Here is a 144,179-nt window from a genome sequence, read left to right as displayed (position 1 = left end):
AGCGATGATTATAATATTACATTAGGATTTTATAATGTTTTGTGTGTGTGTTTTTCTCTGTGTTCGTGTACAGGATGTCAGGATAAGTAGTCAAAATAATGCTTTGGTTTTTAATTTCAGTAACTTTTTGATGGGAAATTGAATCTAGTTGGTGCAATCGACAGGTCAAGTAGTTTTTGAAAGCGTCGGGAAAAACAAATAAAAAAAAAAGTGGACAAGTGCATGTCGCTCTGCTGTACAGTAGGTTACAATCGAGTAACTGTAATGGATGGTGTTGAATTTGAATTCAATGATATAATATCATTGTTTACGAAAAACGATTCTGACCGAAGACTGTCCGTCAGCCTATGATATTACTAACACTAATTATAATTGATGATATTATTGTGAATAAACTGAATAAAGTAATTTATTTACCATTACCAATTTACGTGAAATTAATTACGATACCGTAAATTATTTTAATAAATTATTGATAAATTGATTTGAATAATGGATAAAATGAAAAATAAAGAAAATATACATAGATCGACAATAATCAAAAACACATCATGGCTTGTGGTCGTTGGCAAATTAGATGCGCATTTTCACCGAAAATTTTGATTTTATAAAAATGAACTTCTTTTTGAAAACAGTTATATAAGTATGTATATTATAATTATTATGCATTTATATGTTGACACACTTTGTTTAATCATTACATATTAGGTGGTATGTATAATTTAATGTGTACAATTCTCAAACACACCAGTTACACTTTGTTACCTTGCTGACAACTGACACGTCTTAAATCTGAGTAAGTGGGAATTCTATCTTACAATATTGTATTTTATAATTTAATAACCTAATTAAAAACTCATATTCATACGCTTCGTTACTCTGATAATATGAATACCAAAGTCAGAACGCCAACTGTTGAAATTTAATGAGTAATGCGTAATATCTTTTATCTATGATGCAGCTCCACATACATATCTACCTGCACTCTGTGAGAGTGGGTCATGTTTATTTGGTATACTATTAATTATTATACAATTAATATACGAAACATAATGTTATAAATAATTTGTTACGACATAAGTACAACTCTTGGTATTATTATGTAAGAACTACTTGTTCTACTACAATTTAAACTTTTTATATTACAATAATTGCATAACCTACTACAAATGACAACTGTATTATCAAATAAGGCGTTGCGTTGTTTTCAAAGGTGGGCATTAACTTATTAAAAAGTTAAAGTTAAGTTAAAAAGTTAATTTTATTATAACTTTTTCACTTAACTAGTTACTTTTGGTTTTTCATTAACTTAACTGTTAACTTACTGAATTTCTTTCTTAATTAACGTGAAATTAATGAGTTAATTTTTCATTTTAAGAAGTAATTTAAGTTAATTTATTTTGTTTTTAATTTTATAATATTTCACTGTTCCAGTCTATTTCGTTTTCATGTCAAAAAATATGTATCGTAAATTGTTTAAAGTTAAAAATGTTTATCATTCGAATCTAACTTATATGGAAATACTGTATGAAGTATTAACGCTATATCCTACAATTTAGTTTAGGGTTGGAAAAACATTAAGTGGGCTAGCGTTGTATAAACAAATTAACTTTTTTTTAACTTAATAAAAAGTTAACAAAAAGTGTGTATTAACTTTTAACTTATCTGAGTTAACCTAGAGTTAAATTAACTTTTAACTTTTAACTTTTTGCCATTGGTGCATATTAACTTAACTTAACTGAGTTAAAAAAAATCATTAACTGGCCCAGCCTTGGTTGTTTTGTATGATATTCGCCAGCCCGGCGTCTCATCCAAACAATCAGCTCTCTAGCTATGACTTCACCGGGATGGAGTCGGGAAAATATCCATGTTCCTAATAATTGTAAGATACGTATATTATGGTATGCGTGATAATGGAAACAAACCATGTTTGTCGGAAAACGCTAGACTGTCCTTGAGCACGGACACAGACTCATCTTCCACGCGTTGGTGAGCAGACGTTTTTTATGTGGGTTTTGGGGTGGCATATAGTGATAATTCCGCTCTGTCTTTCCAATCTCTAGAATCATACCGGAAACTTGCGCCATGGATAACGCCCCTGCTCCGACTTCATTCGTTTCGGCTATTACTTTTGACCGACTCGAAGAGATAATGCTTGAAAAGGACTTAAATATCGCGCGATAACTACAGAGTTATAACAACATAAGGTAGGGTACACTTTTTTTGATGTCTAAGGACTCCTGTACAGAATACCAACGATGTTCTGTTTGATGACTGACAAATTGGCACTTGGCATATTGTTTCAGGTAGTTTTAATTGTGTTTGCTTATTTGGACATGATTTCCCCAGGCCGGAAACTTGCACAGTCTGCAACGGTAGTTCTGCTCTGATTTCATTCCTGTGGGTAAGAACGCCGCCTTTCGAACTGACTTACAATTGAGATTACTGTTTATTTGTAATTTTGTGCACGGTATGTTATTGATATCATTTGTATCTTTTATATACATTTTTTATGGCTTATGAAGTTTCAAAGGGACATTCTAAAAATATATAATTTTTTTTTTGTTTTACACTGTCATATTACAATAATGCTGATTTAATTTTTATATCCAGACGTGTGCAGACGGTGTAATATACTAATATTCTTTGAGTTTCCTCGTCAAATACTCCATAGTCCAAATTACACTATAAACATTAAACTTATTAGTATTATTACTTTGTGGGAGGTATATTCTGTGGCCTCATTCTCTAAGCACGCATAATTATTAAGAAATTAACTGATTTATTCGTTTCTATATTTTTATTAGGTATTATTATAACTATCATCATCATTATTCTTCATGAATCATGATGCTATATTTTGGTGGCGTTTCCAACGGTTTGAAAGAATAATATAGGTAATATTTAAGAACTATATATCATAGGAGGGTGTGTGGGAATTGGGTAGATTAGGGTAATCGAGAACTTGTCTTGGATGCTACCTACCACAACGTTGTTAGTGTTGTATGCTACCTACCAGGAAATTAATATGTATCGCAAATTATAATAATTCCACCAAGTCAAAGATTTATATTTATTTCTACTATGTTATTACTTATTAACTGTCAGCTATAAATACGATTTGATTACTGCCATAAAAACTCGTTAAGTTTAAGACACTATATACTGGTATATCGATATTGTTGTTTAGTTTATTTCAAATTTACCTACGTAAGACTGATAACAGCAGTGATGTAATCCGGCTACATAGGTTCAGGTTGATTAAAAACGCTGTGCAAATTCTATAAAATTGCCGGTATCTTTTCATTTTTTCCTTATTTATTGTTCATTATTGTTATTTTATTTTTTTATCATTTGAGCAGACATGGATGTTAAATAATATTATAATACCTATAATATTCATAAATTTACACGTGTGGAAAATTATTTTATAATATTTTCCCGATCGTGCAGTCCTCATTGCAGCAAAAATCCATCAGAAAACTTGATATAATTTCTATAAAGGTGCTGGGATCTTACCGATACTTTTTAAACCTCAATCAAAGCCGCTGTTGAACAGTGATAAAAAGTGACAACGACTATAAAGTATAAACTGTAAAAAGAGCTTGGTATAGGTTATTACTTTATCGAGGTTCTTTAATCACTTTTAAAAACATTGATTCACCAAATATATATTTAAATTTTAATACCTAATATGTTTAAACGACTATCATACGTTATGTTTTTACAATAAATACTACTGACGTCGCTGCAGTCGACAATAATAAGTAATAAAAAAAAATGTATGAAAATATTTTTATCGCAATAAAATAAATTGTATTTTTTGTTAGGATTTCAGACACGGATAGTATTTTTAAGAAAATGCACACAAGCAAACGAACACATACATAAAATAAAGATCATATTTATTCGTTTAGTTTAGTTGACAGTCTCCATACCTTAGATCTCTTCATCCGACGATAACACCTCCCCACACTTTGTGCCCGGTGGAAGACGATCGACGTGGCGTTCCAAGACACATACTGCAGTGACCTCTGTTAAACATTTAAACGCCTAAGTTGTGCTGGTATTTCGTCGGAATTTAAACTTGTGCGTTATTTTTTCGCGATCCAACCAAAAGGATTACATACATACACACATGCACATAAAATATATTATATGTACTCTCGTCATATATATATATATATATATATATATATACACACACACACACACACACACACACACACACACACACACACACACACACACACACACACACACACACACACACACATACATACATACGCGAAAAGGTATCAAAACACTTTGAAACGTCGTACAATAACGTTTATGGGAATAACGTTTCGTCGTGCGTTTAAAGGCTTACAATAATTCTTGGCGAGAGGAAAAAAAAATCATATATATATATAATATAAGAAATGGCCTAAGCACACCGACGACGACCACACCACCATCGCCGCCCGGTCACTTTCTCTGTCACCGGCTCTCACTCTCTCGCTCGCAATCTCTCTCGAAGAAAACGGGCGCGGAATTGATCAATACTTATTACGGATTACACGGCCGCTGTTTTTTCTCATTTTGTGCTCTACTGCTGTGTGTAATGTGTATGTGTTTTTATGATCGGCCACCCCTTATATATGTATGTATGTGTGTGTTTGTGTGTGTGTGTGTGTGTGCGAGTAGTTTTTCTTTTTTTTACTCCCGGACCACCGCGCCCCCGGACAGCCGGAGGGGTCCCTCCGCCGCAACCGCCTTACCCCGGGGGCTAAAACCCACAGAAAAAAAAAATAGCTCTCCCCGTCTCTCTCCGTCAGCACTCACCCTCCTGTCATCTATATATGTATATATGTATGTATATAATATATATATATACACGTGGAAAGACGACGACAAAACACCCTAAACGACCGTGCGGTACCGCCACCGCCGATATTTTTTAATGTTATTTCTTTCATTCTTTGTGTACGTGTATATATATATGTACATAGCGTGTATATACGACGTGAGAGCGACGGGGCTAAAAAGAAAGCCTGAGCACCCCGAGGGCTCTGCATCTTTGGAACGGCGACACGTAGAGCGAGAGACAGAGAGAGAGAGAGAGAGTATATATTATTTCCTTTTTGGAAATTTTTAATTCGGTTTTAAAGATGACGTCACGTAATGATTTCCGTTCGCGTTTGCTCGTTCGTGGTCGCGCTTATATCAATGCCGCAAAGTAAAAGAGAAAAAAAATATTGGTGTTTTTTTCTTTCAAAAGCATTCCTTGCGCGTGGGGTGAAAAAAAATAATAATAATGCACCACTTACAAAAGTTTCAATTAGTTTGTTTTTGTACACTTTTAAGGTTTTCAGTAATATAAAAACTTACGCATTATATAATAAAGCCACACCACGTTAATTATAAATTCGTTAATACAACCGCAAGATGTAATTTTTGAACTTTTTTTTTTATAATTTGTTGTGGCGTATTTATTCATTTTTTGTTTTTTTTTTAAACGTTTTGACCGTATTATATACAATTTAAAACAAAATCGTTATTTTTTCACATAAATAAGTACCACGAATAGAATATAGTAGCGCAAAAGAACACCAATTTGTTTATAGCTTAAATATAATGTACGTATTGCGCATAATGGATATTAATACCGTAGTTTTCTTCTTATAAATAATAATTTTTCTCGCGTCGGTGAAAATTTAAATTTATCGTTATTAAGATTTAAGACCTATTGTACTGTTATAATTAAACACGTTATGTATTAATCATATTCTACATCATACATGATTTTTTTAATATTAAAGGCACGAGCAAGAAAATGTGTGGGTTTTCAAAATGGGAAATAAGTTTATGAGTCAGTATAAATGTTTTATACTACCTAAAGTAACAATATATATAAATATATATTTTATTTACCTATACCTATTATAGTGGATTGAATTCAATGATGTTTTTTTTCGGTCGTATATAGAAGTTGCAGTTAGGTTCATTAATTTTTAAAGTTTACTATTCACCCGACATTAGTTAAGTGCACATTATACCCTAATGTGAAATTTGTTATTGATCGGTGCGGAAAACAGTATAATTCGATTACATCTGGTTCGTTGAGCTTTTATATCATTATATTATGTGGGCCTTAATGGGGGTGTTTTGGCTCCAAGAAAAAAATAAAATGCCAAAAATAGATCTTATTTTTATTATTTGACCAAGGAATCTTTTAAATTACATAATATTCTCTGAAAATATAATAGGAATTATATTATTGAATGAGTTGAGATATTATATGTATTGTAAATTGTAATACATTTTAAGTTACATGGAATAACCAACAGTCCGAATTACTACACATCTGTTAGTAACATATGGTAATAACTAATAGTAATAACCATTGAGAATATTGCAACAGCAGTTTATAGCGTATTCGGTTAAAAAAAAAGAAGGATTTTATAATGTGCATAAACACAATGTATAGGGTCACCCAGTTAACACGGACGCGTAATTTGTGGGAGGAAGGCAAGTTGTGCATTCACACCTGTTTTTTGTACACGGGAAAAAAAATACTATAGTATTATAGTTAAACAAATTATAGTAAATATAACTATTTAATAGCTAAAATAACTAAAATGATTTTCTTATTATTACTATATAAATATAGTCGTCAGTTATGGTTAGGTTTACTATATTTTATAGCTTATGCAGTTTTTAATGTTTGAATTAACTAAAAAATATAGTTAAAATAGCATATTGCAGTTCGAATAACTACAATAACTTGACTAGGTATTATATTTTAATAAATCTGATTAATCTTATAGCTATCCCTACAGCAATTATAATGTACAGTCAATCCTACTATTTTTATAGTACAAACAACTGTTTTGTTTTTTCCGTGTATGATGAAATAAGTATATATGCAGATATAGCAGATTTGGACTACTAAAAATAAAACAAGTGCGTCAATGTGTGTCTTAAATCAGATATTGTGAGTCAGTACCTATTTCGTATTTTTTTTTTACTCTTTAAATACATTTTTATTGTGGTCCTGGAATTCATTATAAAAAAACAGATAATAATGAAAAGGTAGTTTTAACATGGTACAATGTTTTACAAACAGAAAATTGTTATTTGTTCAAATAACAAACCACGAGAGTACGAGACATGTATTCATTTACTTATAGTACTAATCATTAAATAGTGTTATTATGAAATCACGGACGTTTGTAATTGCCCATAATCATGTAAAAAAGAAAAAGAAAGCATAAAAACTGCATTCTTTGTTGTTTATATTATAATATATAAGTCTTATCGCCAGCCAGCTACTAAACATATGTATGTATAATGTAGTAGATCCTTATACACATATATTATATATATATTATTATAGTTAAAAATGTTCTGCAAACACTTCGTCACCATATCAAAACAAGTGGAATCAACCGAAATACTGAAATAATACTTGATACATTTACTGTGCACTGTATTTAGTAACCTGAAATTTGGACGACCCTGCAGTGTGTTATTCAATATAGTCGTTACTCGTTTGTATATCGAAAACGAGCGATGGCCACTCATATTTTGATTTTTTAACGCGCTTGTGTCATATTGTGGTCGTTTTGCGTTCGCAACCGTTGGGCCTTGCTGCCATAAATTGTGACGAAAACTTGCGAATTATTTCTGTTCAGAAATATCATTTCGTCGACTCCACACGATACGAATACGGATGATATAATAATCTACATCAATATTCACTATTATACGGCAGTCGTATGCGGTCTGTAGACACAATAAACGTTGTTATTATATATATATATATATTATAATTATTATAATTGTTTACAACACACGTGTCATGCGATGTAACTTAATGCAGGTGAACAGCGAAAAAAAAACGTCGCGTAGGTACAACAGTAGGTACCTACTTTTTATGCATAAAAAAAAACGGTTTAAAAAAAAAACCGGCTTGGGTCGACACTTTGAGAACCCTTGCCGGATAAAAAACTAAAAAAACTGTGGGGTGGAGGTAAGAGAGTGAAAAAAATGTACACCCCGTCCGACCGGGACCTCTGCTGCAGTTGCGTGGGGTTGCGGCCCGGAACACGTGGCACGCGCGCTAAGGGGTGCGGGCCGTATATATATTTTTTTATGTTTTTAAATCGCCCTCGGTGTACGGTGAGCAAGTATATGTATATATATGCATGCGGAACCCACGGGCCGGGCTAACCCCACCGGTCAGACGGACGGGGGCGCGAAGGACTCCTCCGCCAGTTCCTGTTTTTTTTTTTTCATTAGTCCCTCCCGCACCCCCTTGTCGACGGGCGCGCACACAAAGGGGTTAATGCCGTATACCCCAGGCCCGAGGGTATCGGGCGAGAAGCCGCTCCTCGGCGGCAACGGCGTACGATAATAATAATAATAATAATAGTAATAATAATATAATATACGAAGGCACGGCGCGGCGCGATGCACATATTAATCGCGTCATATGTATATATATATACGGTAAAATATTGTATTGTGTAGATATTAAACAGCAATACTATACACCGCGATACGCATCCGTACAAGTTACGTGGCATTAAAATTATTGCTGTGCATTATACGTCGTGCTCGAAGCGGCCGTGCTTAGAGCGATATCACAAACAAAAGATTCGCCATGAGATGTCGCGGAGAGTTGTACCAATACCCATAGTACACTATGTACACCAGAGTGTCTTCAGCCCGCCTTGTCGAGGCCCCCGAACACGTTTCAAGCATTGCACGTATTTTTCAACACAATTTTTAACCGTCGTTTAATACGTCTCGTTTTTACTATAAATGTGGCCCGCGATATTTCAAAATAATAATAAGTGGTCCGCTGAGATTGGGGAAACCTGCGCAAGGTACACCCTCCTACAGTTGAGCTGCAGTGTTTTCCACTACGATCAATTATTACTGATGTTATAACAAAATTATTATCGGGCGAGTGTAGGTACTTATATATAATAATATTTACTCTTATGTAGTCATATGTATATAGCGGAGTAGTAGGTACCCGCTACTATTACTACTTATAGACTATTGTATCAATTATGAATATTGTTCGAGTGCACATTTATGTTCACGGTAAAATATGATAAGCATATTTTACTTTTACAGAAATGATAATAAAAATACATAATAATTATTATTAGAAGTCTTCAGACGAATAAAATAATATAGTGATATTATTTATTAACAGTAATATTATCGTGTTACGTAGGACGTTCGGAGACGGTGTTTGAATTGATATTTTCAAAAACTTTTTGAGATAAATATATTGTTTGCTAACTATTTACCTATAAATTGATGTTATAATCCTTCGCTTAACTTCTCATTAACATTTGGTTGTATTATACGAAAAATATTATATTATTTGAAATTGATGACAGTAAATATTTATATATTTTATATATTATTACCTAATATTATGATATTTATTCGAACGCGTGTTATTTTTATTGGTCGATTTTGATGGTTGATAAATCCGACACCGATTTTCTATTACTAAAAGTTTTCAAAAACTCGAGTTCATTATGTATTCTAGAAAACGTTTGCTTATTATAATATTTACGCGCAAGAGTATACAGTCGTTTTTATTTTTTAATGGAAATTTGTTGTTTTTATAACGCTGTATACAGTGTACATTTACGTTTATAAAAATAAAATGAAAACCTTTGGTGCGGTGCTCGACGTTCTATATACTGCAATATACGCTCATACTCTCTTAGATAAAAAGTATTAAATATTTAAATTTTGTTTTTTCACCGCACACAAATTAACACTCGACTCGGCGCATTCAAAACTAGCGTGTATATACGTATTTAACATAATCATATTTTAACCGAATTCGTCACCACCGCGATTTCTTTCGAATCGATAAAGTCGGTACGTCTAGTTTAGGTGTACCCATACCTATTGTTGGTACATTACATGTAATGGCCGAACGCCGTCTAGAGAAAACGGTCTGAGCGGTGTTTTATTTTTCCTCGACAACCGGAAAAGACATTATTTTTTAAGCTGTTTTTTGCGCGCGCTGTTAAACTGTTGTTTATCTGGGTGTGTTTTTTTTTGCGTTTGTCTGGTCTGACCCTGAACACCGTGCCGCACACACACGCACATGCACACACGGTGGGGTCACACTATAGTAGTTTTCGACCCCTCTGGGTCTGGCGCACAACGGCATAAAAAAAAAATACTACTTGTACTACTACTACTACTATTACTATTACTCCTATATATTTTACCCCCGTGTGTCCTATTGTCGACACCCTGACCTACTAAAAAAATCGAACCAGATCGGTTCGATGTGTGCCTGAAAAATGTTGTGTGTTTGTGCGACGTGTCCCGGTGCAGGCGGACTTAACCGACGACGACAACACGAGTTTTGCAGCCATAATAATATAAAGCGTACGGGTAAAGTATATATTATATTGTTATAAATTTAATATTATATTGCGTAAATTAAGTATAACATGTGCGATGTATGGTATGATGATAAAATTTAATTATTCGTTGTATCGTTTACGAGGTACCTCGACGGCTGCGATTGTATATACTTATACGGCGTGTTTAATTCATCTTGATGGGGATATGCGCCGCCGGCGAATGCTGCGCGGGGTTTGACTTTATCTTTCTCGGGGTGATAAATGAAGGCGTCGTGTATAGGATTAAAAACGCTTAATGTCTGCGAGACGCAGATTAATGTACAGTAATAAGAAGTATAAAAAGACCCTTGTAATATTAATTAAAAATAAAAAAAAATACTTGAGTTCCCCCTCGCGCCACTCGAGGAATCAAGAAATTAATGCTCCCGTCGTCGTCGTCGTTTCTTAATTTATTTTTCCTCGTTAAAACTTTTCGTACTCCGGAATAATAATAATAATAATAATCCACGGTAGTTGTAATCTCCGTCGTCGAGTGGGTGTTTTTGCTTATATTAAACCTCGCAAAGTTAAAAAGGTGGTTTTTGTTGAAATTCGTTCCGCGGTTTTAATTGGTATCCGGTTACACAAACGCGCGGGATGAAGATCTTTTATTTATTTTACTTCGACTTGGTTTTTTTTTTTTTAATTGCTTGTTGCCAAGAAAAAAAACGGTCCAATTACGAGCGGCGTTATGGCGGCGACGGTGAGGGAGGTTTTTTTTAAAGGACTTCGTAATTAATGGAATAATTTGATCGGGAGGGCGGGAAATTAACTTGTAAACAGAAAATAAAAAACGAAAAGAAAAAAAAAACAACCATTGGAACCATTGGAAAATAAATTTAATTATACGTTATGTATTTATATATTATATTATACGTACCAAATGCATTATAATACACACACAAGAACGGCTTTTTTATGACGCATTCGTATACCTTATTATTATAATACACGTTATTCGGTGAATGGGAGCGAAAAGCTTGATTCGAGTGGTTTGAATTTAAACTGGATAAAAATGTTAACACGAACTCGAGAATATATACCTGGTGCGAGAGTCTTATTAGATTTGGGAAACGTCTCGGTAAATCGACGAATATTTATCAACATATATAATATTATATGCACACATACACACATTGCCGTTCGCGTAGGTACATGGCAGAATAAACTACGTTTTTTTTTCTACTTTTTCTCGTCATGACGTTTCCGTCGTAATAATAATGATGTATACCTCGAGAGTAGATATACTTTTGCCCTCAAAACTGTTTATGGAAACGAAGGCAATTGAATGGTGTTTTCTTATTCTTCTACGGTATTTTTATTTTCATTTTTTTTTCGCACGCGTGGATCGATATGTACCTCTTTATATATAATATATACCTAGTATATAGCGTGTCTGAAGAGAGAGCTTTCGGATGACGCCTTTTTATGAAAGGGAGCCGCCGCGCGGAGAACAAAAGGAAGAGGAGAGAACAAGCTGGATCAGTGACTGTCGGAGATTTTTTTTATACTCTATACACTTTTGATTTTAATGAGAACAGTTACGGCGTGAAAAATACCGAAGGGCAATGGCGTGCCGCTGCAGCAGAGAAGAAACAATAACAAACGCCGGCTGGTAAGGCGGTGGACGGTGGAGGGGGAGGGGGAGGAGGGGGGGGGAGCGGTCAGGTCAAATTTCAAAAGAAAATCAAAAGCGAAAGTAAGGAAATGCGCTCATATTTTCTTTTGATTTACCAGAGCATGCAAAACGTGACGTACGTATTGAACGCGCCCGTCGAAAATCGTAGTTTGAAAATATTTTGTATGAATATAATATAATATAATATTGCGTATCGTGTTAAAGGTGCACCACGCGGTCGTGTAGCTACGGTACTTATTGTACGTATATATATACGGACAATGGACTCGGGAAAAATACAAGTATAACGGACGTGTGTGTGGATAATGGATATGTATATATATATATATATAAAGAAACTTTTCTTCGGCCAACTGTCAATTTCGATGTACCACGCGTGTCGTTCAGTTGTAAATCCCCCGGATTGTTGTCGTTTCCTCGTGTACTTAGCCGCGAGTAAGCTAAAAACGACAACGACGACGTTTGCAGTTTTCATTGCACACGAAGGGTTTCGAGTCAACATGTTAAAATCGTATAACATTAAACGCGCATGTATATCTCTGACAGAGGACACGGAAACGAAAAAATTGTATATATTATTATTATTGTTGTTGTTGTTGTTGTTGTTGCGTGTAATTTTTTTATTTTTTTTTTCCAAAGCGTTAAAACGCACATCGAACGGCGTGCGATGTACGTGTTCACGACTCTGCGCGATGACCCATGACGAACGCTCCTAAAAAGGGAATAATAATAATAATAATCGGATAATATTATATAGGTACACACAAACCACGATGCACAGCATAATAATATTATACATTTATACAGAGGTCATAATATATTATTACTATACAGTGTTAGGTATTGTTTTTACATAATATTATTATAATATAATAACGTATACCTGACCGGTGGCCACACCACACGTGTAAATGTATTCAAAATGGATTCGATTTCGATATTCAAATTTTACTTGCGGGCAAACAATTTTTGAGGAACACACACACACACACACCTTACACATATATATTATTAATACATGATGTTTATGTACAATCTCACGAAAGTCGTGTATATATATATATATTATATGTGTAGGTGATTTTATCTGTGGACAATAAAAACGGTGTTTCCGGATTCGACTGCATTAAACGCGTCGTACAGCGCGTAAAACGTTCCAGTACAATTTTATGGTATATCATACTATCATGTTTATACATATCGTATACTATAGGTATTTATACATACATATAGGTTGCGGATAAATAAAAGTGAAAAAATTGCTTTAACTTCCAATTTGTTGGTCATTTCCCGGACTACTCGATAGATTGATGTTATATTATTATACATTTCCGAGACACATCATAGGTAGGTATAGGTACATACCGTGTTCAAACTGCTTTAAACGAGAATGTATATTATTGGCTCGTCACTGAACGTACCCATATTATATTATTCGGGTGTTATATTTTAATATTATACACAACTTAACGTCATTTTTCAAATTAATTCAAACACTTTTTTTCTGCGACTCGAATGTACCTTCTGCAATCTGTAAATCGCGGACCAATCGCAGCTCGCGTCGTCAGGTTTAGTATATCACTATATTAATTATATAAACTTAAGAGCATATTATCATTATCTCGGTATTCACGAACTATTAGATTATAATATTAAACAAATATTTGCCCACAAATCTTGGGTTACTCTGTTCGATTAGATGTGTATTATTTATTATTTTTATTATGTATATCATTTACAATTTATTAGTCTTCGTTTATTTATTATTTTGTTGTTCTCATTCACCGGACTTTACGTTCTCTATTAAATTATAGTTTAATTTATCGTGAAGTCGCCGATTCAACATTAGTACAAATAGGACACGATAAAAAAATCTTTACGACTCTTAAAGTTTGTCTGAAAGGAAATAATACCTCAATTATTCGGTCCAATGTGAGCTTTCCGTCTATTGTATAATAAATGACGTTAGATAAAGTATTTGACCGTAAAACTCGGACGTAAAGTATAATAATATTATATCATATATGTGTAGTATGTACCTATATAATATATGCGGCACTGCTGATGATGGCCTAATACACAATAGGTACTATTATTATGGCGGGGACCATTAACATTTCTTTCCGTCTCGACGAAGTTCATTATTTACAATTCGAATTTAAACTATGATACGGATAAGCGTGCGTATATATATATATATATATTACGTACAAGTATATATTATCATAAAGGACGAGGGTCTTATATTTTCGTCGCAAACCGGGCGTTGGTCAGGTTTATTCCTTCGGGCTTCGGAAATAAGTGAGCAGGGCAAAACGATTTGACTCGTGTTCACGCGAGAAATAAAAAAAAATTTGGAACGATTGGCGTACCAAATGCAGGAAATAAAATCGTATACCTATAGCACCCTGCACGGGATACACGGACGAGGTTGACGATGAAAAGAAAGACGTCACCCTGTATTTGTACGCAGTCGACGGTCGGGCGTATTCGAAGTAGGTATCATCCATGGTAATATAACACAACTCATAAATTGAATAACTCGTTGTGCATAATACCTATCATATATATATATATATAATCGGTAAAGGGGAAAATATGTACGTACTTGTTATGCACTAAAATAATATATAAATTATATGTATGTTACACGCGTGCAGTCGAGTCGCGCTCACATATTATATTATTATGGTTTCGATAAAATAATTATACGAACAATTACGATCAAAACGCGCACGCAAACGACAAAAGAAAATATATTATAATTTAACGGATGGTCGTGAAACGCTTAATATAATATGATAATAATAATAATATTATAATATAAGGAGCGTCGTTGAAGTTGTGCTTATAATATTCGTAGAAACAAAAATTGACATCAAATTGTTCCGTCTCGTATGAGAGAAAAAGTAAAAAAAAAAACATCTACCAGCACCAAATACGATTAATGTCAATACTCTACACTTACCCGTACCTATCTTATATATATATATATATATAATAAAATGTATAAAACAATATTTATAATATGAACACAACAATATTTTGTGTCTCAAAAGTCTTTTATATATATGCGTAATACGACGCGTGTATAAATACGAGTATCACTATTATTTGTATAATATTTATAATATGATAAAAAAAGTCGACTCGTTAGTCGTCGGTATCCTCTTATAGCCGGTTATATACTTTCTGCGAATGCGATTTCGGACTGTTATTGTATTAACTTTATAGGCATAATGCATATAATTGTATATGTATAAGTATCAGTGATCACACGTTAGTAAGTATAAGTATATTGTATATACACATAAGTATCACACGTTCGCACTCATACGATAACGTACGTGCGTGTAAGTACAATACTTGAGAGTAATAAAATATAAAATAAGATATATTGTAGTAATATAATATTATATAGGTAATATAATAAATAAATCACGCGGAACAGTATTCTGCTTTCACGATTACGATTTTTCAGATATTTTCCCCAACACACACACTAGACATTTTTCAACTGATTTAATGTAATCAGATTTAATTTTGCAGATGATATTTACGCTACATATTTCTATGAAGGTATGTCTGAATGTAGGTATACTGTATGCGAGAATTTACCTATATGATAATAGCAATATTATAATGTTGGGATCATTTGAAATAAAAAATTAACTGCAGCCATTATTAAATTTTTGTGAGTGTATGTGTATTGTTACGTTCCTAAAAAAAATACTGTTGGTTACACGTGGCTAGGAAACGACAATTTAACTAATATAATGATAATATTATAACACTGTAAACATCCATAAGTTGATTGTTAATAAATAATAAATATTGTAAAGTATGACTGCAAGATTCATTATAGAAATCGAAAAATGTTTTGTTTATATATGGTTGCCATTGGTTACAGATTGTATTAGTAGAAACTAAAATATTTTTGTAGATAAATGGTAGTCATTGCCCGTTGGTTACTTGGGTTTAAAGCATGCATGAAATCGTCACGTTTACGTGGCCTCAATTAAAGAAACTTTGATATAATTTGACGAACCTCTCAGAAATTGATCTTAGAGATATCAGAAAAGTTTAGAGTTTAAACGGTAGTTTGGAGCACGTTAAAAAATATAACAAGTGTAGCTAAATCTTATCCGTGACTCTCGATTGTCCACCTATAGGCGGAATTACTTCACAAAGTTAGGTACACCGGTACCGATTTTCCCGTCATTTAAAACCGAGACGTACCTATATAATATAGTGCTGTATTTTATACTTGATAATTTTTTTCCTGGAAAATTCGGGCTATACAACTAATATATTATACGTTTGGATTATTATTATTATTAATTATACCTACGCGTTAAGCTAAATAATTTTGTCTTTTCGAACGTCAATTGATCTTATTTGTTGTCTGTCTGCAGTAATCCACACGAACTATACATACCTATACACAATAAAGGAATAACCTATTATACACGCGTGTACTTAATGTAAAATGGTATATAATATACAGTACCTGCTATATAATAACTAATTAATTATGACTTTTATAAGCACAGTGCTACAGGGAGGATTCACATCACTCTTATAATATCGCGTCTAATTAGGATTTAAAACGTTTTGCACATATTTTGCCAAAGAACAAAGTGCACATTTCGCTATTTTTCTAATCGCACACACCACCTGTACGTACCCATCATAAATCCCAGCCCTATATATGTATATATGATACGATTATGTGCAGTTATTGGTATTATCATTATGCGCCCGCGAAGTACGAATCGCATAGATTCGCCACAGTGGTTCCAATATAATATTATTGTCGCGGCGGCTGTCTCTCGAGCCGCATACATATTAGAGGTGTTCCGGGTACAGTTTTTATTTATAAACCGGGTACCGAGTATTTGTCGAGTAACAATATCTGTTAAAACCGAGTCTCGAGTACTGGTCGAGTAATAATTTTTATTAAAACCGAGTCTCGAGTACTAGTCGAGTAATAATTTTTTTTAAACCGAGTCTCGAGTATTGGTCAAGTAATAATTTTTTTTAAAATAATAATTATTAATTATATATTATATAGTATGAACTTCGTACCTTGTATACAACTTTCGTGATCAATCGTCACTCACAACTCATAAGCAGTAAGCCAGTAGGTAGACACTAGGAAGTAATCACTTTTATACATTTATGTATGAACAACCAACTGACAACTGAGAAATAAAGCAACAACTAACAAGCTACAAGTCTACAACCCATAACAATATAATATTAAATATTAATAATATTATACCCATTGATTATAAATAGTAGATTTTAGATAAACAAGATAATATTGTCAATTATTGTCAACATTTATAATCGGTGGGCTGTGCGTGGTAACTCTATTTTTAAATCGTTATCGGTAAACGTATAATTATTAATTACGTAACGATTTATAGTCATAACAACTAGCATGGTGGCCGGAGGGGCTAGTACTATTATAATTTTATAAAATATTTTCGTTTGGTCTATTGCGGGCACACATTTTTTTTTTTTTATTAATAACCCGGGTGTGCCGGGTTTATTAAACCGGGTACCGGGTATATTCCAGGGTAAAAATGTAGCTTTACACCGGGTACCGGGTACTGTCTAAGTCATCTTTTAATAATTCGCCGGGTACTGAATATGATATCGGGTACCCGGTTTGGACTCGATAGCCGGGTACCCGGAACACCTCTAATACATATTATTATTACGATGATAATAATGTTGTGTGCGGAAGAGAATCGCGTCGGCGGGAGCCGCGCTGATGTGCCGCTGTCGGACGCGCGGTGTGTGCGTGGTGTGTGCGTGTGCGTGCGCGTGTGCGTGAGCGTGTGCTCGAGTGTGCGTGTGTGTATAATTGCGGGCAACATGGCGCGGGTCTCGTCTTCTGATGGAGGACCAATGCAAGCGCACCGGGACGGCCCTACAAATGACGCTCCTCCGCATTAAAGCGCCGACGGGCACCCGCGCCGCCTGGCCTCCCCCTCCGCCGCCACCCCCGACCACCCTCCCCCCCATCACGGCCACGGCCGCTTATCGTACTTTAACATTCGGCATTTCACTGTCAACTCTCGACGTCCCTTTTTCGCGAGGTCTTTCGCGTTTTTTTATTTTTCGCGGCGCATCTGCGGCGGCCGTCTTCGTTTTAATGACAAGTCCGCGAGAGACGATATTATTATATAATACAGTAGGTACGTATTATGCGAAATATAATATTATATAATACCATCATCTGTAATATCATATTATTTTTTTATATGATCGTATATAACACGATGATGATAATAATGTAGTCGTATATAAAATTGTATATTATTAAATAATTAAGGAGTTTTGCGGTTTTAATTCCAGGTCGAATGATTGTTGCGATTGCATTAATTGCAGACGTGGACACAAATATTATTGTTCGCGAGTAATGAAAAAGTTTTTTATTTTAAAATAAAGAATAACACAACTATATAATAATGCGATTGCAGTATTACATAATTCATGACCATGATGCAAGGTGTTTAAAACTATATAATGTAAACTATAATAAACTATATATGTCATATGGGTGTAGCAACAGTGAAATGGATTATTTACCACATAATTGCAGTATTACATAATTCATGACCATGATGCAGGTGTTTAAACTATATAATGTAAACTATAATAAACTATATATGTCATATGGGTGTAGCAACAGTGAAATGGATTATTTACCACATAATTATTACGGGTTCAAAAGGTATACAGCCGGTTATTCACCTATACATAATTTGCGAATATAATCAATAGGCACCAACATCATATATTATTATATTGTGAACATATTATTATAACATAGGAGAAAATCTTATTTCTTTTCAGGACATTTGGTATAAGAAATGAGATACTCCACATATTATGCATATTAATATATATTATATATTATAGGTACTAACTGTGGCCTGTAGTTATACCTATTTTAGGATATAAATATAATAATATGCATAATATATTCTCCTTAACCTATTGTCACGACTCTTTGTTATTATTATGTTTTATTATTTCAAATATTGGTATAATAATAATATTACATATTTTGTATTATGCATATCTTATATAAAACGAAAATTAATAGGTAGGTATAGGTATACTATACAATATAATATAATATAATGTAGTTCTACGGTATAGACTATAGACTATACTATAGATGGTTTATTAAGAATATGGGTTATTCTATAATAATAATATATGCTTTAAGAGTAGGTTAGGTACACGCGGGAAATTTATCGTCCAAATTATTGTAACGATTCTTCGTACCTATATGGTGTATATACCTTCTAACAAAGAATATCAGTATTATATATAAAAGTTTTACAATTTTCGAATACATATCTACGGTTCACCCGCGATCCGTGGGATAATTTAAAAAGAAAAAGTTAGTTCGAAACGTATATAACACACCTATATAATGTATAGGAACACTCGACTTTTAGCCATTGACAAACCCGTAGCATATAGATATTATATACATGACCGTTTTCGTGACTTCTGCGTTTATATGCCTATATAATATAATAATATATTACATATTATAACATATTATGCAGAGTATGTTATCAATTCAGCATATTATAACAATATACATGTAGATATAGATATTGATACTATCTATTATAACAAATAATAATATGTCTATATCGTACATTTTTAATTATTCAAATGCGATATATAAAAAGGTTCACTATTTCAGAACAATCACATATGAATCAATATTCATTATTATTCGTGCCTAATTAACTTAAAATAATATAATATAATAACTATACACCTCAAATTATTTGAAACAACGACGATCGTGTGTTGTTTTTATTTCATACCGCGCAATCCGCCATCCGCGAGTAGAGTACACTCAGCGAAACAAATAGATGCGCCGAAACCGAAAATAATGTGCGGACTGCGAGCGAGTGGTTATAAACAGTAAAACAACCGATTCGCAGGAACTTTGTGCATATTATTGTATGATATAATATAATTTTGAAGTCGTTAAACGTGCGGCGCGTTGCAGTCCGATGGCCATCATAACTCCGAGCGCAATTAATCCAATGAACTGTATCGCGTTTTCTTGCTCCACCCGGGTCCGCGTTAAAAATCATTATAATACTATATTACGTTTTATACATCTACATCTCATAATATAATATATATAAATAATAATATAACGATGGTGCATCTTCTCGCGAAAAACACCCTCGTTATCTTTCCGAACAATAAAATTTCGATTATCTCTGTTCGAGAGTAGTACAGCGGAGGAAACAAAAAAAGAAAAAAAAAAGCAAAAGAAAAGATATACACACCGCACCGCCGGCCGCGCCCCTCCGCCGAGAGTGGAGAAAATTACCGCCATAATTTTCCCGGTCAGGCATAAGACGACGGAGAAGAAGAAGAGTAAAAAAAAAAAAAAAATCTAATTTAAAAATCTCATTAACTTCCCCGGTCTCCTGCTTATTCATTTTACACGAGTTTTTTCGGGCGAGTGGAAGGATCCACTCACGTCTCACCCCCGCCACCCTCCTGCCATGTCGCCAAGGGTTTTTTTTTTTAATGAATATTAAAGTTGTACGCGATGACGAAAAATTAAGAACTCTCGAGCGACTTTAGTTTTATAGTCGAGTGCGGTAACCGCATCCGAATAATAATAATAAAAGTTGGGAGTTTTTTTTCTTCGTCATCGTCTTATCGCTGCTTTCTATACTCCGTGCACGCGGCGACGGTTATTAATTTTGAGTCATTAATTTCGTTCGGAATAATAATCGTAAAAAGAAAAAAGTTTTTCGAGTAAAAAAAAAAATCATAAATTTCTACTCCGGTCGGTGTTTACGTGCTGCAGTGTGAGGGCGGGGGTAGTTCTCAAAAGTCGAGAAGCGTAACGATATTCGTCTTAATTAATGTTGGTGTATACTTTTTAACGAGCAGGTAATCAATCAACGTTCTACTTTTATAATTTTCTTACGCTCTCCCTTCCTCCGGAATATATATATAGGGGATAACTTTTACGAAAACCGTTTTCCAAAACAACCCGATGACAAATTACTGCCAATTAAACAGCCGTGGGCGGACACATTTTTCATTTTGTCTCTCACCGGTACGTTAATGAGATTTCGCGTTCGCGTAATTGCAAACAACAAACACGATTTTTCATACGCAGTCCGCGGGGACGTCCGAAATAATTGTAAAAAAAGAAAAATAATAATAATGATAATAAACAAAATGAAAAACTACGACAATGACAGTATGACACGGCCATTCTACTGAAACACCCGTAATAACCACGCGTATTGTGTTTTGAAAGTCATTCCACTGTGGATTTTACTACCTTTATGTATTATTATTATGCGCCTGCATGGGCGAAAAAACGGTGGAATTCAAATTCAGACACGGAAGCTGTTTGCAGTGGTTTTACTACGTCCATAACAATAATAATATTACCTATATAATACAATATTATGTCAAAATGTAGACAAAACGTTTTGTTAAAATAATAAATATTAAGATATCAGCTTTTTGCTTCAATATGAATTTAAATTTCATAAAATATTTTACCTTTTTATTTCGCGGGCGTATTCGACATGTCCGGAATATGAACACATATTTTGCCGCTTTTTGAAGAAACTTATAATTCAATACCTACCTAACAAAACTGTAGGCATTTTCGTAGTTTTTTTGTTCAATTTTTATGTAATATTGTTACCTCATATTAAAAAGGTTATTGTATGATTAAAATTTAACGACGTCTAGATTTTGTCATTTAATACATCTTCCTGGAATTAATTAGTTAATAAATTAATCACAGAGAAATTAAAATTGAATGAAACATATACGATACTCGTACTTTTAAAATATTCAAAAATGTACATGGGAAATAAGTTTTGTCACTTCTGGGACCTTTACTATGGATTACAATAGTTATATGAAGTTGCAGTTTTCGGATGTAGTTTTCAAAACCAGGAAAAAATCTGAATTATTTTATAGGTAATTAATTCTAATAATTATATATGAGAAATATACTAAAAAAATTTCATTATTTTTAGATGTAACACATTTATTTAATTTCTGGTAGAGACTCACTTCACTTCAATGGTGAAACTTTTATTTTGCATTTTTTGGTCATTTTAATTGTTTTAATGCATATTTGTACAGTATACTACTTACTATACTTTAAAATTTAAATTGAATAATTTATAATATTATCTAAATATAATTTATTAAAATGTATTCTTGATGTTTGGTTTAATATGTTTTTCTGGGTTTTCTGTAGGTTAGGTTAGGTTAAGTACCTAACTGCTTTGACGTTGGCGCATCAATTGATTAAATTAGTTAATCACATTTTCATCTAATTTTTATAATTTAAAATTTCAGTTTTTTTTTTTTAAAAATAAATGTTTAGTAAGTTATAAATTAGGTAGGTATCTAATAAGACATTGCATTAAAAAATAGTTTTATATTATGTACATTTTTAAGGGCATTATTGCTGTAAAATACATTTTTAGCTATTTTTTAAAGCTATTTCGATGGTTTTTTAGAGCATTTAAATCCGGACCCTAGTTATAATAATGCTAATACGGATAAATATTATGCACTATAAAGTCCATAATACACATTGGTATATTAAAATCGTGCATAAAATGATATAATATCATATTTAAATTACATTCGTGCTAGGAATATATTAAATTAAACTTTGTATATGGATTTTTTTTTTATTTACAATCAAACTGGTATTACTAATATAACAACTTCATAAAAAAATATATCAATATTCAATAAGGTATATTTTACATCTGTGGTTTTTAGTGGGAATTAAATAACTATATAGTAGGAAGGTAATAATAAATATATTATAATATACGAATATTATGATATTCTTTATTCAAGTACCAATATCATATTATTATAATTTAAGTGTTTATAAATATTTATATAGACCATAACGAATGGCATACTATGAGATAACTATAAGAGAAAACTAACATTTGTATAATATTTTAATAATTTAAATCTATAATCAAGTATAAATATTGAAATATAGTATTATATTTTGAGTTAAAGTATAATATCTATATATTATATATTTGTTACGCACGTCTTAATCTATTAATCACGTTATATCTAAATTCTAAAAGGGTGGTGTACGTAGTTAAGAGATTGGTAGATATAATATCCGTAACAACATGAGGCTGTACTTTTTTTTTTAACTTTTACTATAGGTATATTTTTGAATGAATTATGACGTTTTCTATATATACCATTATAAATTATTATTTTATACAATATTTTACTTGGAAAAGTAAATCAAATGAAATCCGTACAGATTTTTTTTTTTAATGAAATCGTAGAGTAAACTTTTCTTTGTTTTAAGTGTTATTATTATTTATTTTTAAACGCCAACTGGCAATTTTATAATTACATTTGAAATTTAATATATTAGTAGGTAGTAAATGTTTATAACACACAATAAAAAAGAACATATATAAAATACAACTTAATATAAACATAATAGTAATATAGTGATATAGTACAGCAAACTTATAACTAATACATTTATTAAATATTAAAATCAAAATTAACATTATTTAGTTTACGGAGCATTCTATGTAAGGGGTGATTGTGTCCATAGGATGTGTTGTGGGTTGGTACTTGAAAGAGGGTGTTCTTATGTAGGTACCTACCTAAACATTTAACATGGTCTAAAAGTTGTAAAAACAATACGGCGATTGAAAAACAATAATTCACCTGGGCAAAAATTAAAAGTAATTTTAATTTATATTACCACCGTTAACTAATTATGTGAGCAGCGAATTAGGGTGCTATATTATGCAAATTATTAATATGGGTTCCAATATCAATAATTATGGTCGTTGGCCAAACCCAAAACGCACACACTTCACATGCACACATACACATACGCATCATGCAGGCGCGCCCGCCTATAATATAATATGAACGAAATAGGATTTTTCACGAACACTGTGGCAATTTGTGTTGGTATTTCATTTTCACCCAGCCACCGGTATTACTTTTTTTTGGCTCGGCGAATATTTCATCTTATTCTTACCGGTCTCCTCCCTCTCGTCTCACTATACCACACCTACACACACACACACACATACACACACACACACTGGTATATATGTATTAGATATATATATATATATATATACTTATACATACAATACCATCAGCACTACCTCCACCACTATACCGCCGCCACCTCCACCGCTGCCTCCACCACACTGACTCCTCCGCCGTCGTGCATAGTGCACAGCGCTCGTCTGGTATAGAATATTCTCGTCGCGTATGTATACGCTTGTGGGCGCGTGTGAGTGCGTGCGGGAATATACATGTACGCAGCCGAAGAAGGGATGGCATCTGCGCGCGCGGCGCGAGAAAGTAGCCTCGTTAAGATTACATATGGAAAACAGGAGGGCGACCGTTGACGCGGGGGTGGGGGGGAGGGGGAGGGTGTATATAGCGACGCTCACTCTCTCCCGAGCGGGCGGACGCGCGCGCGCACACACTACGCGGCGACGACGACGACGACGACGACGACGACGAAAGGGGTGGGTGGCGGCGGGCGAGTGGTGAAAGGGTCCCCGGGATCCCTTCGCATTTCGCATTGGCGCAAAAGGGAGTTAAAATAAAAAATAAAAAAAAAAAAACCTCCGACCGAGTGTACATATATACTGCACACGGAGCTGTGTGCGCGCTGCTGCTGCTGCTGCTTCTTTCACTTTCTGTTGCTGCCGCCGCTGCAGACAAAACCAAATTCCGTTATTGATTAATATCCGCCACCGCCGCCGTCACCCCCTTCCCCCCGACCGGCAAACTTTACCCCCAGCCCACCCTTCGCACAATATATATACATACATATTCGTACGTGTATGCGAATATATATATATACATATACACACACATATATGTATATATTATTATATGTTGACGACGACGACGAGAGAGCGTCACACGAGCGCGCACGTTTTTAATGCCGCGTTCTACACTCGGTGGCAGTGACGGCGGTCCCGACGACCCTCGGGGTTGAGTAGGAGGAAAACGCGAGAAGAGAAATAAAACAAAATGTCTTCCCGAACCCCTCGGCCGTATCACACCGAGCCGTGGCGCATTTGCCTATATACGTATATAATACAAGGCATATTATGTATATATATATGTGTGTATTGTATGTATATTGAGAAAAGAAATGCAGACGGAGACGATGAGGAACGCCGCGCCGCTAGCGACCGAGTGAAGAATATTCGTCGGTCGGTATAGGTACATAATATTATATAGTATACTATTGTATGATAATATTATTGTGTACAACGACTTACACTCGCCATAGGTATTGTATTATAATTGCAACCGAACGATTACAATATATATGGTATATATTCAAGTTTTCGTGACTAATTAGAAAAATATATAATTATGTTTTATTGTACTATTGTGATAGGACGGGTAGAGGAGTGCTTAAAAAAAAAACCCCTTAAAACGAATACGAGTCGAGCGTATACAATTAATATAATAAGCTAATTATTATTACAATCGATCGGTATAATATAACTGCGTACATTAGGTTGGTACCGACCATTGAATTATAGGTGGTACGTCTTCGAGAAAATATGCATACACCGAATAAAAACTCAACCGCGTACGTCTATAGTGTCGTATATATATATTTCATATTTATATTTTTATAGTTTGCTGTCATTTTAAAAACATTTTCACTCGTCGTGATTTATGAACGGACCGATTAAAATATAATCTCCGTTTCTGAATTGATGGTTTCATTATGTATAACAACTGTATTACTGCATTACGACTTACAAAAATCCCCATTTATAAAGAAAGCGCTTATGAAAAAAGTTAAGTTTTTAATTATAAATATTTTATACTTTGAGTGCTTGAATGTATTTTATATTTTTTTTTTCATTTAAAAGGGATACTTTTTAATAAACAATAATATCTTTAATCTTCGGCAAACTTTTAAAAATATTTAATACTGCATTCAAAGGTATTATGGGTTGGAGTTTTATTTCCTATTAAAAAATGCATTAAAAATATTTATGCCGTTCATTTAAAACGAATTCTCTGTTGTATTAAACTATATAACGGACTGTCTTTATAACTTGAAATCTCTCTTCTTTTTATGATAATGTCGAAAAAAAAATCTCGATAACAAGATTACTAAAATTGTTGAAAGAAGAAATGGTTCGTAATTGTCAGAAAAAAAGACACATTCTGGTTTATTTTTTTATTAAAATTAATTTCAAATTCAAACATTTCTAAAGTCTTTTGTATTCTTGAAATTTAATTAAACTTGACGTTTGGAGTATAATATTTACAACATTCATCATCAAATACATACCCTAGTCGTTAATCAAACACACGCTAAAAGATGTGCATATATCCCTTTAAATGATTAATGTTGACATTTTGATATGTTCGAAATGCCAAAAATAATGCACTTTTACGAAATAAGACGTAAAGAGGTACAGACTCATCTTAGCTACTGTTTTTTTTTCAAACAAGTTTTAGAACTATTTTAAAATAATAAAAAAAACCGTCCGATTATTAAAAGCGGTTCGAAAAGCTTATCGAAAATTAAATTGTCTTTGGACTTAATGTTTGCTATATATTATAAAATAGATACCTATCTAAAGTGATACATTTTCACAATATTAATTTTAATTAATTGTATATAGGTAATAGGTAATGACTAATTAGTATTAATATATTATACGATATACAATTTTACTCATTTAAGAAACATTTTATAGATTTTAGAGTCGTGTTAATTAACTAATAATAATAAGAAAAATTATGTTTTCTACGATTATCAAAACATTACTTATGATATTTAGAATGTATCATGTTATTATATGGCAGTACAAAAAGGAACGGACGAGCTGACTATTGAGCACAACGCATAAACCTTCGGAAGTTCAGGGTCAAGGGCTGAAGGTATCGTAAAGGTTCGCTGGATAGCCTTCAAAACAAAAATAAAAGTCTACCGTATTAGATGCCTGATAACAATAATGATCTATATTTGAAAATCATATTTTATTCTGTTCTGGGTACAATTATCAACACAAAAAAATAGTATTTTAATTTTTAAATTATAATTTCCATGGTAAATAAAAAACGTATTGATCGTAAATGAGGATTTTTTAAAATTCAAAATAGTGTTGGAATGAGATTTTTAAAATTGTATTTAAATAAATATATGAATAATTTGGCCAATTTAAAAGTCCTAAATGGTCAAATTAAATCAAATCAAATTAATGTGACTGAATTTAAGATTTAATTATAATAGTGAAAACATTAAAATATATTTTAAATAAATCTATTGTACACATATTTTCCACGGATATAGAGTGATAAGTGAACACCGCATAATATATATCTTAATATATATATTTCTTCTGTCCGTGTGTGTGTATTGACCTCCTAAACGACTGCACCGATTTTGATAAAATTTTTTGTGTGTGCTTGAGTAGGTCCTAGGTTTGGATTCACAATTTTACCAGGTTGGCCCAGCCCGGGGGGGGGGGGGGGGTGCTCAAATAGGGATTTTGATATTTACAATGGACATTTTTGTTTATAATAAATGATTGATATGGTTATAAAAGAAATAATTAGGAGAAATTAGCATTTATATATTATTAGTTGCCATTGTTTATTCGGACGGATCAGGAAAAAGCATGTATCAAATCGAATTTTCACATATTGCCTATCTAGCAATACCTAGGTTGCTACATTTCACTAACTCCAAAGAGTCGCACCCAAAAGGAGTTGAACAATTCCAATTTTTTTTTAGAATTGTCATTTTTACGGGCAACGAAGTGCGAGGGTTCAGCTAGTATATTATATTTGCACTTAACCAATTAAATACTAAAATATAATATATAAATATTATAATATGGCTATAATTTTCAAATTGTTACTATAGTTTTTTATGTTTGTAAAACACCATAATAGTAAAATAATAATATCAAGATATATAAGATATATATATATATATATAGTAACATTTATATAACGAATAATGAACAATAAACATAATATACATATTATATTATTATTATTTATTTATATGTCGTATCTGGATAAAGGTAGACTTCATATTATTGTATAATGTGTATTTATAATGGATATTTGCATTTCACGTATACATAATAAATACGCTCTTTCTGCGATTTGACGTTAACGAAATAATAGAATTATTACTTTGCACATGATATATTCATTATATACGTTATGCACGTAACAATAATATTTTATAATATGACATCAAGTATGTGTATTTTTTATATTTTATAAAGACACAAATGATATAAAAAAAAAAGACCACGTCACCTGAAGTATGTACATACCACTGCACAGTAAGCTCTATGTGATATTATTGTTATTATTTTTAAATGTTTGATCAATTTCGTTTTAAACTATATTACTATTAACGTGTACGTACGTATATATATATATATATGCGATGCAACGCAGCAATAGAATTCGTAGTTATTACGTGTCACGTTGGAGTTAAAACCTAGTCGAGTTGAGTTTTTTTTTTTTATTGCTTTTATCCCGAATCGAGTTTGTTTCCCTATAACCGTATTATATCATATTCATACACACATATATGTATATGTGTGTGTTTAGAGTGTGCAGTGTGCACACAGTATAAATCTATGACAAAAGGAATCATGATATAATAATGTGACGTGTATGCGTATTGGGTATCGACTATCAATGTGTTCCAATTCAATAGATACGCGTTTAAAAAAAGTTCGTATATTTAGTGGTTCTCGAATTCGAAACCGAGCCGAATAAATATTATATGGGGCCCACCTACTAATACAATACGACGAATAATAATATAATATCATATCGTGCGTAGGTGTGCATATTACAATAATATTTCGTAACGGAATAAAGACGCGACAAACTCGAATTTGATCGTTTTCATAATATTATTTTATTATTTTCGTTTTCTTATTTAATCGGCACTCTGAACTACTATGAAATATATAATATGCAAGACTGCGTAGTGCCGTGAAACAGATCAAATCTCGCTGCAGTTCATTATTTTATGCACCTAACAATTATTATTATTATCCAGTGGCACCAAAGTGTTTAAAATATACCATGACATCGTACATCAAGTGGCCCCCAATCATCCCCCCTTTTTTAAATTTAACAATTCGATGCAAATAAAAGCACCTACATTTTACTTTAACCTTACGTTTAATCATTTATTTTTACGTCTTAACACAGCGGGTTCCCTGCAATACCCTACGGTGTACCCCTCATCTAAAAATCTACTTTGACATAATATGTCATGGATAAATCAGGTGATCGGCGACACTGTAATATTACCCATGTTTTACTGATAGACGTGGGACGGCGGGAGCTGTAATAGCCACGTTAAATTGTCTCGCCATCGTACTTATTCGTACGACAAAAGTCCGTATTGGAGAACTCCTATATATATATAATATTATATATAAAAGTCTATAATATAATACTATAAACGTGTTTTCGATCGTACTTATTCGTACGACACAAGTCCGTATTGGAGAACTCCTATGTATATTGTGTATAAAAGTCAATAATATAATACTATAAACTTGTTTTCGATCGTCCTGTATTCGAACCGGTGGTTTAAGCGCATACAGACTTGGGCTGTAGCTTGTATGTATATTATACGTAGTTAAGTATAGTAATGCGACGATGAGATTACCTTCGATACTTTTTATCGTATTTAAGTACGGTTTTAATCCATAGAAAACGTTTTTATAAACCCATAATATTCACTACCTACTCAGTAGTCAGTACCTGTGTAATACTGCCGGGATTAGAATAGAAGATAAAAAGATTAGCTTGTACTTGCCGAATATGACTTATATAAATATTATAAATAACGATTTGATTTAGATAAGATGAGAGTGTTTAAATATTTTTAGAAATGTAATTATTTTACTCAAAATTTCCAGGTATTATATTTGTAAAATTTTAAACAAGTATAAAAAAATATGTAAATTAATTTTCATTTATTTCACACCAGAAAGAACCCAATGCTGATTATAAATAATAATAAAAATATTTAAACGGTTTTATATTTTGTGTTCTAGCTAGGTTAGGTTTATAATTTCTATTATTTCTAATATCCAACCGTAAGATATAATATTTAATGAATTAAAAAGGAAAATACATTTTCAGTATTAGGTATACATATTTAATTAAAATCAGAGTAAATTTCACTGAAGAACTAATATTAAAACCAAGTGTATAATAAACTATAAGACCAGCAACGATATATCAATAAGATGTAATGAATACATCGAAAGGATTCCGATAGGAAAACGTTTCCATCGAAATAAAAAGCAACTATAGACACAAATATGAAATAATGTACTGACCCGTGTTCTTCTTAATATGTTGACTGCCGGGGGATCTAAAATGTGATATCCTCTTCATATTCTGACAACAAAATGTGTTTTCACGGTTTGACAAATTTTTTTTTGGAAACTAATTGGAAAGTAAATTGTGACTTTTATTCGAGTTGTATTTCAAAAAAAATGTTTAGAGTTTTAAGCGGAGAATAGAGTCTCTTCGGTGGAGATCTCGTGATCGTATGAGATGTCACTATCTGAAAAAGAAAACCTCGCCACCGATTAGTATAACTACGTACCTATTTTTATTATACGTACGTTATCCCGATAAACGCGGGTGCAGTAAATGCCACTTATTATATTTTTTCGTGGCCATACGTCACAAGCACATAATATTAGAGAACGTCGATAATATGTGTAAAACTCGTATCATTTAAGATATATTTAGATACAATTATAAATATTTTGGATCGTCCAGTTCGAACCAGCGGTTTCGAAAGCGCATACAAACAGGACTGTATTGGTATAATAATATAATACGTAGGCTGTAGGTAGCATTGCAATATTATATAATGACGTGACGATTACGAAAAGTTTTCCACCAAACCGCATTTCACCACCGACATGTTTTATTATGATTATTAATTTTTTTTTATCGCGTTTGCCGTTGTTCGGTCGAATCGCCACGGCACATAATACATACCGATATTATAATACGTGCGGTCGATTGTCGTACGAATGTTAGAGCATTATTCTGCTGCACCTATGGCGGAGATATTATTAGGGACACGTCCCTCGCCGTCTCGTTTAACGAATAATGAAATAATGAAAAACAAAAATAAAACGAATAAAAACACACTGCTGGGGGCTGCTCGTTTAAAAATGTATCTCATTATTAATTATGTTAATAATTTATCGCATTATTACTGCTGAGAATCTCAAAACCAACAAAACGTGTTTTAGTTCGTTTAAGCGAACGCGCGCGCGATTCCCGAATCTAATTAAAAATATTGTATTTTTTCCCTCTTCTGTTTTTTTTTTTTTTTTTTTAACGCTCGCTTTATTTCTTTCTTTGTGTCGCTCCCTTCCACTCAGCCGCTCTTTCTCTCTCACTGTCTATCTCTCACTATGTGTGTATATATATATAATATTCGTTGTCTTGGCGGTATTCCACAAGAGAGGTAATATTTTCCGGTAGATAGCTTTTGGGCCACTAAAGGGTCCGGTGGTTGTTTTCCTTCTCCGTTCTTTTCGCCTAGTGTTATTAATCATTTAACGCAGTTAGTGCCGCCACGCATTCCCCGCCACGGGTGGCGAATGTACAGGGTGGGGGTAGTTGAAACCTGCCCACCGCCAGCTTATTCGTATATACATACATATATATTTTCTTTTTTCTTTTCTTTTATTTTCTCCGTCCCCGCGCCACACCGTTCCTCGGCAAAACGAAAACGACAAATTTCTGTTGAACATTAATTAATGACGTTGTTTTTTTGTTTTACGTTTTTTTCCCCTTCGATTTGATTTATTGGAGTACTCGGAGATTAATAAATATCGAAAAGGAACGTTCATTAATCCACATTAGTACACACACACACACACACACACACACACACACACACAAAGGACAAAAAAATCCACAAAAAAAAAAAGAAACGGTCCTCTTTGGAAGTTGGTGGGTGAGTGTATGCTTGACGTTTGTCCCGAACGCCAAAAGTACGGCTAATAAATCACGTAAAGCCCCCCCAACACTGACATAATATATTTTTTCCACTCTCTTCCTTGTCCTCTGTTGTTGGTCTTTATTGTTTATGGCAGAAACTTAAAAAAGTATATATTATTATATACTTGTGTATGCGCATGTCTGCGTGTCCATGTGATCCTCGATTACCTGTCGCGGTGATAATACCTATCGCTGACGTTATCAGACGCACAGGTGTCGCTATATTGCCTATACGGAACGCCGGCCGTGCGTGTTTCATGCGGTGCCCGGACAGAGATTAGTTTTTGATTTGTTATATTACTCCCCCCCCCCCCCACATCAATTGTAAAAATATATAACACTATAAGTCGATATAATTCAATATGATTGTTTTTTAATTCACGTTGAACGCGATTGTTATATTATATTGATTATCATCTCAAACATTTGCGATAAATAATTACACTTCTATCTAAGCCCGAAGGCAACAATGTATTACACATACAAATTTGTATATTAATATTTTTTTAATGGATTTAATGAAAAACCATTAAACGGAATTCACAAAGAAATGTATACATTTACCGTGGCTCCGATTATATGTAAGGACTGCCTACGATCAATTTTTATTTTTCAGTATAATTGGATTTTAAATTAAAATGTTATTCCTACAGTTTTTACGGAATTTTTTTTAATAGACAAGTCATAATTTACTTTTTATCGTATTAAAGTAGAATTTTAATCGTTTTTATAAGTCCTAAATATTCGTAGCCACTCAGAATATAATTCTACCGGAATAAAAATGGAAAAATATTAGTTTGTTCTTGTCGAGTATGATTTAAATTTTATAATTTAAAATAACAATTTGATTTTGATAAGTTGAAAATATTTAAATATTTTAAAAATGTAAATATTTTACTCGACATTTTCAGATGTTATATTTGTAATATTTTAAACAAATACCTATAGCAAACATTATGTAGATTAATTTTCGTTTAATTCACGCTTGAATGAGTTTGATACTGATTATTATACATACAAAAAAATATATGAATATGCTTTTATATTTTGCGTTCTAGGTATCTAAAGGAATACATTTTCAATATCCAACGACAAGTTACAATATTTAATAAATTAAATAGGAAAGTACATTCGTATAACACAAATATTGAATTAAAAGCAGAATGAATTTCACATACAATTTAATAATAAACTATCAAATCTGCAAGATTATATGTTATATAAATCGAATTTTCCGTTGTGAAAACGTTTTCATTGACATAAAATATGCAATTAGATACAAATATACTGACCCGTGTTATTCTTAATATAGAGACCCCCATGAGACCTAATATTTAATCTTTCTATACGTTATCCTGACTGCTAAGGTTAATTTCACAGATTCACCATTTTTTGGAAAACATGTTTTTCAATTTATTTCAAAATTTGCGGCTTTTATTTTATTGTAAGTTTGTACAGTTTTAAGTTGAATTGAGCTGAAATCTCATGGCCATAAGACGTCAGTTTCTGAAAAATTATTATTATGTATTATTACCATGCGATTCCACATTAAAATATCTCATACCAAAAAAGCATTTAATCTCGGGGTCGTCAGGGTTTCGAGTGACACGTTGGTTGCCAGTTTGTGGTATACGCAAATCGCTTAAGACGTAAACATATAATTATATACCTAAAAGTACATATGTAATTAAAATAGAAAACTTAATTACTGTTTTGTGATATAGTAACCGCATCAAGCGATGAAGAATCAAATTTTGTCTAATCTTATCTCTTGTATAATATTATTATAGCTTATAACCTAGTTTCTATAATGATACATCTTGTTTTAAGTTTTAAATAGACTAAAATTTACTGTTTAAGACTTACTACTAAACTAAACTAAACTAATAATAATAATAATAACATTTTATTAATTATTATAAAAATATTTTCTTAACTTATAGTTAATAGTTTTAATAATTAATATATTAATAATGTTTATGTATTCCTAAAATCCACAGGACATACTTTAAATAAAATCATTCGTTGCAAATTTATGTAAAATTGTAAAACACACTTTAAGGGAAAATCATAACGAACAGACAACATTGATGTAGGCACACAGTATATCTTATAAACGTTTTCAGAAACGTTAAACGAAACCATCATGTGAGTTGTACTCGTGTTGATTATTTCAATAAACACGCGTACTATAGTATTTAATATTATATATGTATATTATTATTGTATGTGAGTGCAGAGTTATTATTGTTGTACACGTTTTGCTTCCCTAATTCCAGTACGATCGTTTTGAATCCTATACATTTGTTTTCCGCGTACCCGCCCCTGTTTTGACCTATAGCGAAAAGGAAATCTTGTTAAAAAAAATGTACAAAGAGCTGAGAGACTGAGAGAGAAGAAGAAGAAGATGGAGTGGTGTGAAGAAGGGTGAACTAGAAAGTGATAGAGAGTGAGTGAGCGAGGCTAGGGTGCGCATGAGAGAGTAAGAAGGGGGGTAACGCGCTTCTCATAGTATATTCAGCACGGTGACGTAAAAAGCTTTTAGTTCCCGGGGTCCCGCGTTAACCGTTTTGCCGGACTCATTTACCCTCATTTCGAACGGCGGTGGTGGAGGGTGCCTGGTGGGAGGAGGTAAAGAAAACCGGGAACCTTTTTAAAAATGAAGGGATTTACTGGATACGAGCTCTAGAAGGCACACGGTCATATAATCGAGAGAAATGGTCCGGTTGCCGGCGCTCTCCGCGCCACCGCTGACTTCTTAATGGAACCAGCTTAGTCTTGTCGTCCGGCGCGCAGACCCCACGCCACGGCGAGGGGAGGGGAAAAAACGTTCGCCTCCGCACCCCCGACCAAGCGTGTAAGTATGTGCCCGCGTGTGTGTGCGTGTTATGTTTATTGCATATATGCCTCCGGGACCGACGGCCATTAACTTTTGTCATTTTCCCTTCTCATATATACTTTTTTCTTTATATATTATATGTGTTTTTTTCTTTTTTTACTGGCTGTCTCTCTCTCTCTCTCACTCTCTCTCTCTCTCTTGTTCATTCGGTATCGTACGTGTGTGTTTTTGTATGTGTTCATTTATATATATATATATTATACGCTTAGATACTGCAGTGTGCTACCTCCACCGCAGCATAACTATCCGACTGGCTAAAACGGATTACATACGTTTATTTTTGTTTACTTTCAGTTTTTTCAGTATATACATATGGCTGCCCGAAGTCATACCACATGATATATTTCCAAGTTATATACCTAATATTTACTAGATTGCGACTATTATACTGTACGGCATTTGTGCCACATATAGCAACTACGACCACGAAACCATTACACAAAATAGTTTATATAATAATATATGCTATACACGCAGCAGCTATTAATTGTAATATTGTATATTAAGATAAGCCACCCACGTCGTATATTATGAAAATTATATATGCGTATTGTTTATGTGTGAGTGAGACATACTTCCTGAGACTATTGTCATCACCCCAGTATTGGATATTTCCAATACCGTTTTCGCCTTTAAATTAATTCCTTATGGTTTATATATAAACCGTCTATATACTATACATAATATAATATACCTAGTAATTCATACAAAATATAGAGTTCGACATACTTAGCACAAAGTTTAAATGCAATAACCGAACCATTTCGGTTGTCGAAAGTGTATAGCTACAATATAATAGTTTAGCCAGATGAAATTAATATTATTGCACAAAACTTCCAAATGGTTATCCAATTTTTAGTTTTTACAAACTGAACTTTTCTTGTTTATATCTACTTCAAACAATCGTTGTACAAAAATATATGAAAAGATACCGGAAAGGTAAACATACGAAAGCGGTGTAGCTGAACTCCTCGCCGTGCAGAAAGACATTGAGTTATTATATTATACATTTGAGATGTGACAAGAAAATCTTATTAGTAGACACCAAGAAAACGGCCACAGTGGTTTTACGATTACCGTTACGTAAGAAAAAATTTTGAGGGCTCTCTCTGACTGTACCTATACCACAAGAATAAGTCAAATGTCGCGGTGGAAATCCAAGCGTTTTCGCCAATACCAGATATAAGAAAAGAAATAATGCGCGGCGTCTTCGCCGTTATATATACGTGGTATAGAGAAGAGCACATTAGAGAATTGATGGGAAAGCAAACAAAACGAATTCTGTCGTATTTTTTTTTCGGGCGTTCACACGCACACGGACACCGCAAACGTTTAAACGATTGGCTAAATTGGGTTTGTTCGCGATTAGCGGGCACAAAAAGTACCGCGTGCGGTTAAGCGCGTACCGCTCAGTCCTCCTACACGTCCGTCCACCACAGTCGTCCGTCTCTGCGGTGTGCGATCGATATGGATTCGTCGGGAGACGGTTTAAATTCTCCGCGCTCGTATAGCCAATAAATCCCCCACGCCTAATACACGTCCTATGCATGGTATATCTGATAAAGTATATAAACATGTATAGTCAGAGCGGGAGAGACAGAGATGGAGAGAGAGAAAGACACACGCGCACACACACCCAGAGAGAGACAGAGGGTGTGAGCGAGACGAAGACGATAGAATGCGCGTGAGAGAAACGCGAAAAAACCGAAGGGATCCTGTTAAAAAAAAAAGTCCTCGGGGAGCCGTCGGAATCGGTTGATTGTCCCGCACCTCCAGCCCTGGACCATATCTAATCCCTTGGCCGACCCGATTGGAGCGGCGGAAGAGACTATACGACGGTTTTTGGTACAAGTGTTGTGTGTGTACGTGTTTGTTTGTGTGTGTGTGTGTGTGTGTATACGGTCCACGTCTAAAATCGTCCCCTTCGATCTGCCTTGGCTACAACTATACGCCACTGCCGCCGCCGCGCCGTTACTATATCGTCGACCGCTGGCCCTCCGGTTTATTTTCGCCATTGGTCACGTAAATAGTTAATGGTTCGGAAAAATAAAGGCGACAAAGAAAACAACACATTTGTTCCCGCGGACGCGCGGTGGAGAGAAAAAAGACTATTGTTGTTGACCCGGCCGCCGCCGCGGTTTTCTACCACTTGTATTTCTTTAGCTCTCTCTCTCTCCCCCCAACTTCCTGTACATACACTACTTTTCTCTGTTCTTGTACACAAACTTAATGAGAAAATGTACAGAAGTAGAAACACACACACACATGCATGTAGTAACAAATAGGTTTTTTATCCTACAAATCGTTTTGCTATTGATTTTCTTTCCGATTTCCGCCAAATACATATATAATAAAAAAAAAAAATAATAATAATACCACTCGTGACGGTTATCTCTCTCTCTCTCCCTGAATCATGCTCAAATGTTTGTGGCCGTGTGAGTATAGGCGCCTAATTCTTTTCGATCGCGTAAGACCGATTAGACGTGTACTATAAGTGCGATCCACCCGTGACTCTCATGGTTTCAAGTATAATAATAATTTGTATCGTTATTCCCCCTGACCGATGTATATAATATTATTATTAGGTACCAAATATTCACACCCATACTATATTATAATTTTATAAAATTTAAAATGAGATTTATAGGGCTAAGATGTAAGTTAAGTTATAAGCCCACCGCCATATTATAATATGCACAGTATTCGCGAAACGGGCGTGTGCACCTGTGGTCCGTGTTCGCTTGAACGCACCCTTCGCGTGTCTATACCTATATATTATGTACGTATAGATTTCATCTGTATCGCCTACAGAGGAGTCCTGGAAAACAATGATGACGAGGGGAGGAAGAGACAGGACGAGAGAGAGAGAGAGAGAGAGAGAGAGAGAGAGAGAGAGAGGAGGTACGTACCTCCACTTATTTGTATTATTATGAATTTAGATATATTATGTAATATATCTATATAATAAGATATATATATGTGTCTATCACTGTGCACTATATACGCATGCACAAAATAAACTACATTGAAACTTTTGTGATCGATAACAAGAGAGCGACGGTTCTCTCATGTTTACCACGCGCGTTTTCCTTTGGTTTTGTTATTTTAATTCGACCATTGCTGCTCCAGAGCCACTGCGAAAGACTATGAGAGATTATTGTTTTTTTTTCATACTCACACTGTATGGTCTGTAAGGTTTTTTGAGCCACGGACATTGCTGCTGCGCTACAATTATAATAATCAAAATAATAATATAATTTCGTGAGCCGCGTATTTTTATTCAATTTATGTCACGAATCGTACAGTGTGCGACGAAAAGACATGTTCCTTCCGTGTCTTTGAAAGCGATCGTCTAACCGTTGACCGACCAAATCCTTATTTGACCATTGTTAGCAAGTAATTTGAAATTTTGAATTGCGATCGAAACGTTTGACGTGCTCGGGAGAATATATTATATTTTTGTAATATAAGCTCGCAACGCCATCGTGCGAATATAATATACAATAACGATATATATGTTGTTACACTACATCATGTATAATATATAAGTTTATATTATGTGTGATGATAATAATAATAATATGATACCTGCGAATACCTGTGCGTGCCGTGAGATACGTCGACACTTATTCGAAGGCTTATGGAACTCTCTATATATACGTATAATAATGTATATATACACATTGAACGTCAAGCCGTCGTCTACATATATATACATAATATGTGTGTATATAGGACTGTTGATTTCGGGTTTTCACTATATTCAGCGAGAATATTAAAATCAATACGACGTACGGCAGCTCAGTTTTCCCCTCGACGTACATATTATTATTACTGTATACACACGCCTATATATATCGAATCTTTTCGGGCGAAACACGCGCCCACCAATGTTTATTTTTCATCAGACCACGGAAATTCGCAATTACTTTCGCCGTATACATATTATCATACCACGGCTCTGCACGCTCGGAATTCATTTCGAGCGATTTTTATTTTTTTTTTTACGATCGCTTTAATCGAAAAGTGTTTACACACATTATTATTATCGTATATGTGTACTACCTATACGTATTTTTAGCAATGGATATATGGGTACGCGCTCGGCGACAAATCACCAACAATTTTTCTCATACCCTATCGTGTTATCGTTAAGCGAGTTGAAATATTATATTATTATTCAGTACGAAAATAAAATATATAGAGTGGGTTAGGACGACCACATGTGTATGTATAATAATATGAAATTTTGACTACATTCGTGAATTAAAAAATCGTATTTCGTGAATATTTCAATACATACCTATCTATAGTCTATATAGGTATTACATTATTTGAGATCATTTTCATGTCGAAAAAAAAACGGTCGTCAAAATGTCAAAACTAATTAATCAATTAATTAATAGTTATACCTAATTATGCATTCAATTTGTACCTAATTAATTATGTGTTGGTGATTTTGAGACGCGAACACACAATTATAGGCATTTCTGTACGTAAAAATAATATAATATTATTATTCAAAATATATACGAGCGATGTACATAATATTATAATATTATTATAGGTACCTAATGTATATATGTGTATATAAACGAGAGATACGCTGCAGTATAATATAATATGTAAGACGATAAACGAACGGGTGGTCTTATAGCTTGGCGTGGAACAGAATTGCACCGGTGTATAGGCGATAAATTATTTCCGGTCGGAGGGCCGGATATCGGGTAAACCCTCGATCCGGCGTATAAAAACCGACGAGGAATTTCAGAAAACGCCACGGAAATTTATCGACGACCGGAACGGGCCTATACCGGTTACATACACATACGCGTGATATAATATGAGACGAAGGCGACGGGATAAATTCGATTTGCAGTAGATATATACGGACGAACCTAACCGTTATACCCATCGGGCGTAGGTATTCGTACGTATATGGGTCGCTGTAGAATTATTATAATAATAACAATGATAATAATAATAATAATAATAGGTGCGGCAATAAAGCTTCGAGGGCTGCAGGTGTACGCGCTGGCGCTCTGGCATCACGGCAGACACTGGCGTCTTGGAGAGGCCGGGCAGACGAAAAGCGCAAGTGCGGCGGGGCACACGCCCCCGACTGCGCCGTCAATTATTTCCCGTTTTTTCGTTATCGCGTCGTATTGTCTCTCTATAGCCGTTCGTCCTCATATATACCATCCCCCTCGCCCCACAGCCACCACCGAACTACCCCTCTGCATGACCCCTTCGTTGCCGCGCGCGTCGGACAACAATTATTACGAAGCTTGCGCGTAACAACCACCACCACCACCACCCCTTTTCTCGATCGGGACCTCTAGTCGTCTTCCTTCTTACTTTCGTATTCTTTATCGTTCTCTCGTCCTCTTTCTTTTTCGTTTCGTGTCGCGCGCAACGTGAATAATAATTACGATTCGCCACCCCTTCTAGTCCTCACCCACCTCCCTCTACCGTGGGCCAAAAAAAGAACTGCTCGTCCGAGTCCGCGGGGTGTAATGATTATAAACGCTAGCGCGCTTGCGCATATATATGTACAGGAGGGTCGTCTTCGTCGACGCGGGGGCGCAGATGTGCAGTGGGGCCATAGGTATATATTATACAAAAGAAGCGACAAGGGTGGGGCCTATACTCGCGTATTATGGTATAATACAGAGTATAAAAAGCAGTCCCTGGTGTACATAATGATTGGGAATAATTTTAATTTCATCGATAGCCCGCGACGAAAAAGTTTTATTCCGTTTTCTTCGAGACCTTCCCAGGACAAAAAAACTTCTCGACCATATAATATTATAATATATTTTATAACTATAGGCGTTTTCTCTCCCGCTCATTTCCATTATAAAATATACATACCCATTATACCGTCGTTTACGTAAGTAAATTATGTGAGTTATTGCGCACGCCCATTGTGCGCGTACTATAAATTCCACAATAAACCGCGTAGGCCTAAATAATAATTATATATTATAAACTATAATATATAGATTGGTGTATTTCGGTTCCGTTAATAATTCATTCATTTATGCTAAATTCACCGGCGTTGATAAAAAACAAAGAAACGATTTCGAATCGATTATTTGCACGACACGCAATTATATAATATTATAGTAAGACCGTTACCGTGTAAAATTTGTTTATAAATATTATTACCTACTTTAACAATTATAACTTTAACTTTCACGATCTATTATATATGTATGGAATATGTATGGCATTATGATGATGACCTATTATTTAAAATACAACATCCTAAGAAGCGAATTAACATGATTACAGTTAGTGTCATTCCTCAGATTTCTGGTCAATTTTTCAGTTTTATTTTCGTATATGTACGAATATAATATGCATAATTAGCAATTAATACAATACCAACTAAATATGATGTAATTGTTTTAAATATCATTATTTACAGATGGTTTCACATGCCCATCTAAAATCCTTTATGAATAGATACACATTTACATAAGATTTAAAACATATTATTGATACATTTTATGATTGTAGATAAATCAGTCTAAGGGCTGAAAAACGCATAGTTTATATTTTGTTATTTTAGAATATGTAATTGGATGGAGTTATCAGGAAAGTATTATTTAGGTACAAGTGCCGCACAACACGTAAATTAAATGCTCGTGAATGTATAGTTTTAAATTACCAAGTCGTGCGTGCTTCAGATTTCGGAGTTAAAGTATTAAATTAATATAACATAATATACAAGCATAATATTATATTATAAGGACATTTCAAACATTCGTTTTATACTTGTTACCACACGGTGTATTATAGTAAAATAATATAGTATGTAATTGAATTGAAGTATAAACCGACCGAATGCAAGTTAATTTCTGTATATATAATATTATAACTTAATAATATTCAAGTCATAGAGCACGTGAGCTCTTGAAGTGAATATCTGTATATAGTTATTTATACATCACGCAAGTGAATTTAAGTAATTTTAGTAACATTCATACATTATTACTGCCATACACCATTATTATTATACCTATTATAGTATAATGCGTCTGAAGGTTCAGATTTTATTAATGTTGCGTGAATAGGAAGACTGCATGCATTTAGGTTTTAGGTATACAATATTAAAATATAAATATTTAATATACAAATAAATATAGCCGGTATATGGTAATATGATTACGATGTATCTGTAGATATGCGTTTAAATGAGCCAAGTCGATTAACTTGTCGTAACGTAATGCTCTTTAAGACGATAACTCACTCACGCTCAAAAGAAATACGTTTTATTATATAAATACGTTTATAATAAATTACACGATATTATAATAGAAAACGACATTATTATTATTATTCCTCTAGAATTTAATATATTGTAATATAGTTGCATGTTTATTCACGTGCCATATGATTATATTTTATAAGTCGTCATTATTTTGATAACCTACGAATATTGTTTTTCAATGTGTTTCTACGATAAAAAAAAATTAAGACTCGTATCAACGTCGGTCGTGAATCGTCGGCCAAAAGAGCAAAATCGAACACAAACCCATCACCAGCGATATATTTATTCAGATACAATGGGCGATTAGGGATTTCTGGTGGAGCAGTCGTGGCGAAACGGAGAGTGTCCGGCAAGTGGCGCCGCCAACCGGATGCTATTGGTATAATATTATATTAATATCGGCTCGTTCGGTGCGAATAAACGAAATGGGTCCGAAAGGAGAAACGGAAAGGACGAAGGAACTCGACAATTTTCCCCTCGCAGTATAGCATTGCTGGTCTCTCTCACCCCTTTGGCGAAATAATAATAGTTGGCGTAGATTTTCCTCGGTTTTCTTCCGAGTGTGTATATATACGCACTGTATATTTATATACACTTTATCCGTCCACACAGTGCAGTATTATATAATACTATATATAGTATTATATAGTTTAATTAAACCGAACCCGTCTATTGTGTAAAACCGGAAGAGGACCCATTATAATAATATACGGACGGGCAAGTCCTTTTTTAAAGAAGAAAAAAAAATCGAAAAGAAAAAGAATAATAAAAAGAATGAATTATCGAAAAGAAGAAAAAGCTAAATATTCTTATGGGGTCGTGGTGTTCGCTTGGCGTGGGGTGGTATCGCGCTGGGGGGGGGGGGGGGGGGGGTGTTCGTCGAAACGAAAAATTGCACGGTCCGCTGGCGGCAAAGAATCGTACTGAATTTTCTTTTACGCAAATTGCAAAATGAATGAAAACACGCCGAATTAACTCCGTTTTTTTCCCTCCATCGACTCATGGTCCCTGGGGTAAGTATTCCGAGTTAGTGAGCGAAATTTATATTGTATTATTTATACAGTATTTTTTTCAGTTACCTATAATATTCTCAACATATTATGCATATTTAAATATTTTATTCTTCAAATCAGTGCATCAACGTATTTTTGGTTTGTAAAACTAACCTAACGGACTAAACATTATATATACAATATTTCGCAAATACACTACCTGCCTCAGGTTTAATTGAAAATATCGACCAATATAGAAATAGATTACTAGAAGTTTTATCTTTCATATTTATTCTTTTAATTCCGAATGTGATTTTTATAAATGCAATTTTCTTTTATGACGAAGTTACCGCTGTATTACATTTGCGGTTAACGCTTATAAATAATTCTCAATTTATTGCAAATCAACAAAACTGACCGGTCATGATCGTAAGTCATATTATATTATACACGCATTAGGTATACCTATACACACGAGGGTGGTTTGGGAAAATGATTTGAAACATTTTCGGCGAATTTGTTGAGTGGTGTGTTTCTAAATAATCGCCTATGTCAATATCTAAAGCTCCAATAGCCGATTGTAAGGGTCAAAAGGTGGCCGGTAAGTAGGCTTGAATGAAATACTCACGGAGTGTTCGATCGTTCTCGAACAAAAATCAAAATATTTGTGTTGATTTACAAAATAATATACAACTATATAATATTATAATCTTATTTTCGTAATTACGATATTAATTAATATATTATATTATTATTTTTTTTTATTAAACTTAAGTCCAGCAACTATGTACATTAGCTGTTGTAGGGGATTATGAACTGTGGTTGGTAAGGTGTTGTTACGGTAGGGTAAGCAAACACGTGTATGTGTGGCAAGGTTTTTACTACTACGAACCCGAGTGGTCACCCATCCGGGAACTAGTAGCAGTGGGCGTTACTTACTCTCAGTCACATTGTGCGACTGGTAGTAGCTAACGCGCCGCGCCAAGCCACATATTATATTAAATGTAAATATTATGTAGCTTTTACAATATTAAATTTCTAATTTAAATAAAAATATAAGTAATAAAACATCATCGGTGCGTATCAAATTGAATTAAAATGTATTGAAATAGGTACATAATATTATAATAATAAACTGATATTTTACTAAAGACAATGTAAAAAAGTTACACATTCATATATTTTGTAGGTGCAGCCACGTCTGTCATCTTTTTTTGAGTCGTTATTCAAAGTTTAAACACAATAAAAATATCATCTGCACGCAACACCATTTTAAATATTATTAGATTATATATTTATATCTACATTAGTATAAACTATACTGTGTACTGTCTATTATTTTTATAAAAACATTTTATTTTTTTTCAGATCGAGACGATTATACATTTTTACCTATATGACGTTGCAAATAAAACACATACACATATACATAATACATGGCTGTCAACTCGTCATCAAGTTAATACATCGTATTCTAGTAAGAGAAATTCGAATAAAGTCAACACCCGGAGAATATATATTATTATAGTGTTTCCTTTAAAGCAATATGAAGTGTTATTCTATACCAGACTATACACCACGAATCTTCAACCGTATACCGTTGCTATGATCGTAAAAAGGAGATACTCAAAACATAACACTATAATATGACGCGTAAATATAAATTGTTCAATAATTAAAACAACGGTTTATATGTTTATAGAGTTTATCAAATAACAGTAAGACGTAGAGTTTTGCTGTATGTAAAACCAGTATCATATAATTCGCTAACTGTTAAGTTCCCAGCCATCAGCTGTTATTAGATTTTTTTTCAAGCCTTCACAAATGGTGGGAGGGGGCCAGGAATCTCATAAAAGACATAATAAATTATTAGCTTATTTCATTTAATAATTTTAAAAATAGTTTTTATTTTTTCAAGTGTTCAAAGTAGAATATTATCAAATGTGCGAGATGTATACATTATATTACATAATATAATAATATAGGTAATAGTATTGTTTACATTACGTTCAAATTATATTATATTATGAACATTCAAGCTGTGATATTTTATCAAACACGATTTTAAAGAAATATATTTTGCGTTTAATGAACTCGCAAGAGCAAAACTGCGTGAATAATATTCAAATAAATATTAACTTTTCATCTATCCCTAAGCCGTTTTAATATAAAATATGTTCAATGCGTCAATCACAAGAGAGCAGTTCTCGAAGTCGGTTTATGAAATTCTAAAACTGTCTTTGGGGACACAATATCATATTGTATCGGTCAATAGCAGACGATGGATTGCACACAATAGTGTGTCTGGAAATTAATGGTATTTTATCTCTCAATCTCTGCAGGGTACATTGCCATATAGTATATAGTATAATAACATATTATTATACTTGACCCGATACATCTGTATATAATGGTGGTGGTCTCGATGGACTTAACGAACGACGGGTGTAAAAATATATATAAAATGTCATATAAAAAAATACTAACAAAAAAACACTATAACAATTATTATACGACAGCGGACAACAATAATTATTTCAATCGAATCGCAGCGTCCGGAACGCACTAAAATATAATCACACAAGGCTAGGAACCATACCTATTTTAAGGGGGGGGGGGGGGGGTGAATAAAAAGAATAATCAACCCTCACGCCTAGGCGGCTGCTATACACTCGTACATTATATTATAATCCTATCTATATTGTAACCCGGTCGACTTCCGGGAAAATAGTGCCTTTTTGTGCGATCTATAGTACCTATAATAATATCTATATAGTGTGGATATAGAGGGAGGGGGGGAGGTCGAAGTAAAGGTGTAAAAAGATGGAAATAATAATAATAATAACAATAATAAATATTGTGCACTCGCACACGTGTGGCACGCGGACTAACGTCTAGGGGGCAGGGGGGTGTATTCGTTCGGAGTGGAGGTGGGGCGAGGGGGAGACTCTTTCGTTGTTTTTCTTACATATTTATTTTTTTCAATATTTTCGCATGCTATCATTGTTGTGTGCGTGTGCGCGTTATTATATGCGCGTTGGCGCACGCGCTCTCGTCGCGCACGGGTATTCGATCCACGTATATAATATTTTCCTCCGCCGCGTCCGAATCCCGCGTATGCGCCCCGGACGAGCGGAGAAATATAATAATAATATCATATAATATATATAGTATACAACGGGCGGGCGAATAGGTGGTGTGTAGTATAGTAGAAGGACGAGAGCGAGGAAAAGGAGAAGAAATTAAATTATATCAACGGGTTTGTCTCGCACACATCGCGCGGCCATATAGTCGTCCGCCACCACCGCCGCCGCCGCGCTCTCGTCCCCCGGGGGGAAAACGCACGAGAAATGAACGCTCGAGCGTTATAATAATAATAATAATAATACGACGTGTGGTGGTGGCGGCGGCGGTCGGTCGGTCGGAGAAGAACAGACACATACATAATATTATTATATATACGTGCAACACACACGCGCGCGCGCTCGCGCTTACGGTCGGCCATGTTGGATTAGGTTTCACCGTGACCCATGAATATGCCACTGACTATCCGCATTACATGTTATCTGCTGTCCGCCGCCCGTTAAGTTTACCTATAATACACGTGCACACGACTTTGAAATCGCGCGAGAGACGTCGCGCCCCGAACGGTCCCCGCGTGTTTGGGTATCCGCGAATTTCCCTTTTTCCTCTTCTGCAATAGTATTATAATATATATATTATTAATTGTGTATCCCGTGCTATATATATATAAATACTGCTCGAAATCGTATACATCAAGATCCCTTAAAAAGTAAAAAATCATAATATAATATGAAAACGCGCACAAATCAAAATGGTTAATACAATATAGGTAATATTAACATTAGAATATAGTGCACCTGCAGTATACGCGTGGAGCAAAAAAAAATGTAATATAAAATTAATGCATTAGATCTATAATAATATTTAATCATGCAATATATGCAGTTATCGGTGCGCGAGTGTTTTTCTCCTCGATTTCACTATTACACGATACTTACAGTAAATGATTTAAGCAGAAGAGTGCCTAATTAATATTCCTATTCCTATTTTGACGTTGGGCGCAATACGCGAGTTGGCAAAAAAAAAAATATTACAACAAAGTTTATTAATCATACGTATCTGCAGGTTACTATAGTTCTTATGATGAACATTACTGCGTTGATACTCACCGTCCCAAAGAATTATAATGCTAAACATTGTTGTAATTCAAAAATTATTTTAATAACGTAATATAGTTAGGTGCAACTTTTCGTCGTTTTACTATATTTTGGCGAGTAATCCGTCCTGGCTACAGAAATTATTTGACCGGTTTTAACATCGTACAACCTGTCGAAGTGTGGCTACCGGCGGACACCGTTTTGGAACGGAAAACCGGAAGTGTATTAACGACAAAGAGGGAGTGGCGTTGCGCCCAGTCGGGTATCGAGATAACCAAATCTGATGATGGATTTTAATGGGGAACGGAACTACGACATATAACTTCTACGTATTTAATATTTATAATAATCAACTTACCGATCGTCAGGCCGACGGCCGTCAAGGTGTCTGAACGATCTGTATAGAGTGTAGACGACATCTCTAGACGAAAATATGATTAATATGTTCTAATATATAAATATTATATCGTTTGATTAATTTTTTTACTTATGTCATCTGAACACCGAGTATATATAGTTATTCGGAATAAAAAACGTGTCAATGTTCGATTGATAGTCATGTGTCATAAACTCGAAAGTCGAAAGTATGTTGAAAAATGTACAAACGTGAACCGTAAAAGTCGTGTAAGTAAACTACCATATGAAAATACCACACAAACAATAATAAAAATAATTCTTTATTTATTTTTTTTTTTTTTATTAATCAACCCGCGGCAACTTAGGCCATTGGGTGGTTTTTAACTTTGGGGGAGGGTAAAGTAGGTTTAAACATATATATTTGTTAGTTTGGCAGATTTTTTAGTGGGCACCCGTAGGTATCTGCCATGCCCGGGTGGGGGATGGCGACACTTCTCTCCGGACACCGTGACTTGCCGAAGAAAAATGCCGTCCACAGCAAAGGTTTTGAACCGGCGTCGGTGCGCGTCGCAACCGACGCCTTAATCCGCTTGGCCACTCCGTCCCCCAATAATAATAATTATTATAAATTATAAAGCATATTATTTTATTCTGAAATAGTAGTGAGACATTAGTTTCCTCGAGTTACCGACTTAAGTTAATACTTTCACATATAATTTAAAATCAAAGATAAATTAGTAAACATGTATTATATTATGCATAATACTTTAGTATAAATAAATACTTTTTTCTCATTGATTTACCTTGCGGTGGAAGTTTGGAGCTAATACATAATAATTATATAATATAATAGATACATGCCATATAATACGTTATGCTTAAACTTTAGATTACAGGTTACTTAGAGTAAATTTAGTAGATAGCGCAATTTATTGAAATATATAATTATTAGATTAATAATTATTAATTATAGATGGAAAATTAATTTGGTACGAAACAAAAATTATACTGATAAGATAAACTAATATAATTTATGTATGGATGAAAAATATTATACTTATATCCTATTAAAACGAAAGTAATAAGTATATTTAAATAAAATACAATTTATATTACATTCAAAAGCTTAATAGATTTATTATGAATACAAACAATTCGATAGAGCCCGTCTATCAGTCGAAATATTTTAGTATATTACTTGTTATAAAAATGTGAATATTTTTATACATGTATAAAATAAAATAAACTATAATACTATGAAATGTTTTGACAAAAAATTCTATGCCTTTTTTTAAAAAAACATTCTTTTATTTAATGAAAATGTACAATCTATTATATACAAGTGAGTACCTACAATAAATAAATAAGTGGAATACAATATATACAATAAGGCGGTGAAAATAAAAAACATTGAGTAGGAATTTCATATTATAGAAACGTCTGAACATGAGTGGTAATTTTATTTTAATAATAATATACACGTTAAATTTGAAATGCATTGTGAAGATTTCTGGGTCATTCGCAATTTAGGCGTTTGGGTGGCAAAAAAATATACTTATAACTCATAGTTTATGATAATTCTATATGATTTATCATACTAATCTAAAGTTTATAGTATATATTATATAGACATTCGAGAACCTATACGGTCTAAGGTAGTAATTGGACGCGGCCGTTTTTGCCGCATAAACATTTGGAAAAGAGGGCATTTGGGTGCCAAAAATAAATTTGTGTTTTCATCAATTTAATTATAGTGCAGTTGTTCCCAGACTTTTTCGACATTTTTCAACCAAATTTTTTTCCACGGTGCCCTTTTCCAGTTCAAACCATGACTAATCACGTTTTCGTCTTTGGTTTCCAATTTACTTTTATACTAGATCATATTTTTCTACGATTCTCTACTGAAGACACGCTACGGCCCTTGGGTACCACGGAGCACACTTTGGGTTTCACTGCAGGTCTGCAGGTGTATTGTTATAAGGGTTTTTGATTGTTTCAATTTTTTCCAAAATTAAAGCCTTTGGGCAACGATATATTATTTCATTTTTAAGAGGAAAAGCTAAAAATATTTCACTAGATTAAATTTTAAATATAATATTAATTATTTACAATTATTACAAAACTTAAAATTGTATTACTTTAATGTATTTATTATCAAATTTATTTTATTTTATTGGTATACCTACATAAACTAAAATTATAGTTATTCATTTTTATAGTTATTATTTAAAAACGTACAATTATATTTAAAATTTAAAATGTTATTGGTAATATTTGTATAATTATCACAATACATTGTTACATGGCTTAAAATAATGACCATCATCATAAAAATTATAAAATTGGAAAAGTCTCGTGGCGGGGAAAACATTTTAAACGATCGATTCCGACAGGTGGCAGATTCACAATGCACGAGTATAATAATTATTTTAAGTTGGTGTATCAAATTAAGTACATTTTTTTAGGCTATTTTTGGCGTATAAACGGTTATCTACATGAAATTATGTCGGATAAATTTGTCCAAACGGTCGGACGGGTCCGGACGGCCGCGTCCATTTATCTCTTTTCAGAGTACTATAGAACATATATATTTAGTATATTATATAATAACAATTGGTATATATATGCAATATATTATAAACAATTTGCTTAAATACGTATATAACATGACGTCAACTTACTGATCATATTATTATACTGTTTAATAACGATATATATATCTACACACACACAGAGGTTGGTTTTCGTCATCGACGGAATACATAAAGAATAAAAACAACGTTAATGTCCTCTACACGCTATCGTGTGTATGCATATATAGGTACTAGCGGTTATTATGTACTGTGAACTACACACAGTATATTGTCACCAAGACAACGCGTGTATATTAAATTATTATTATTATTATTATTATGTAAACACGTATACATGTTATATAATATAAACATTAATACACGGGGTACTTAGCCCCCCCCCCCCCGCAGTCCTTTTCGACAAACCGTGCGATAATAACACGGTCCTTGTAATGTTTTCTCATTTTTTTTTTCTGTTTCACTCGACCGAATATTATTATTACGTCCTATATAATATTAAATTGTACGTTATTTTTTTGACGTGTCTCGAAAACTTTCATTAAGCGTATTGCAGCGCGGGGCGATACATAATAAACCGCGTCGCATTATAATATGTATATTACGAAAACTCGGCTCATATAAAGCTGACGAACAAACAAAATAATAGTATTAGTATTTTTTTTTTCTTTTTACGTGGCGAAACTCCAATATTCTTTTAACAAGAGTGCCTATAGATATACGTGTGTGTGTGCTGCTACCACACACGCGGGTTTAACACGCGTATACATAATATACTGAAGTTCTTATCGAGTGCCGTCGTTCGTTTTAAATTGTGCAAATATAATAATGTGTACGCTTTTTACGGTTTTCGATTATGCACTCCTCGAAAAGAAAAAAAAATCCGCCACCACAAACGACCGCATACGAATCGCTTTTTATATTAGCGGAGGAATATATTAATGTATTATTCGACGCGGCGAAAAAATCGATTACGCATTCGTTTTCGAGTGTACCTACATTAAAATAATATGTGCGCGCCAAATAATAATTGTACTAAGGTACCTAATTACAATAATAATAATAATAATAATTTTGCGAAATGCTAATAATTTCTTCAGCAACCGATATCGGGCGTGGATTGAAGGAACAGAATAAAATGATCCCTCTAAACCGCAAATGCCACAAAGGAGTTAACAATTTTGGTCCACCTCCGCCCCCCCCCCCAAAAAAAAAAAAATTGTAATATAACCTATTTAAGTACCTACATTAATGTCTGCAAATGTATATATTAAAATTGTTTTTCAAACAAAAATTAAATCAAAATGTAAATATAACGCAAGTCAACTTTAATTAGTTATTATAATAAGAATATATTTACGAAATTATAATCAAAGTTGTAGTTGATAATGTAATGGTTACAAACTTAAAAATAAATAAATAAAATAATGCAAGTTATGTATTCTGTTTTTAAAATAAATTCTTTTTTCTTGGTTTCATTGTGGTAAACTGATGTATTATTTTTGCCTTGCCTTGCTTTGCCTTGATTTTTGCCTTTAATCTTCATATAAATTTGAAATTCATGAATTAATGCCAATTAACTTTTTATGCGTTTTAAGAAAGAAAACTATCTTTTACTACTTGAATTTGAAGAAGGTCGAGTACAAACTACAAATAATACTTAAAAGTATATAACGACGTTCCTAAAGACGATGATAGTGTTTTATGCATAATGATGCAAAATACAATAAATTGTTTTTTGATGGAAAATCTTTAACAATGTTTTGGAATTGTCATAATTCTTCTTCAAATTATATTTCTAAGTTTAAACTAATAGTAAAAATACATGGTAAATATTGAAATTATTTAGTGTCACGATTTCAAGTTTTAAACCATTGTCAAAAGAAAAACCAATTATTTATAAATCATTATTGTGACATCCATTTTATTTTGGACCGGTAGTTTTAATTTTACCATTCTTTAAAATTTGACGGCTGGAGCAAACGTTACTTTTAAACAATTGAACATACATAGATTAATGCGGTCCTGCAGCCGTTTAGCCTCCTTGGAAGGACTGTATATATATTATGTTGTTAAAGGGCTCCAGTCGATGAAAAAAAAATGAGTTTTAGACCAAAAAGCCAGAAAAAACTGGAGGAATTTGGTTTGATGGATTTTAATTTTGTAAACGAATTATGATTGAATAACAAGTTTAGTAGGTTTGCTCAGAGGAAAATGTTTAATATTCCAATTATTGGTAGTGTCATAATGAATAATATAAATACAAAAAAAATAATATTACCTATAGCTATAGCTGAAAAAATAGATACTCAAAATCGCTTCAACCGAAACCTAGTAAATTTGGTGATCAATGAAAATCAGTTTTAAAAATTGAAATCCGTCAAATCAAATTCTTTCAGTTTTGCTAGATTTTTGGTCTAAAACCACTTTTTTTAAATTGAAAAAAGTTGATCATAAATTAATATATCCGTCAACTTCTGCGCATACGTAAATTAATTGACGGCGAATATAAATAACGACCGACCAACAGTCAGTATTATAAGGACCTAATTCAGGACATTTCTAGGAAATATAATTGACCGAATACGATTACAGATTAAACTCACACATACTAATAATGTTCGTTTACTTTGCACACAGTTACAAGTAATTTTAATGTTATCATGTTAAATTGCCTATATTAATTTCCTTAAAACACGACCGACTGGAGCCCCCTTAAACCGTAGCTTATTCGTGCAAAAATAAAACAAAATATCCTATATAATATGTAGATATGACCATAATAGCGCATAGGGGCTAAGCCTCCAAATATTTCCTAATTGTTTTTTTAATCTTATTCAATATTAATCATTGTTATAGTAGGACTTCTCAAACGCTATTTGCACATATATTATACGCATTACAACGCGGCACACATTTCACCGCAGTGTCCTGTGTTTATCTACCTGCATATTATCAAGGCTGAGCAAGTCAATTATATTTTTAAACTCAGTTAAAGTTAAGTTAATTATTATTTTTTAAATTTAATTAAAAATTAAGTGAATTTATATATTTAATATATCCATTAAGTTTAAAATTAAATTGACAAATACCATTAACTAATCTTAACTTAAACTAATAAGTCAAGTTAATAATAATAAAAAAAAATGCATTTATGAGGTATTTTTTATAAAATTAAATGATAATCACTTGAATAGTAATCATCATTCATATGTATATTATACTATTCAAACAATCTATGATAATCATTATTGTTCTAATAAAAAATAATTAATAACTAAATAATACTAATGAGTAATGAATAGATATTATGATTCGTGACATCGTGGGCTATTGATGTCTTCACATGGGCTACTAATGTTACCCCTATATTAATATTTATAAGTACATAATTAATACAATATATTAGTTTTTATCCTAAAATATAAATACGTAGTTCTTTGTAAATATATCTTATTTTTTAATGATAATATTTTCTATATTCTGCGAACTTATAATAATTATTATAAACCGAAAATTCGGAATAAATAAAATATTTTCATGGATAATACAAAAGTTTAAAATCAACTTAATTGAGTGAAAAAAATATTAGTTGATTTTAAGTTAATGTAAAGGCAAATGATTTAGGTTAAGGTTAAGATCATTAAAATACCAAAACTAGTAAGTTAAGCTAAAATCAACTTAACTATTAACCTAACCTCTAACTTATTAACTCGTTAATGCACAGCATTGCATATTATTATTATGGTAGGCGCGATGTTCTTAACACGAACGTGCGCTGCGTCCGTATATCATTATACATTATTATTATTATTATTATTATTATTATTATTATACATTATTATTATTATTATTATTATTATTATTATTATTATTATTATATATTATTTTTTATTATTATTATTATTATTACGCTTTTCGTTTGTTTAGTATTATAATAACTGCGGCTCAGATCGAAATTCGACCAGTGCAGATAAGTGATGATGGCGAGTGCGTATTGTGTAGTGATATAAGTACGCCGTATATCTAGATCGTGGCCTGCGCGCGGCGTGTATACCTAACCTACCCACCCATATACAACTAACACACACTGCAGCGGTACCTACCCATGTCATTATGTAGCCGAACGTCGTAATTATTATCATCGTTATTGTACACGATATTATATTATATTGTATATTATGGCCGCCGACGGTGGCAGCAGTACGCGCGCGTGTGCAGGTTACCTGGGGATGTATAATATGTAGTACGTGTGATACGCCGCACGTAATAGTATCTGCAGGTACCTATCTATATATAGGCGCATACAACGACTACAACAGCGGTATAGTATTATAACGAGCGGTAATCTATAACCCTTTTGTCTATATATTATTATTATTATGCCTGTAGTTGTATACGTATCGTGTAGTATATCATATATTGCAGGTATATGTGTATGCGGCGCGCGGTGCACGACGCGACACCTGGAAACCGGCACCACGATACGATATCGCTACACTTTATAATAATAATAATAATATTATTGTATTACATTATATACCTGTATGGTTGTATATAATATAATAATATGCGTAATGAAACGCCGCGAATAAAACATACCCATACCGACAATGCGAATCCGTATCAGTGTCGGAGACCAAAAAAAAAAAAGTAATAATAATAATGATGATAAAAATTCCGCGTGCCCATTGTGTGCTAATGGAGGACAACACGTGTGCTCAGGAGCTACAGCGAGTACACGCATCGCTGCTGCTGCTGTTGCACAGACCCGACCCACAACGCGACACGACTACTCGTGTTGACGTCTGCGGTATAAGACGAAAAAATACGGTGAAAAAAAAAATTGCGAAAAAAAGGATAAAAAGTCAGACCATTGAATATTGGGCCGACCGCTATGTAAATCGACCGGCGGCGGCGGTGCGAGGTAGACGCGATAAATTTTAATCCCAGACTACGATTGTGCGACCGCGTCGCTGTTATTATTATAAGAACTCCGGCGCAGCGCCGCTTAAGACAATAATAATAATAATAATAATATAATATATACGGTTTTGCGATGTAACGCTGCAGAGTCGACGACAATTTGACTATTTTAATTCGGCCGGTCGGAAAAAAAAACACTGAGCGTCGTTTACAATAAGAGTATTATTATAGTATAGGTATTATATATATATATATGATATAATAAAATATTGTGTGGTGCTCGCCCGTGACGAACAATTGGTGGACGGGTGGTAGGAGTGAAAGACCAAAAAAAAAACAAAAAACAAACGACCTGCTGGTGCAGACCTCATCGCCGCCAGATTGTCCGAAAATTTCGGCGCGAACCGTTTACGATATATGAGCGCGTGTACATTATAAAAATACCTTGAAATATAATAATATATTGTTGTTATACAGAGCTGGTACGCACGTGGACACAAGGACGTCGTCCGAATAGAAGTCGTAATTAATTTATCGTCCGAACATCTATAAGTATAATAATATATCATATAGCCTTATATTGTATATATGTATTACAATGATATTATAATGCCTCGTCGGACGACAAAACATGGTAACGGAGGTCTTCGAATTTATGTTTGTATATACCAAGGTATATACGGCGATTCCTGCTCCGGCCTGCAAGGGGTGAGGGACGTTCCCGAAAATTTAAGCGGAAAAAAATATTCGCAACGCTACACGTCTTATACGTATAGAATCGTATTATTATAAAATACACGACATACCTATCAATATAATATTAAGAGTAATAATAAATAATTTAATAACATTCGACCGCGCAAACCCTGTATTATTACCTATTACCTATACCTTTATAGTAAACCACATCACGCACGTATAGTCATATAATAATATTTTATGTTTTTCTTTATTGAGTTTTTTCTTTATCGAATTTAAAATACGTTAAAGCTCTACGATTAAAATTAACAATAAAAATATTATGTACAATGAATAGAGATAAAACAAATATATATTTTGTATTCACAACAAACACAACGATTTGAGATTACGTCTAGAATAACCAACCTCGGTGGGTTTATCTTATAATGTCCTGAAATCCTAAACGTGGGTCTAAAATACATCTGATTTCAGGGGACACAATTATTAATTTAACTGTTACCTTAAAGCTTTGACAGATTTTTAAAAAAAAAAAACCTGTGGGGGTTGTACACCCAAAATCCCCCCCCCCCTCTTTTATGTACCACTTACCTACCACATTAATATTTGACAACAATTTGTCATTCGGGGTACTCACTATGATTTTCAAGGGACGCAAAGTGTGTAAGGAGACAGCATTTTAACCCCTGTGGCTAAACGCTATCCTTCAGGATTTATATTATACATATTATAATAAAACTATATTTTAAAAATTCATTGTTTATGATATTGTAATAATTTAAATGCGAAATGATTCAATTAAGAACACTAAAACTGTGCTATCCATAGTTATCATAACATAAAAGTAAATCCTTTAACAAAAAAAAAAAAAAATCATTTGATAAAAACTTTAAAATCGTTGTATAGATCATGTTCACTAAAATAGGCATATATATGTGTGTGTTTTTTTAAACAAAAACCCATTATCGTCGCACCTGGCGTACCACGACATTGTTTTTGTTTTTAATCGAATAGTTTCAATGATAAATGTTTTAAATTTTAAATGGCCCATCAAATGAAACGATGACATCACACAAAAAAAATACCACGTGACAGGTGAAATAAGATTTAATGAATTTTCGCTCGAATGCAATGAACCACGTACAAAAAACAGATCCGGTTCGAATATAAAAAAAATATATTTTCACGTCGTAAATGTCAGTTGTCAATGCGATGTTTCGTATGTTTACAAACAAAATTGGTTGAGGTTTCATATAATATCCATCTATGTCCTATGCGAGTGTGTATAAAAAGAATGAACAATGGTATTATATATTTAACCTACTCATTATAATATAATATATAATAATATGTAGTCAATACCATTGGTTTCCAAGCTTATGTTTTCCACGGCATATTTTTTATCCGTTATAAAAGTTTCGTCATACTTTCGACAAACATTTAGTACCTCTCAGTATAATACATCCGAGGAAAAAACAAATGGGTTAAAAACAAATAAACGAACAACCTAGATAATTACACTTAAATATTGGAATTGAAATTTGTATTTTTTTTCGTGTCGTTATTATTATCATTTTTAATAGCTTCGAAATAGACAGTTTGACATGTCTCTAGTCAAATTTATATTTGTATTGAAAAATTAATTACAATAATATTTTATACTATATTTTTTATTGGCCTAAATTAAAAAGGTCAAATTTTCTCCACACGCCATTAATATTACCATGGCACATAACTTTTTTTATTTTATATTAATAAGTAATACATTGTACAAATACGCGTTTAGAACGTTATAAAAATGCATTTGTAAAAACTAAATCGTCTTAAAAAACATTGATTGCATTCTTATTAATTATTTCCGTATAGTATAAATGTATAATATCCAATACAATTTTACTATATATTTTTCGTGACGGGGATTCGACTGGGTGAGGAGACAAATAATGAAATTTAATTCTTTTTTTTTGTCATATCACAACGCTTGTGGTCATAGGTTAAATTAACAGAGATTCCATCGATTTATGTTGAAGAAAGCAAGAATAATTATTATTCAAATGCGTAACAGAAGAACGTCAGCAGATGGCGCCAGTAGTAACCATAAGAAAAATAATTCACTGTTCAACCAACATTACGAATAACGAAAATTGATTTTTTTACGCCCAAAAATATTATGTTATATCTAATGATTTATAGTAGAACTTATAACTATATATTGTTAAACACAACGTGTTGGATTATGTTATTATTATTTAACTGCGATCAATATTTTATTCTTGTAAATATTCAATTTGGGAATTTTTTTCGAACAGCGAGAAAACAAAACTAATACCATTTACGTGGAAAACAAAGTAGTATATTGCTCATGATTTATTGTAATATATATATTTGGCTTCTCAATATCAATAGCTAATAAAAACAAAGTCGAAGCTTATATATTTTCGAAAGAGCTTAGATCCAAGAAACTTTATCCATAAATTTACCGTCTGCAAACGCCAGTGATTATATTGTGATATAAAAAAAAATCGTAATGCGAAATGAATCCAAAGTGCCAACTGTTTTCAGTGCACGATATAAATATAAGTAAGCGTTTCGAGAAAAATAAAAAAGAACCACAGTTTCCGTAGCCCGACGACATATTATAATAATTGCCCTATAATCTCGTCGTTTAGGGACTCGTACAAAATAACGTGGGTATATTATTATTATTATTATACGTATAAATTATAATAAAATAAGTGCTGTATATATTTTTAAAACGTTATATTATTGTCGTTTCGCATTTTCTTTATTTGTGTCCCACCGTCCACTCGGAAATGCAACGCGCATCAGTTGAAAAAAATTGTCCCGACTTAAGTCTAGCCAAATCTTTCAAGTGTCGGGTCGCATTTGGCTGCAGTCATGAATGCTGCAGGTTATCGTATGCGACCCCGATGAAACTACGAAGACGATGATGACGGTCGATATAATAATTATTTATTATTTATTTATAATTTTATAACACGATAACTCGTTTGAGGATAATATCATTTTATTATTCGTAAAATAATTCATGCATGTACCTAATGGTTGACGTGCGCGATCGTGTGCACTCGGCAGCGGGGGTGAGAGAAATTAGGTCAGACGCGTTCGCGGCGCAATCATGTTCGATTGGTGGTGGCTTGTGTGTGAATTTAATGCAATGAACGTGTGTGTGTGCGTATATCTCGGAATCGGAGACTTGTCGCGGCGATCGATTCACAAATCGCCTACTTCCGGCAGGAAGTCACCACTTTTTTTCATTCGTTTTTTATTCTTCCCCCCCCCCCTCCCCCCGACCGTTGTTTTATATTTTCTCGCACGTCGTTTGATGCCCCTGACCAACTGGCAACGCACGCCACACCGACGTTTTGCGAGTCCCGTAAGCAATTCGCCGTTACAAAAAAAATGTTAATGTAAAAAAACAAAATATGTACTCTTTCGACCGTCGTGGTTATCGGTGGTTATCGGTGGTTATCGTCGTTGCCGTACAACCGTAAACGCATAATAATATTGCCGTCGATTAAAATACATTTAATCAATGGCGTATTGCGCGTAACATCGATTTTTTTTTTAGAGATCACTAATCCTTGACATCATTAGTTTTTATATGTCGTGTCTCGCCGTGCAGAGTTCCGTTTCTCGCCCGGCAGTTATAATTTCGTTTTTGATTCGTAAACGAGTAAACTGTCGGTGATGTTTACGGCGTTACGTTATGTATTAATATTCTTTGCGGAGAGATCTGAGATGTAAACTGCTATACTCGGCAGGTGCTACGCCGCGGGGGCGGCCCGGGAACAAATCTCCATTGTCGGAATGGGCGGGCGCGAGCATGCGCGCGAAAAAACACCCGGCACACTCTCCGGCGGGTCCCCTAATCAATAATACCCCTTTGCAGATTTCCTTTTATAATTTACAAAAAATAATAATAACAAGAAGAAGAAGAAGAAGAAGAAGAAAATCCAAAGGGAAAGAAAAAATATTATACTCGCGCACGCCCGCACGCACGCGCGATCGTACGGTTATTTTATATTATTATTATTTTTCGGTATTAAAGTGTAAATTCGGAAGTGCGGAAACGGTTTTTTTTTTGTCGGGCGACAGAGTGAAAAACTTTTAACGTGCTGAATTCACGGTCAACGAAAATAAGCTACAGCCGATGAAAAATATGAAAAAAAATATACAACCGATGAGTTTCTACTAAACAAAATAAATAAATACTTGTGGCGTGGTTCGAGGATGTTACACAGGATGTAACTGACTTATAACATACACACCATCGGTAGAATATTTCACTAAAATTTAATTATTCCATTAAAAAATCGATATTATAGGTATAATACTGCTGTATTCTATTCCCTTTCTAACGACCAAATACCTAAATAGTAATATATAATAATATATATATATATATATTATATATTATATTGTTTACAATAAAAACCGGCAATATCCTATTGCACCTCTCACGTAACACTATTCACTATATAAACACACTTCAAATCGCTGGTATTTATACACTACGACTGCAATGTGTAGTATATTAGTCACTCAAATAATACCGTATTATAGGTACCTATCTATTTATTACGGGTGAAAATACTATAATATTATAGGTTTGGCGGTTTAAATGAGACTCTAAAAAATATTACTCTAAAGTATATACGCTTACAGCCTACGTCCAGAGTAGGCTGCTGGTGAAAACATATTTTTTAATTACCAAAACACATCGATGGTTGATGAGAAATTGTCCGTTATTACATATTATTTTATATTATTGATGTACAATTTAAGTACCTAGGTATACCCATGTAAGCTAAATAATTATTACAGCTCACAAACAAAAATTATTGATTGTGATTTGATTTAAATTTTACCGGAATGAGTAGAAAATTATTTTTTGTTAACCAAAACTTTTCCTCCCGGAAGTAAATTATTGTAGGTACTATAGTAAAATCGTGACATGCATCTTTGACAATTCGTTCGCTACACGCTAAGAGTTATATACCTATTTTGATTTTGATTTCCAATATTGATCGATTAAATTATGATAATAACAACTTGAGTACTTATACATATCATATAGTATATTATAGTGTGTATAAAAATGCGTGCGTCTATGCCGTTTGAATTGATTTCTCTAGACAAACAATATGCGATAGCTGTAGGGACGACCGAGTCGTAAAAATAATTCGCCTTTATGTTGTCGTTATACGTCGTTTTCCCTAACCAGTCCTAAATGTTTACAACGAATACCACGGTAAGGGTATACGCATCGTGTGAGATTTGGACGGTCTTCCACTCTTCCCTCCAGCAAAGGCGTGCCTTTTATAACGATTCGGTCTCAAATAGTATATATTATTTAATTGCCTCGGAGTTCCCTACCCACCTATATTTTTTTGTTCGTAAATATTATGATATTTTTACGGTTTCGGGACGACAAGTGTTTGCGGTACACGATATAACACCATAATATAATATATTACCTATAATATGCGTAGGTACACCGAACACGTCATTATATACAGAGAGGACTGCCTAGTTTTTCAATATACGGTTAACACGAGAAAACGAGAAACATTATGATGTACCATTATGTATGTGCCTACATATATATTATAAAGTAAGAAGATCTCTTACGATTAAGTGTATATTTTTATTAAACATGTACGTTAAGCACTTAAGTACCTATACGGCTATATGTGTAATTCATATGTATACACTGTACAACAGCTTTATACAGCACGGATAACATATAATAAGTGCACAATACTCGTTGGTAAGTTATATTCGCTTTTTGAACGAAAGAGAAAATAAAAAATACTCACATATAAACGTTGTTGTCGGTGTTATTTTTCCACCGCCAAACGGCGCTCGCCGGAAAACGTCATCTTCTTATATGCCACCACCGTCGTTCTCGAAATATTGGACACTTCGAGACGGAAGTTCGCGCTTCCACTTTCTCGTCGTGTTTTATACACTCGAGATGGAGAGAAGATGTAAAAACAAATATGTAGATTAGATATACCTACACTCGGTTTTCATCCGTCGATCAAACTGAACGTTATACGCATCCAATTCCCTGGCGTGTGCCGAGGCGGGGACGCGAATGCCGCGCACCAGGAACTATATATATTTGTGTGTGTGAGTATATATATATTGGTATGTTATACATAAACTATATGTATTATATATATATATATGCGTGTACGAGAAACCCCTTACCGTTCGTTTTGATGAATGTGATAAATCTAAAAAAAAAAAAAAACAAGATAAATAAAACAAAAAGCCAAAACATCATAGACCCACGTAAGCTTGACATACATAATATGTGTGTGCGTTCAGAGTCTACCTATATATATATATATATATACAAATATATGTTATATAGATTGACGAGGGAAGAAACGGAAATGAAAATGTATCACGTGCAATACAATACATGTATATATTATTATATTATTGTAGATCTCAGGTCTCGCAGATTCCTTTGTGTAAAAACAAAATATAAATATAAAAAAAAATGTATAACCAAGTATTATGATATCGGACACTCGTAAAATTATTTCAGCGAATTATTATATTATTTTTCTGCGGGTTTCCTTTCTCTCGTTTTGCTTAGCATCATCGTTATTATTGATGATGCTGTGTCGTGCAGTATATATTATATAATATATATATATATATATATATATATGTACATGTATATTATATCAGTATACGAGGGACGAAAACCCATCTCCTCGCGTCCTGGTCCACGCGCCCTCCGCCCGTCGAGGGGCCAGTAGCGGGTAAATGAGATCGATTTTTTTCGCTCGGGGGGCATGAAAATAAAAAGAAAAAAGTGTATTAAAAAAATAAAAATATATATATATATTATATCGTCGGATGAAAGTAGAATTTAATAAATAATGAGAAACTTTAATAAGTTTCTCGAGACCCGGACGGTAGTGAGAGAGAAAGAGAGAGCTTAAATTACGTGGAGGAAATTATACGAATTTTTCATTGGTTCGCGGGGATACATAATAAATTAAAAGAGAGAGAGCGAGTAACCGAGAAAAAAGGACGGAGAAACGTTTTCTTCTAATTAACTCGGGCGCGGTGCGTATATATTTAGCTACGAGTTTGCGCGCGTTAATGATACGCCCGGAAATTAATTAAGCGCCACCCGAGAGCCACGCCCTATTTGTATGCTTACAGGCCTGTATTGTTTTTTTTTTTTGTTTTGTGAGAGAAAAAAAATTCATCTCTCATACACATTACATAATACATATCATACATTTTTTTTAAGCGCTTGTACCCACAAAGCACTTGCCTAGATAGAATTGACGTATTATCATATTATAATATATTATAAATTATATAATATAGCTGGTAACGTTTACGATCGTTAGATTATTACTTCATAGTTGATTATGTAACACTATTATTTATTGTGTTCGTTAGTTTGTCTAGAGTGAATATATTATATCTTCATTTGAAAATGTTCTAATAATTAGATAAGCATTGTTGTATAAATTAGCATATTCAAATTTGTAATCAGATAACATTATGTCATTATTAATAAATGTAATTTTTTAATAACAGGTCTACAAGTTCCAACAGGTATAAATTATTATTCAACCGCTGACCGTTATTGTTGTTTTATTTTTTTTTTATTCGTTTAAAATTATTGTCTTTGCAATCTATTCTATGTAAATATTATAAGCCTCTCAAATATTAGGAGTGTTAGCTCATCACCTTTTGTTGTTGTCCATATCTCACAGGCATACATATACGAATTATTGGACGTAGATATACTATAAAGAGCTTAATATAATATAATAGGTACCTAATATAAATTATATATTGCATTAATAAATGATAACATATGGTATTATAAGGGGTTAAAAAGAAGCCCAATGCTTGGCTGAGCTGTTTGCTTGCTAAAAATATTCTCAGACTATGTATGCTGTTTATATGTAGTTGTGCACGTGATACATAATATCAAAACCTCTTTTTTTAAAAAATTATATTTTATATCATACCAATAATCAGTATACAATATTAGGTATAATAAATTACTAATTAGTGTAAGTATATAATGTATATTATACTATGTGATACACCTAAGCACAGAATTATAATACATTATAGAGCCCTATATATACAAATACCTAATACTTAGGTATATGCTAGTCGGTAGTCCATGTATTATAAAAATGCATGCATAAAATATGATTGATAAACATCAAAAACAAACTCTCCACAAAGAAAAACTAAAGCACCCAGTGATTATACCTATATAATATATTATTATATATTATATAGATATGGGTGTGCGACAAAATGAGTTACAATAGAGTGTACCGAATGCCATAAATAATCAAAGGCGAGACAATAATACATTATGTATTATAATATAATATATATATATATAGGAAGTGAGCACATAATATATATATCTATAACCTATATACTAGGTACAACTATACGAGATCACCGTTCGAATCACACGACAGAACCATTAGAGATCCTAGTGGCATTCGAATATCATATAAAATTACATATAATTATATAATATTATTGTAATAAACATCTGAACAAGTCAACTGTAGTTATTACGTTATTATTTTATCGTTTCTGAACGACTGACCCGGTGCAATAAAAACGGTACTTACCTATATAATATTTTTATATAATTAAAAACTTATTTTACCCGAGGTTGTGTTTGAAATAAAACTCTTGGGGCCTTGGCGACGCTATGTCTGCAAAACCTTATCTCTAATTCGTGATAAATATTTTATGCAGATCGACAAATATGATTATACTCGTTTCACGATAACACACAGCCTTCGAAAAACAAGAAATTCGTCCCCCATGCAGTGTGTTACTCAATAATATTTATGTCCTAGTTCCGTGTGTATATTAATTAAAGATCGCCTCTGTCAACACTGATGAATACAAGTACGATAACGAAAACCTAGTCCAGAATCACTAAACTTATTTTTAATAAAAACTAAAATCGTCAATAATGTAATGCATCTATACAAAACTATGTCCAACGGTATAGCTACTATAAGTATTTATTATTATTTTCCTCATACAAATACACCCCACAGTGAAAATTATTAAAGTTATCGATTTATTGTACATTAATTATTCATTTATTTGTTATTAGTTATTTCCAAGCCCGTGACGTCAACGCTATCTTATTTGAAACCCAAATATGTGTTATTATTCAGTAATAAAAAAAAATGTAACTATATAAAATATATTACCTGTTGTCTGTATGACATATATATATATTATGTATATTATATGTTATATAATGGCAATATTTCAATTTCGACAAGTATACAAATAATAATATTTTTTCTCGAAAGTTATTTGACTGAAATACTAAAGTCTTTAAACGTTAAATTCTAAAACTAATAAATATTAAAATAAGACCGAACGTCAATTTGATTGCATAATCAATAATACATAGTATATTGTGTTTAAATTAAACGTCTTATCGCACAATTGCACGCAAAATGTTAAATGTATCTATAAAATATTTATTTTTTTATAAACGTATAAAAATGCATACTATAGTTTTACGATCAGTTTTGTCGGTACTGATAATAAATAACTATTTTCACAAAGTATAAATGTAACTATCTAGATTTAATGTGATAAAAGTGTAGCTCATCATTATGCGTAAGCCACTTTGTATAATAATTTAATTACCATAGTTTATGGGTCTCCCAATATAGTAACAGTTAATAGTAATGGATGGTAATTAATATAATAATTAATTATTATTGGGTATAGTAAAACTATGTACTAAACATAAATAACAAGCAACTTAATGTGAATTGTATATAATAAATAGTATAAAAATGTGCTTAAATATATATATTATATAGGTTATTAGGTACATAACATTTGACACTACTATATAGTAAATAAGTAGTAAAGTATAAATCGCTATATAGGCGTAGTCGGTAGTAGAAATCAACTATCAAGTCAAACTCTATCTAATCATATCATATTAGTATAGATTCGTACGGCACATGACTATATTATACATAATGCATTGAGACAATTGGCGTGTGGAAATTATTAAACGTTTTGGAAAAAAAAAATTCACTTCCATGGCCCAAATTAATAATGCGCTTAGTTATTCAGGTAAAGTGAACACAAATCGTCTAAGTTAGGACATTACAGGTCTACCTTGAAAGTTATAAATTATTTTAAGTATCAAAAGTTTATATTTTATAATAATGATTTTAACATAGATTATATTTTATAATTTTTTTCCCTCCTCTACACCTAGATAATAATATTCTCTAAATTATACGTGGAATATTACCAATGGATGATTTCCTCTATCAAGCAATTCATGTTACGATATATTCTGATATTGTAAAACGTTATAATGTATACAAATTGTGTGCGTAGATTGTTGTTTTTTTCTCCAATAAAAAAAAACATGTTTATATTCAAACATAACCCATAGGTAATAATGAATGAACAATGAATGAGGTAATAAAAAATTATTTTTTGAGAAAACATCACTTTTAGTCAAATTATTGATACAGCGTGTCTCTTTAAAATTTTCTGACTGATGGTCAAAATCGTTTGAAATATTACAACTCTAAATGTCCAAGGTAAAAACGAAATAACAAAAAATGACCTAAAATGCACTAAAATACAATATAGAATTTCTCTTTATTTTTAAATTTCAAAATCGTATTTACTAATTAAAAAGCTGTGTCCTTTAATATGATTTATTATTGACGTGAACCAAAACGCAAGTTTTGTTAATAATGCGTAAAAAAATAAATAGTGAAATTCGGAGAGACTGAAAGGGAATCCGAATACATATACATATTTCTTTCTTGGAGCCACATAATATACTATACACCTACATATATATGTTTAAAATCGGAAATGTGATTTTTTCCTGCGTAAAGTGGGTTTTAAGCATATATACCTAATGTTTGACTAGTCAAAAGGTTTTCTTTTTTTTTTCGATTTTTCTGTCAAAACCACATTTTTAAAATTATTTGCATTTCGACGGTGCCGGCGCACTGTGCGCGGCGGCGGTGCCATCAATGGCCGCGCACATTTCTCAGTGTTATCGAAAAAAATCGATTTCATCTGGAAACGAGCATTAGTCAAATAATGTGTTTCTTCGTCAATTCTTTATATGTGCGCGTTATACGTTATATATATTATATGGTATAATGTGTATGTGTGTACGTGAGGGTGTGTGTGTGTGTACGTATTTTATACATTTTTATTTTTTTTTTTGCTCTACATCCCCGAACCGAAGTTTAATAAATGACCGTCGGACCTTTTTTGGCAATAAAAACGCGCGCGAGCATTCGCGCTGAGTTGGCGAGAAGACGGAAGAGGAGGTAGACGAGGAGGAGGAGGAGGAGAAGACGCAGAAGGAGAAGAAGAAGAAAACGGTTTCAATCATAGTTATGAGCGCGCACGGCAGGGCCCGGCGGACGCGTTATTAAAGGGAACGCGGTTGAGGGGGTGGAAGAAAAGGAAAATTCACTCCGCTCCGCCGCACTGCGCAACCGAACGTTTTCCCTCCGATATATCTGGAAAGGAAAAAAACTTGTTTTAGCCTTATATAAAAAGCTCTTAAAAGCTTCGAGAAACTGTTTTCACTTTCCCCATCATGCCCCGCCGCGTCCGCGGGTTCTGTATATAATAATAATAATGGCTCACACACACATCCGTCGACCAGGGCGGCTGTTGTGGCGGTGGAAAGAGTGTCGGATACTCAGACGGGGGTGACGGGCCGGGGGTTTACGATACGGATTTATGAAGTTTAATTTGAGATGAACAAAAAAGAAAAAACGGTAAGAAAACGAAAGAAAAAAGGGGAAAGATGGACGACGGCCGTTGTTATACGCTGGCGACTGTGATGGCGAGCTCCAATGGAAATGGGTTTTAACGAGTCATTGTCCCGGGGTCAAGTGTGTGTATGGGAAAAGGAAAAAATAATAATAACGGTTCGAAACAAAATTATTATTATTGTTCCATTTTTTTTATTCTGAATTCCAATATCACGAGGGTGGTCGACGGGCGACGGGGGAAAAAAACAATCGACTGAAATGCGCGTATAATTGCGTCGAAAAATATTATTATATATTATACCTACAGCTATTATAATGACATTGCGGCCTCGGGTTCGATTTATATACATATACAATCGATAAAACTATCAATATAAAAATTAAATATATCAAACGATTACAACGTATTCTTAATTATATTTGAGATTTATTCGTCATGCGCACAAGTTAATTATAAACCGACTGCAGCCTGCCGAGTAATATCCACGGAGTGCATTACTTATTAGTTGTTTTAGATTATCATCATAAAAGTGGAGGAGTGGTGTACCCATATGGAATTAATGAGATTTTTTTTGTCACTCGTTCCTGACTAAAGTTGAACATTTAGTAGTCCATTAACTCGTCTGCTGTGGGGCTTTGTGAAGGTTCTGAATATTCCTGGCAAGTGACAATTGCCTAGAGCTCGTCTCATTCCGGGGACGAAGGCGTATTGCGTCCGGAAGATTCCAGGCGCGAGTCAGGTTGCACCCGACGATATTGTCGGACAGTTGACATTGTAATATTGCCATGGGTATTGTGCATGGATTTAGTGGGTACTTATTCGTAAATCTGTGTTCGTGTTATGCTTGTCAAACTGCAGTATCGTGATTCACGTTCTTGGCAAGTTCACGACCACGCACTTAACGAATAGTAGGTAATTATAATAATCATAATAACCAACGTATAATCCGATGTATGCTTGACGGTCTCGTCTCGTGAACTCGATATAAATGTACATAGAGACAGAACGAGAGTTAGAGAACTAAATATATCTAGAGAACTGGTTGTGGACCGTTTTTCGAAAAGGGCATCAGATACTGCAGCAGTACGAAATAATTATTTCGTCATTATAATAATAACGTTTAAAACACCATTGTTTGACCGTTGCCCATTATAATAATATACCTAGTATACCAAAAAGAAATTGTAATTTGTATCCTAAGGGATATTCTCAGATCCTTATTATTTATGTTCGTAGTAAATACAATAAAATTAATTATGAAATAAACCGTTGTATAGTATTATTTTGTATGAAATTTAAGTGATAAGAAAGCTAAGATAGCTTTCGGATCTATAGTGTAAATGTTTGGGTGCAGGAGCAGCGTGGACCATTGATTAAAACGAAGATTTCTGGTGGGATATTTCATGATATTCTCATAGGTACTATAGTACGTCTGTGCTGCAGTTCGTCCGTTGAGAGAATTAATATTAGCGTCAACCCGTGGTACGTGTACATAATAATAAATTGTATAATAATAAAATATTGTGAGTTGCAGATGTATGTATAATAATTACTTATAATCGATGTGATCGAGTAAGTTGGTACCTACCTACCTCCATTATCTACATATTATAATATACCTATATGTATAAATATTATGTATATTATGGTGGTCGCACTCGCGAATTTCCTCCCGAGGAGAGACACGAGGTTGGGTCAGGATGTCCGGAAATCAAAAATCGACCCGAAAACGGTGAAGCGGCCGCACGGGCAGCATATTAATCACGACTCGGCGCGGCGGTGGCCGTCTATATTACATAATACTACTACTACTACTACTAATACTACTATTACTACTACTACTACTACTACTAATAATAATAATAATAATGATAATAATAATATCTACAACGAGAGAGGAGTTTTGCGCGTGTTTTGATATTAACACGGCGGCGAAACAATCGTGTATATACGCACTATACGTGTATAATATACACATGCATGTATATATATATATATATATATATTGTAATATATACATAACGTATAGGAAATGACTAAATATCCTGTACGATTTCCGGGACAGACGGAGAGAGAGAGAGAGAGAGAGAGAGAGACGCGAACAGAGAGTGAGAGAGAGCGAGAGGACTACGACGACGTGGAGAGCGACAGAAACACTGCATCGTCCCGTTTTAAACGGGTGTTGCGTATATTCACAGTTCACTTAATAAAGGGCTAATAATCACGACGAGTGCCCTCCCCCCCTCCCCTCCCCCGCCCCACCAACCGCGTGGACGAGTATCCGTCGCGCGCCCGGTTTCTGATGGAATTAGTTTTCGGCATCGTTTTATGGCCGGCGCGAGCGCGGCGTTTAAATTTTAAACGCCCGGTCCGGATTAATCACGCACCGCCTAACCCTGGTGCGTTTGCGATCGGAATTCAAATTGGATTTTCGCGAGCGGTTCGTCCGGCCGCCGCGGACTCGAATAATAAATAATAACGTATAATATAACGCGATCGGTGTATACATTTGGAAACGAAATAAATAATAAGTATACCTGCTGCAGTGATACCACTGGCGCAGCGCCGTTGCACGCGAGTCCGGTACATAATTCACACATTCCAATCGACTGCGTCCGTACACCCGTGCGATGTATGTCATACGCAGAATATACCATACTACTTGTGACACGACGACTGTATAGAGTTAAAAGCTTGGGGGGGGGGGGGGTGTTACAATTATTATGTAACGCCCTGTCCTCCACACCACGTCACCGCCCGATAAATAAACTGCCGATATAGTGATATATGAACGGCAAATATAATAATGATATTCACAATATGCTACTATTAAAAAAAAAAACTGTCGGCACATTTTGTTTTCAATAATTTTTTGTATTTTATATTATAGAACTAGCTGAGCTGTATAAACCGACCTCGCAAGGGAAAAAATTCATAGATATAAAACGCTGCGGTATACTATATCTGTGTAACTCGATTTTAGTGTACTAATTGTGACAATTCCCTGTGTCGGATTGAATTCAGCAGTATAGTGTTTAATACTAATATCCGAACAAAATGTTTGTCAAAACTGCATTACTCTATAATAATAGAAATGGTAATGATAGAACTATGTTTTAAGCTAAATTACAACGCAATATTATTATTTATAAAAAAAAATTATGTGCGACTCTTTAAAGGTTGTACATTCATAATTCGAAAACCCACCAATGAACAAATGACGTCATAATTACATTTACATTTTTCCAAAGATGACTTCATAATAATTTATAAAATTTATTAAGTACACTATTTCAGTATTTTTTTTGCAAAATAATCAACTTAAAATCTTTGTAAACGTTTATCATCAGTATAACAACCAGTTTAATTAATTAATATTATATAATATTATGTTCGTTTATGAAAAAACCCTTTTGTTATTTTTTTTTATTAAAATATAGTTTTGGTTTCCATGTTTACAACATTTAGTTTAAAGTTTTTATAATATTTCTTAGTCAAGTGACATTTTAAATGTATAATATACAGTTGTCGATAGTAGGTCAGCATTTTGCGGTTGAAAACGATATTATATTGTATAATAAAGAGAATGAATTCAGCGTTGGAGCTTATATAATATATATATCGAGGTGTTGATCGATAGATGACTAGCGTGCGGTCATGGACCAAGAGGAAAAAAACGGGAAAAGTAAAAAGAAAAAGCTACACACATATAACCCTTATGTAAATGCATTCGAGTTACGTCCAATTTGTTATCCCCAAAGCCACTGGCTCCGCCGTCGCCTTCCCCGCCCTCCATATACATATACCTTATCTCTGAGCAAACCCCTAACAAAGATAACCCATTTGAAAAACGTCCACGTATCCCTCCCCGTCGTCCACCACCGACCCACCGGTCGAACCGGAGCCTGCACCCTCGCACCCGCGCTCGCAGCGCGGCCAGCCCGGTCTTAAGTGCAATCTCCTCGAATGTGTCTCACACGAGATCCCGGCACCGAATTTACATTGCTTTCCGACTATAAACATTTCGCGTCCGTTCAAACTGCGATTTGTTTTGAATAAAGTCAGGGGCGGTGGTGCCGGCACAAGACACCCGATATAATATCATAATATCCACGCCTGCACCGGTCCCCAATTTATAGTGTACAATACCTATGTTATTATAATATTGTGGTAAACAATAATTAACAATCGATTCCGGAATCCCGCGCGGTGTAATTACGCCAAAGCAATGCTAGTAAAATATGCACATCAAACGTTCTCGTTTAATAATAATAATAATAATAATAATAATAATAATAATAATAATATATTATAACATAATATATGACGCGTGAATCCGGTGCAAACGATGGCAACCGCAGACGGCATCTGCAGGTTTTGGCGGGCAGCTGGTACACTCGCAACGATTCGGCTTCATGAAATCGCGCGCACGTGATCTTAAGTATATACTTATGTGCATGTACTTAGTCAAAGTATTGTCGCGACGGCTGTAGGGTTTGGAATGGCGAACACCGTGCAGTGGTTTTTTTTTCCGTTTCGTTAAAAATTCGTTTCATTTCTCTACATAAGCGCGCGCGCGTATGTATGTGTGTGTGTGTGTGTGTGTGTGTGGGTGTGTATAAACCGCAGTGCGCGCCAGGGATAAGACCGGTGGAGGACGGACTGCAGGAGGGTCGGGATGGGTTTCGCTGGCCCGCTGAGCTCGGTTTTTATTTTTTTTTAAGCAGATACACACGCACCGAAAGCAATTGGGGAAAAAGGGATGATTAAGTTTTGATGTATTCCTCTCCGGTCTAAATCTGCGGGCATTTTTTCCCTCTTTTTTTTTTTCTTTTCCCTGCTTTTATTTATCGGTGCCCGGCGAGCTGCATGTCTGCAGATCTAAATAAGAAAACCGACATTATTGCGCCGCAGTGAATGTAATATTATAATATACGTATACTATATTCTTATCAGCGAGCGCTTTGTTATTATTATATACTATACATCTGCAGATTGCGCCGCACCGAATACACACGCATGCAAGCAGATATACATAATAAGGGATTTCGGATGAGTGACCTGTGATTTTTTAGGGATGCGTCATGGCTATATAACTACCCGCGGGCTTGATAAAAATGAGTGACAAAACAGAAAAACTAAACGAATAATAATAATAATATGCTATAATTATAATGGGAAAACAATAAAAAATACTTAAATATAGAAAATACCTAAATTAAACCAAAATGATAAAATCTGCAATATTATACGACCCGAAGGTCGAAATGTAATGTTAAAATAAGAATACACGAATAGTAGTTATTATTATTATTTATTTTAAACTGTATACATCACTCTTTATAACATTATGGTATACATTTTACAATGTGTAGTCTAATAATATATTAAACACTAAAAATGTAAATTTATGTTCATCATTCTAGTACCAAATTAAAAAACAATAGTACACCTATAGTGCCTAAATATTTATATTGAAAATTAAAATAACACATTATAATAAAAAAAATAGTATCGAAATCATTTTATATGTTATACACAACTTATTAGACAGTTGACATATACATTGTATATTCATACAATTTCAAAATAGAAAGATCTTATTTTTAAGAAGATCTCGAAAGCAATTTTATAACAGGTAGAGTTTTAGAATATAATTTCTATTTAAAATTATAATGGTAAAATAATATATTTATATATGTACAGAGTGGCTTTTCCCCCTGTAAGCTCCATTCGCCAATCTCCTAGATTTAGCCATAGAAAATAAATGGTAAATTGATAAAATAAATTGAAAATTTCAGTAATCATAAGTCTACAATCAAACTTTAATATTTTTTTGAATTTATTAGATTAATTTATTCCAATATTATTATGAACACCAAAGTAAAAATTTCAATATTATATAATAGAGCGATATAGAGTGATATACTAAATATTATATATTTTGATATTTTACATCACATTAAATAATATATTCATTTGTTTTTAAATCTATTACATAAATACTATTTAAGAGTAATTTATCGAGGTAACCGTGGAAACGACACTGGCATGCTTAATCTATACTTAACATGCTACAAAAGTATTCAACGGATAAGGCATATCACAAAACCAAATTGAATAAATTATAGTTTGTCTAGGCACTCTAGGGTCTGCAGTAATTCGAGTACGAACGACTCATTATGTCGACATTCGTTAATAATTGATACGGAATTCAACGTATATAATATAAATAATAATATAAATAATAATATATTTTTATAAATTATCTCAAAGAGGTATATCGAGTGATTTTTTTATGCGAAACGATGACTATGATGAAGAGTCTTTGAATGTCTAAACGAATGTAAAATCGATTATATGTAAATACTATATATACTAAATAGTGATAAAAATAATTGTTTCAGTTACAGAGCTGTGAGTTAATTGATTTTGCGTATCCTCAAGATACATTCTGAATTAAAATATCTGAATTACACTTTAGTTTAAATAGGTACTAATTTAAAAAAATGTATTTTGTATGTTTAAGACTTAAGAGATATAACTATATTTCTTTTTAATGTTTTTGTATGCATATTTGGAGAAATTATGGATTTGGACAAATTTGATATCTATACGTTCATTTTTAGGCTTATTTAATTATTTTTTAATAATTATTTATACATAAGTAATGCGCGGGGTGCCACCATTGGGTGACTTCCTTCTCACGCTAATCAACCCACATCACATTTACTTATTGTACTACATGTAAATACAGATTGTAAATACAATTTTTGTTCAATAAAAAAAAAAAAGTATTGTGAAATTTTAGTATTTCATACATACTATTTATAATAATTGATCACTATACTTTTAAAGCCATAAACATGTTAATTTTCAGACTAAGCAACATATTTTATTAAAAATGACTGCTCCGTAAAGTTAAGTTTTTCGTATTATACTTTGCTTTGAATTATATAATATTTTAAATCTTAAACTCTTTTAAAATTCTGGATATTTTGTAAATATTTTGATGACATATACATATAGAAGAATTAAATATACTACCTTCTTCTCGTGTATATCTTTTCTTCTTTTATTTTTATTATTTGTATTATTATAATTATTAATATGTATTGTATTTAACTACAAATCAATATACTTATAACTTATGGTACTCGTATAACACCCATTGTTAATTGGATTATACATGTAATAAGGATTATTATTATTATTAATATAAATAATTGTATTGTTCATTTTGCATTATTTGAGTTTTTAAATTTTTAGTGCTCATTATATTTCTTTATTTTTGAGTGCATGCATACTTAACGGTGTGTTAGTGCATTAATGCAAGTTATAATAATATATTACACATGTAGTATCTATACTCGGTACGGATAATCCTTTCGTGAACCATTGCAGCTGCAGTCGATGCAGAAGTGTTTTTGGAAGATTTTACGGTTTTAAATTAAATATTCGTAAAATTCGGCTGACGATAAATTGTAATATTTTAATGTAATCGAATGTCAAACCCATGTATAATATATAACACGCTGCAAAATTGACGCGCATTCCTCGGCGGTTACCCCACGTACACCCCCTCCAGCCCCCCCCCCCTCCAACCGGATAAAACACATATTGTGTAATACATAATATTATATACAATATTATAATGTATATGTGAATAATGGCGTTCGGTCCGACAGGTCTTTAATAACAATACGACCATAATATAATACGATCTACGAAATAATAATAATAATAATAATAATAATAATAATAATGTACGCCATTCACGCACTTCGCGCGCGTATTGCCGGACCGGAACGTGTCGCGGGACGATGTGAGGAGGGGTAGAGGATTTCGGTCGTGTTTCGTGTTCAAAGTTATCCCGGGCCAAGATTTATGCGCGGGCCCCCGAAATTTAAATCGCTGCCGTTTTAATGACATAGGAAAACTACGGGTCAGCTTTTAATATCCTGTACAGGAAGCGTCGCTAATTCCCGGCCGGGACCGCCATTTATAAATACGGTTCGCCGCCGCCGCCGCCACTCTCAATCGCACATATTATACCAGTGATTCCCAACGTGGGCGCTACCGCCCCCTTGTGGGCATTTTTTATTTTGAAGGGGGCGTTTTTATGAGGGGGGCGCTAAAGGGGGCGCTCATCTATCATTTAAATTTTTTTTGTTTATAACTGATTGTAATGAAATGTATAACTACGTAGAATAAAATACCTAATGTAATCAACACAATTATGTAGGTATAATATTTATAGACACTTAAATAATATCAAAAAAATTATCTTGACAGGTACTTGACGTTATTATCGGAGTTATCGTATAGATTCCGATTAGCGGCTAATGATTAGCCGATTCCGACAATGTTATGTGGAGATTTAAGACTAATGCTGACATCTATTGAACCAGATATCATTTCGTTAGCAGGAAAACATCAACCTCATGGCAGTCATTAGTCACATAAGTATTTTTTGTATTATAATTTTATATTAGCGAATTCGAAATCAAATTATATAATTATTAATTATTAGTAGGTATTTAAATTTAAAATTAACTAAATTGTAGCGTTAAAATGTTAATGATATTTTGTCTTAAATTAAATAGCTTATTAAAAAATAAAACGTTTATCATTTTAAAAAATTGATTGGGGAAGGGGGGGGGGGCGGTGTGTGAATTTAAAAATCTAAAAGGGGCGTTGAGTAAAAAAAGGTTGGGAAACAACATATTATACTCTCTCTCTGTCTCTCATCCTCACTCCCGTTATTAGCTTTGTCTCTGTCGAAAACGGAATTCCGAGCGCAATAAATCCGGAGCCGGTTTTCGCGATCCATGATATTAATACATATACATATATTGCGTACCCTTAATGATAATATTAATATAATATGTATATTTATGTGTAATATTATACTGCAGGTGATGATTTTAATAGTTTATGGTACACACGAATCAACATACGCATATATTATGTATTATTGGTTATTTTAACGGCATAGTACAGATATGTATTATGATGTGTTTAAATATAATCGAATATATTTATTATAAACTAGGCGGTTCTGTCTCATATATAACAACACATTTTTGGACAATAAAAAGTTTTTAGTTATTAGTTATTTAATTTTTGGTTGCCTAGAAAATTATAAAAATACTATTCAGAAGATAAAATATTCAAATCTTTTTATATAATAGAAGAAACCGTATGGGAAAAAAAGTGTCACGTGGAACAAGAGTGCACAATTACAATATACTAACGATATCGTATCCACCCTCACCATTCTAGAGAAATTACTTATCGTTAGCGGTGTAGAGGTCCGTAAATATTACAGTATACCAAATATTATATAGGTTTTTAGATTAAAATATAGAGAAGGTTTCTCCATCTCTATACTACATAAAGTGAAATTTATTATAATTAGTTCGTGATTTGAACGGATGAAATAATGATGATTTTTTTTCGGGGCTTAAGCGTATGTATATAGTAATAATAGACGTGAGATTCAATTTATTTTTACCGTTTTCTGCTATATAAGTACATCAATGGCGCGGGAAATATATTATACGTCCTAATCCGATTATTTAGACTTACAAAATATTGCATGCGATCCTCCATTAGCCGTTTTAAGAAGGAAGAAAATAGCAAACTAGGTGAGTTTTTCGAACGGTAAAGTGAAAGTTTTAACTATTATACACATTTCATTCTCGATTGGTAATTAATTTAGACTATTATACATCGCCTGACTATTATACAACTATAGGTTATTCGCTGTCAGCAACACAAATCTTTGTAATAGACAACGTATCAAATATTTAACAAAATGGTTATACCCGATGAGGTAAAACGTCAAAACTTAAAATTAACAAATTTATATTTTGTAGTTACTTTTTGATGTTATTAATCGAACGGAATCGATGATGATATAATATTAAGTAATAATATTATATTATGATGTTAGAGGGGATGAAAGATAAAATATCCAATGAAACTTGTGGACTTGGAATTGTTTTTGAACAAAAGCCGTTCCTGTTCAAAAATATAATACAAGTTAACGGTTTAATCATTTTTTGGAAAAATATATGTATATCGCATTATAAATTTTGTTAAAATAAATCATAGTAGGTAATAATTATAATTAAATAAATTACATAATTAAAAACAAGAAATACGAACCCTCCACAGTAGTGCACCTAAAATGCCTATACAGAGCGCCCTGTTATCATAAAATCATATAATTTTTTTTTTTTTTATTGATCAAGAAAACGCTTTAACAATAATGGTTATAAGCGTATTATATTATTAAAATGCACAAAGAAAACTATTTATCAATGCCGGAAAATAGACACTTTATCATCGATGCAGACACCAAGATGAAGAAAGGATAGGCCACGTTGGCGCCGAAGTACTTGATTATTATTAAGTAGTATTTACAAAAATTAACCACTCATAATATTTAGAACCAACGTTAATATCTTGAAATATTGATAATTCTGGATTTACGAACTATGATAGATTCTTATATATAACTAACTACCAGCTTAAAGTTATTACCTTACATAGTTACATATTTATTTTAGTTACATTTTCATAAAAGATGAACAGAATTTGTAGAAAATCATTTTAATTCCAGTCTCGACTTTTGACTTAGACTGCGTCATTTGTAATAGAACCTCATTGGAAAGTAACCATCGCATGATAATGCAAACCATTACAGAAACGTAAATGATTATGTATATGCTAAATGCTTGATATTTTATTGTTGACTAATTATATTTATATTTAAAAGTATAACAGCCGTGTAGATTGCACTCATTTGCCGTAACTATAAATTGGAATATATGTATTATAAATTCACAAGAAAAATTAAGTAAATAAGTAAGTAGTAAAATATATGTTGGGAAATTTAGAAAAACATTTATCGAAAGAGAAAACAGAAAGATCCCGATTATACAATTTTTAGATTTTTTCAAATGATCATTTAAAAATCATTATAATATTTTACTAATTTTATTAAAAACCATAAACAAATATTGGAATTGTTGGTTACCTATCAGAAATTTAAAAAAATGAAGGTAAACGGAAATTAATTAATTACAATACTGTTCAAAGTCTAATCAATTTCAGTTAATATTATGTAATATATATACATATGATTATATTAATAATTAATAATATAATTTTTTTCAATATTTAAGAAATATTATCGACATCAAAGAGAAAACTGGGATTATTATAGGTATTAACAATTATTAGTGACATAATATATTAAGACATTAAGTAATAGAGGATGCAATTTATTGTATTGGAAACCAGCTGTATTGACGACATATCGATAACAATGAGAAAAATGTATAACTACGAATTTTTCGAGGAGTCATATCTAATGTTTCCAGGTTTTCACTTCCGTAGAGGAGAGTGGTCGAGGTATAAACGTTTTCAGTGCGGTCGAGGAAGGTCCGGTGTGCAATCACCTAATGGTTAAATGGAACTTACTGACTTAGTAGATTCGGAATTGTGCAAGGAAAACAGAGCGGTACCAACAATGAATACTACCTTGTCGAAGAATGTACGCGGTACACGCTTTTCCAAGACAGGTCCCCAGTCCCCACCCTTTAAAAGGGGGTCTGAGGATGCAGTCCGGTGGCTGTCCGAGTTAAAAACTATGTGGGATATATTTTATTCATATAGGTAATTTATTTTTTAGTTATTATTGACATTGACAACTTTTTTTTTCTAACTGATTTTTATAACGCTTCGTTAATTGCCACAAAAACGTAAATCTACAATAAAAACAAAATAAAAAATCCAATTCCTAACAAAATGTGGCATGCTACTAGATATTTTTTCTTTGCACTATACCCAAAACCATATATATTCCTTGCAGAGGAAAAATATCTAGAAGCGTGCTACTTAAAATATACCGATACGAATTACATTTTTGTAATTGTTTTTCACTTGAAATGTTTACCAGCAACTATGTTATGTATGTTATACTATATTTTATTGTTATGACTAATTTATTTATAACATACATAACATAGTGGTATATATTTCATAAATAAAAACGAATATGATGTTTTGATGAGTAAAAACATTGTTTTTAAGCTGGTTTTCCGAATATCCGGTCTTATTCTGAGGTCAAAATTGAAAATATCGAACAAAACTCTCTGTTCGTCAACATTTAACAATCATAACAAACATAATTATACTATATTATAAGCGACTCGTAAAAAAATAATCGTTACTTACGGCGTTAAAATGCCACGACCTCGCCGACAGTATTAGTGTGCTTTGATAATATAATGCGACGTAATCGAATGAGCAACTCACTGCTCAGCTACAATATAATAATAATAATAAAACAATTACTATAATATGTTTTTATCTTTATTGTTGTATGGATTATTCCACGCACATTATGGATTAACAAAACTGTCACCACGGTCGAGACATTTGTTTGTATTCAAAAAAATGAAACGTGATTTAATTCAAGTCATATACGGGTCTGGAAATTAGCCCTCGTCAGCGCAGTTGCAGGCGACGTGGACCAAATCATCGTAGGTCCCACAATAACGCGCAAGACCCCTTGGCAGAGTCCCCAACGATGTATAATATAATAATAAGTATCATATTATATTATTATCATTGTGCATTGAAACTGTTCTACGCCGTACGATGACAATTATTACTGTACACGCGTTATTCAATTCCGGCAATATATATCAATTACAATTAATTGCTTTACACTAACAATTGTACCTACTCATTGTTAAAATGATTTTAAAAATAATTAGTCCAATTTATAATGATAATATTATGTGATTTTATTGCAGTTGAACAACGATTGGGAAAAACGTGCCATCAACCGTATTCGTAATATAAACTATATTATACGTATGGATAGTACCTATACCACTATGATATTATTATTATATTTCACGTCCGTATTGAGTTTTATTATATACGCTCAGCCGGAGTTTAAAGACTCTATAACAGTGGTCGTCAACTTTTTGTTGAAAAGATCCATTTTTCTAAAAAAATACAAAAGCACGATGTTTAATAATCCTCGTTGGCGTGAACAACCTTAGAAGGTACAATATTATAAATGTATAACCTATATCATATATTATATTATTATAAGTCTTGTATCAAAAAAATCTTTATTTCATTATTATTATTTGAGCTATTACAATATTTTTTAAAACAAAATCATTATCTTATTTAACCAGAAATAAACGTTTATTTGACGTTTATAATATAATATAATATATAATTTATAATTTATATTGTAAATATTATAAAGTATTCTGAAGAAAAGTGATAAGTTTTTAATTACAATTCTATACAAAGAAAAACAATCTCCACGTTGATGTGTATCCTAAACAGTCGCAGATTGAATGCTAAAGAGCCGCAGGTTGCCGACCACTGTTCTAGGTTAGGTTTATATATTAAACTATTATATATTAAATTTATTATATAGCTTGAAATCATAATAAAGTAGTTTATTATGAACTGTTGTTTGGAGTTCGTATAAAAACAAATCTTCATCGACTTAAAATACGTATATTATAAACATTCTTTACAGTTGATAATTCACTTTTTATATCAATAATTATGTAGTCAGCCATACATAAGTACATATGTTGTGTGTATTATTATTAAAATATATTACCGTTAAAAACAAAAAGTCATTTAAATTGAAATCCACGAAAATAGCATGGACACAATAAATAGGTAGATGTATATGAAGAGTTACTGGAATAATAAATTGTAACATTGCACTTTGTACGGCTGAACAGAAAAAAATTACTTTAAGAGTTAGTTTTATTTTAAAACGAAAAACTTAAAATGATGAACGTCTGAAGTTTAAGGCGATTATTTCCAAATGTTACTAAAGTATTTGGAGTAAAACGTTTGTGATATCGTACGCAAACAATGAGAAAACGAATTTTTTTTTTCCAATCAAGCTAATAGTTTTTACAGCACAACGAAAACGTATAATCGTTTACTTTTTTTATGGACAAAAATGAAATTGGTAAGCTATAGTTTGAAAACGAATAATAAAATATTAACATATTATATGTAAGTATAATATACTTAGTATAGTTCCGTGGATACGTTTTTTTCCGTAATAAACCGACGCAATTACTTATAATAATATAACGATTTCGGGTGGACAATACATTACAATTATCGCCACGTCCTTATAATATTAAATATTATTATTGTATTTTAGCAAAAGATCACTGTCCGTTGTCGGTGGTCGCCCGTGGTGTTTATTTTTTCGTTTGGCGAAAGGCGATCACGAGAAAAAAAAATAAAGACAAAAATATGTCATAAAACTGCATCATCATGCCCAGACAAAGTACAGTAAAGTACGTGTACACGCATATTCATGAGCTGTCCGGTCCGTATCTGGTCCCATTTATTTCCTCGTCCGACCGCTCCGCCGACGCCATCCACTGCCGCTACCGTCGTTTTTCACCACTCTTTCCTTTTCCTTTTCTCTTTATTTTTTATTTTTCGCTTCTCCTACAAAATAAACCAATATGTCCTTGCTTTTTGGGCTAATTCAATGCGAATAGACCACGTCCAGACGATAAAACATGTTCCGCATTCTGTTTATATTATGTTATTATATATATATATCGAGCGGCTCGGCCCACTACCGCCGCCGCAAGTCTCTTGCTCTACTGGAAATCGTTAGATAAGACGAAATCTGCTCTCGTTATTTTTCTTCCCCGTGACAAATCCAAATACACACACACACACACACATATGCACCAAACCACTAACACTAACACTAACACATGTACGTTTGGATATGCAAATCGCAATGCACTGTGCTTACAAATCAAGACGTACGACGAGCTGCGAGCTGGTTTACATGCATATTATATTATACATATGACGGCGCGCCCGTTTATTATGGACTCGTAGGTTATAATAAGAATGATAAAAATATTCTTCTCGGCGTCATCTACGCGAATGGTGCGAAAGGATTTTCCGCAACGACGTGCGTATTATACAGAGCGAGCCCAATATTGTCAGCCGAGGAGTAGTATAACTTCGACCGACGCAATCATTGGATCAAACATCGCAACGATTTCGTATTTTTCAACGTGCTTTATTATTATTATTTAAAATGTTAAAAATTCGAACCCTCCCCCTCTTCAAAATAAAATTCAAGAGACGACGCCGGACTAAAGCCAGGGGTGCGATTATATACTATAATATACGCATCACGGCCATCACGTGAGATAAATAGTATAGGTATATTGTGGTATACATCGGTTAACTATTCTGTCTATAATATACATTAATAATAATAATAATAACAAAAACAACAATACAACTTATTAATAGCGCGTAGGTACAAAGTACACCATCGAGACTAGGCCATGATTTCCGAGATCGCCGACTAATTATTGATCAACTTCGCGTCGTACAATTTGCAATATTTTTGAGTAAAATCAGTGGCGTCTGTTGCAGTGGTCATTTCGGTCGTCCCTAACGTCGCATTGAGGTACCCATTTACATATTATATTACAAAATATTTACGTAGGTAGTGGTAGTTACGTGTATGCGTATTCGCTCGGTCACCGAGAGAAAGTTTACGACCGATGCCTCGTATACTGCAAGGCGAAAGGGGTTGTGTGTTATATTATTGTATTCGGTATATACCTACCTACCTACCTACCCCTATAAGGTGTGTGTGAGTGTAAACGCGGTGCACGTGACCCGTGGAGAACGATCCCCTAGCTGCAGACGAGGAGAAACGCCGGGCCGCAGCAGCCGCTCATTCGGATTTGAATACCTCCCCACCAACCCCAATAATTACGTTGTCGTACGAACGAATAATAATAGTAATAATATAAAAATATAAATAGGCGCTGTATATAACGCGTATATATTACTATTATTATATAACGTACACATTATACGGATAATCCCGAAAGACGTTTCGCCTGTTTCGCGCTCCCCAACGACGTTTCGGACAAAGTTTTAATACGTTTCTCGAGAACGGTTGCTGCTCCGATATAATACAATATAATATATATATATATATTATACACTCGTGTAATTGTCCGAGTCAATTTCGTTGATTGAAGACTGGTTGCAGCCGACGACGCCGCGGCGAAACGATCGCCCGTAAAAAGACGAGTTTTTTACGACCCCTTCCCGCGCGCAAGTCTCTTCTGCAGCCATACTAAATTATATATATATATGCTGCACCTATTCACAGTCATTACTCCGAAAAAGTTTTTTTTTTAATTAACTTCCGATACGAACCCCTATACCGGGGAACCGTACAATATATCTCTATTAAGTATTAATGATTCCATTTATAAATATTAATAATAAAAAAAAAAAAATGAACTCACGGTGCATTTTAATGTTGAAGATATTAGGAGATTTCGTAAAAATGTAATCAAAACTGAGAGCAATAATAATAATTATATTTTTCATTATTATCACCACCTATTGTTCATAATATTACACTGTAAATTAGATTACGAACCGAGAAGATTGATACTTAAATAAATGTAGGAACGCGTTATAACTTAAAATAATTATAAGATTCCAAATTTACGATATAGATATTTGCGGGGAACAAAATACGTTGAAGTCGTCGATTTATTAACAAATGAGTCCCGTTGTTCACGGAAAGTTGAAAATCCACAAACATCGTGAGTCTAATGAAAAATATAAGAAAAATAATTTATTTATTTTTTCGTTGATGAGATTTTAACATACAACTATTGTATCTTGACAATTAACATACGCATAGACTGAATAAGTAAAAGTAAAAGTAAGAAATCAAAACACAAATAAATGCTGTACAATTATATACGTCAACGTTACTATTACGGTCAAAAATTCAATGAATAATGTAGGTTCAGATTGTAATATTATTATTATAATATAATATACAAAGACGAAGTGTATGCCTATGGTGTACCTACCCAGGTGTAATTACTAAAATAGTATATTGTACCTCTACTCATATCATATCATATTAATTAGCAGATGAGCAATCAATTAGTTTATAAAACATATATATTTATAATAATATGCCTTGATTAAAATTAAAGGGACACTGAAAAGTACATAGTGATTATATTATAAAGTGATGCGTTATAGTGTTTACCTAACTTCGTTTTATTTAATTCATTAGATAAATTAGAAACATTTATGTTTTTATCCTAACTTGTATATTAACAGATTATTGATTTTAATTAAAATGTAAAAGGGCAGCCGGTGTTCAGTACATCATAAATATTGTTATTAGTTTTAATTAAACATTTTAAGGGAGTTTTATTTAATAAAGGATAACTAGTTGATATGAATAGTTTACTGGATTTCATTGTATTCAGTTGATTAGAAAATACTTTAAATTTAAAACTATATGCTTAATAAAATTAGTTAATACTTTTCACGTACGTGCGGACCAGCGAACTCAGTTATTAGTGAAGTTATATTCATAATTCATATATTATATAGCTGTACGCTATTGTCTTGGCTTATGTTTGAAATGTATGTAAAATCTTAGCTTCCCTACAAATTATACCAAATTTCTTTCAATGTTGAATGGGGGCGCCAAATGATGGTTAGCACGCCACTGGGTCCGTGCACTTACTAATCAAAAGACTGCGACGGCTCATGGATAATGGATTAATAGGTATACCTGCTTGATTTATAACAGTGTCAGAGTTTAAAAAAACGAATAAAAAATTAATGTTCTATAAATATCTTGTACACATAATATTAATCAAATTCTGATTTTAAACAGTTCCAATACATAATTTATACATTACTCGAAAAAAAAATACAAAAATTACGATCAAAGTAGTTTTTCCAAGCGGACAAATGCTTTAAAGTTTTTGTGCTATCAAATAATCGGGTTCTGGTTACTAAAATACTATGGTCCTTGCCGGTTCCGATATTTTACTTAGGAAATCGATTACTTTCTGTATGGTTCTAATATTTTTTCCGGAATTATTTTTTTGTGTTAAAAAAATCAGTTACCTACTACATATATTATTACAGTTGACAATTATGATTATATAAATTATTAATGTATGCTTAAGCTAAAAACCATTAATTTCTATTTCAAAATAGAAATCAACGTTTGTCGTTACACTAGATCTCTATCGACGGATATATTATTTTTTTCGCGTAAACAGGACTTCGGCAGATGAGAAAAATATGTTTTTTTTTTTTAATAATATGCATGACATACGAATGGCGCTGTAGCCAGTTGATATATACAAAGGAATGCACACAATTCGTATTAGCGAGTCGCATAATAAAATAGTGTATAAGTTATAAACGTTGTCTTACGTTTCACATATTATAATATTGTATACATATACATATATTGTGCCTACTCGGAATTCTCCACCTTAACATTTGAGTAAGTCAAGTAGTGTACCGATATGGTATATAAAACGTGTTGAACTATGAAAATATTTTACTCTATTTTGTATACGATCACACATAATAACCTTATATTATTATAAACACCGCAGCGCGAGATAGCATCAGTCTTATAACAGTACCTACACGTTCGTTCGTATTCAAATATGTTCCGTTCGTCGTTAGCACGGAAGAATGCTCACACACACACACACACACACACACACACACACACATTATGCTAGATACTATACATTACAACATAAACGGCCAATGGGTAACTCTATATAGCATTATAAATTACGAATAAAATAATTATACCGTAAACAGGACTTCACAGTAGAACATTATTTCATAAACGTACCTATTGTGAATTTAAAAAGAATAATGTTTCTATTTCTTCTCGTCACATTATCCTCTATATCCGCCTCTCATTGCCTATACTTTTGAACGTACTCGCACGCATTTTTAAATTTTTACATAATTTAACTCTATGTACGAATTGGCTGGCTGAAATTATTATACACGAAAATGACAATTTGTATTATTTTTAGTAAACGAAAAACATAGGTAAGTAATATTAATGATAATTATTGAGAATGGTACACCTTATGTATTTTATTATTTATTGACACTTTGAGTGCCGGACCAGGAATGACAAAACTGACCGTTCTGGCTGGTACATTTTTTTTAGACAGTTATACCTATATAACTGTTGTATAATATTTGTTTAATCTTTAACATTTTTTTGGGAAAAAGTACATACTGCACAAATGAACAAAATATCAAGCCTGGACATAAACAAGTTAAAATGTTCAAGTGTTTCAATGTTCAAATTTTTGACTTAAATTTTTAAAATTTAATATTCAATAATTTAATTTTTAACTTAAATTATTTTTATTGGTATAAACTTAATAAATAACGAGTTCCTTTTAATCAAATCCAAGTTACGTTAATTTATAAATAATTAAATAATAAATATAATACAATGGGTTCAGTGTAACAACCAGACAAGTCCACTTTTATCAATCATTCAGGAGAATCAAAGCAAAATATTTTATCGCATTCACCTTTATAATTCTTTTTGAGATATCTTTGGAAATAATAAAGCGATTTGTCTGATTGTTCTACCAAAATACCTTAACTAAATATAGATAACCCTTATAATTATTATAATTGATGATACAATATTGCATAAACATTTACTTTTTATTATTTTAAACCATACTACTGACTATTTATATATTTAAAAATATAACTTAACCTAAGTTAATAAGTTAATTGTAAGTTTACATATACTACTAACTTAGGCGAGTTCAATTTAAAATAAAATATTATATTTATTGCGTAGCGCAGTGGTTCTTAAACTGTGATACGCGCCCCCTAAGGATCCTCGACACTCATTCCGGGGGTCCGCGGCGGCTCTATCTCAAAATATAATATTATTTTTTTTTATAAAATTAGGTATGTGTAATAAAAATAAATATAAATATGTATGTTTTTGTATTGGGTACTATGTGATTTGTAATATAAAATAAGTATTAAAATATTGATTATGATAACGTGTGATAGTTTGTAAAAGAAAGGTATTCGAAAAAAAATTGGTAGGGGGTCCAAGATTTCTAAAAGTTATACTTCAGAAATCCGTATTCGTCAAAAGTTTAAGAACCGCTGACGTGTGATGATAACACGACCGATTTACGTCGAACTCGACGATCACAAGTTTGGCAAGGATAAATTATAATATATAATAATCATTACTTTAAATTGTGCGTATTATTATTACAACGATTGTTTTTCCACGTGGCCCCATCATCATGCGGACTTATTATTGCCTATATATATAATATAATATTATATTATTTATAACGCACAACATGCCAATACGAAAGTGCACATTCAATGTATGTGCGTATAATAGTACCTATATTATATGTATATAGGTACTAAGAGTATATTATATAGGTATACGCGCGGTCGTGAATCGATACTTTTTTCTCTCTATTTTTTAGTTTACTTATTTATATGATTTTTTTTTTTTGCCCCTTTAACCGGATGATTTTCATGTCGCGTTTTCGCCGCAGACGCAATAATTTATACAAAGCCGTTTTATACCCAGGTACCACGGGTATACCTATATATACGTATGCAATATCGACCGACCGCTGCAGTACGCGTACAATAATACTACCACAGCTCCACCAGGTAAACAATACCTATATATATGTGATGTGTTTTTTTGTTTTGTTTTATATATAGGCACGCTTGTATTCCGCGCCGTGTGCGTATATGAGAATCGTGGCCCATGTCTCCTGGAGCAGCAGCTGTAATATATTTATAACATTCAGTGTTACAATAATCTCTTATTCTTGTGTCGTCGTAAAATGAAGAACTGGCGCAAAAAAAAAAAGTCGTATATGCGCGCATACAAAGGTCAGAGTTTGTCGGTGGGAATCGTGTCTCATATAATATAATATACTACGCAGGTAACGTATAAAAAAAAATTATAAAAAAAAAAAAAAAATACAAATAATAATAATAATAATGATAATAATAATAATAAAAAACGAAACGAAACGAAATGAGAAATAATATATATATATAAAAAAAATAACGTTTATAAACCGCGATGGAGTAACATTAAAATATTATACGTGGGTGTTTCGATTGTCTTGTGTTTTTTGCGCACATATCGTGTACGATATATAATATATAGGTATATAGGTTTATAGGCATATAGGTATACGATGTAAGTAACTCACAGCCATTATATTATATTATTGTTCACGTACCTATACGCGATTTTTTTTCCTTTTATTTTATTTTCTCTAGACGACTCGCGTAGAGTATACAATAATATGACGATGACAAGTGGAGTGCGTTAAGATCTACTATAATATATAATGTATAATATTATGCATATGCATATGTGCGTACAAGAACGCGCCAGTTTATTATTAATAGCATTGCTTTTCGTCACAACAGTTTGGGTCAGGTAAGAATAATATAAGGGGCAAGTAATACAAGTAATATGCGAAAGCGGTTTCTCCTCTGGTACTCTAAATAAAAGAGTTATATTAATACGTCGTTTACCTATCGAGAAATATTCGGAATTCGGATAAATACACCTCATTTCTACGAGTTACGACCGTCGATCTCCCACCGAATCGTTGCGCGTACGAGCGATTCTGACGGTAATATGGCTGAACTATATGCTCACGTCAAACAATATCGATTCGGTTTAACTAGGACGATTTAAAGTACTTTTGATGATTAAAACTTTAAAATATGTACTAACTACAAACTATTTATCATTGCAGGAATACAGTGTTTCTTTTTTTTTTTTGCGTTAATAGTGTACGGTTGTATAACTAAACATAAATCTAGTCACGTGAAATATATAACATAATATTATATACTCATAGATCTTATCACTCCATCACAAGTATTAATGTAATTATAAAACTTTTTAATACACAATACCATATGAAATGCAATAAAAATATTTTGATAAAAAAAAAATTGAAAATAAATGGAAATTATTTGTGGACAAAAGAAATCAACGTGAATTAACGCGTTTTGTATAAACGAAAGTACATTCAATTTAAATTTTAAAACATTTTTAATTCGTTTTTATAATGGATATAAATGCATTATATTATTTACATTCCTGCCTCGCTGCTTTCACCGTGATAATTTAAAAGGCCGATAAAAATATTGGTCCAATGTCTCAATTCTAAAATGTATGATAAGTATACGATCTATTGTATAATAATAATAATATTCATCATACTACATTATAATTTATAATTGTATTATAATAAATAAAACACGTATTTTATGAAGTATTATAATAGTCATTATGTACCTACTATAATATTTCACCATTTATCACCCAGCACCCAAAATCTCTAAATTAATTAATTAACAGTTACACGTCACCTATGTATATAATACAAGGGTGTTTAATTAAGAACACCACATTTAATCTCGTCATTATGTCTTTATCCCAGACCATGTGATCGAACTTCACTGGGTTTCGTTCTTTGATGTGAAGTCAAATCGCATGTCTACGAAAACAAACCACGAATCATACAAGAACTTAAGGAAGAAATTCGTCGTGTCATTGTCGAACTAGACCCGGAAACGTGTAAGGGAGCGCGTTAGGTAATTCGGAGACCAGAATAGCTTGCCAGTTGCCCAGACCTGTGACCCGTACAATAATATTATATTCACACATAATTAAGGCCTATTATAATATATTGTCAATACACACCATGCAAGAACGGCAGTTCATCGTAGAAATTATAGTCTATATAGACATCAACGCCATTCATATTATATTATTATTAAACTCCATACGATTGCGTTACAAGCACCTATACTATTATAAAACTTAATTTACCTTCTTTGTAAGTATTTATATTAGTGGGCAATAAACCCTTAATAATTACTGAAATGTATATTTCTGATTATTATTTAAGTATATTTGTGACCCTTATATCTATCTGTTCCCGGCTATACGGTAATTATATCTATTCAAAGTACCACGATTCACCTCGGATATCTTATATTGGTCACGTTAGAAAATTAAAAGTCGTTGGGCGGAAGGAGGGTTGTAAACTCAAATCATCGACTTCCTGATATCGCTTAACCGCTACCAAATAACACCACTGCGACGAGCTGAAACGGATCGCTTATATACTGTTTGTTATTCGTCATACTATCGATAACGTCACGATAACGTCGGGAAGCGATTTCGGAATGTTGTAGGTCTTAAATCGTATGCTGCACAGCGGGCCTAACCGACCGAACTTGCAAAGCGGATCGTCAGCGTGTGGCCGACTGCCTATCCACGTGCATTGACCTGGTTTCTGGTTACTCGGACATTTTTGATTCAACTGGTGGCACAATCGCGGTGGTCCAGCTGGTAACGTCTGGTTCCCGGTGCAGTCTGACATTGTATGTGTTCGGTTTCTCAAACGGCTGTCTGGGCCGGTATTGGTAGATACACCGAGGCGGGACTTCTCGTTCTTTCGGAACCGTTTTTACGTGTTACAGTTAATCGAAATCCGTCGTCACATTCGGCTCGAACGTCGTCGGCGGTCAGCGCCCACTTCGTCGATCAAACACGCAGCTGCAGAGGTTCAGAAACACGCAAATATTAATATCGAGAGAGGTGCTCGGGACTGCGTATAATATCGTCACGACGATTTGTTATAAGTTATAATTTATTACGATGACTGCCACTGAGCGCGGTCGTAATTAATTATCTACCGTCGTGTAGGTATACCTATACCTATATATTATAAATACTACCGTATACCTACGCCTGTGTGTATACGCGATAACAATAGTCATATTATATACATCGATACCGTACGAGAAATTACGATTGTTATCGGGCACACCGTATAAGGGCCCCACCCCCGAAAAAAAAAACAATAAAACCAAAAGACGTATATTATTATATTGTATAATATACAAACGGTAATTAGACACGCGCGACACAGAGCGGAAAAACGAGCGTGGGCGCGCACTGAGTATAATATATAGACTCTTTTTTTACGTGTTATTAGTCATCCGCTATATAATACCTAATAATTATATACATTATCTACCTATACCCGTAAACAACGAATGACACAGTATATTAATAATATAATTTACTATACTTAGACGACAACTCGACCGAATCTTGTCGTCTATCTACACATCAGAACCAATGCAAATTTAAAGACTAGACTCCATAGAGTCTAGGTCCTATTTTTTTTTAAATTATCTGGACCACCATAGAATTGAACTGCGGATCCCTGCAGCTCTATATAGTAGGTAAATGGCGTATACATCGCTGTTATTCGTGACCGTTATACATAATAAGTACGCGCACCGCCGATACATACCGATAGTGAATTTTCAATTATAATATTTGTCCGCATCCTAGATCAATGTTGTTATCACAGGCGGCGTAAGAGGGCGTAAATTGTACCTATACACACAGGTATTCTTCAGACAAAATAATAGAACCTATGAAAAATATATTAGAATCGCTTCGATCATTATTTTTTCAAATAACAATAAGCTTGTCTATAATTATTCGCTATTTTTTGGCGTACCTTTGGAGTGGATTGGGTGAAGTGAGTAGGCCAATTCCATGTGTGCAGTTGTCAATTTACAAATTATAACATAGTCTACGTAATTTGCTACTGAATTTCTATTTAAAACGATGTGACGTCACGCTGTCGTCTACAAGAGCAGCTAACAGAGGGTACAACTATTTAGTGTATCTATTTAGATATACGATAATAGAGTTTCGCATACGACTTATACGCATGCCCACGTTTCACGAATGACACTTCACACTAACCCTTTGACGAGTATAGACGGAAACTTCCGTCAATCAATAATGTAGCTCTATAGAGGAATGACGTATATTTCCGTCATGTTGTAATTTCTATCGTCTTTGATTTTTAATATTTTCAGGAGTGCTGTTATCAATAATAAACTTATCATGAAATATTTAGCTAAAAATCTTGACTAATTTGATAACTAAAATCCACACTTTTATCAGTGTTACCTATTAAAATATAAATTATTTGAAAAAGCGTATTAAATCTTTGTGTATATGTTGCCTATACTGTACAATTTGTATCATAATATTTGGCTTTGATTATTGATAGTATAATATTATACACAGTAAAGTTGTACACACGCGATTGCTCAGCTGCAATATTATGCTGTGCTGTGTTTGACTGTGCATGTAATAACATTTATTATTATAATATTATTATCGAATTCAGTCAATAGTCATGGCTTCTCTGTAGTTAGTCTGTTATTTAATTCGTTGAAGGTTGTCTAAGCTTATAAGAAAATGAATAAACTAACTTGCGATCAAATAGCTGAAATCATAACTAATGATGAATCAGCCGACGAGCTTTTCGAGTATGATAGTAGTTCTGATGAATCAGACTGTGAAGACTTAGCACAAGAAATTAGAAAACAGCTAGTATCTAAATTGACCAAAAATAACGGATCAAGTAGTATTGTTTCCTCAAATTCTGTTAGTGAAGTAAGTTTTACACCAAAATATGTATTGGATAAAAAAAAATGTAATGATATAGTTGATAATACACTCGGCTTAGGCGATAATGACTGTTCTAATCGCGATGATCCGTATTCATATTCAAGTTCTCCAGAAATTTCTATTTCGAATGACATCGATCTAAATTTATTTGACATAGAAAATATGGCAGTTGTCTTTGATGACAATTATGTAGCTTACCCACATACATCAACACCAAACACTAATACAAATTATAGCACTACACTAGATAACAATAGTAACAACTGTTATTTTGATATTAATTCTGTTAACCCAAATATTGTACAAAACTCTGTGATTTCAAACCCAGAACCGACAATTAATATTAAAAAACGTAAACGTAAAATACCGGTTCCTACAAAAAAACAAATTCCAAAAAAAAATACTGGATTATCTGATGGTACACTATTTTCGGGACTTTGGAATTTCAATAAAAATATGTTACCTCAGTATAGCCCAAATAATTTGAATTTTGATAGCTCACATTCTGGAGTTAATAATGACATAATTAACAATGTACCATTGGAAAATTTAGAATTATATATTTTCAAACAAATTTTTGATGAAGACTTGGTCCAACATATTGTTGATGAGACAAATAAGTTCTACCATTTTCTAGTAAGCAATACAGTTTTATCAAAACATTCTAAGCTTGGTAAATGGAAAGATACGAATTTAAACGAAATGTATATATTTTTTTCTCTTATGTTATTAATGCCACATGTTAAAAAAAATAATATTAAAGAATATTGGTCTACTTCGGTATTACTATCCACACCAATATTTGGGAAAATTATGACTCAAGATAGGTTTCTATTATTATTGAGAGTCCTTCATTTCAATGACAATCGTAACCAGATTCCTGGAGATAGATTATTTAAAATCAGAATAATTGTCGAATCCCTCCGAAAAAAGTTTAGTTTCACATATCAGCCTCATCAAAAAGTGTGTGTTGACGAAAGTATTGTTGAATGGAAAGGACGACTTCAATTTAAACAATACATTCCATCTAAACGGCATCGCTTTGGCATTAAGTTATTCGTTCTATGTGATTGCAAATCTGGTTTTGTTCTTGACTTTTTAATTTATACTGGTGATAATACTCATATAACTATAAATGACACATTAAAGCTGTCTGGTTCAGTTATATCGACTTTAATGGAGCCCTACGTAAACAAAGGTCACATAATTTATATGGATAACTGGTACTCATCTCCAATATTATTTGAGTATTTATTGAAAAAAGATACCGGAGCATGTGGTACAGTTAAACATACAAGGAAGGGCATGCCTAGTTTCCCTAACAAATTAAACGCTGGCGAATGTGTGTCTGCTATATCGACAAATCCTAATATGATGAGCTGTAAGTGGAAAGACAAAAGGGATGTACATATGCTATCCACAGTTCATACACCCGTAATGAAAAAAACAAATATAATAGATAAACACGAAAACAATGTACTCAAACCTGACTGTGTAATTGATTATAATGCAAACATGGGTTTGGTTGATAAGTCAGATATGCAGATTTCATTTAATACAACTTCGAGGAAATCCATAAAATGGTACAAAAAATTTTTTTTTCATTTACTAGATTTATGTGTACTTAATTCTGGAATCGTATGTAGTACTTTAGAAAAAAAAACATTAAAGTTGCCAGAATTTAGATTAAAATTAATCGAGCAAATATTACATGCTCATTTGTTGTCTGATGATATAATATCACCTAGTCGTGGAGGGCGAAAACCAAAAGACGATTTACCACTTAGACTTTCCGCTCGACATTTCCCTTCAAGAATCAACAGTGGAGAAGTTAAAAAAAAAATTTCCAGAAGGTGTCATGTCCATTATAACACAACATTAAATCCCCGATCACGAAAAGAAACATCTTATGAATGTACTGAATGTAACAAATATTTATGTTTGGAACCTTGCTTCAAGGACTACCATACGAAATTGCACTACTAAGTAACCAAATACCAAATTACCAAAATACAGGGAACACTAAATATGTACCTATACCTAGATTGTTATTTTACATTTAAAAAACTACTGTTATTCATTTTAGTTTTCACTATTTTATACAAGTTGATTATTTTATTTTATCATACATTTTAACTTTTGTTTTAATTAGTTATTCATTTTAATTTTTACTATTCTATAAAAGTTGATTAAGTATTTTATTTTATCATACATTTTAACTTTTTTTTAAATTTTTTTATTGTCATTTTAAGTTTAAAAAACTATAGTTATTCATTTTGATTTTTCTTATATTATATTATTACAAGTTGATTATTTTATTTTATTTCAATAACGGATGATTTTTGATTTTAAATACATTTCAAGCCAACAGTTCATATTTTTATTGACAGAAAAATATATATAAGATATTATGTATATATAGTATTAAAAACTGTTCTTTGTAGTATAATTATTAATTAGGTAACAACATAGCTAGATAACTATATAGGTACAGTATTATAAAGTATTACTAAAGGCTACTTATATTATATAGGTACCTAATACCATTGATAGTGAATACTAGTATTTATAACCAAAGCTAATACTTAAATTATATTAGGGAATACATTTTAAATAGTGTTTTATTTCTAAATTGTACAGGTAATTAATATGTTTATTAATTATTTAAAATTTTATTAAATTAGGTATATACTAGACGGAAATTTACGTCATTCCTCTTGGAGTTATACTTTTTCTAATGACGTCTATTTCCGTCTTCACTCTTATGGTACAAATTAATAGGACGTATTTATCCGTCTTTACTCTTTTACGTAACAATAATTGCGACGTAAATTTCCGTCATTACTATGGTGAAAAGTGCGGTTTTTTGGTAAAAACAATTCACTCTCTGGGTGTACAACTATGGAAAATAATTTACTCGTCAAAGGGCTAATATTGTTCAGCCATAGGTGTATAATATACACCACAAAAATATAATAAACGCTTCACAAATTTTAATCCGACGGATAGTATCGTACATTGTTGGCTTCACGTTTAACTATGTAGGTATTACAACAGAAGTAGTAAGGAATGTTTTTTGTCAACCTTGCTGGTATAGAAACAGTTAAAGTATATGAAGAATTTGTCTTTTCAATATTATGGATAAATCTCAAATATGTAAAAGTATAAAATAGAAGTATATAAGTATATAACAATATCGTAGCAAGGATCAACACGGTCTCATAGTATCTGGCGCATACGACAAAACGAAAACAACTGTAGACTGTAGAGTCTGATATTATACAATTGGTATAAGTGTCTGAAACGTACAAGTTACAAGGTATCAACTATATCAGTGTTGGGAAAGTAAACTGATTGATTAACCGATGGTTATAGTTGATGAAGATTATATTATCATCTATAATTCAAAATTATTAATTTCATTAAATATAATATATTCATCGAATTAGTTTATACTTGACTACTATTAATTAGTATTATAATAATATGAACTATGGTTTATGAAGTACGTATTAGTGATGTTAAAATAAATGCAATTTGACGACCTATGAATAAAAACTTCATAATATTATAATATATTACAATAAGAATTAATCACACTCCGTGATTAAAAATTCAACAATTTTCCATGGTTAATTTTATTTAACTTTATTTTTATTTATTAATAAGATATATTTTCTAATATTATACCGACTCATATGTATACTCATATCATGTATAAATTAAAAATTATTGACACAAGTCACTTAACAATCATCGGTTGATCATAGTTATTTTGTCCATATCCGTAAGTTATGGCAGTGGTGTTACGATGGGAGAAGACTTTTCTGCGAACTTAGGCTCTAGCGTGACTGTACGCCGCGTCGGTGGACTAATAAATATGAACAACTATAGTCTATAATATTATTATGTGCTCAGTGCGTATGAAATACAATATATCGTATTAAACCTTTTATGGAGCGATATCGTTGTATACGATAATATATTATAAAATCGTTTAGTTACGAATCATAGCGATCGATGCAGATACTGTAGTTTGAAAGCAGGACTAAGTCATACTTGGTACATATTTTACTAGATCTAAACAATATAATACATCCGCGGTGGACTTGCGCACGCCACAACCATATTAGGTATACTATGATATATATATTATATAATAATAATAATATTATAGTGTAGTATAGTAATACACTAATATATAATATGATGTTCAATATTATAATGATCGAAATAAAAAAAAACAAAAAAAAAAAAAAACGCGGAGACCTGAACGGCGTATATATATAAATAATGTCTTGTAACCGGATGTATCCTTTTAATATAATCACCGGTGGCTAAACACACTCATGTTTAATCAATGAGTACGCGTGTATTTTCGTGTATGTGTGTGCATGTGTGTGTGTGTGTAGAGATGTATACTCGCGATACGAGGCTCGGTGTGTGTGTGTGTGTGTGTGCGCCCCACGCCGTCGCTGCGTATAAAAAACTGCCGAACGCGTCGTGTAAGCGCGGCGCGGCGGTGTAATAATAAAAAATGAAAACCGTATTATATTAATATAATATATTATTATACGTGTACGATAATAATAATTGTTCGGAATTAATTTAATTGCGACCGAAATCAGACTACGCCCCGCGGGACGTCACCGCGCACAAATTAATCAATCCCGCCGTGTACACGATTTATACGTGCACCTATATATGTATATATTATATAATAAACGTATAATACAATAGTGCTATTACTATTATTATTATTATCATTATTACTATCATTATTACTATCATCGGACCGGTGTCGGACATCAAGGACGAGCGCCGTTCCACCGCAAACTTGTAGCTTCAGACGAACGCGTTGTACCTACCTCCTATATTATAATAATGCGTATAGGGACGATGCAAACTTGGAAGCGAAAGTTCGGTAAATTTTCAGCTAAGGCGAATCAATGTAAGGCCCTACCGATATTTTTCAAACAAAGTTGTGAACATTTTTTAATTTTACTTATTTTATCCCAAAACGTGCATTTGTCTTTAATATAGTATTAATTATTCTTAAGACCTATGAATACTGTAATAGTTGCTTATGACTGTTATTAATTTTATATTTAACTTCCTTGAAATGCCGTACATTGTTTTTATAACATTCTACTGAATTTCAAATACATATTATCATTTTTTTAACTCTAAAACGAAGTTCACACACTCACACACACACACAGTATACTTAACAAGTAATTAGTTGATTTAAATTTAATTTTTAGCAATCCTCCATTTATTTTCAGCTAATTTTACCGCAGTATCTATACTGTATTCAAAAATGATTTTTCATGAAAAAACTATTATTGTTAGTAAAACAGATGTTGACGATGTACAATTATGAATTAACATTTATATTACTCAAACAATGAACCATAAAAAAAATTTCAGTAAAAACATCCAAATATCAATATATCATACATACATATTATACATATTAATATATTATTATATAACTACTAATGTTACAATCCATATTAGGTATAGACCTATAATATTATATATTTACAATCTATTATTTTTTTTTAGAAAAATAAGCAAATTGTGATAAGTGGAGATACAAGTAAAACTTTAGAAGGAATAATCCACCTAATAGTGATACTACCTACTTTTAAGTTTTTTGTTGATTAATAAACATATGAAATTAAAATTAATTAATCATTTAGTAGTTGCGACACCATTTTCACTTAAGACGTTTTGGAGGATTTTTTGATATAGATTGGTTGAAACATTTTTCATTAAAGAGCTGGGTTGGGTTGCTTCATCGTGTACTGTCGTTATCTTATTTAAAATCTTTATAGAGTTTATGATTAGTCGCAAAGAGACCCCTCTCTTAGGTACAGTTCGTTTTCTGAGAGAATAATTTTGAAAAGTTTGATTCGTGTTTATGTTTAATTTTCTTGCATTGTCTCAGAACTGAAGCCCGTAAATCCAGATGAGTTGGGTTTTGTGTATCAACAATTGCATTTTAATACTCATTATATGCGTATTTTTGTATGTAACAGTGTGCTTAGGATGCGCAGTCAATTGTTTAATCGAGGTATTTTTGTCTTTACCCATGTGTTTGGCTAAAAACAATAACCGGAATATATTTTTAGGAAAAAATTTACATAATTTATCTTGACCAATATTATAATCTCTATATACGGGATGATGAAGTATAATATCGGTATAAATTCGTTGTGTGTACTGCGTATACACTACCTAAATACACCCAGGCGGCCTCTTTTAGTGACGACGCACTATCGTTTGAAATCGACGGCGTTCAATACCAAATCACATTTGTAAGCACTTGTCCCGTACTTTTATTGTACACATTACACTAACAGGCGCTGAAGACATATTATATTATCGACATATCGTTTGAAATGTTCTTTTTTTATAGAAAGTCTGCAAACATTTTTTTTTTTGTATTTAAGTCACGCTGGGTTTCTTTTAAAACCGCAATTAAAACTTTTTACGGCGTGGGTCGTTTTATATACCTACCAGCGTAACAACGAACTTTTCGCGTGACCGTCGTATATATTGCATAAATAATATTATAATAATATTATATATGGGTTCAATGTGGTCTACACTGTTCTGTCATGTTCTCCGCCTGAGTTTACTGAAGAATCGAAGAAAATGTTGAGTATTAAAATTGAATTTGAAATACAATACTCAGAGGGTACTGATGGATACAGTGGATACAAAATGGTATTGGAACACAATAAGTGAAATGATTTTACGACATTCCAACACTAGATCACAAGATGAGAGAATTATTGTAGAACATAAAAACGAAGTCAATCATATATTTTCATGAATTGTGCAATATTGAGATTTAGTATTCTTCAATGATGGATAACTTTTTTCATTGTACGCTATAGCTGTAATTGATTTCCTTTACAACTATCTACTATGTAAGGTACCTATACGCAGTATATTATTAAACTGGTCCAAACTAATACGTAGTTGCAGCGTATCTATGTTTGTGATTAAAATATATAAATATATAATATTATACAGACCACATAGTTATACAAATTGTTCATAATATATAGGTAATTTATGAAATAATTCTAATCACATTTAGATTTTATTTTGTTTGTGTTATTTGTTTGTTATATAATAATTTACTCGGGCATAAATGGTGGTACCTATACATAATACATATCTCTTAATATAATATTATTATAGTGAAATAAAAATAAAGAAAACGAACATAAGTATAAAGCGACACATGTACACTTTCGTCGTAACATCGAAACGTTTATTACACTATATAGACGACACAGTAGTGAAGACTGCACCATCATAATGTGAAACACGAAATATATTGGCCTCCGGACGACGTCGAACATCCGTCCACTAATATCTATCCAACTATACGTCATACGGACTACAAAATATAATATTATATATTATACGACGACTATGTATTAATGACGATGTACAAAAAAGTGTTATAATATTATATCGCTTTAATCCGTCCGTTGGCGTACGGCGTTATCCGTTTTCCGAGCTGCTAATCGATATTCATTCGGCACGAATGAAGATTAATTAACGTCGATTTAGGTTTTTATTTTATTTTTTTTTTAGCAAATGGCTTATAATATAAATACATATTATCGCGGACGGAAGACAACGCAACGAGTCGATTTAATAAGACGACAAGTCTTATTCGAGCGAAATGAATATTGATGAGCTGCGTTTGAAACGTACGTATATAAACGTGTTTTTTCTCCCTTTTTTCCGCTCCCGGCGGGCCAAGATAAAAATTAAACAATGAGCCGTCGTTTCGGTGTTGTAGCGCCCGCCCGCCCGCCCACTCATGTCGGTCTGAGGAAGTCAGCGGAGTAATTAAAGGATTTCTGATGTCACGTTTTTTTGTTCGGGTGGAATTATTTGTATATATATATAATACAATAGCGTGAATAAGGGCGGACACGAAGGGGAAAATCGGCTGGTCGGTCTCGGCGAGATTACCACTACCATTATTACTATACCACTGTTACTACTACTACTACTACTACTACTACTACTACTACTACTACTACTATTACCGATATACGGCGGGAAAACGACCGTTTAAAAAACGTTAAGCATTCGTCGCGGGGTGGTGCACGGAGAAAGAGAAGAAAAAAACTTCCGTAGGGTAAATTAAAAAAAAAAAAAACAAAAAACGAAAACGCTATTGTCTACCGTGGTGCCCGCGCAGTCGTTTATCCTCATAGTCATTGTCTGTGCGGGGCGGAAGACTCCGCGAAATTGGCCGTTTCGCCTGCAAAGGTTAATCGCCGCCGTCGGCCAGATTTCTTCTTCTCGTCTGTATACGTATATTAGAGACGAAATAAAACCAAACGTCGGTCTGCAGTCTTTCCCCTCGGTTGCCGAGAGCTCTTCGCAGGGTACGCTCCCCTACGTCGGCTATTATAATAGGTATCTACTGCGGACCGGCACGCAGGGCTCAAACTGTCCAAAAATCTCCTGGTTTTAGTGTGATTAACAAAATAATTGACATCGTACAGTAACCAAGCGTGCCTAACGAGTTTTGATTCCATCGATAAAACACGCCATTTTATACTGCATATAATATATGGACAATACCGACGTAACGGATCGGCGAGTATAATGACATTATGATAACTCTGAAAAGAGAAATCGTTTTACGCGTCATATACCAGGTATGTGGTTGTGTGAGTGTAAAATATTGTGTACGCAGGTACGCAGCTGGATCATCGCGGCGAATAGGAGCTGCAATACGAACGTTTATAGGCTGCAGTAAGCCAATCTCTGCAGGGCTATAAAATATTGGTACATAAATCAACCATGGTATATTATTAAGACTTTCATAAGTGATGAGCTATTAACCAACTAAAATAACTGAATAAACATAATTGCAATCAAATGTAACTGATATTTATTAATTGATTAATTTTAATTATCCTCTAAAACTATTACCTTTGAATAATAAATTGTAATAATATGAATTCTTACCTAGTATAGTAGTTTTCTAAATAATTCTCCAATGACGTTATATGTAATGGTCAGTAGTAGAGCTCGGCAGTTGATGACCTTAAACCAATTAAAAAATGCAAATATGACATAAAAATGACAACAAATTACCGTGAAAAAGACCTTAAAAAATTACAAATAATGGTTTAAAATTAATAAAAACAAACATTTTGTTTTAAATTTATAAAACACAAATCATAAAAGCTTACGAATTACTTAAAATGATTGCATTGTACAATAGTGCCATATTTGATGTTGTCAAAATTAAATGGACAACGATTATTATCGGATAAAAAATATTTATATTTAAAAGAACTTCTCTCCATGTCCACTGAAGAGGTTGGAGCAAATGTGAACTGAGCCAAATCTTCAGCCAAATATTTGAGATTTATCAGTTTCCACTAAAATTGACTATTCTGTTTATTATTTTTTATTAGATTTACCTATGACATCTGGACCCTGGCACGCCAATTGTTACAGTTTATAATAATATCTGAATCTAATAGGTTTTTTTTGAAAATATTTTATCTAAATAAAACGTAGTATGTTAACCCCTAATCGATACTATCATGCCGTAGGTATGATGTGGAATAAGTTTGAAAACACAAAAAATACGTGTATATATTTTCAAAACATTTTACATAAAAAAACAATAATAATATAGTCATAAGATGATTGTTTGTGTTTTATTTTATTTCTATATTTCTATTTTTGCAATAATTGTAATCTGAGTTCCGCAAAAAATCTGAACTCAGCATGCCGACGAAATGTTTACTCTAACGAATAATGATTTATGGTGTAACATAATACGCATTATTCCATGCTATTCCATGTTAGTAGATATTTTTCTTTTTAAACTAATTTAATTCCATCGAATAATATCAAGTGCATATTATAATGGTACATTTTCACTGACAAACCAATCGACGATAAATATTGGGCCCACTTTTTGTTGCCAAATATAATAATCATTGAAAGAACTTGTATTTGAATAATTTAGACATTTCCGGTACAATGGTACAATATATTTATTACATACTAATATTATATTATACGTTAAAACGCATTGTACAACGATATACTTTTTTTTTCATTTCGTACAAGTTTGAACAAACTTAATACTTTTGTTTTGGAACTATATGCGCCTTTGTATTGAATAATTTTAAAGCAATCAATTTACTTTTTTTTTTGCGGTACAGTTCGCATTCGTATAACAATGCGAGAAACCCGCAACAATAGCCAATGGAAATCGCCAATCGGTGTCAATTTGAACGTATCCCCGTGACTTATCATTCTCCTGATCGAGCAATTCAGTTCTTATTTGTCTCATCTATTGTTAGCGTGCTCGGACAAACTTTTAAAGTATACGAAACAAACACACGCGTATTATACAACTATTCGGACGAAACGAAACGAAGAATCAAAGAATTATGACTAATCTGAGTCGGGAAAACTTTCCGACAATTTCCACCATAGTGAGTATTCCTCGGAGACGACGTGTCCGCCCAGCGGTCGTTTTGTATTTTTTTGTTTTTTACTGGGTACCTATAATGTTTGCGTTATATAACAATTTGAAGATTAAAAAAAATTATAATAGATAGGTAATAAAGAAAACAACAACAAACAACAACACGGGTTCACAAATTAAAACGTTAACAAGCTTATCACGTATTAAAAAAAAAATACTATATTCCCACGACATTCGTTTTTCGTGCTTGTCTCGTGCTTCTTTCAAGTATTCCGACCGCAGCGGTTCGTTAAATTTCGGTGCGATTTTAATCTGTTTAAAAAACAAAATTAGTTGCTGCGGCGGCGGCAAGGTTTTTTGTCATTACGAATTATTACGATACACTCATATATATATATATACATATATTTTCACTTTAAGCTCGTATTATTTTTATTGTGCGTATTATACACATTCGTTTATGGTCCACGTGCTGCAGTCTACACCAGGAGACAATTATATCACGGTCCCATGAATGTTAATAGCTTAATTCCGGACTTTTTTTTATAAGCTATCATCAACGAATGTGATATTTGATAATAATATAAAACTCACAAATTACATGACCGTTTTCTTATTGACAAACATTATATAATACAAAAAGAAATTTTCGGGTCCCCTGCTCAACTCTGAATTATAAATGTATAAGTAGGTTTTATTATAATTTTTTTGTCTGTAGTTGTTGGGTGGACGGTGGTGCGCACTGTAGACTTTTTTGTTATTTCATATTACGTACATATTATTTTAAAATATTAAATTCACAGACATATTTTGTCTCGATAAACGATGTTTTTGTATACCCAACTATAATAACGTCAAACGTAGATCGTTTTAAACATATTATACGCACAAAACAACATTAGTCTTAAGAACGGTTTTTACATTTTCTTTTGCTCCCTAAAAACAAATATGCGAAAGAGATTAACACATAATTATTTTTCTTTCGTTGTGAAACTCTAATCGGAATACCTACGTTTATTTAGTTGTTCACCTTTATGTTTTATGATCTTGTACACAAAATTTAATTATTATCGATACAATATTATTTAAAATATTTAAATTTTTGTGACGGTATCTTTTGATTCGTTTATCATAATATTATATTTATATTCCTTCGAATTTTACGACCAACCTAAAACTACGAGTATTTAATATCTCCTCAAAAATTCTTTTACGATTTCGCATCGCAAACAAATATTACTTAGGTACTTACAACTGTTGTTAACCGAACCGAATAAATTTACATCTCGTAAACATGTATACGTATGTACATACATATATATAACATGGGAAAGTTTAACACACTGATGATGCGTTTTTATAATATTATGATGCTTTATAGCGTGAATATAACGACATATACTTATAATAATATACGTAATAATTTGTGAGAATATGCACAACTACGTTACAGCAGTAGGGTCGTCTATATACCGATCGGCTGTTGAGTTAGGTCGAAAAACAAAATATGAAACCGAACTCAAAAGATTATAACAATATGTGCGTATGACGTGTACCATAATAATACCAAATATAGTAATAACAGCTTCAGCAGAGCAACGATGTCAAATTTTTGGTCGAAAGGACAAGTCAAAATATCTTTAATATTTATATAATATATTATTTAGGTATATAATCGATCGTTCTGCTGGTCGACTCGAAGCGACGACACTATAAAATATGCTGCTTCAACAGAGCAACCACATTAATTTTTTGGTCTAAACGATACGTTATAATAGTTAAATGATATCATCAATATATATATCGATCGTTCTGGTCACCTCGAAGATGACACTACCTATACATAATATCATTTGCATCTTCAACATAACAACAAAATCAAACTGTTGGTTGATACCACACGTCATAATAGCCATATTATGATATCTATATTGTTGGAAATCGATCGTCACGAAGACGACACTATATATATCCGCATATACCGGGGGGGGGGGCGTGATGGTGACCCCGACGACTCGGAGTGTATGTATTGGTATAAGACACTTATATGCTATTATCGTCTGGACCCGGCAAAGGCGCTCGAAATTCCGAGCCTAAAAATGCGCTCTCCGAAATACGGATTTCAGCCACGGCGCGGTTGTGTATGTATACGTATAATTCGCCATCGCGAGTTAAACGGCACGGAAGGGAATGTTTTAATGAAACTTCGTTTTTCCGATCGAATATTGGTCCAAAGGCCGACCGTTTCCGCGGGACCGACTTTTTGTAGTTTACGTACCTACGATATAATATGAGATACTGGCGTATTTAATACGTATAATATAATATTATCGTACCAAATATGACGGGGGACGAGGCGGTCGTTTGGAGTGCGTTTTTCGGCATTCACACGCGACTTTATTACCTATTATACGTTATATTATTATATTATATACATATTACGTACACTGTTTGCACACGATGCGCGCACACGCATATTATGAATATTTACTATAATGTAATGTTTTTTTTTTTTTTTTTTCGTAACCGCGCGTACCTATAAGTAACTACAGAGCGAAAAAAAAACAAAACAAAACGAAACAAAAATAGTGTTTAACAATGAGCGTTTAAACGTTTTAATGTTTATCCAAGAGTGACGGGCTGGGTCTGGGGTGTGTCATATAAATTACAACACGGTAGGAAAAAAAAAATTAAAAAAAACTAAATAATGATGATAAAAAAAAAACCTAGAATTACAAACAAAGGAACAGCCGCCAATTAAACAAGGGGCTTGGGTTCCGGTTCTGATGTCGGCCGTGTGGTGACAAGTGACACATACACAGACACACACGCGCACACATACACACACACACACGCACATACACACACACACACACACACACTCGCTCGCGCAAACTGCACTGCACTGGGTCGTGTACAAACACGCGAGTGGCGAGAGTGGAAAAAAAGAACTCGTGGCGAGAGAGACCTGCACGGACGACGGGACGAGAGATAAACATCGTCGCCCGTTCGCCGGGGCATTTATAATGTGCGCTGCTGTCGTCACACGGTGGTAAAATACAAATTATTTTCATCCGCCCACTCAATAGGTACCTATATATAATATAACACAAGCGCATGTATTATATTATTATAATATAATATGTGTGTGTGAGTGTGTTGTGCGCAGGCAATACGTATGCACCTTTATACCTATGCGCACAATATAATATATACATAATATAATATGTGGTGATAAAACGCATACCGACTACCATATACATGCGACACGTCGTGTAATCTATCGTTGTGGATAATGTTATGTTGTAGGTACGAACGGTGGTCAGACCGGCCGCGTATATCGCCCCGCGGGGTGTTGACTGGGCCGGAAACTCGAACCGCCCGCGATACCTTCACGACGGATGTGACGTCGTTAAACGGTCACGAATCTTCGTACATAGGTACCTATGTATATTATAATATAGTAATATCTACAATAACTTCACCAGACTCGAGTATTTCGATACGATAGTAGACGTATACATATATATATATATATGTGGTCGCGTACTCACCTGTAGTAGGTCATACGTAGGTCATATCATTCGATATTTGGATATAGATAGCTTATTAATAATATATGTTATCTTAAGTCTATAACTAATGCGGACTCAATGGTATAATAATATTATATACTAATGCGCTGAAACAGTGACATTTTTTACGGAGGTTTTTCAAAAACTAAGCACACCATCACTCTCGGACCGGAAAATTGTACGTAGGCAGTTCAAACGACTGTGAAAGTTTCCAAAGCGTCCGCCAGAAGATTTCATGGGAACACTGCAAAGATGCAACCATATATGCACGTTTCTTAATATTTTAGGGAAGATGATACAAATCAAATTTGCTAAATCCGAAATGGTGACGAAATCCGTTTAAATTATGTATTGAATCAAATCACACGATATAGTGTGTAGGATACGTATTGAACTAGCTATACTTTAAACAAAGATGATTAGATTGGTACCTATAAAATAAAAATATTTTTATATAAAAATTAGCAATCGTATACCTATTATACAAACGGCTTAATCCATTAAAAAAAAAAATTTTAACTTTTAATAAATACCATGTGAGTTTATCAAAACGCCGATAAAAACATATTACCTATAGATAAATTTAAATTAATTAAATAAGCTAGACTTGGATGAAAATGTATATTACTAATTACTATTATGTTTTATGATACAACAACAACTATATAAACACTAAACTCAACCATTTTTGAAAATCAAAAATAATAAATAAGTTAATTGAAATTATTTTTCCATTTAGACGATTGCAAAAACTGTTTAACGTCAATGGGGTCGCTACAATGATACATACACATACTACATGAATGTATGTTTATATTTAACATCCGCTTTTAAAGTCATACAAGAGTGGATAAAACGAGTTAAATGTATTTATTTCGTAAAAAAATCGACCATAAATCTGAACAAAAACTTCGGTCTCGTGGCTTCTTTAGTTAACTTGGTAAAATATAAATAACAATGGAATCGAAGTTATGCCACACAAAAACCGAATATGCAAACAAACAAAAAAAAACTTATTTTTTGCACCCGACCGGACGACAACCACCCAAACATTTAAAAAACATTACTTCAGCTGTTTATGGGCCGGCCCAGGGGATTTGTAGTTTTGTTGGCAGCAACATTTTGGCTGACCGTAATGTGGTGATGGTTTGTCTTTGTGTTTACGGTTTCAAATGCATTCAACTTACAATTGTATTTTTTTCCTTTGTTGAATATTAAAACATTTCCCCCTCCCACCAGAAAAATAAAAATAAATAAATAACAATGTTTATAATTCAAACTTTTAAAAATAACGCTACGGTCTAGCTGCGGACATTGTCATAAAATAAAATGTATACATAGGTATACGCGTATAAAATTTATGCAAATGATAATATTTGTTGTAAAATCATAATTTAAATATTTTTCTTAACATAATTCGTGTCCGTAACAATGTTATCACTGATTGAAGATTATAACGTTAATACTTCAGAAATTATTACAACGTGCGTCGTGCATATTGAGAAACAAGATTTAATGTAATAAATTTGACGTTTTTTTCACCATTTTACAAAATTATTTTTTTGAAACATTAAAAAGAGATGACTACAACTTAAAAATAAGATATTTAAATTATAAACGTGCATTATATTATATGAAATAATCTGTATATTCTGTTATTTTAGATTCTGAGCGAAGCGATGAATGTATTGATTCTACAATGAAGTGTGTTTTTTTTTTTATTTTTTTATTTTTTTTTATTTTTTTCTTAATTTTTTTTTTTATTTTTGTGTCTGTCATCACCTTTTAGGACAGTAAAAGTGCTTGGATTTTCTTCAATAGTAACTTTTCTGATAGGAAAGTGAATCTAGTTGGTACTTTGGGGGGTCAAAAGTAAAAATTTCCCAGTAGTTTTCACAAGCGACGTGAAAAACAAAAGAAAAATTAAGGGAAAACGGGAATTTTTACGCAAAATCTGTTTTCGAGAAAATCGATTTTGGTTTTTGGTGTAACTCTAAAACAAATGACCGTAGGGACATGAAATTTTGACTGAATGTTTATATTAGCATTTTCTATACACCATAAAATTTACAAAATATTTTGACTCTTTTTTAGCTGTTTACGGCCATTGTCAGTTTTCAATTTTCTTAGTTTTTTTTTCTATAAATATCAATACAATTTTATCTGTTGAGTAAAAAGGCTTGAAAATTTAATAGAAGGCTCCTAGGTTATTGTTTCAAAGGCAGATGAAAAAAATTAAAAATCCTTAGTCACAGTTTTTAATTATAAGCATTTAAAGTTCAAATTTTGACAAAATACGGAAAAATCACGAAAAATAGCAAATTATTTTGAGTTGAGAATTCATAAAAATTTTTCTTTTTAAATCTAAGATTTGAAAATGTAATATAAGATTACTCATAAGTTTGTCTACCTTTATCAAAAAAAAAATGTCTAGAAGAAACTTAAATTAAATTTTTATGAGCGTCTGAAATTTATATTTTTACAACATTTGATATTTACTCGATTTCTCATGTAACAATTTTCTTATTTTATTGTAATTAAAAAACGAATGACTGTAGATATTTGAAAATTTCACTGAATGTTCATATTAGCATTTTCTATACACCATAAAATGTTGAAAATATTTTGACTCTTTTTGAGCTGTTTACGAACATTGTCAGTTTTCAATTTTTTTAGTTTTTTTTTCTATAAATATCAATAAATTTTTATTTGTTGGGTAAAAAAGCGTGAAAATTTAATATAAGGCTCCTGATATATCGTTCTAATAGCAGTTGAAAAATATTAAAAATACATAGGCACAGTTTTTTTTTATAAGCATTTAAAGTTCAAATTTTGACAACATTTATCAAATTTATAATTTATTAATTATTTTGTGGTTAAAAATGTATAAAATGTTTAACTTTTATGGCTAAAGATTGAAAATTTAAAACAAGGCTCCGAGTAAATAGGTTATATATAAATTACTTTATTCACAATAATATCATCTTGGTAAAATCATAGGCTGACTGACCGTTTTCGCTCAGAATCGTTTTTCTTATACAATGATATTATATCATTGAATTCAAATTTAAGACCATCCATTACAGTGACCCACTTGTAACCTACCGTACAGCAGAGCGACATCCACTTATCCACCTTTTTTTTCTTTAGATTTGCAGTCCGCAGGTTCACGATAAGCTAGAACCACCCCACTGTTGTGATTTCGATGTATTACATCATACTGCAATTTACCATAGGTACCTATTCCAATTTACAACAGATAACGGGGACATCACAACTATAGTACACGTAAGTATATGGTGTGTCGGCATTACGAAAACAAATCGAGTGGCATAACAATAATTGTCAAATCGATACACTACTTATAGGCTGCGCACAGGACACCTATCTCTTGGACCTCAGCGCGCGTCTAGCAAAAGGATTTCAGGAGAAGGCTGTCTTGTGCGGGGTAGTGTTCCTGTTGCGGCAATATAACTATAATAAATATCTTTATTTGCTTATTACAATTAGTTATTAAATTCCTAGAGTTTAATCGTTACTTTAAATTATAACACTACAGTATACTGCAATGTACTATTATACTATAGAGGTATAAAATAATGTAATAATATGCTAATGAGAATTTCATCGGCATTTGCAGACGTCGGCTCCTAGTTATGTCTTGGACACTTGGACTATTTCAAAACGCGACGACCTTAATTGTTATTATTATATTTTAATAATAATAGTAATAATAATACGATTAATACGCGTTTTGACATCCCGCAAAAGACATCTATAGGTACTAAATTCTACTATATACCGTCGCTGCAGCAATGTCTCGCACTTGTTGCGACAGACCCCTTTCGAGCCGTATACGAACATATATTATGGGGTCCGACAATTAATCGCGATTTTTATAAGCATTTAAAGTTCAAATTTTGACAACATTTATCAAATTTATAATTTATTAATTATTTTGTAGTTAAAAATTTATAAATTTTTAACTTTTGTGGCTAAGGATTGAAAATTTAAAACAAGGATCCACGTAAATAGGTTATATATAAATTACTTTATTCACAATAATATCATCAAATATACTTGGTAAAATCATAGGCTGACTGACCGTTTTCGCTCAGAATCGTTTTTCTTATACAATGATATTATATCATTGAATTCAAATTTAACACCATCCATTACAGTGACCCACTTGTAACCTACCGTACAGCAGAGCGACATCCACTTATCCACCTTTTTTATTTTGAAAGTCCTACGCGTTTAATGGAAAAAAATGTAATTTAATGGTAGTAAAAAAACTAAATCAATTGGGTATATAATTATATGAACTGATCTTTACGAATACATAATATTATTATACTGATGAAAAACGTAAGTCTCTGTAGGTGAACAAAATCCAACGACTTATCAGTTTTGCAATTGGCATGTATAATTGGTGACACTTGAATTGCCTCCCAATTTTAGATAGGTGACCTTTTTTCACCCGAATTGCCTCCGGGAGCTTTTTGAGGCAATTCTAGTACACCCAAACGGTATACTCTAATTGCTTCCAAGAGCATATAGGTACCTAGATTATTAATTTAATATCGATAGTTTTATCGTTTTACGTGTACTATCGATTATTACATCGATTTCCGTAATGTTCAAAAATATAATTTTTTTTAAGACTTACAGTATTTCCCAGACAGATTAATTTGTTTAATGCAATAATCTTGTCGATTACTGTATATCAGTTAAAGAATAGTCCACCATCACCATTTCAACATAGTCAGTGTCGTTTGCGCAACCATAAATAACACGTTCACATAATTTTATAAAATGTATTGTTATTCGTAAAAAAACCAAAACAGTTTTACTTTGGGATAGATTTAATTTATGAGTTTAATAAGGTTTAATTTTTTATCAACTCGCCCTCTTATTTAAAAATTGTTGGATGTATTAAAATCAATGCGATAGATATCAATTAGATACGGTAATATTAATTAGATCTTCTAAAATGGAAATCAAACTAACCTAAGACACAACATAACAAACTTACATTTTGATTTTTATTATAATTTTTTTAAGTATAAGGTATGCATTAATTATTTATTATTAATTAGTATTGCTGTTTTTATTAATTTTTTACATTTTTATTGACATTTTTCAAATTTCATCTAATTTGTTTCATGTATCTCCTATTTATTATTTTTATTATTATTAATTATTACTGTTGTTTTAATTGATTTTTTTAATTTTTATTCTGACATTTTTAAAACAGTATATTTATTAACCTTAATTTCAATTAAATCAATTGACTCAATTTATTTAATTTATTAATATCTCCTATAATGTAATGTTAGAAATTGAGGCCATTCCAATACAAGAGGGCCACTACCTGAAATAGGAGGCAATTCAAGTGAACGATATTTGTTAAATCAGGAAGCAATTTGTGTAAGCTTTCTGAAAAAAAAATTCACAGGACGCAAGTCAAGAGCGCCCGTAATATTAATAATAATTAATTAAATAATTAATAATTTTCTTTTTATGTTTATATAATATGTCTGTGTACAAGATAAGTAGTAGAAATAATGCTTTAATTCTACTTTTCCATTGGGAAAGTGAAGTTAGTTGAATGTTAGGGAATGTTCACCATTTAAAATTCTCAGGATTTTAAATAGCACCGGAAAAAACAAAAATAAATTAAAGAAAACTGGAATATTCATGAAAAATTAGTTTTTGACAAAATTGATTTTGAATTATAGTGAAACTTTAAACTACTGTAGATACATGCAATTTTCGCTGAATGTTTTTATGAACATTTCCTATACATCATACAATTTTCCACCTATTTTGACTACTGTTGAGGCATATGAAATTTTCGATTATTATTAGTTTTTTTTTTTAAATTAATGTTGATAAAAAAATGAAAAATGAAAATGTAATTTTAGGGTTTCTGTAAGTTGTTGTTAGTGGAAATCAAAAAAAAGTTGAGCGTGTAAATCCACAATATTACTTTATGAGCGTCTGAAGTTAAAATTTTGATAACATTTATAAAACTCGTGAAAATATTTTGAGTCATAAATTCATAAAAAATTTAATTTTTATAAATAAAATTTGAAAACTTAATACATAATTCCTTATAAGTTTTTTTATAACTTCATCAAAAAAAAATGTTTACCAGAAAGTGTTTGAATTAAAATTAAAATTTTACAACATTGGATATTCACTCAATTTTTCATGGAGCGATTTCCTTACTTTGTTGTGAGTCAAAAACGGATAACTGTAGATAATTGAAATTTACACCATATGTTTATTTCATTATTTTCTATACTTGATAAAATTTTCAAAATATTATGATACATTTTGAGTTGTCTATGGAGACTTTTTTAGTTTATTTTAATATATATGTCGATAAAATATTATTCATCGGGTTAAAAATTTGAAAATATAATAAAGAAACCTTTTAGGTATATTGTGACAACATAAGTTGAAAAACATTAAAAACGGGGGTTTTTAACAAGCATTTAAAGTTCAAAATTTAAAACCTATTGTACAGCAGATTGTCACGCACTTGCCCTCTTTTTTATATTAGTTGTTTTTTTTTTAAATTTGTATTACTTATTAGTTTTTAATGACAACATGCATTTTTAATTCCTTATTTTAATCCAGTTTATTTATTAGAGACTGGAGTACTTAAATACATACAAATCGAATTTTGGTCGAGAGGTTTATGAGTCATATAAGTATTTAAACTTAAAAGTAAGTTATAAACTATGTGTCTAAACTTTGATCAAATATATTGGTACTCCAAATAATAGTTTTTAGAAAAATGTTGTTTTTATCGACTTAAAATCATTTTTGAAATGAATAACTAGCGCGTCTCACGTAAATATTAATGTATCGTCGATCTATGCTACAGTAACGTTGTACTTCGTTATTAATATAATATAATATCAAAACACGGTGTACGCAGTGCACATTTATAATTATCCTTCGTCACATTTCACCGTTCGGGGATGGTTGTAGTAATGAATGTGAGGGATGGTGGCGAGGAGGACATGAAAAAAAAAGACAAAAGGGAACGATTATAATAATACCTATATGTATTATGCACACTATATACTATTGTACACATGTAATATTTTTGCGCATGTATGGGGCACTGGACACTGGTAGCATATATTATATATATATATATATATATATATTGTGTGCATAAAGCACTCGGACACCCTCTCGCACATAATAATATAATATGTGTGTTGTAGGTACCGTGGGCGGCAAAACAATCGGCTAATACGTGTCCGCGTGACCGTTTAACCTCCGACGTTTTAACGTCGCGCCCGCCGGCATTGTCCTCTTGTATTATCTCATCGTCCCCCCCGGTCGATTCCTCGGCCCGAACCCGTGTCGATGTACAAAGCGTTATGTGTAGTTCCATTAAACGCCCGCACACACACGCGAGATTACCAATAATTCACAAACGCGTGTGTGTGTGTGTGTGTGAGTCTGTATAATAATTATAATAATATTCGCAACGATTATTCCATAATATTATATTATACGAGACGACTGCGAGACGACGACGACGATACGACGATAATAATAATAATAATAATAATAGTAATTATAATGACCGAAACGTTGTGCGGCACGTCAGCTCCCTCGCTCGTGTGACCGCCACCCCCGAGTCGGGGGTGACTTTGAGCGCGCATAACATTAAATACTATACGAGTAGTACATACAATATGTTGTGTGTGTGTGTGTGTGTGCGTGTATGTGTGCACGCCGGACCCGGTGGTGCAATTATTTCGTGTCCGTCGGCACATATTATATTGTCCCATCTCCACCCTTACTCGCCTCTTTAACCTTCTCCTCTCCGTTACACCCCCACAACACACCCGCGGTGTAAAACGACGTCCACGACGGGAATTTTAACGACCCTCGGCGAAAACGCAGAATATAATATAATATTATCATCATAAACCGCTTCGCCCGGCTATTTCGCAATAATTATTATTACGACGGACTCGATGATGGCGTGATGAAGACGACGAGGATGACGATGGTATAATATACACACAACGTCTGACTTCCCATAATGTTTTCAACCAGTGGTTAGGTCGATCTGACCGGCTACCACTGTTAATATAGGTAAGTAATTAAACGCCGTCGTCGATAAAACTCTCATCGCGAAGACAGTTATTATTTTTATATCTATTTGTTATTACCGTTCTATATCGTATACGCTTCGAAGTATTGAGTACTGTTGAACTTGGGTACCTACCGTAGATAATATGATGAAAAATCAATATACACAGAGCGATTATCAATGTCAAACGAAAACGTCGACTACCTATAAAATTATATTACTATAGAAAAAATTAATTCTCGAGATTCGACCGAACGAATATAAAAAGTAGGTATTCTTTTTTTTTTATACGAATTCATTTTTGTTTTTCAACAAATTTCGTTTTGATGTATATTTTTAAAGGTTTTCTCGGCGTTATATATCACGACTGATAAAAGTTTTAATAATTGCGTATAATGTAATATTCATTTTAATTTATTCTTGCCATTAATGTATCTCTTTCAATATCTTTACCCGGCTTGAAAGTTTATTTTTAATTTCATATTCCTAACTGCTCCTTTCGACCATTTCTCATACCAAATTCCTTTTTATATCATAAAATCTCTCATTAATATTCTTCGAACCCCGCACCTTCTTTATACACTTAATATTCATTAAACCTCTATAGTTTTATGTCGTTTTATTTGTTATCTTATACTACATCATTTTCACCACTTTTATTGTATAATTCGTTTATTTATTCGTTCTGTTAACACTCGAGCACACTTATTTTAGACAAAGAACCCATTAACACGTTTTATATTATGCACACGCGCACTTTACTTCCGACCCCCGTGCTCACTGCTTCCGTGTAATTAATTCGACTTTCATTTATTTTTGCATTGACGCTATGCGAGATACGTTTCTGCACGATCGCCAACGATAATTTTGCACATAAGAGAGACGCGTATATTATAGGGTCACCAAATGGCAGCCCGTAGAAAGTTATATCTGGTCTGCGGACAAAAGGTAATTTTCCTATCAAGGGTTTTATTAATTTTCATATCAGTTTTTGATTCTTTGGTTAAACACATTAAGAAGGTAAATTCGATTTCGATAGCCCCCAAAAACTTTACGAATTTCTATAACTCCAAAATGATTAATTGCTGACCTCAGCTATATAGTATGTACAGTAGGTATAATTTATATTACCTATATCTAGGTAAATAATATTCTGTAATAAATTACTATATATATAGATGAACACATTAATTTACTATTTACAGTTCGCGGACGACTGACCGGGCCATAAAATGCGCCGGAGACTGTGAGGAGTGTTTTCGATCATTGGTCCGAGCTGTGTGTGCAAAATTCCAAATAAAAAATAAAAAACCTTGGTGAGACGCGAGTGGTGGCGGATATAATATCTTCGTCGTATATATAATATAGTGTGATGCGGATGAGGCGGGTGAGGAGATATGGCTTTGTTGTGCCGGCCGCCACGCCGTTTAAGCGGTAAAGCTCGTGATTGATTTATGATCTTTATAATAACGATATTACGTAATAATGAGGGTTATTTTTTCGGGCCGGCTATATATGCGCGATCGTATATATAATATATCTAAGGGTAAAAAAAAACCGCTAGAAAAGACGGAAAATACATTTGAAAATGACGCTGTGAGAAAAAGACCGCTGTGGTGCGGAATAGTGGTGGCAATGATGGCCGTGTGTGCGCGCACGCGCGGGCGTGTGTTTGTATGTGGGTGTGTGGGTGTGTGGGTGTTGTGGTGGTCGTGTGTGGTCGTGTGTGGTGGTCGGGAATGGGTCTGAAAGGCTTACACCAAAATGACATTTTAAAGGGACGACAGTGTAGCATTGTAATGACGTCAGGACACCACTATTCATCTCTAGGACAGTAGCGCGCATATACATATAGATGGATGATGGCGGACCAAAACTAATCCAGGATGCCGGGCCACGGTAGTGGTGGCTGTGCGGACGGCGTGGAGGTGAAGAGACCGAGATAGTTTTCCCTCTTCTTTTCTCCCCGTCTTCTCCTTATTTATTTTTATTTATTTATTTTTTTTTATTTCATACAATATCGTTTGCTTATCTGGTCCCCGGGGCGCCTCTTTAGTATTCTCACTTAAACCGGGAGCCCTTTTGCATATATACGCATCTCCCTTCCTACCACCCACCCATCCCGCCGACGCCGCAGCCGCCTCCACGGTTTTACCCGACCCGGCAGGCAAGATAAATTCCCACTGTCTTCTCCCCGTCCTATATATAACGCGCGTCTGCTTAAATGTATATTATGTATATATATCTCCGTGGTCACACACGAGCCCCACGCGCGTCCTCTGCAGCACCCGACCGCCCAACTTTAACAAATGGCCCCGGACCTGCATATACATTCCCTATATATATGTGTGTGTGTATTCCATTACATTGCACCGTCAGAACCACTGTTGTACACACACACGCACGCACAACCTCCCCAATACGCGGGGTAGGTTATTAATGCGTTTTTTTTTTTTCATCTTATTCGCCACGTCTTCTCCGTGTAAGTCTCGTACGACGGCCGAAACGTAATTTTCGACGCTCCTAGAAAATTCCGGACAGAAAAATAAACGACATGGGAGGGATTCGGCCAGCGGGTTGGTGAGGGGTAGGGCGTACCACTAATAAACGCGTAGGATGTACTTCTGCAGTGTTATATATATATATAACACTGCAATATATACTTGGCGTTCCGAAGCGTTCATAACTCGTCCGGTTAACTTGTACGCAATTTATATTTGTTTGTTTTTTTTTTTACTAAATGGTTTGTGTATTATATATTAAATATTTATAATATGTTTACCGCTCTGGAATTCGGTTCGGAGTCAAAACGCATTCTTGGGGTCGAGCTAATAAACTTTTGCATATTGCCACTATACACAATATTCGTCTATCACCAACGCCAATTTGTATTTTCATTCATGTTTCGCTCAGTTTTTACAACACCGTCGTCGAACACACGACTTTACGGCAATATAAAATATATTTAATAGTATATCATTATACTATATAATATTATACAGGCTGGAGACACGCGAACTAGGCCGTAAATAGAAAACCGATTTGTAGACAATATAGTGGTTTGAAAGCATTAAACTAAACATTTTTCTATGACTATCAATATATTTAGTTCTTATAATTAAATACCAATTTTTGAATAATTTGTATTTTTTTTCCTTAGATTTGCAGTCCGCAGGTTCACGATAAGCTAGAAATCATATTGCAATTTACCATAGGTACCTATTCCAATTTACAACAGATAACGGGGACATCAAAACTATAGTACACGAAAGTATATGGTGTGCGGGCATTACGAAAACAAATCGAGTGGCATAACAATAATTGTCAAATCGATACACTACTTATAGGCTGCGCACAGGACACCTATCTCTTGAACCTCAGCGCGCGTCTAGCAAAAGGATTTCAGGAGAAGGCTGTCTTGTGCGGGGTAGTGTTCCTGTTACGGCAATACAACTATAATAAATATCTTTATTTGCTTATTACAATTAGTTATTAAATTCCTAGAGTTTAATCGTTACTTTAAATTATAACACTACAGTATACTGCAATGTACTATTATACTATAGAGGTATAAAATAATGTAATAATATGCTAATGAGAATTTCATCGGCATTTGCAGACGTCGGCTCCTAGTTATGTCTTGGACACTTGGACTATTTCAAAACGCGACGACCTTAATTGTTATTATTATATTTTAATAATAATAGTAATAATAATACGATTAATACGCTTTTTGACATCCCGCAAAAGACATCTATAGGTACTAAATACTACTATATACCGTCGCTGCAGCAATGTCTCGCACTTGTTGCGACAGACCCCTTTCAAGCCGTATACGAACATATATTATGGGGTCCGACAATTAATCGCGCTTTAAGTGACCGGCACAACTGCGAAAGCGATTATTATTATTATATATACGAAAGGGTTACGTTCACTGTATAATAATAATAATGATAATATAATACAAGGGTCGTCGTCATGGATATAATAAAGCCGTCCATCACGTCATCGTCCTCGTCCACCGCCGCCGCGTGTATAATTCGACGTCTGTATTATTTATAACAAGGGTTTCATACCGCACAGCACCTCGCATCTCACACCTGGAATGATGATAATGATGACGATGACCATTATATTATTCTGTTCGAACACTGCTGCCGCAGCTATTTAACAATATAGATAGGTACCGTATAGTGGGGTTAAGTCTACAGGCCGACAAGTGAATAATATAAGGTTAGGTATTTAGAAGATATACGACCGATTTTTAATATATTCGTACTAAAATGTAGGTCACGTGTGGGTCAACGGTTATGATATCTGTAAAATGCATTCGGTAATCGGGTTAATCTTATACTGGTGAATATTTCAGTTCGACAGAATTAAAATATTAATGTACGTGACTTAATTTCTAGACAGGAAATTAAGTTATTGTTAAAGCTCGTTGTAATATTTTATGTTGTACAGCTTCTCCTCGACAACTACTACGCAAGTACGTTAATGTGAAATGTAGTTATAACTTATATTATACAGCACAAACTAGATTATAAGACCATGGTTGCTACGTCAGTAAGTTTCCAACTGAAATTATATTCGTGAGACATTTTATAGAGATAAAATTAATTTGAAATATTCACAAAATATCATGTAACTGCGTCTCACGCGTGTTCTGAAAGCAACTAAGTTCCAATAGTATCCTTTGCTACGATTTTTATTTTTTACCTCAACAAATAGTAACAAATTACTCACGTATAATAAATTGTTTTCGTTTTTAAATTTATATTTTAATAAAACTGATTTAATATTCTGAAATTGCAAATCTGTCAACGACAACACATTTATCTATTCAAATCACTTATGAGGATAATATATTGAAAAAAATATAGGTACTAGTAATAATCACAACTTTTGTGTAGTAAGTGTATCAATACGAATATAGGATATGAAATTGTATATTTATCTCTTTAAACATCTCGCGTTGTTATTTTTGTTTCAATAATTATGGTAATATGGAATGTGTTATTATTATTTAAAACGATAACACAGCGACTGTACTGTATACGGCAGAGCACATATATACATGTATACACGGATGTAGATTGGAGATATGTAATATTATAGTCACAATAAAATTGGATCAACGAGATTTCAGCAAGTTATTTAAAGAAAATAATATTTTTACTAACGGTTTCGAGGGACGAAAACAAAACATCAACGGAGGTAGTTTTAGATTATTCGCCTCGCCTGCATGAGCTTATATGTACATTTTATAGGTACCTCTGATGAAAAACATTCTACGGAAATTAAACGTATGATGAAATTGTATGAATATTTTTTTATTTCTTTTAAACACACGATATTGTATTTTATTTTAGAGTGAAGGTTATAGATACGTACACGAGTTTGAATTATAAATGAAAATAAATGAAAACCTAGTCTGGAAACCTTGCAGTTACAGATCACTGAAACTTTACCTTCATAAAGTCGACAACACAGCCATATCCCACACACATCATATGAAATATATTTATATCCAACCTAAATATAGATCCAACAAAGGAACACTGAACATAACGAATACGAACGAAGTACCACACGCAGAAATAAGGGAAATGTTCAATGAACCCGATATAGCTAGTAGGCTTTCTAAAAAGTTGGAGACTTAACTGAGCAGAACATGTATGGGAAGCAGAGGACATCATGGTCCACAACTTCACAAGGTCACAATGTGGAAGCCAGATGAAACAAGACTAAGATCCTCTAGAACACCCAAGACAATGGTAGAACGACCTGGTTGAATAAGATCTTAAGCTAATTAGGGATGCAGTAGGGTCAGCATTGAATGGATATATATATGGCGACGAGACCATAGAAGAGGCGATTCTTAATTGGTATAAGTGGCCTCGACTAAGCTATATATATATATATATCATTTTGCACGTTAACAATAATTTTACTTACTAAATTAATTGTTTTAAAAAAAATGTATCTTAGACCTAATATTTACAAAATGTAATATTTTTAGTATTTTATAACTATTTTGTATCTTGTATCTAGTTGCTCTTTGTTCAAAAATCTTACCCATTACTGCACGCAATTATAGTAGGTACCTACATTATAGCATCGTCAACAATAATCGACGTGAACAAACTTATCCGACAATTATTTTGGATACGATAAGTGGAAGGAAGGGCCCCCCTAACCTAACCTAACCTAACCTAACCGGGAGATGAAAAATATAAATGATAAAAGTGGAGTTCTCCTGAATTTCCCCCTCCCCCGCACACGTCGACCTCCACCTAGGTCACAAAACTATACTGCAGCATTGGATTCGTGCGCCCAAACTATGACGTCCACGATAATATTCCGGGCGTCGCGTAAACCTCAAATACGTGCTGCAGATTAAAACGTACGTACGCATCGCATATATTGTATTGTATGGCACATTGTCGCGTCGGGGTACATAATATTATAATATTATTTAATGTTATATAGGTATATATAGGTACAGGACGGATACGGACGCTGCGGGTCGCGGAGCTGGCGGGACGCTCGCGATCTGCCGTGCGCCCGCGCCGATAACGTGAAAAAGGGGGACGAACGCACATGTACACCTCCCCGGCGGGGCCGCCGGTCGCTACGCGCTCGCGTTAATTACACACGCACACACGAAGGAACCGAAACAGACATCACGTCCGCGATTATTGCGTGCGCGTATAATATGATAATGTTGGCGCGTTTAATAAACGCCGCGCGCGCGGCGGAAGAATATTCATATGTTAATAATTCGCAGAGCTCACACACACACACACACTCGTGCACACGCATAACGAACGGGCTGCAGAGGGATTTATGATTATTCAAAGGCTCATCTCATTGTGGTGTAATCAACCGGGCGTCGGTGGCGCGTCGACCCTTTCGGCACAAGCAGCTCGGCAATCAGCGGTGAAGGTGGCAAAAACGGCCGCAACCGCCGCAATCGCAAGGGAAATTAGCGGATTGAAAGTTGCCTCCGAGTGTATATTATATTCTAACGAGCCGACGGCCCCGGAGGGCATGACCGCTTTTGTTGCAATTATAACATCATCATCATCGTCCTCGTCATCGCCGACGTAGTCATCGTTATTGTTATTAAATTGTTCCTATATAATATACCTACCTACAGCGAGAATCATTATTATCCATCCTGGTGGAATTATCAAACTATCCGCCGTGTCCCACCGCCACCGCCTCGATACTGACCATATCACTACTATTCACTACTACAGCGGTGTAATATCTACCCAAATTATGTATAATATTATTAAATTATAATTCATGATACTATGATACTCGCCATAGTGAATTTCACAGACCGTCCACACCTGACCTATAATACGGGGACTGTAGTACCTCTATTACATATACATGTATATATATATGTGTGTGTGTGCTCAAATCGTCTAATAATTAACCTATATAGTCTACAAAAGTATAATATTATAATAAAAACGTTTAATGTTCATAATATAATGAGAAAGGGAAATATGAAATTTCGTTTGATTGGAAAAAAATAATCTGATATGTGTTAGTAGGTTCTTTTAGGTTTTTATGAATGCTATAATAAATCAATCGAAATTGTATTAGTTTATTATACTGAGTTCAGAGTTGTAAACGGTAAGAAAATCATTGGACGTAAATAGTTGAAAAATATTTGACGAGTGTTATACATTTATACTACCCAATATATTACATCATTAAAATAGGTTTTTCTTGTGTAAAATACTATTATATTATATTGTATAATATTAAAATCCGTTTGTGTAGTACAATAGTGTCTAGAATCCAGATGTCTGATGCAATAAGAAATATATATAATATCTAATAATTAATAATAATTATTAGAAGAAAAAACGTGTTAAATGATGTAATTTATTAGTTTTATTGGAACAACCCAAAAAGTTTCTTTAAATAATCATAATATATAATTATATTTTCTAAACCGTTATTATACTTTAGGTATCTACTATTACATTGATCGAAAACTTTACGTTCAATTCTATGGTTCGTAAAATTTAAACGAAAACACAACTTGAGCTTGGGTTTAATAAAAGTTCACATTCAGTAAAAACGCAAGTGTTCATATACTGCATACAAATAAATGAATTAATCACGTAAAGATAAATATATAATTATAGTTTATACAATAATCATAACAGTTTTAATTTATATTATACGCAGTACTAGTACAGCCGTACAGGACAAACCAATTTAATATTTTTTTTTTATAATCATCGTAATGTATAAATTGAATTTATTTAGTATTATATTATTTTACCCGTCGACTTTGCCATTATCTAGTTAAAACACTTTAATCCCAATGAGGTAGTATTATTGAAAAGTCATAAAAACATTTATGTCTTGGTCAATACAAAGTTGAAGGGACCACCCAAAAATATCGAGTTATCCAAGTATAATACGATAATATGAAATTCTAGGAACCGTGAAAAAGTTCAAGGTATCGACGATTTCGAGTTTAAAAAGTTCGACTGTACTACGTCAAGTAGTCATTATAATAAAATATGTTAGATTAATCATTAATCATTAATGTCGTACAACTCATGTAAATAATTTGTCTTTGTAATTACTAAAACATTATGTCTGTCCAATGACCATTGATGTCAATGACTTATTTAATAATAATAAAAAATAAAAAATAAATGTTTTATTATTTTAAATTGTTAGATAAACCAAATATTCATAAAGTACATTACATAGAACTTGACACGTTTATTGATTATGGTTAAATTAAATAATATACTTCTACGGTCGTGTTCGTAGACAAAGTATAACTTAGTTTAAACGTGATGGGCTACAACACAGTTGTTTAACGGATATAGGGCTAGATATATTTATGAATAAGGACCACAGGTATAAATAAGGCGCTAGGGTCTTAAACTTCCCTCTTCACCCTTGGCCATATCAAACACTCGGCTATTTTAATATTTCAATGTTGTACAGTCTATACAATATGCAATAGATAAAATTATAAATATTTAATGTCTACTGCAAGTGATGATTACTGATAATTATGTATTTTTAATATGTAAAACTGTAAAAATCTAGCCATTACTGAAGATGATACATGGAAGAAACTACCAACGAATATACTGATGAAAGAATTCCAAACAGGTGTCTTCTAAAATTATTTGATTTTACACACAAAGTTTATTTTGTTCATAGGTACTCCCCCCCCCCCCCCCCCCAAACACACACACACACAAGATCAGATGCTCTTAAAACCTTTTGGGCTCAAATTTTTTGCACTTGAGAACCCTATTTACGTATAGTGTATACGATAAGATCATTAACAGGTTGAGCATGAAAACTATACGAATCAATGGGTCAAATAATGAGAAATACTGAGAATGTGATTGTCAAAGCTGAAAATACAAAAAATGTTATGGAATATAATTATGCATATCGGATCTAGGTACTTAAGGAAAACATTTTTACGTCTCGTGAAATAAAATAGTTTAGTTTATTAGGTAGCCAGTTATACCAGCTTTTAAAATATATACAGTGTCATAAACGTTGGTTTCTAAACTAATGGAAATATATTTTATATAAAATAAAATTTTAATTCAAATAACTAATCGAATACTATGTAGTTATTTAAAGTGTAGCACACGTTTTACTCGCAATCGGCATTGTTCGATATGATAGGTTCGGTAAATATAATAATATTATATCACATTTTACGTAACTATATATATTATATATTAATTTAATATGAACTGTGCATTTTTATTTAATGATTGTAAATCGTATTAGGCTATAATAACGTTTTGTTTATTTTAATTTCATCGTTTATTTTGATCGCAAAGGAAAAAGGAAAAAAAGAAGTAATTCCTGCAACGTTCCGTCACAAAAGGATAATATCCTGCGCCAATCAACGGACCGTGAAAAGGCTCGAGGCGGAGGTGAATTCCATTAATTTTATGGATTTATCATTATAATATATTGTATAGGCTTGATTCGCTTGATTTTTTTAGTTTTGCCGTCGCCGCGACCGTTACATCCGAAATGAACTTTTCCATTAATAAATATTAACGTTACTTTTTTTCACCGTATTTTATATGTATACACAATTTTAATTTGGATTCCAAAACAGACTGTACGTTGTTTTTTGATTAAAAAAAAAATACCAAGCGTTCTGTTTTTCTGCACGACCGAATGATAATGGCTTTTCCCTTCCGACCTTTATAAAGGCAATATGCGAATCGAGTCCAAAGGGTCTTCTGCACCGGTTGAGCCTTTCGGGACTTTTTTTTAAATGTACACAACCAAATTAATGTTTTTGCCCACGGGAAGTATTTGTGTTCATTTCGACCGCGGGAATACCTCAACCAATATATCGCTTATGAAAAGTATTAAAAATAACCAAATTTAAGTTATACTTCGCTCATCATACGAAAAGTATTTGAATTTAATATTCATAAGATACGCGCACTAGCTAGCTCTCTATAACTTATATATATTTGGGTTTTCTATCGGTATAGGTAGGTACGCGTATTTAAAATTGAAATAGTTTGAAAAAACGGACAATAGAGAGTGTATATAGATAATATTATAGTCCATAGAAAGGTACGCCTTACCTTTTTATTGAAAAAAAATCAATTATTTATACAACGACAGTGACTACCTACACTTTGAAAAATTAGTTTATTAAAATGCAACGAAATCTCAATTATTATAATATAGAAACCAATCAATAGTACCTATTATAGATTGCGTTACCTAACACGTTTAATATTACGAAAACATAAATCCAAATTATAATATAACATAAAAACCTATAACCGAAACAAAGTATTTAATATTTAAGATAACTAACTTTTAAATTATAATCGTGGTGTACCTACACTGTTTGAAAACGACGGTCGTGTGGCATTTATAATATATTATTTATTTTATTCGTGTGAGATCAAGTGGTGAACTTACTATTCGTTGTGCCAGGCGTATATATAATACATGTATAAAATTCTAAATAAAAAATTCACTTAATCATATTTTTTAATTCTTTATCTTTTGCTTATACATTTTATATACTGTATTGTTTTTTTTTCATTTGTATTTACTTTCTAACGTTGTAAACAAGAATAGTGAATAACTTTAAGTCATGAAACTGTATATAGACTTTTGCCACCTCCACAAGGTCAGGATTTTGGAGACAAACCTTTTCACATATATTGTAATAATTGTACATTGTTTTTGATATAATCAAGTCTTTATATCTAAAAACACGCGCAGTATTAATGTATTAGATACGCGTCCACAATGATAGTAATAAATAACACATAATATCGATCGATACAATAGATCGGTTCCTATATAGCTATATTATATTGTATATATTTATTTTATCTGAAAACTTAATTACGTCGAATGCTGGTCGTGGTTATATTTTATACATTATAACTTATAAGTAATAATATATTATATTATATTCACATAATGCTTGCGTGCAAATTACCATTATTCTCGTATATTACAACGGAGTTATACGTCCGCGTGTCCGCTGCGGCGGAAGTGTCTCTGTAGTAGTTGGGAAACAATCGGTGTAGGTTTTCTGCTGCAGCCAGAGGTTGGAGACCATTATTTACGGGGTAAAGTTCCAAGTCCATTTTTTTATACGTAACATTTTACAACATGACTGTCAACGTCATATAGTTACTTTACAGACTCGACTCATTCGACCGATGAATTAACTGGTTTTCACTATACATAGGTACATACTATAATTTTATGAACATAATAGATAATTGTTGAACATCACAACGCAGTTTTGCTCTCAAATGTTTATTAATTATTTCATTTAATAATATTAATATGCAAATCTTTTTTTTAGGTCGTGGTTTTAGAATATTGTTGTTTTCGAACAATTATCCTGTATCATATTTTAATTGCAAAAATGTCTTCCCGGGTTGTAGTTGTAATATTTGTATTTATTTTATTCAAATACTATAGTAAGCCTCCCGAGTAAATTGTAATGGTGTAAAACAATAACATTATTTAACACGTTTAACACAGTGCTATACTCATGGTGTTCGGGAAAACAAAACCCCGTCGACTGAACGGAGTTAATTTTTTCTCAAGCTAAAACGACTTAAAAGGGAGTGAGCCGCACAAAGGAGAAGAAAATACCAAACTTCCCGGCGGTGGCACCCTTCGACAAACCACTGTCGTTTATCGCTCTCGCAGTCTCGTCCGAGTCGTAAAACGTATACCCGCCACTCGCGCCCACCCATAGCCACCAGCACAGTTGTAGCCGATTCGCGGCGTTTTCGGACCCACTCGAAACGGTTAAATCCCGGCCCTGGCTCGTTCAAAGGACGTGATTCCACGCATATATAATAAGAATCCGAAAAATCCTGCACCCGGAACGCGCGTAATTAGCAAATTCCTGTTGTGCGCGCGCGGCACATGGCCTCGGAGCTTTCTGCTGCAGATCTCACCGCCTCCGCCACCGCCTTGGCCGTCTTATCCTTTGATGTGGCGGTTATCGATCTGGCGAAACGTATTTGCGTCGCCGTTTTCCGATTGTGCATGCGATATATTACGCATAGTGTGCTAATACCATATTGTAATAATTTAAAACGTTTCACAATGTGATGAGTGTCCGTCCGCCACCGGCGATCGATCATGATAACATTTTATTGCCTACGTATTTCCTATATCATTTTGGGAGAAAATTATAAATACATATAGGTACGTGTTTCATCGTGACACTGCTATAACTTGGATATTAACGCGCAAGTGATAAAATATATCAATTTAAAAATTTTTTTTTTTTTAGCCTTATTCGAGGCCATTAAACCCGCATCGCCGCTTCAACTATGCTTTACTTTGCCCATCTATATGGCTATATCCAACGCTAACTTATATCCATCCCTGATTCCTTTAGGAGCTTCAGATCTTCTCTGACTCGGTCGCTCCACCGCTGTCTTGGCCGTCCTCTTGGTCTCGTTCGATCTGGCTTCCACATTGTGACGGTGTTTACTATATTCTATCATGCGCTCTCCATACATGAATATAATATGTGTTAAATATTTAAATACATTATATAATGTGTAATGGTAAATTACGTTATATCAGAGTATGAAGTCATTTACTGGTCATTAATGTTATTTCCCTACAAATATGTAAATTGTCTTGGTTTTTTTTATCGAATTATGTTTATAGCAGTATTAAATGGAAAATGTTGATAATAATATTAGATATGCGCGTTATTCGTGAATTATTATTATAATGTTTGTCCAACATTGAACAAGTCAGGTTCGGGTAAGCCCGCACTAATTATTAATTATTATAGATTAAAATAGACAACCCTTCACCTAATTTAAATGCACAACATTTTGATGGAAAATTTTGTATTCGGTAGAAAAATGGGGCATGATTTATGGGACAATATTGTTGAAACTAATTTAAACTTTGCCCTAATATCAAAACATTTTGATTGAAAATATTTTTTCATTTACAACATTTTTAATCTCGATTTATTGGACATTATTGGAGCTCTCCCCCAATTTTGTTGGAGTTAATTTTATTATCAGTAGAACTTTATTGAATCATTTCAACAGTACCTACAAGTTACAACATAACTTACAGATAAATTAGTCTTTGAGAGGGGCCATCATCACGCACCTGACAAATGCATTAACCGTGTTGCAGTGTTATCGTTTATCGGATAGACTTATTAGTTACTTCAACTAATATTTATTTATTTATTCGTATAGAAAATATAATATGGGGAGGAGGGGTGTAATGTTAGAGCGCTTCAACGTAGTTTTACCTCCCCCCCACAGCTACGACAGTATAAAACATACCGGAAGCTATGGCTTAGTCTTTCTGGCAGCCAAACTTGAGATTAACATCATCTCCTGGCAACTAAAATAGACTCTCTCATCCACAATAAACAGTCACTCAGTCTCCCATTGAGGGTATCAATGAAACAATACAATTAATAAATCGGCCATTACTCATATAAAAGAATAAGTGACTGACTGATATATCAACGCACAGCTCAAACCACTGGAAGAATCTAGTTGCAATTTGGCATACAGATAGATATTATGACGTCGACATCCGCTAAGAAAGTATTTTTGGAAATTCAACCCCTAAAAGGGAAAATAAGGGGTTGTAAGAATATAACAGTCTAGCAAAATCAAATTTAAATATACAACTTTGACGACAAAACATAATCAGTACGAACTTGACATTTTCAATAGTGATTCCTCTAATTATCGAGGTGTGCAATAAATTATTTATAAATAAATTTACTTATTAATTATCTATAAATATTCTAATTTTAAAGAGATGATCAAACATAAGGATCTTGAGATTTACGGTGGAAATTGAAACTTTTTTTTTGTTTATAAACGGTTGCCATTGCCTGTAGATTATAATATTAATATTAGAACTAAAATTTTTTTTTGTGTATAAATAGTTGATATTGATTACTCAGCAGTTTAGGTACCAAATTTTCACGCTTATAGGCTCGAATAAAGAAACTATATCTTAAAACCAAATGTATGTGTCTAGCTTATATACTCAAAATCTACTCAATTGAATTTGATGAAAATCTCAAAGATTGATTTTAGTGATGTTAGAAAAATTTAAAGAGTAAGTAGTTTAAACCATGTTGAAAATATACAAAGTGCTAAATCCAATCCGTGTCTTGTGGTTGGCCATCTAGGACGAATTATTTCACAAAGCTAGATATACTGACGCCAATTTGTCTGTGAACCGCGGTACATTAAAACTGAGATGTACCTATATAGCGTATATAGTGTGTGACATACATAAGATTCGTCACAAAAAAAAAACTGCACACGGGTGAAGCCGGGCCATACTCAATAGAAAATTGTGAAAATACATAACTAATGCGTTTTGAGTTCTTGAACTAGTACTTATATTATTCTTAAAATATTGTCATTTGTCAATGTAAAAAAATTATTTTCTCCTGAGATGAATTTGCCCGGGCAACGCCAGGTTGGACAGCTAGTTATATTATTTAAAATACGCACCCGCATTATTGCTAAACTTTATCATCGGTAGTAGGTACCTATATTTAAATACTTCTATTCTTTAACCATCTAATGTCTTCATTTAAATCCACGACGACCATGACCCAGATACCTAATATACATATAGGCTTCCGAATAACTTTTAATATAATATGGGTTAGCATTTTATCACAATTTTATTATATTCGATAATCTATTGTATTTGAGTGAAAACGAATTTTATAAGTGGAAGTTATTGAGCAGATTATATACATAACTACGACATCCAAGATAGGATAAAATATTTTGTTGAAAAAATCAATGAGACATAACATCACGATTGGGTGGTGCATAATTTAAGTACAGTGATTATGAATTATGATTAATCGTATAAGATTTCAAAAACGAATTGTTTATTTTGATAAAAAAAAAAAGAATAAATACAAGTTAAGAAAATGGTAATAGTATACAAATAAAATGAAAATTAAGGAATTGCTTTTATTCTGAATGCAAACATTTTTAAACGTTTATAATCAGGTCGATTTCGAACGAACGAATTTTTTTTTTATTTCTTAACATCTAAAAAATAAACAGAATTCCAATTATTTACGTTTTCTTTGAACGGTCGTTTAACTAAAGCGTCGATTTTCTTTGATAAAAATGTTTGCACGATGCCATTGCAAAATGTAATATTTGAGATTGATACCTAGTATAATTAGTACCCACCACTTACCTAATATAAATTTAAATCGATACCATTCATTACTATTTACCAGTAAGAATGATAATTTATAAAACCAATATACATTTATCATATAAAAGGTAATTCTTTAAGCATACTCTGCACCCCTAATTTTCAATAGTAATTTATTCATTCAAATTCTGAATTTAAGGATCAAATTTTCTAATACCAAACATTTTATACCGGGATTTTAAACCAACTTTACTTTTCAAATGAGAACCACCATTTTTTTTAACATAAAATAACACACCAATTATTTCGAAAATAAAAAAAAACCATAAGTCATAATATAAATTAATAAATATCGATCTCTTACGAACCGACAATGTTAGTTTTAAAATAAAATGGTATTCAAGCAAATTTCAGCAAATGTTTTTTAGCCGGTACAACTTATATAATTATTATGATTCATGTACGAAATTAACCGCAAAATAAAAATTAAAACTAGTCGCGAGAACTGTCCGTTTTGACACGTCTAAGGGAGGGGGAGGTGGTGTACCAATTAAATGTTAAGGATTAGCTGTTAAAAAGTTTTTTTTTCCAACGCAAGAGACGCACTGCAGCCCTTTATGAACTTAATGCTTGAAATATAAAAAGGTCATCGCTGCGCGCGGCATGGCGTCGAGTCGGAGAGTTGGTCGGCCGGTACACGGGAGGAACGGGGAAGGCATTTTCTTCATTCAAAGGAAAGCCTTTAATTAGACAGAAATGTCTGGCACATTCGCCGGGGTAATTTCCGCGTCGGCGGCAGAAATAATTATTTATGCAAAGTGGACGCGAAGAGAGATATCCGGATTTCTAGTTCCGGCCGTACAAAGATCTTTATAATGCGTATATATATATATACGCGTCGTCGTCATTGTCATGCAAAATACATTGTAGACGGACGCCGCACTAAGTCTTTTGTACAAGGCATAATACACGGCGCTTGCAGCAGTTTTCGTTGTCATCGCCGTCGTCGACGACTGTTAAGACTTTTTCCGGATCGCTGCGGTGCACCGTGCTCGCCGTGTATTATGATAATGTACAATTTATACTGCACGACGTGTATGCTAGTAAAATATTGTATACATGTACAGTCGTGGCCCGTAATTGGATAATCACTTTGTGCTTACGATTTACAGGATGTAATTACTGTGCTCGGCTTTGACTCGAAACAACCTAATGAAAACCCTTTGCAAAGCACCCGCGCGGTTAAATCAGTGCGCTGCAGCCCTGGGTCGTGTCGCACCCTTTTTGCACGCCTTTTTCGCGCTCGCTTACAATTTACCATACGCCGCCGCACCCTTCTGCCTATAAATGTGTACAATATATACACACTCGACGGTTCGGTGTACATACCACTCAGACGAACCTCGCTGAATATTATTATGGTGTGCTCGGCAGTGTATGAATAATGCGTCTTCTTTTTTTTTTTTTTTCATCAATTTTCCGTCTGCGACGAATTGATAAAGACATAAAGTAGGTATACTGTCCGCGGGGCATTGGAACGATGATGTGGTTTTATTATACACCTCGCACATGCGGGGGCTAGAACATCATAAAATATCAAATATTAAAAGTCACATCTATATTATCCCCTCTTCTCCCCCCACCCCATAAATAAGGCAGACAACACGTTTTTCTGACACGGACTCGCCACAAATAAACGGTTTACGGCAGGGGACATCACCGAATGGCGGCTTATGGACGAACTATATATATCTGCTGGCTCGAAAGCAGAATTTTTATACTGATGGTGAATTAAATTAAGTTTACATTAATTTTCATTTAATTTTGCATTTACTCTATTTGGATGAACATGTACATCAAACTTTGTGAATTCCTAAAGAGGCCCTCCAAAAATATTCATAGTTAACATGACGTCATCCCTGATGTACGGTTTGATATAACTATCGTCAAATTAGAAACTATAAACACATTTCGATCAAAAGGATTACAGATAGCTACAACACGTACTATTGTAGTAGCAGGTACGATGGCGATGTTCAAACACAAAAGAATCAGATTTTATCTATCTCCATTGCTGACCCCGGTTCTTTCGTCAAAAGCGTATATAAATTCAACATTATGTTTACAACCACAGATCGGTTAGATCGTTAGAAATCACGAATTCCTTTAAAATATAAAATAATATAATATATGCTTCCTTATAACGTCTATAGTTCCATACTCTATAAGTATACCTACGAGCGTGATTCACTTAATCGTTGAAAAGTCAACGTACCTACTATAGGTAATGTTTAATACCGCATTACTGAAGTACCTACATTTATAGTACCTATGTATAGGTATATACACAGAGACCAACGCTGCAGAACAATGAGCGAAACGCAGCGACAATATATAATATTATATAATGTACCGATAAATAATAATAACAATAATAGTAATAATACAACACCCAATAATATACCTATTTATATAAAAAAAAAAAACGATATCAATCGCGGAAAGCAGTACGTCGCGTCGAGAAAACCATCGCGTGCGATGACCGGCGATTCCGAAGCGGGGTCATACATGAAGAGACTTGGTAACAGGTATTCGCGGTGGGTACCTATAATATTTTAAACGTCGTACAGCTGAACACACAGTATCGGCTATTCGTGCGAAATGTGAAGAACAAAACAAAAAAAAAATATTAAAATTATGAAATCGGATAAACGATGCGAAATGAGTGAAATATAATATAATAATACAAACCATTATAATATTATTATTATTATGGCGTAATAATTTACGACGCGGAGTCGTCGTCTTCGCATTGTAAAACGGTCTTCATAATAAAATTATTATTATTATTATTATTTTTTATTTTAAACCAGTGCGAGCGTTGCAGCTAAGTATCCTTTGCTCTGCGGCGGTTGCGGTTTGGTGTCGTGGGGAGGGCGGCTGGGAGGGATGGCTATAGCTCTCCGATGTCCGCGTCACACAATGATTTGTGATCCGTTCGCCCGCCCGCTGACGGTATTATACACAGACACACACACACACAAGATAATAATAATATGAGACTTGTGGGCATAATATTATAAACGTTATGCGTGTGCGTGTGTGTGTATTATAATAGTTTATTGGTTCTGCCCGCGCGCCAGGTCCATTGTTTTCATTTGTGCGCACGGAGAGCGCGTGTGTGCCATATAAATTAAACGCGCTGCGAAAACATCTCTGGCCGTGTACGAAGGATAGTGTGTGTAAAAAAAAAAAAAAATGTGAATTAAACGAAACAAATAATAACAATTTTAAATAGAAAAAAATAAATACCATAACCAAAAACGACGTTATATTGTTGTGTGTAGAATTAAATCGGCCGACAATATTATACCTGGACACTCCGTGCAATTATTTACCCGACTCACAGCCGCAGCCGACTGCAAACGATGGCAAGAGAAAACCGTCCACGATGAGGACCATCTGTAACACAAAATCGAGCATAATATACAGCTTACTGAATGTACCTCGCCTTGTATATACTCCAGTATACAGAGATCAGAATTAATATACTCGACGACGACGACACTGCAGACGGAAATAGTATTATATGAATATAGGCACAATTTTTTAGATCCAAACATTTGTATGTATGCCGTAAACAAAGTTAAAACGTATTTAAAACGATTTAATTTACAATATCTCGTAACCTATATCGTACGCGCCTAACGCCTAATATTATAATTTATAATAATACAGACTTGGGCCACGACGTTTGTTAATGTGACGCAAAATATTTACACCAACACGTCGTGGGTCGCCCTTGGCTATAATAATTTATCATATTGCTTACGTCTGTTCGACGTTTGTTCGCCGCCCGTGTAGATGGCGCAAACGGTATCCGACCGAGTACTGTCCGGACACGGACATAATATTATTATTATATCGGAGTGACGAGAAAATTGTATTACCTATATAATAATTATTACACACGAAGGGAGTTTCGCCGAACGTGCGAGGGGTCCTGAGCACGCGATTTCCGATATTATTATGATATATTTTTTTTTCGTGATGAAAGGTTTTCGTTATTTAACATTTATATTTATCCGACGCGAAAAATAATGCGTCAGCGTCGGTCGATCGACTTAATGTCTTATTCGAAAATTAATTTTTTATCCATTATAATATTAAAAAAAAAAGCCAATCCGATTGCGTCTGCGATCAATAAGACGTTTATTGGACCGTAAATAATTTATTCCACACATAAAAACAATCGAACGGTTTGGCGTTTAATTTATTGTAAGCTATTTATATTATGCCCATTTTAAACCTCATCTGTGCACCGCGCCTGGGACTCAATAGGTATACGTACGAATAGCCTATATAAGTGTGCTATACAAGAAAACATCGTCCTCGAAAAGAATGATACTTTTATGAATAAATAATAAATATGTATTAATTTCAGTATACACACAATATACACTTTTATGTAACTCCGGCTTATTTTTTTAAATTTTCTACGCTATTTTATGAAATTTGTTTACAGGCCATGACCTTTTTTATGTTCAATACGTTGTTGCCAAAGCGTATTTCATTTTTAAATTTTCATCGGTACAACTCATTTTGTAAGACTCGATAATAATATATTCGGTCAAACACACAAACTATAGGTTCAGAATAAAATATGGAAAGAAATTACAAGTTTCCGGAGTAGGTATTTGCAGTTGTTTTATATTTTTTCCAAAGATTTATTCCATAAAAACTACACACATTTTAAATGTCTAGTACTAAATATTTATTAACCAAGAATGTGCCAAGAATGTGCGTACTATGTACGATGTACTTACCTATAATGAAAAGTGAACACTTAATATAATATTATAATCCTGATGTAGAGTAATAATGTGGTTAATGACCAACGAAAGCCGAGCAATGAAGGCGGCTTAAACCTTAAAATGCTTGGTGGCATATTAGATATGATGTGGAATTATTGTAAAACCTACAGAAACTGTCATTTATATTTTATTTTAATACTTACATTAAAATTAATAAACCAGTTATACGCATCAAAAAAGGAGTGAATTGGCGTATTATCATTTGTTTTCTAATTATATAGTAATTAATAATTTAATAATGTTTGCGCGTACGTATCTGAACATAAATTGATTGTGGATATCCGTAGATTTGCGTAGTCGCGTCCTGTTGATATTAATAATGTTAGCCCCCCCCCCCCCCCCGAAATTGTAATGGATTTATACCTAAGTATAATATAGTGACATAACAATAAAAATAAAACATTTGATTATCCATGTAATTTACGATTTTAAAAAAAGTCTTAAAAAACAGTATAATACGTTTAATATATTATATTTTATATGTACAAGAGGCTTCATGGCTGAATAATAAATAATAATTATATTGTTTGTATAATTACTTACCTAACTAGGTTCCAAGGTACCTGAGTATTTATTTTTTACAACAGATGCCGGTCTTAGCTTACACAAAATAGGTAAAAATCTGTCAATAAAAGACAGTATTGTACCTGAAAATATAATATAACATTATATTATTATTTATTATATTTATTGACAACGAAAAAATTCCCGAGTAGAAACAATGTCATTTTGGAGTCATTTAAAGCCGGTTTGTGTGAAATTACACTGTGATTTTATTTCACAAACTTTCAGAATAAAACGTCTATATTCTATATAAGAATAATCATGATCGAAATCACAAAAAAACATTAATATTTTGAGTTGTGTCAATGTTCTTTCAGTAGTGACATTCCGGAGCGAAAAATGGCGTTGTGATTATCTTATAACATGTCATAATATTATATTAGTAATATTATATTAATATTATTATATTATATTAGGTATATATTATAACGATGAGGAAAAATGGTCTGCCGCACCTGTTGTTAGATTTTCCGCAAAAGCTACCCACGGAAACGCTGCAGCACCATGATAGGTGGAACTACGACCTTTACCCGGGCTAATCGAACCCCGTATTCATGTATACAGTAAGTACCATACGTAATATTGTATTAAATAGACATATTATTATACAAAAAAATTAAAATATTTCTAAATAAGTAAAAACGTTCAAAATTAATTAATACACAATGATTTAAATTTGTTAGTAAAACAATTACAGTTATTATTTTGCCTACATACGTCAGCATCGTTGGGGATCGTGACCGTAACTTTTCGGGCGAAGCAGTCATTCGCGTGTACCTATTATACTCATATATAATAGGTATGTGCTACCTAACAATAATGAATTATGTCACCCGTCACAAATGCGTGCAGGAATCGTGTGCTTCGTTTCGAGCAGAGGATAGTGTTTATAATAATATGATGGACAAAAATATTGACGAGAGAAAACAATAATTAAAATATTATAATACCGAATCGAATAACAGTCCATCCGGAGCGTACGCCGATAGCCGCGATAGTGCCAGTGGGCAGCTCCTTGTGACGGACAAAAGACACATAACACAACGCAGTTATACGTCTGAAACGTGCGTGTGTATACGAGTGTTTTAATATATTATATTATTATCTATATATATAATTTATACGGGGTGATCCAATTTACGTAAGACACTCATTATTAATCACTCATTATTCTGCATTATTTCTGTAAACACTACCTAATGTTTTTGAAAATATTTATTTTACATACATTTATTTCGCTGGGTACAAAATAAATAATAGTACAATATTATTGAGAAAAAAAAATTATACTTTTCCTATTTTTTATCGTTATCATGTTTTAAGCTGCATTTACTCTCTTAAACAATCATATATATTTTTAAGTTCCTATTCCAAACCGGAAAATTGTTCTAAATATTTCGATTCGTAAAAATAAAATTTCGGACAAGAATCTTATTAGTTTTAAGTATCTATTTTAAGTTTAGACGAGTTGACTAACATTTAGCGGCATCCCTGTACCACTCCAACCATTAACACTTTAAATAGATACCAGCTATTATAACTCATAATTTACTGTTCCAAAATTTGATCTTCATAATTCTAAAATAACTCTATTTCAGTATGAGGAAATAAAACTGCATGTCGTCAATAGCAAAGTCGAAAAATAAAAATGATTAGAGGTACGTTAAAAAATAGTAAAAACTAAAAATATATTTTTTGTAATATGTTATTTTTTAACGACTAAAAATAATATGTAAAAAAAATATTTTCAGAAACGTTAATAGTTTTTGAAATAATACGTCACTACGTTAAATGGTTCACTTGGTATACTTTTATCTTAAATTTAATAGGTACCTATAATATATTATGTTAATATGCAATCATATAATATATTTAATATCCGGGGCGCCAACATTAAAACTTACGTAGGTATAACAGCTATTTGAATTTGGAAATTATAAATATTAGTAGTAGGTACAACTTTTAAAACGTTTCAATAAATTTACTTGATATATAAACACCAGGCACACCGATCTGCACTAATTATTGTAAAACGTGAAAACAACAATTTGCTTTAATATTTTTTTTATTTCGAGTTCGGACAAAAGGAAAGATATTATGAATCTTAATCGTTTTCAAATTCTGTACCTAGTTTCAATCATTATTTTCCAAAACCGTACGCTATTGAAATGTGAAAAAAAAGTAAGGAAAACCTATGTGTACTACTGGCTGAGACCGACTTATCGTGGTAACACCCTGTATATTACACGAGTCTATATATTACTATACTTCTCGAGCCCACGTGAAACTGCGTCGGCGTTTTAAACGCAATTAAACAGGACTTATTATTGTTATCGTCGTCTCGTCAACCATATAATAATATATTATATTATTATACATTTCGTCTGAGCTGCCCTTCATTAAGGAGATATCGATTATCAATCGGCATTACAATAGGCGTCGCCGTGATCCGTTTACTATGTAGTATAGTATATACATAATGTATATATGCCCTCCCCCCACATCTCCTATAAAAACCGTAGAAAATGCAATAAATAAGAACACACCATAATATTATACGCATATCTTAAACTGCATAGGTACGTATTATAATAATAAATATAATTTATATTATATATATCACTTTTCTACGCGACTACGCACGAACGGGCTCAGCCGCTCATTAATAAACCGCTATTATATTCGCATAAGCAGCTACATTGTAGGTACTTACTATATAATAATAATTATATTATGTGTACCACTATACAAACGGGTTTCGGGATTTCTTAATAAAAAAAACGTATATAGGTACATACATTTGTATTATGTATACATTATAAAATTATTCTTATTGTCCGTGCCGTATCACCGACCGCGACTCTATCTGTTGTACCTACGTATATTATAACAATATCATATTTCAGCTTGATCCCGTACTCATATTATTGAGTTTAATAATAATAAATATTGCACAACTCGGACTGGATGCAGTCGACTCGGATAAAGCACAATAAGCCATCATAATTAATATTATTATTATATAATGTTCACATAACACATTATTTCGGTTGACGGGAAACCGTTAATAAATTCGCTTCTAATGTTTTTTTATGTGAAATTAATTCAACACAATAATAAATTAAATCCTTTGCTGCCGTGGTACTACGTACAATGTTAATTAATTATACTATTATAATACGTCCTGTGTACCAGTCACCAGAGTGGTGCAGTCTATTCGTTTCCATTATCCAATACGCGCGATTACATAACTATATACAATATAATATTAGAATATTTGTATTATAGGTAGATACTAACTTATACCTACACTCGTAATTTATGTGACTCTAGTCGCAATTATTTGAATTTATGTAAAACAACAAACTTATATATTTTAATATTTATGTAGGTACGCACTACGAAAACTTTAGTTGGGTATATTATAATAATATATTTAGCCATATATAGGTACCTACCAGAAATGAACTGCAGTATACGTTTGACCATAAATAATTATTCTGTTTAGGTAGAAGAAAAAATATGAAACGAGATATAGTCGCTGGAATGTACACCTACTGTAGGAAATGCATAAAAAATTGAATATATTTTAGAGAATTAACACGAACTATACATCAGTAAATTTAATCTATGAGATTTCAACCCATGCCCACTGATAAAATATTATTTTTGTCCCCAACAAATTATTTCCAATTCAAATGTATCCTTGGAAATTTAGCCCCAATACATAATTAAATTACACGGTAAATTATTACTTTAATAAGCAATAATCTAACTATATAATAAAATAAACATTATATGAGAAGGGCAATCGTTGCTAAATGACGCATATAATATGAACTGCGAATGTTGTTGAAATGTTTACCATCAACAAATCTTCGACCTCTACGAATTACGAGTCATACGTATATATAGGACTATGGTAAAATAGTTTTTATCGTTTCAAACCATTATGACTTTTATGATATATAAATTCTAACCTTATAAAATAGTAGTCAAAGTGATGTTTCTATATATTTGAAAACGAAAACTTATAATACACGTAATAAACGTTCTTGATTTATTTATTATATAAAAATACGGGTTATAACCAGGAGTAGGATTCTATGACTCTATGGATATAACGATAATGATATTCATTTTAACTTAATAATTATTTTTAAATCAGTAGTTGACGACACACGGGGGGTCTTTTAACAAAATAGTCAATCCAATCATTGGAATTCAATGTATTTACAACACATTTTTGTTGTATATCCGTATAGATATTAACGCACTATTTCAGAATGAAAAAGAAAGATTGTTTAGCACTTATGATCATACAAACGCTAAAAATATGCATAATATGAATGATTGCAAGTTAGTTGAATTTAGACTGCCCAGTGTTAATAACTGCTGAATTTTTTGAATATTTTGTGATCAAAGATACTGAAAAAAGACAATTTCGTAAATTATTAAAAAGGTTGGTTTAAATTTATTATGATATAACGTGAATGACTCGACCAAATATGAACATTTTATAGATTGTAAATACTAATAACTAATAAGTAATAACCAAAACACATTTTAACGGATAAACATGTCTAAGAAGAATTTTTACTTGTATATATTTCAATTATAATATGTATTTATAAATAATTATCGTATGATCTTAAACAAACATTGAGTAGAAAGTTGAACATTCCGATTCAAAATAATATGAAGAAGGTGTTTAGTTTTTATATACCTATAATCACGAACCATTTTTATCTACAATTTCGTTAATTTAATATGATAATAAATTATCATATTTTTAATATACCTTTACACTGTAGGTTAATTTATTAGGTATTATACTTTACAATGGAATACACTTAGTGTGATGAATTTTAAGAAAATAATGAAATTGGCATTCTACCAATGTGTGGGGAGGGGGGACTCGCCGACTGTCCAATGTCAATGTGTACCGGATTAAACTCAACTCTCTAACATCTTTATATTATAAGGATTTGGAACACTTAAGAGTGGTATGACACCTGGCCACTAAGTATAACCACTTTAAAAGTATATTTTTATACACGTATTACGTAAAACGTAAAAACCCATCAAGGATTCATCTCTGATAACACATTTAATATTTTACCATCATATTATAATATACCGATAATATCTGTTAGGTACGTTAATAGATCGTGTGGCACAATTTTTTTTGATAGCTTTTTAATTTGTATGCATATTATGGATATTTTTAATTGAAAAATATTTTTTTGTGACTTGTAACAGTTATATAACTTATAACTTATAACTTATATTTACATAGATAAGAATAATGTTACCTTCTCAATATATAATATTATAATGTACATTATTAAAATATATTCTACGCACCACCTATATATAGGTACAATAAATAAAATTAGCATGCTAAAATTGTATTTCTGCGTGCAAATAGATTCACGTACCTATATAATAATAATGCTTTATATTGAATTATTGTAATTCAGTATTTTCGTTTCAAACAGAACAACTTGATATTTTACGATTGGCTCCAATGCTGGATTGGAAAAATATTTTTTGTTACCAATAAAATAGATTTTTTGACAAAACCCAGTTATCGAAATCGAAATTCCCAATAAAAAGATAATTCTGAATAATATTGTTAAAATAAAAATAGTCTGAATTTACCTAGGTAATAATGATTTTCATAAATATTATTCTATAACCTATTATAATATTATTATTATCCTCGTAGTGTTCTCGTATATTTTTTACGCCTCAGTCAATCACGTTTTTTTTTTCGAAGGGAGGCGAAACGTCAATTATTACGCCACTTGTATAATTATAATAAATTTCTGTTGTATACGATAAAACGAAAAGGGGTTCGTGTTATGATCGACATGTACGTTATAATTACGTCAAAAACAATTCATATTTTCTAAATCCACCTGCACCGCAGCAATATTGCCCAAAGGAAAGTATATTTTAATGTTACAGAAAATCATTGGAATACTTCAACGTGAGTCGTACATATACTTTAAATGTAATTAAGTTTCTTTCGAACGCGATGGAATCGGTATTCGGTTTATTTTAATATGATAGGTATATGAAGCGATTTTTGTTTGTCTTGAACTCGCCCGAATCGTTTAGTCATGCATTAATTCAAGACGATTTTTTTTTTTCGTTTTTTAGGACTTAGAGCGTATATACGGGTTTTTAATCTAAGTACATATTACACTAGTTTTAAAGTATATTATTATACGGAGCGATGTTCAGTGCCTGTATAGTGTTATGTACGTTAAAAAAATATGTTGTTATGCCTAGGTGACGTGCATCTGTGGTCGTCTTGGTGTGCGCCTAGAAAACCGATAAGCTCGCCAGCTATTATTATTATTAATAATTATGATTTTCTATCAGCCTTGTCGTATAAGTCTTGAAGACATGCTCACGTACTATATTATATTATATTTTATCAGTGGCGTGACGAAGGACTTTATTTGAGGCACGTGCCTCAACTTAAAGGGTGGTGGGTGTCCTGGAGACATATAGTAAATAATTTATTAAATACACACTAAGACTAAGCCAATCATTCTCAGTTGCCATTTAAGTAAATACGTAATTATTTATATAAGTATTTATAATTACTAACATAAATTATTGTGCCTCATAAGTTAATGAAGTTCGCTACGCCACTGTATTTTATTATTTTGGTATAGGTATACCGCGGTCCGCCAGACGAAAATGTTTTGCCAACCACGGTCCACGCGATATACGCTGTCAATATATTGTGCAGAGGTCCTACTACAATATGATATAAGTATGCATTTCATTTTACCGCGGTATACACGAGTTATTAAGTGTTTGCTGCGGTAAAAAAAAATTTTAAAAAAAATACGAGATGTCCTTATACTAACATGTATGTGCTGCACATGAGTTTGCAGTCGACGATTAATTTATATGATATCCGTTAAAATCACTGTACGTACAGTATAATAATAATGACCGTTTCCTCTCGAGTCGGAGGAGACGAGTATTATAGACGGTGGTTTATTATACACGCACAGAATATGTATATATTATATTAGTGTATTATATAGTGCAGTGCAGGCGTGCGGCGTTGTGTGTATTATCAATTTAAATAAGTCGTTATGTACTTTATGATATTATAGTCTATTGAATATAATATATAGATATGTATACAAATGTTGTACGTATACGTACACGCATTATATACGGCTCGCGCGTATAATATATTATATTATTTAATAAATGGGTCCCAGAGAGCGTTTAATCGC

General features: G+C 32.9%; 1 protein-coding gene across 1 annotated transcript; it reads left to right on the top strand.

The window, feature by feature from the left end:
• Positions 1 to 93,306: 93,306 nt before the first annotated feature.
• On the top strand, positions 93,307 to 95,505 carry LOC132943547 (piggyBac transposable element-derived protein 4-like). The gene has a single exon (XM_061012586.1). It carries the CDS (start codon positions 93,307 to 93,309, stop codon positions 95,503 to 95,505), a length of 2,199 nt encoding a protein of 732 aa, XP_060868569.1.
• Positions 95,506 to 144,179: the final 48,674 nt, after the last annotated feature.

The sequence above is a fragment of the Metopolophium dirhodum genome, chromosome 4 (assembly GCF_019925205.1).
Source record: "Metopolophium dirhodum isolate CAU chromosome 4, ASM1992520v1, whole genome shotgun sequence".
Classification (NCBI taxonomy): Eukaryota; Metazoa; Arthropoda; class Insecta; order Hemiptera; family Aphididae; genus Metopolophium; species Metopolophium dirhodum.
This window is presented reverse-complemented; position numbering and strand designations above follow the sequence as displayed.

Bases quoted from the DNA above. Each gene is read 5' to 3' on its own strand.
- LOC132943547 (XM_061012586.1), top strand. From the start codon at position 93,307: ATGAATAAACTAACTTGCGATCAAATAGCTGAAATCATAACTAATGAT.